We start from the raw sequence: 136,575 nt of genomic DNA, 5'->3' as shown, positions 1-136,575 counted from the left end.
AATTTATATTTAATGCCCTATTAATCTAGTAAAGTCTTTGTCTCCAAAGGTTTCTCACCTACTGTCCCCCACTCGTTAATTAGTTGATTTTTCTCTTGCAACCAGATTCCAGAGGCTGTTTAATTCCTTAAGGCATGTATGTTTGATAAGTCCATGTAGGCATGCATTATTTTCGCTTGAGGTGTCAGTGTCACAAGGCTTCGCTTTCAAATTACTATTAATCATACGGCCAAAATCTATTCCATTGTTCGTCTTAATGACCAAGTTGGATAGGGCGGTCAAACTAAGTAATGGCATCAAATGGCACACTTGTTTCAGTCAAACTAAGCGCTGATTGTTGCCCCAGTTTGTCGAACAAGTCCATATCAGTGGCTAAATCAATGCATTGAATCAATTTCTCCCTCTCTACCATTCATCAAATATTCTTTTTTTTTAAAAGGTAATCACAAATATTTTATTTTTCTGATCATTAATTAGATAGTTTCTCTATTTTCTTTTACTTTTTTCCTAAAGAATTACAGCTACACCAATTTTGATTATGATAAAAGAAAATGTTTTATGGTAAATGTTAATCAGTACTTAATCATGGTGATTTTTTAAAAAAATTACAATAAATACATTGTTTGTTCTTAAATTTTAATAAAATTAATGTATTAAATGTAATTTTTTAAAAAAGATAATATTATAATCATCGTTAATAAGTGTTTATATGACTCGTATTCTAATGATAATTAGTCAGGAGTGCACTGATCTGTCAATGAAATTTTAGGCAAAATTTTGACAAATAAATGATACAAACGTGCCTCTTAAAAATATATATACATATAAACTACAAGTTTGAACGTACCAAAAAAAAAAAAAAAAAAAAACTAGATAAGTTTAATTGAAGAGATTGCTTAAGTAACCACGACATCCCTTAGTTGGTGGAGTCTGTTTCAACCATTACCATTTCGTATTTACTAACATGTTTTATTTCTTCCCATAAATTTGACTGTTTAAAGGTTACATCCATTCATTAAAGTCTAAAATCGGACTAATCCATCTTGAAGAAAACCAATAAATAAACATTAGAAAAACAGCTGAAAAAGGAAGCGACCATGAAAAATCTGTCTCCAATATCTTAAGGTTTCTTACCTACATTTGCTTAAACAAATTTTAATTCAACCCATTCTTCTCTATGGCCTACCTACCCCCATACGCCTCCGCCGTTATCACTTTCGATGGGCGGTTTAATTCCTTAAGGCATTATTTTCACGGGGTCCCACCGTATCTGTCTTGTTATTTTTTCGCGGAAAGCAAAGTTCCAACTTCTAGTTCCTACTGGCATTGAAAGCTCTTTCTCCATTCTTTGTGGACGTGACTAGATATAACTTGTTTTTTTATTCAGCTTTCTCCAGTTGTGAGGCTGTATTTACGTATCTTTTGCTATAAGCATTTGATAATATATATATTTTTAATATTGAGTTTTTACTTTAGTAGAAATGTATGAATATATTTCACTTATTGATTAGTTTGGACTTCTTTTTTACAATAAATTTGTATTTTTTTTTATAAAATATATTAATTACATATATGATAACAACAAAGCTGTGCTTTCAAATTATTTTTAATAAAAAATTATCTGATATATTGACAATAGAATTTTTTTAATTTCATAAACAAGATGAAAATAATAATACATGTTTTATTTTTTAAAATTAATTATTTTAAATGTATAAATAATAAATATCACTATTTTAATTTTATTTATGAAATAAAAAATTTTACTGTCAATTTCTCATTATTAATCATACCAAAATCTATTATATTTTTCTTCTTAATATGGCCAAGCTGGTTGGGATAGTCAAACTAAGTAATGACAAGAATGGCAAACTTGTTTCATTGATTCTATTAACTGATGCACTTTTCTAGAAAGAACTTTGTGAGTTTAGCTAAAGCAGGTGAGTTAGAGTTGATATGCTTTTGGCTTGGTGGTAAATCCGTTGCTGACCCTTTTACCGTATAATTGTACAAAATCAACCCATAAAACACTTAATTCTCAAAGATCTAAAGAAAATGAAACCCAATCTGCAGTAATTAAACTCCTTCCACATATTAAAGAAATTAGTAATCTTCCCCAAAGCATAACTTATTCTCACCGACTCAAAGAAAGTAAACTCCTTCCATAAAATCATTTATTTAGTTGTAGAATATTTCAGATAAACAGGCACTATATAAGTGAAGATCAAGGTACGTATTACAGATTAAAACAGGCACTACAGAGATGAAGGCGGAGGTCATGACAGGGACATAGATGCTTGCTATTACACACTCTATCCGTACAACATAGTTATTTAGTGGCATATTTATTTTGGAAGTGCGTGCATGGTAATATAACTAGAAACCGAATAGATTTTGGCCTCGATCTACTTTACATCGCATCAGCTTCACCAGCATCATCATTCGGTGCAACAACAGCTGCAGCAGCCCCAGCTGCTTCATCAGTTGCAGCAGCCCCAGCAGCTTCAACAGTTGCAGCTAAAGCCATATCACACCCAGATGGCTCGACTGCAGCTTTCTCAACCTCAATAGAGTAAGAACGTGAACGAGGAATAAACTTACCAAACAATATGATTCCATCTTCAGATACGTGGTCATAAATTGTCACCATATCACCAACGCTTAGATCATGAAAATCAACAAAACGTAGCCATGCCTTCTGCAAAACAGGCTTTTTGAAGCCTGTTTTGCGGATGGAGCAAGCAAACGTCCACACTCGCCCGCTACTCTCATCCTCAACTGGAAACTCCATGGGACGAGATCTGCTACTTGGGAAGAAGGGAAGACTCTCCATGGGGAGAGCCAATCTTTTGCTCTTATCAGTTGGACTCAGAGGCTTTGAGAGGATCTTTCTCTTCATTTCTTCAGTGAATTTGATCAGCAATATCTTCAAGTTCTTGCAGATGTAAATGCTTAAGAGGGCTTCATTGTCTTTATAAATCTTAAAGGGGGCTTTATCGTGTTTATAAATCTCCAAGGGGCTTTGTCGTCTTTATTTAAGAGGGCTTTATCGTCTTTGTACTAATAAAAATGGATTTTTTATTACCCACTTTGCTCAACGCATCGATCTAACACCAAAAGCATATAATACTAATAAAATGAATTTTTTATTTGAAAGAAGACAACAGCAGGGAACAGGTAAACTTCTGTTCAAAGAATCTAATACCCAAGATACCCTAAAAATTTCTAATCCGCAAGCGTAACACCTGGCTATGAAATCAACTAAACCCTAGCTATTAATCTTTTTTATATAATTATTTTAAGACATGCACATCTTTCTTTGGCAAATTGTTTAATATAATTATTTTAAGAACGAGAATTAAACCAGTCTAAAATAATTCTAGCCATTGAAGCCATAAAACACTTCAATCTCAAAATTCAAAGGAAGTGTAACCCAAAATGAAGCAAACTCCTTCCACATATTAAAGAAAGTAAAAACCTTCCGCAAACCATAACTTATTCTCATCGACTCAAAGAAAGCAAATCATTTAGTAATTATTTAGTAGTAGTATATTGCAAAGGGAACACATAACATCATGATACGTACATATTATTTACATGTGATAGAAAGGCATTATGCGGAGGCTAATTAAGAGTGAGAAATCATATCTTTTTTGCAATGATGTAAATACTTGCTATTACACATTGTGTAAAACACTACAACATAATTATTTATTTAGTAATAGTATATTAATACAAGTTAATATCATGGATGATTTTAAATTATAATAAAATATTTAATATAATATTTAAATTATAAATTTATTTAATTAATATAGTATTGAAAAGTTATTATTTACTATATGTTATTATCTGTAATTAATTATGTTAAGAATAAATAATATATTAATTCAAATATTATATTAAATATTTTATTATAATTTAAGAATTATAGTTTTTTTATTTCATTTTATGAGAGCCTCGTTGGCAAGCTCAAGCAGCAAAAGATCGAAAAAATTTAGAACAATAGGTGGATAAGAGAAAAAAGAATATATCATTTATAATTATTATATTATAATTAATTATAATTTAATGCTATATAAAATTTATATTTTAAATGGAAACTTTTTACATAATTTTTATTATGATTATAATTTAATATATGTGATAAATAATTAACTTTTAAGTAATTATGAATAGTGATTGGTGAATCAAATAAATAGATAAATATTAATGTAATTTTAACTTTTTTAATTTGAGGAAACCAATTTAATTTATTTAATATAAATAATGTAAAAAATATATAAATAATAAAGTTTCAAAAGTTTTAATAAAGTTTCAAGGGAGATAATGTTAAAATATTAAATAATTAGCATAAACTATAATGTTAAAATATTAAATAAAGTTTATTTAAAAAATATATAAATAATAAAGTTTCAAGGGAGATAATGTTAATTAGCATAAACTATAATGGAAAGAGATTTTACTGTATTCAACCAAGAAATAACAATTTATTTCTTGTTATAAATGCATTGTTTCTCTGATCATTAATCAACGAATTTATAAGTAAAATTATTTTTTTGATCATTAATTAGATAGTTTCTCTAATTTCTTTTACTTTTTTTCCTAGAGAATTACAGCTACACCAAATTTTATTAGGATAAGAGAAAAATTTTATTTTAAATGTTAAGCAGTACTTAATTAAGGTGATATTAAAAAAAAAAAAAACTACAATAAATACATTGTTTGTTCTTAAATTTTAATAAAATTAGTGTTTATAATTATCTTTAATAAGTCCTTATAGAATAGTATGATGAGGATTGATGACTAGAAATACTATGAATTTAGTATATCCATCTTGTTAAATTTAACTGAATTTTGATTCCTTCTAAAATAAATCACGTTTCAAACCCTTGGCGTGTCTCTTTTTGCCCAGCCCCATCACTCTTGCCTCCCACGTGGCAAATCCCTTTTCTTTTTAGCCTTTCGGACAACAAATTTCAACAATTTTTTTATCTCAAAAAATAGCAGAGGAGTCGGCGAGAGAGGAATGCAATTTTTTGTTCTTTTTCTTTATCTTTCTTTTACCCACTCCCTATTTCATCCCTCTATTATCTCTTCCATGTCATTTTTGCTATCAATTTTGCTTTTTCTTTTTTTTTTTTATTGTAAAAGAGTGGGGAATTAAAATTAGGGAAGAAGGTAAAAACTTTAATCCGTTTTGGTTTTCAACTAGCCCACTGGAAAGGAACAAAAATAAGATAGATGAATGGGGAGAAGAAATGGTTCAAACGAAAAGCACCCAAGCACCAAGCTCAATATAAAAGATCAGGTACTTATTATTTGATTAATTTAAAAATTAATAAATTAAATTCAATCCATTAAATTTTTAAAATTATTAAATTCAGTTTAATTAATAAAACTAATATAAAATTTTATTATTTTATTTTTAAATAATTTGATTTAAATTAATCCAAATAAATAATTCTAGATTACAAATTTTTTCCAGCATAGCATTAATATATGGCCATGAGCAGTGAAAAGACGTAGTCCCAGTTGAAAAGGTCAAGGGCCATGGGGACGTATTTATCAATGGAAATTAGATGATGGTAATCGTAACATTTGATTTTTGAGACCTAACACTATATATACATATATTTTTATTTGGATTATGTCACCATATGTAAATAAATCAATTGATACACGTAACTCAATTGGCCATTACTTTTAAAAGCTAATTTGACTTGGCTTGCGATTTCATTTAATCGTCCAAAACCTAATTTTAAAATGAATTTGACAAACAATTAAAATAGGGTTTTTTTTTTTTTTGGGGTTTTTAAAGCTTCTCACAGTGCCCACCAAAGTCCCAACTTAGCTCCAATAAGCGTTGAAAGGCATAAACCAGTAATTTTGATCGCAAATTATATTATATTATTATTACTAGCTAGAAATAATTTTCATACAAATAGAAAATATCATAAAGTAAATTATCCACAGATAAGAACTGACTTTTACAGTGAAAAAATATTTAAAGCCATAAACCAGTAATCTTGATCACAAATTACCCGTTGTTGAATGATATTGTAGCATATCCTAAATGATGAGCACCTCTAGGCGTAGTAGCTAAATTATTTGCGTGTATCTATGATTTTGAAGTTCACTTTTCCTCTTATAGTTGGTTGAATGTTGAGTGATGAAAGATCATATATACTAATTAAGAATTAGTATTGTATGATCCAAAATTGAATAAACTTTAACATATATAGAAGAAACAAAAAACCCTTGCAGTATATATATAGTTTTGAAATATAAAATTTAGAGGAATACAAAATGAAACTCATGTTTGAATCGAAATTGAACTATGATACAATTTTTTTTTAATTAAATGGATTTATGTTTGAAAAAGGTTAACAATAAATTCTTTCAAGATTGTCTATTTGTCCATAAGATTCAGTATCAAAAGGACAATCTAATGTAATCGAACGTTTCCCCACGCTGTTGCTAAATGAAGCTTAATAGGGTTAACACAGGGAACTAACTGCCGGAGAGATCAATGGCCATCACTATTCTCTAATTTGGTAGCGTGCGCGGGTATGTTGCCTAGCGTAAAAAGTCGGTTAAGCGATAGCGAGAACTTGGGGGCCCCACTTCTATTTTTTATGTGCTACTCAACTCACTCTTTTCCATATCAATAAAGAAGATTGAACTTATTGGAAAAAAATGAGAGGCTTTTATAAGAAGAAAAAATGGATAAATGATTAACTTATATATATATATATAGATATATATATATATATATATTAGTTAGAAAAGGGAGAGAAATTAAATACAAACTTTACAGCGTGAACATAGAAAAAGAAGAACCAAATAAAAGACGAATTAAATGATGAACTACATACATCACCAATGAATGATTACTAAGGTTAAAGATACTTGGATGTGAAAATAACAAATATCTACATTGACTTGTAGCTTCGATTTGAAAATATGAGAGAATTTTAACAATAAAGTAATCTATATTAAGAGTATATATCGCAACGGTTTTAATTTTTTCATATTTTAAGTACTACTTGAATTATTAAAATAACTATTAATTATAGGTAAATGTAATAAGGATTATTTTAATTTTAAAAAATTTTAAAATTACAAATAAAATTGACAAAATCGATATATTAATATAATGATTTTAAATTAAAATTTAATTAGTAACATCATTTGAGGATAAAAATTTACAAATAAATCACTTAAATAAGTATAATAAATAATACAAACAAACCTTTTCAAAAAATATATATACATATATACTACAAGTTTGAACGCACCAAAGCAAAAAAAAAAAAAAAAAAAAAACGATATAAGTTTAATTGGAGAGATTGCTTAAGCAACCACAATCATTTAGTTCCTGGATTCTATTTCAATAATTACTATCGTAATGGTTTTGTGTTCGTTCAACGAATTTAAAAATGAAATAAAAAATAACGAAATCGCCACCAATATTTTTTGGTTAGGTGAGATTGGTCACTTATTAAAACATATCATTTTAATGAAATCTTAAAATTTATTAAAATGTTAATTTTAGGGTCTACGTAACAGTCTGTGTTCGGAAGTCGGTTACGGGTGAGAAATGATTAGCACCCCCAACAATGCCCGTTTAAAACGATATCAATTAACTATGTGTTATTCATTGATTTTAATATAAACAATCTTATTTTCGGTGTTTAAAAAATAATTTCTTGATTTATTTATTTTTATTCATTGCATTTTTGGTTTTTCTTTTAATTTTATTTAATATTTATTATTCAAGTTTAATTCGAAAAAAATAAATTAAAACCCTTTTATTCAAATAATTCTTAAAATGTTCAAGTACGTTGGCAACATTAAAAGAACTTTTTCTCATCTAAAGATTTCTTACGCATTGCTTCTTAGAATACTTTAGAATCTCATCTTCGGAGGTTTGAATTTACTTTTCATAAAAATTATGTCATGCATGCAATGCAAATGCTAACATATTGATGCACACATTTTTATTTTTATTAGTTAGAAATATTATGAATTTTTATTAATTTTTTCATTTAAAAAAAATGAAGAAAAGAGAAATTTTTATTATATTAAAGATTTTTTATAAATATTCCAATACACTAGTAATATTTAAAAAATATCTTCTCACCTAAAGAGTTCTTAAAGCATCTCTACTCAGAATACTTTTAGAATCTCATTATTGGATAAATTTTTTTTTCTCATTTTTATTACTTATTCTTAATTTATTAATTAATTTTTATTATTTTATTAAAGAAAAAAATTTATTGTATTGAAAACTTTTTATAAATACTCCAATATACTGGTAGTATTTAAAAAAAATCTTTTTACCTAGATATTTCATAGATATCACTACTCGGAGTACTTTTAAATCTTATCGTCAGATAAAAAAAATTTTTTCTTATTTTTTTATTAATTTTATTTAATTATACTTATAAAAAACTTTTATTATAAAATTTATTATTTATTATTATTATAAAACAATAAAAATTTATTTTGGTAAATTTAAACATTTTTATATGCATAAATATTAATAATAAAATTTAAAACAAAAAAATAATATTAAAATTTTTTCAAAAAAAAAGTTTTTTTTACCTGAACCTAACCGGTCAATGATCTGATCAACGCAATTTTGGCCGGTTTAGTGGTTCGATCCGGTTGGTTTGGGTTCAGCGATTTGGCGTTGGTTTGGTCCGGTCTAGGCCTGCTCAACTGGACAGGTCGAGAGGCAAAATGGAGAACGGATCGTCGAATTGAGTGAGCAAATCCCGGGTTGGGTTGCGAATCGACGCGCGGATCTTATAGGGTCGAAACGACGTTATTTTGCTATTTTCCTAAACGATGTTGTTTTGAAGGCTATTTAAAGGCCAAATCAGTTTTTTTTTTCAGTCTTCTTCTTTTTCTCTCTTCCTCTTAGACACTCCCCATTTCTTTCTCTAAAACCCAAAATTCGACGATTGCTCCGCCGCCCTGACCGCCTTCTGTCGATCGTCGAAAAACTTTAAAATTTTTTAGAATCTTCTCTTCATCCCCTAAACACGAATCCAAACTTAGTTTCGTAAAAAAGGGCTTTGAATGGCATAAATCTGACCTAAAAGATTCGGTCAAAGTGACTTTTTTTATTTATTTATTCTTTTTTTTATAGACTGACACTATGATTTCCATTCAAGGAACTGTGGTTTTGCTTGTATTTTGGTGCTTATTTTTTTTGCAAGAAGCTTTTCTTTTTTTTTTTAAACCTGGCAGAGTTTTTTTTTATCTATTTTTTTGTTGTTTTTTTTTGCAAGGTCTATGGGCTTCTTTCCCCTCTTTCTCTTTTTGTAGGTGTCTTTGGGGCTCTATTTATAGAGGAAAAAGAGGATCAAAATCTCAAATTTTTTGAGATTTTGATCGCCTATGATTAGGATGGTCACCAGCTGTCAAAATAGTTGTCGATGATTGTCAGACGACTGTCGGTAACTATCAGACGACCGACAAAAAAGTTATAAAAAAAAAAGAAGATAAATATATATATATATATATATATAATGCTGTCTTCAATTACCATTTCCTATTTACTAACATGTTGGATTTCTTTCCATAAATTTGACTGTTTAAAGTTATGATCGTAGTTACCAAACGATTGACTATTTTGGAAATAAAAAAAACTCCAAACCTTGTTAAACAAAGAAACAAACAAACAAAAAAGCACGTTAGCTATAAAAATCAAAGTATGAAGAATATGTACGATCTGATTATATCATTTAATTTTATTAAGTCAAAAAGCACAAAAAGAAACATATCAATTACATAATAAATAAACAAAACATTTGCATTTTCTTTCTCTTTTATTTTTCTTAAGAAAAAGAATAATCTTCCAAACGTGCCGTAATTATTAAGAAATCTAAATCACCACTTTAGTTTTTAAACAACAAATAAAATAAATGCCCGCCTTTTGCATTGAGACCTAAATAATCTAAAGCTAACACATAATTATGAAATATTAAAGAGATTTATAGAAGTTGATATATATTACAATATTTATACATTTATATAATTCAATGCCAAAAAAATAATCATAAAACCTTAAGCAAGTTGATAGAAATTAGTACATAATGCAATATTAATTAGAAGTTAGAAATGAACTTGTTATTATTATTTTTTTTCCGCTTTTACATAAGCCTTTCAACTTTTTAAATAAATGACTTCCTACAAAAAGAATTTTTTTAATTAAATAAAGAAAAAGAAAGAGGAAGAGGAAGAAAAGGAGTTGTTACTGAACCAGTCCAACCCGTGTGGGCCATTACAGTCTTGTTGCAGACCAGGCCCAAGTATCCCTTGGACACTACTGGTTTGGGATGGCCTTTTCCTTTTCCGATTGGAGCAAACAATTAAATGGCTACCTGTTCCAGTCTCATTATCGTCGACCAAAAATTTTACGGATAAAATTTATATGAAATTTTATAGGTAAAATTTATAAAATTTTTTATTAAAAATAAATAAATAAAAATTTTAAAAAGATAAATTAATAAAATTTATTATGAAAATTAATAATATGTTAAAAAATATGATTAAAAATATTATTTATAATTCAAATTTAATAAATATTTATTTAAAAGTTAAAAATTTTATTAATATCTCTTTCCCATCGATATTGCTTTCAGTATTGTGTACTGTTACAACCTGATTTTTGTTTTTGTATGCGAATATGATAAAAGAAAATTTTTAATCTTTTAATAAAGGTTATCAAAACATAATAAATATTATCAAAATCCTATTCAAAAGTTATAAAATTTTTGTTTATATTATATCAACATCAAAATTAAATTGCTAATATTTATCGTTATTAGTGTAATATAAAAAAATCATTTATTAAATTTAATTTTTAAAAATAAAAATTATACATACTTAATGTACGTATCAAAAGCTAATATATATATATATATGTATATATATACACCAACAAAAATGATCATAAAATTTTTTATTTTGAATCACCTATTGATTCATATAATTATTTTTTTAAAAATAATATTTAATAAAATTAAAATTTAAATATCAACATTTACAATCTCATTAAATGAAGAATCGTAACATTTGTTTTTTAAGACCTAACTAAATTAAAATCTAACACTATATATACATTTATTTTTATTTGAATTATATCATTATATTTAAATAAATCAATTGATACACGTAACTCAATTGACCATTTCTTTTAAAAACCAATTTCACTTGGCTTACGATTTCATATAATCGTCCAAAACCTAATTTAAAAATGAATTTGACAAACAAAATAAAAGGTTTCTAAAGTTTTTTAGTCCAAAGTAGTGGTCTCCACAAAAGATGCATCAAAATTAAATCTCTTAAACTTTAAAATATCTTATTTAATGAATAAGATTAAGATACATCAACTTGAAAAATTAAATCTCCACAAAGATGCATCAACTTACACCTGGAAAAAAATGTATGAAACACATGCAAACAACAGTAGCTATTTTTTCCCTAGGAATACAGAAGCTAGAGTCCTCATCAGTTTTGGTGGGCATGTGTGTTTGATAATTGTTTTTTTTTTTTTTTTTGTTTTTAAAGCATCTAACTGTGCCGACCGACGTCCCAACTTAGTTCCAATAAGCGTTGAAAGCCTGTTCTCCTTTCTTTGTGCAGTTGACCAGATATAAATTATTTTTTAATCAGTCAATGATTTTGTGTGACTATTTTTTTTTATCTTTTATAAGCATTTGAAAAGTATATATTTTTTAATTTTAAAAGATTGAGTTTTTACTTTATTAGAATTGTATACATTTCATTCATTGATTTGGATTCAGTCTTTTTAATAAATTTTTTTAATTTTTTTGTAAAAACATTAGATAAGCTTTTTTTTCCTAAGTCAATTTTCTTTAATAATAAAAGTGAAACACACACTCAAAATGAGAGAAATTTTTCTTTTCAAAACAGTACAACACAAATGCTAAAACAGCATCAGCGTTACAACTCAATTGAAATTCAACCGTCAAATTTATCGGCTACCACCAAGACACTGCTAAGCAAAGATAAAACGTCTAAACAACCATCATCATCAAATAAAAATAAATTACTCAAACTTTTAAAACAATTAAAAGGAGAGGACATGCTGAATTCTCTCAAATATTTATATGATTAAATGGATATTATATTATATATTTTGTGAAAATTGAGAGATATCAATAAAATAGCATGTACAATTAATTTGTGACCGAGTCCTTATAGAGTAGTATGATGAGGATTGATGACTAGAAATAGTAGCTAGCCACAATGAATTTGGTATATATTATATTATATTTGAATTTAGTATATATTATATTATTATTACTAGCTAGAAATAATTCCCGTACAAATAGAAAATATCATAAAGTAAATTACCCACAGATAAGAACTGACTTTTACAGTGGGAAAATATTTAAAGCCATAAACCAGTAATCTTGATCACAAATTACCCGTTGTTGAATGATATTGTAGCATATCCTAAATGGGCGTGGTAGCTAAATTATTTGTGTGTATCTATGATTTTGAAGTTCATTTTTTTCTTTTATAGTTGGTTGAATGTTGAGATATGAAAGATCATATAAACTAAGAATTAGTATCGTATGATCCACAATTGAATAAACTTTTACATATATAAAAGAAACAAAAAACCCTTGTAATATATATATATATATATATATAGTTTTGAAATATAAAATTTAAAGGAATACAAAACGAAACTCATATTTGAATCGAAATTGAGATACGAAACAATTTTTTTTAATTAAATAGATTTATGTTTGAAAGGTTAAAAATAAATTCTTTCAAAATTGTCTATTTGTCCATATGATTCAGTATCAAAAGGACAATCTAATGTAATCGAACCCCTCCCCACGCTGTTGCTAAATGAAGTTTAATAGGGTTAACACAGGGAACTAACTGCCGGAGAGATCAATGGCCATCACTATTCTCTAATTTGGTAGCGTGCGTGGGTATGTTGCCTAGCGTAAATAGCAAGCACTTGGGGTACCCACTTCTATTTTTTATGTGCTGCTCAACTCACTCTTTATCATATCAATTAAGACGATTGAAATTACTGGAGAAAAGTGAGAAGTTTTTATAAGAAAAAAAATGGATAAATGATTAACTTATATATATATATATATATATATATATTAGTTAAAAAAGGGAGAGAAATTAAATGCAAACTTTACAATGTGAACATAGAAAAAGAGGAACCAAATAAAAGACGAAATAAATGAGTACTCTATACATCACCGATGAATAATTACTTAGGTTAAAGATACTTCGATGTGAAAATAACAAATATCTACAATGATTTGTAGCTTCAATTTGAAAATACGAGAGAATTTTAACAATGAAGCAGTTTATATTAAGAGTATATATCAATGGTTTAATTTTTTCACAATTTTTGTACAACTTGAATTATTGAAATAACTATCAATTACAAGTAAATGTAATAAGGATCATTTTAATTTTTAAAATTTTTAAAATTACAAATAAAATTGACAAATTCGATCTACTAATCTGATGATTTTAAATTAAAATTTAATTAGTAACATCATTTGAGGATAAAAATTTTACAAATAAATCATTTAAATAAGTATAATAAAGAGATAAATTTAATTATAAAAAATATACATTAAAATAAACAAAAAATATAGAGTATAAAATTAATTAAAATCTTATATTATATATTAATTAATCAAATCGGACACAAAAATTATCCTTTTAAAAATAGCATTGACATGGGTTATAAATCACTAGATTTGGCCTACATTTTGGTACTTAACTATAATTTTCTTTAATCATCACTTAAAACAAATTTTAAGGTATAAGAAACAAGAATCTAACTTTTTAACACAAAGGAGAAAGAAATCTAGCTTTTTGTTTGATGTAAGGTTTACTAAATGTCAACCTTTTATCACTTTTAAGTCTTTCCATCAAAATCATTAGTAATGTGAAACAAAAAGTTTGTAATAATTAAAGTCATTTTTTATTTTTTTTTGTCAAAATAAATTTAATCTCCAAGCTTCATATTTTTCCAAGTTTGGATGCTCTCTCAATGTCAACACTGTAGCATTAATGTGGGAAAAATATAGAACCAAACACCCTGATTCCACCTTCAGATATCTGACGATAGAAGGTGACCTTGTGTCCTGCAGGTACAAGGCCTTTGGCTGAGCAAAAGCTGGCCAGCCCTTGTACACTACTGGTTTCGGATGGCCTTTTTTCCCAAAGGAGAAAAAATCCAAGACCAATAACCATTTCAACAGGCGAGGTTTTTCGCGATTTCCAGGAAGTCTTAAACATTTCTGTTACAGGGTTGGTGGGGCGAATAATTTATTTGAATCGAATGGTTACAAGTGCACGGACTTTTCATGCAACTCAGCACAATTCAATTATTTATTCAATGATTTTTTTCCTTTTTTATTCAATAATTTTTCTTAATTATATCAAAAGTCACAGAACATGAATTAAATATATATGAGTCTCTAATTGACGCTAAAAAATATCACAACTTAAGGTTAATTAGAAATTATCGCATCACCAAATCATGTTTATTGAAAATCTAAGAAATTTTAACAAATTTTAAGATACGTGTTCTAAGTTAAATATAATTATGTCAATTCTTGTTATTCATAAAGTAAAGCTATACAAGAAAAATTTGTGTGTAGATAATTTTATCTTAATCATTTTTTCATATTATATTATTATTTATTTCCATAAAATGTTTTAAATTTTAATTTTAATTTAATCTCTTATGAATTTATATTTAATGCCCTATTGATATAATGAAGTCTTTGTCTCCAAAAGTTTCTCACCTACCTCTCACCCAATCGTTAATTAGTTGCTTTTTCCCTTGTAACCTAGATTCCACAGGCTCTTATGATCGGTTGTTTAATTCCTTAAGGCATGTATGTTTGATAAGTCCGTGTAGGCATGCATTATTTTCACTTGAGGTCTCAGTGTCACAAGGATTCGCTTTCAAATTACTATTAATCGTACGGCCAAAATCTATTCTACTGCTCGTCTTAATGGCCAAGTTGGATAGGGCAGTCAAACTAAGTAATGACATCAAATGAAAAACTTGTTTCAGTTTGGATATTAATTAACCAAAAGATTACAAGATTAGGAAAAGCTAATATAGCAAAGAACAAAGTTCTATGCAACCACAAACCAGACTGGCAAACCAGCAGCTAAAGGATAAAGAACAAAACAACTAAGAAGTTTCAACACCCCACCCTAAAAATCACATGATCATAAGCCTGCACCACCATACACCGAAAGACCTTTGATTAACATAGAACTACAATATAACTCTCGGCAAGATAAACTTGTAATAATCTGTAAACCAAGAATCATTTGCTTGACCAACTCAATGGGAAGAAAACGTGCATCTTTTACAAGCCAATTCAAAAACCAAAACTTTCCAATTTAAATACAGCATCTCAGGTCTTTTGAAAGACAAAAAGCATGCCCCGTCAAATATCCAACAAGCTCTTTTTTAGTCAGACTCAAGAACTCCAAGTTCTTCAAAGCAGATAATACTAGAGCATAGGGCATTAACAGATAATACAAAGCTACTGCAATTATTAATCAAGAACTTTAAACTTTATCTTTCTCCCAAACCCTTTGTCAGTTTTGAGGCAATTTTTATGGAATGGATATGAGCCATTCAAGCATAAAACACTTCAATCTCAAAGATCGAAAGAAAGTGAAACCCAATCTGAAGTAATTAAACTCCTTCCCTATATTAAAGAAATTAGTAAATTTTTCCTCAAAGCATAACTTATTTATTTATTTAGTTGTAGCATATTTCAGCTAATAAACAGGCATTACAGAAGTGAAGATCAAGGTACGTATTACAGATTAAAACAGGCAATACAGAGGTGAAGGCGGAGGCCATGACAGTGACATAGATAGTTAGATACTTGCTATTACACACTCTTTAAGTACAACATAGTTATCTAGTTGCATATTTATTCTGGAAATTGCATGCCTGGACTACAGATTCGGCCTCTCTTCCTTTCGACCTCTACTTTACATAGCGTCAGCTTCACCAGCATCATCATTGGGTGCAGCAACAGCTGCAGCAGCCCCAGCTGCTTCATCAGTTGCAGCAGCCCCATTAGCTTCAACAGTTGTAGCTAAGGCCATATCACTCCCGGATGGCTCGACTGCAGCTTTCTCAACCTCAATAGCGTAAGAACGTGAACGAGGAAATAAACTTACCAAACAACATGATTCCATCTTCAGATAAGTGGTCATAAATAGTCACCACGTCACCAACGCTTAGATCATGAAAATTAACAAAACGTAGCCATTCCTTTTGCAAAGCTTTTTGAAGCCTGTTTTGCGGATGGAGCAAGCAAACGTCCACACTCGCCCACTATCTCATCCTTAACTGGAAACTCCATGGGACGAGATCTGCTACTTGGGAAGAAGGGAAGACTCTCCGTGAGGAGAGCCAATCTTTTGCTGATATCAGTTGGAGCCAGAGGCTTGGAGAAGATGTTTCTCCTCATATCTTCTGTGAATTTGATAAGATCTAGTTTTCTGGGTCTAGGGTTCCCTCTGTCTATGCTTTTTCTTTTGTGAGAGTGTTTAAAACGCGGACTAATAGGCTGTTAGACGGATGCGAGACATATAAGCTAATATTCGGAATTTTTTGTCCATTAAAAAAATACTTATAAGTAGACTAAAAAATTCACCTGACTACCAAATCGCATCCAAACCCTAGCTATTAATATTTTTTATATAATTATTTAAGACATGCGCATGTGTCATTCTTTAGCGAATGATAAATATTAATGTAATTTTAGTGTTTTTAAACCCTAAAACCAATTTAATTTATTTAATATAAATAATGTAAAATTTATGCATATATATATATATATATATATATATATATATACATAAATAAGAAATTTTCAGAAGTTTCGAAGGGAGATGACGATGCTTTCTGGTCAAATATTAGCGGCCAATGATAACATGTTCGCTATGAAATTTTGGCTAATTTCAAAAAGATTTTCCCACTCCTCAGCGTATAAGATATTTTCAGAATTAAGGATGTTCCTAACATTGGCATTAACGAATCCAGAGAAAATTTTTAATGAAGTTAACTAAGTTAAGATAAGATGAACACTAGATGAAAGAGTCAACTTTGCTGTGTTGGTATCATTGAAAAATTAAACATCTCAAAAAAAAAAAAAAAAAGATAGACATTTTCTTTTTTTTATTATGTAACTTCGGGGGATTGCAGCTTCTAGAATGCAACCATCGTTCTGAGAAGCAAGTAAATGAAATGCCTTATGCAGCCAACACAACTAATGAGTCTCATGATCAAGATACCCTACATAAATTTGTGGTCAACAACCATGTAGAAGAAGGTCCCTTGGATAACGAAGCATATTATTTTGAAATATGTGTGTTTCATTTTAACTCAATAGCGCCATGGGGTAAATGGGCTGCTGCACACAACGCAATTTCACAAATACTATGCAACCAAGAAATAACAATTTATTTCTTGTTATAAATGCATTGTTTCTCTGATCATTAATCAACGAATTTATAAACAAACTTATTTTTCTCATCATTAATTAGATAGTTTCTCTATTTTTTTTTTTTTTACTTTTGTCCTAGAGAATTACAGCTACACCAAATTTTATTATGATAAGAGAAAATATTTTATTTTAAATGTTAAGCAGTACTTAATTAAGGTGATATTTAAAAAAAATTACAATAAATATATTGTTTGTTCTTAAATTTTAATAAAATTAGTGTATTAAATGCAATTTTAAAAAATAATATTATAACTATCTTTAATAAGTTCTTATAAAGTAGAACGATGAGGATTGATAGCCACGATGAATTTAGTATATCCATCTTGTTAAATTTAACTGAATTTTGATTCCTTCTAAAATAAATGACGTTCAAACCGTTGGCGTCTCTCTTTGTTCCCTGTCCCATCACTTTGGTGTTTCACGTGGCAAGTCCCTTTTCCTAATCTGTACCTTGATTTTTTTGTCGATTTATAACTGAGGGTAATGTACTGCCTATGGATGCATTCTCTGGTCCGCCGTTTCCTTCGACTCTCCAGTTTGGTACATTTCATTTCTGGGCCTACCCCTATCCTCTTGTCCCACCTCACTTTGTAGCCCATTTTCCCACGTCACCGTACTTTTCTGCTTCTATTGTGTCCACACTGTCCTTGCACACGTTTAGCGGCTCCATTAAGGCTATTGTTATTTTCGGTGCCCACGCAGCGTATCCAATTTGGCCATATTAAGACGTTTTGAAACACTTCGTCATTTCATGCCATCACTTATGACTGTGCAAGAAATGACATCATGAAATGACATGTCCTAGCCAATTTGGCCATATTAAGACCAACAGTATAATAGATTTTGTTATGATTAATAATAATTCGAAAGCGAAGCCTTGTTTTCATCGTTTACCTAATTAATATATCTTTATAAAAAAATATATACAAATTCATTAAAAAGACGAAATCCAAACTAATCAATGAATGAAATATATTCATGCATTTCTATTAAAGTAAATACTCAATCTTTTAAAATTAAAAAAAATATATATTCTATCAAATGCTTATAACAAAAGATATAATAAATACAGTCGCACAACAGGATAACAAACTGAATTAAAAAAAAAAAAATGTATATCTGGCTAGTCATGCCGACAAAGAATGGAGAAAACGCTTTTGAATTAAAATTTTATACCATTAAGTATAGGAAAGTAGGTGAGATACCTTAGGATATTGGAGACAAAGATTTTTAATGGTAGCTTTGTTTTTCAGGCTGTTAATTTATTGGTCTTCTTGTTTTGGTTGATTTTAGACTTTGATGAATAACAAAAATAGTCATAATTATATTTGACTTAGAATACTAATCTTAAATTTTATTTAAATTCTTTGGATTTTTAATATGTATGATTTAGTGATGTGATAATTCCTGATCAATCTTAAGTTTATGATAATTTTTAACGCAAATTAGAGACTCATATGATAAAAGGATGAAATTTGGTAAACCTCATTTCAAACAAATCAATGGTGAAAAAAACAAAAAGAATAGGATAATTTTGGGAGGACCTGGCCAAATGTCAAACATGTTTCACAGGGTCAAGCAGCTTAGTGGTTTGGTTTCGAATGGTGCAATATCATATATATATATATATATATATGTATATATATTTTACAAAGCCCGGCTTAGATAGAGTAAGAGATTATAAGTATAAGATTTAAATTTAAATTCTATTACTTATGTTTGAGATATAAAATTACGATAGAATAAAATAAAATAATATTATAAATATGATTATATTAAATAATGTAATTTTATTTTATATTTATTGTATGAAAAGATTATAACGAGATAATTTATTTATTGATTAAAATTTATATAATTTAAATTATTGAAGTAATTTTTAAGGATATTTTAGAACATATAAATTCAATCACATGTATTAAAAATAATTCTTTTCACTTTGAAAAGATTAAATTATTTTATACCAAAAAAATAATAATTTTACTTGTAATTATATCTTTTTCAATTAAATACAAACTAAAGATAATATAAAATAATTATTATTCTATCATATCCATAATTTTATGCATCTGACTATTAAATATCATTTTTAAGGATAACAGTATCAACCAACTTAATTAAAACCTTAATTCAAATAGCAAATTTTATGATAATTATTTTTGTCAGTACATATGGAGGAAGAAACTTTACGTTCAGCTTATTGGAGTTCATGTTTCTTTTTGAATGATTAGATAGAGACCTTTTTTCATCTAAATTTAATACAAACTCATGCAGCCTTTGGCTTTGGCTTTATTCGCTTTGCTTTCGAATACAAGAAGACTCCTGCAAGAGCCACTGCAGTGCCTGCGGTCCAAAACAGTCACAGTTAAATATAAATAGAACACAAGTGCAATTTTATGACAAATTGATTAGTACATGTAAAAGCTGATGATCAAGGAAGATTTGTCAATTTGCCATGTTTTAACAATTGGTTGATGCACAATTTTTCCAAGGAAATTAATGGGTGAAACAGGCGTTTGAAAGAAGATAACTGAAGAGACGATGACCATAAATCTCTTAACACAATTTTTTACAGAGTGTGTAACTGGGGATACCATCTGCAGTATCATGTAAGAGACCTGCAAAACAGAAAACATAGCATTTCAACTTCGATTAGAGGCCTAGAAATTAGGCATTCCCTACTGCTATAGTTACTATGATTACTCAGGAACTGCATAATTTTAGGATAAAGAAGCAAATTACAATAGATACAAACAGGCTCACCTGCTGATAACTGTGGAAAGAGAATCCTGTCATAGAAGATCTTATGCCTAGTCCCTAATATTCAAACCTTGGTTTGAATTGATTTAAGAGAAAAAAAAAATAAAAAGCTTCATTTTTATGACATAACAAGCTCTAATTGTTGCTTTAATACAACATCAGCGTTTGCTTTCTATATGTGCTATAGCTACTTACAGCAGATTGTAGATATGAAGGAGTGAACTTGACACCTTCCATTAAAATGGCAGGAGGAACCAATAGGATAAATGAAATTATGGTTATTGCAGAGAAGAGATTGATATTGTCCAAAGTGTCCTGTTCAGAAAAGTGAGGATTAGAGCCCAGAAGACATAATCAATCAGATAAATTAGAAATCACTTTGTAAAATCAAGAGCATAATTGTCATACTTCTGTCATAAAACAATAGTGACTCAATGACATTTAAAATGTAAAACCATTGTATATTTATGCTTGAATTATATGTTTTTACCTCTTTTCTAACCATGAACTTTTTACTGAGCACATTACGCCATTGGTTAGTCACATTGGAAGCCATTGCGCTACAGAAACCAATCCTATTTCAGAACAACAAGACTTAGTCAAGTTTAAGAAACAAGTTTATCCGAACATGGACCATGTTTCTGTAAAGGGATAGTGTATCAGACTTTTAAATGAGTTGATGAGACAAGGGTTCTTACCAATTAAAAGATGCCTCAGTGAATGAGGCTAATGCCACTCCACCTACAACTGGTACGAGGGAGGACACTATCCAGAAAGGAGGCCACCATGAAAATGAAATAATTGTGGAAAACTGAGTGGAAGGACTGAAACAAAACCCTTTGTCAACCTCATTTCTATAACTTTGCACAGTTGCTCAACTGGGGTCTTGATTAAAGCACATTAATCAAAGAATTTTGTTTCACAAGTCAATCTCCTCATTTGTGTGAAAGCTTATGATGGAGGGAGAACAGAATTGAATGCTCAAGCATTCAGAATAAATATTCTAATTTCAAGCAGTATTTATACCAGTACTTTTACCTCTCCAAGAAATAGAACTGAGAATAAGACTGTGAAGAAGGGCTTCATTGATTTAATTGTGTGCGTGAATGAGACGTTAACTTTCCCAAGACTAACATTAGTCAAAAGGTTGCCAAGAGTGTGAGCAGCAGCCAATGGAATGATTGTTGCAACCTGAAAACTGCTTTGTAAAATACTGATTGTAGAACAGAAATATAGATATGTGATGAAAATTACAGAAGTACCTGTGAACGAGTAAGCTTTGGTCGATGGTACAGATTAGACGCCCATATTGCAAGTATTATCAAAGTCCCACAGCCAAATTGGAAGGCTGTAACTGTTGCTGGAAATGTATGGACCTTAAGAACCTTCAGCAGAAAAATAATGTAATTGAATTATACTTAAAATATATCAGCCTTAATGTGAATGGCATATTGAAAACTAACAATAGCAATCTGAGAAAATTTATCACCGAACTCAAGATTTACTCAATGCTTTGAATTGCATTTCTCTAAGACACTGCTGACTTAATTGTAAGGGAATATATTTAAGGGATGACCCTTGAACTATAGTGAAAATAAGAAATTGTGATTTAAAAATAAGATATCAATCCTGCTTGTTGAAAATGTTGAAGTAGATGTTCAGAAAATACCAAAATGCAAACATGGCTCCAAGCTGCAAGGTCCTAGCCAAACCACTGGAGTCCTTTGTGTCATCTATGTTTTCAGGAACTGATGTTGCTCTGACCTTAAAACTATCACATGTTTTATCTGAAATGAGGAATGACTGAAAGATTAGAGCATTGGAGCCTGAACAAGAAGACAGATAAGAAGGTTCTTGATATGAATGTCCATGTCTGGAACTGAGATCTAACGGCTTTAAAGAAGATAGGTTTGATACCCAACTTTATCTGGGGTTGTGGCTTTTAGTTGGAGGTTTGAACAATGGAGTTAAGGAGAAAAAACGGGTGCAATGCTATGCATTTTGAATGTTGCAAAAGGAAGGCAAGGTCATAGAGGTTGGGGTTTTAAATCTGCATGAATACAAAAATGTGGGGCATGAAAGGACATGGCATTTACTTTTGCACTTGGCAGTTAGCTTCATCAGTCTTGTGGTTCACATTCTTTAAGTCTGAACTGTTAAGTCAGTAACAAAAGTGGTGTTTCAGATGAATAAAACATTGGACACAAAGGTCAAAAGACTGAGGTAATAGTGATGAACAGTTTTATTTTCAAGCTGAAACTTGAAAATCATACATTCTATAATCTTTACCGCAAATTCAAGTAAAGGTGCATGTTTAATGCTTGATTATCCATACTAATATATGAAGTCAACAGTTCAGTTTCCAACGTGTTGATTTCTTGTTATGGGTAATGTCAAACTATGGACAAAAACCGAACAGATCACTTAGTCCAAAGTTCTGCAAACTTCATGTGGTGGTGATTAGCTAGACCTGGAAATGCATGGATAGCATGAATTCACTAGTATGTGTACTAAAGATGCCAAGACTGAAGTGACAATCAGGGCTTCTTTTCAAAAGGGAAATCTAAACCATTGACCTCATATTTTGCCAACTAGACAATCCCCTAAAATCCATTTCCAGGATATTTTTCAGCCACTTAAGGAATCCAATCGAAAGATTCCATGGTAGATATGAAGTGTAACAGTACATTTTGAGTTAGACAAGCAGAAACCATAAAATGGGACTAAACATGCTCAAAAGAAGAAAAGAAAAGATCCATAAAATGAGATGATTTTGAGACTCTGAAACATTGCAGCTACAGATGCAGAATCTGAAAATACAACAGCCCAAATAGATTCAGAAATCAAACTAGAACTCTAACTCAACCTTAACAATTATCAAATCATATTTCATAACTCAAGCTTTGAAACTGAAATTTCATCAGAATGATAAAAAATATTACAATGCACTGTCACAAAAGAAAAACATCTTCTTACCTAGCTGACGCAGCCCTCTGTTCATGGAAATCAAATGCATAAACATGTCCAGTAGGAGCCACAGCCCTTGCAAGTGAGGTTGTTAAAGATCCACTTCCGGTCCCTGATTCAAGAACCAAACAACCAGGAACTATTTCCAAGTACATAATCACAAAGCTAATATCTGCAATATAGAGAATCTGAGTCCTGTGACTTAGAACCAAAGTCCATAACTCCGGCGTTGGAGCCAATAGGTAAACAAATCCACCCTTGTTGCTAAACACTTTGGAACCAAATGGCTTCCCAATCCAATCCGAATGTTTAAACACACCAAAACGATTTTGAAGAACCGAATTCTCACACACGTTAACAGCCTTCATAGTATCACGCCTCTCATAGACAATAACCAAGTCTCTATCTCTAATGCACCGGTTAAATGACATCTTCTTTGAGGGATCCAAAAGCAACATCCTCAAAATACCAAATTTTATTCAGAACCAAAAAAAGCAATTACCTGTCTGTCACAAGTCAGAAAATATGTTCAATGTAAGCTACTATTTATTATGTTATCAGAAAATTGCAAAAAGCTTCAATATATGTTTCAGAAATTTCTCTCTTTTTCTTCTTCCATGAATTACTGAGAAAATATTGGTCTGTTAAGTAATCAAAGTACCAAAATTTACTCCCCAAAAGAAAAAGTAAATTCAACTATTACCGCATACCCAAAGTTCTATTAAGAATAAACTATAATATAAAACACCAGAAAGACCCAAATTCATGAAAATACATATACATTCAAAGCATGTATAGGAAAAGAAAATCCTATCAATTATTTCACGAATAGTTAAGGTAAAATGTTGACAAAAAAGACTTACCCAAGATTTAATTTTGATTAGATAGCAAAATTTTTTGGAGAGAAAAGCTGTAGAAGGAAGTTTTCAGCTTTGCCAATAAAGCTGAAGAAGGAAGGAAAAGAGCATGAAAGCAGCAAAAACCCGGGGCTTTTTCAATTCCGCGCGTTTAGCCAAGCAAGGTTTTCGAGATGGTTATTGGACTTCGTGTGGTTTACATGGGCTGCTATTTGTTGGCCGAACTATGATCGAGAGGCTCCATCATTTAATGCTCAATCGTTGTGCCCCAACTAGATATGGACCCTGCTTTAAGTTTCTAGGATCAGAAGCTTCATCACCCATCAAGGCCAACTAGATTAAATTTAAGCTGTAGGTGATAGGATAGATATCGAAAGAGTTATGGAAGTTTGCATAGAGGTCCACATCAAAACATTTCCCATCTCAGAAAAAATATTGTTTCTGCAATTGGAAGATGGTGAAGTTTCATCACTTGAGGATGAGGTGAGCCTAAGCCTTAGGATTTCTCATGCTCTTTTGGCCCTTCACTTGGATATTTGTGGATAACGGCCCTTTTCTCAGTTTCTCTCTTCCCCTTTCATTTTGTTCTTATTATGCTTTTCCTTATTAAAAAAAAATCTAAATATCTAACACATATGTCAAACAGCCCCGCACTTTTTGCACTCACCTCTCTCTCCTTTTGTCAAAATGTGCCAAAAACATCAATTCCCTTGTTTGCATTGCCAGCCTCATGACTACAATGGAATGGGAAAACACCAGATTAGTGTCTTGGGATACTTGAAATCTTTTGCTTTGTATTAGCATTGTTTGTGACCATTTAAGAGGGTTTTTGAAATCATTGTGAAAAACATAAAAAACTTAATGTTTTTAATGCTTTGGGGCGATTTGTTTTGTAGGTTCAACATATGATAGAGAGATGCCTTGTGTTTCACATGAGCAGAGATGACTGTGTCAAAGCACTTGCTTAGCATGCCAAGATTGAACCAACCATCACCCTAACAGGTAAAAAGTTCTCTTTACTCTTTTCAGCGCCTGCATGTATATGTGTTATTAGTGTTTTGACATGCTTAAGCTGGTGCTTTTGCAGTTTGGAAAGAGTTGCCTAAAGAGAAGAAGGCCTTCTTTCAAGCCTATTTCCAGGCTATATCTCCAAGGCAGTTCAGCTGTAACTGTAAGGGCAACAAAACTTTGCATGCTGATGATCAGTTTGGGAAAACCAAAGTGATTTTGAAAAGTTCAAAAACTAATGGATTCTTCAAGATATTATACCCTTCTTATAAAGGAAATGAATTCCCAATTAAGTTTTCCTTTTTTAATTTGGCTTAAACTTAAGTGAGGCTGTTTCTCTTATTGATGTATTTTTATATCCTATTCAGATATTTCCACTCAAAGGATGGCTACTTTCAGAAGAAGAAAGCATTGTCATTGATTCAAAGAGCAACAAGATCATCAAAAGCCCCATGAATGAACTTCTTCTAGTTATAAATTTAATAAAGTGATCAGAAACTTCAGAGACATCTGCTGCAGCCTTCAGAATGCAAAATATGAGTATAATTTACTGGTTTCTTTCTGCTTTAGACCCTGATAAAGATTGTAAGCCCTTGCTATTTCAAAACACTTAATTTCCTCCTTAATGAATTTCGACTTAGATTCATCCCATCGCCTTTATGATCAGGCAGATCGGGAAGATGTAGCAGAAGACTTATGTTGTAGTTCAAGGCTAGCTTATTGTGGCGATCGAGTATTGTGTAAAGAGTTCCATACATGAGTGAATTGGTTACACTAAAAGCCATAACTTCAAGCATAGTTCTTAAAAAAAAAGTGGCATGAAACTACTGTATTGTTGTAATACGAATCAGTGTCGTATCATGTTTTACTGAAATTAAGCAATATCTGCCAGCTTTAGCACCAAAGAAAGACCAAGAGCAGATTCTTTTACTTCTATTGAAAACCTGCTCTTGAATGGTAGGCTACTACTGCAAACAAAGTACTGAAATTATTGCTCGATAAACTTCAATATGCTTTCATCTCTGGTTTTTCCTAGGCAACCAAACGTAATGGTAGCATAAAAGTTGGAAATTCTGGCATGAAAACATTATCATCACATAAATTCAGCAAAGCCTGGAATCCAAGTAAACTGCATTGGCCTCAGCAGTCAGGATTATACCACCGCTTTGAGATGTATTGGCAACCTCAGCAAGGAATGTAAAAAGCAGGAAGTGGATGAAAAAACATGGACCATTCTTGGCAACGGGATAAGGATTTCAGGCTACAGCAAAAGCATTAGCATGGGAAGAACACTAAAGCCCTAGAAATATACATGTCCTGTGTCCACCTCTATCATTGCAATACAATAAAAGGGTGAGAAAACAAAAGCCACACATCAAAATGATCAAGAGAAAACTATCAGTCAATACACAAAGTTAAAGTGTTTATTTGGCGACGTAGCAAAAAAGGCTACCACCATGAACCAAGTCAAATAGTTACATGGGCTGCCCTGCCCTGTAAGGCTGTAACCAAACATCAACTTTGGGGCCAGCAAAATCTTCCTCATTAGCTCACGTGTTCAAAGCACATAAAATTGTAAGCAAATGCCGCCACGTCATCACATCATATGGATCCAAATTTATATCTCGCGGTTCCACAATAAGGAATTAAAATGCTTAAAATCAATAAAATACAAAAAAAAAAAGATCAAATAATTAAATTATCCATTTCCTCATATCCAAGGTAACCAAAAGGCCTCTGTTTCTCATTTCTTCCCCTGGATATCATTATATATTCTGTAAGTAATCTATCTTTTCACTAGTTGGAATCTGTCATAAAGCTTTTTCTTCTATGGATTTATATTTGTATCATGTTGTTGGTATTAATATCATTCAAAATTTTGAATCTTCAGGATTACTTTATTTTTCATGGATTGCTTATTAATTTCAAATCCCCTTTTCGGTTTTTGATGTAATTAATGAATATTTAGTACTGCAATCAGATAAAAAAATGAAATTTGTGTATGGAAATCTGAATTTGAAGATATCAAATATGAACCAAGCAGTTGATTAATAGTTAATAAAAAAAAGATAGTTTTTTTAAAAACAAAGAAAAAGGGTGTCAAGAATTATAATGGGTAATTTGCTTTTAGCAGGATGCAGCTGTCGGTGACTGCAGATGCAACGACCTTGAGTTACTGGTTCAATTGGAGAGTGTTGCTTTGTTCAATTATTGTTTTGACTCCAATTGTTATGGCATTGTTTTTAATATGGAAATATGAAGGATTGAAACAAGTGAAATGTGATGGAAGAGAAGGCAGGAAGATTTAGGTTGTGATGAGTTATAAGATGATGATGTTTGGAGGCCTTGTCTTCAAAAAATCCATCCTCATTGGCTGTTGGGTTATCGAGTTGTTGCGTTTTGTTTGGCTTTGGCAACAGTTAAAATCAAAGTTGTTGTTAATGATGGTTGCATTTATTACTATTATACTCGGTAAGCAATCTTCCCCATCCGAACTTGCCTTGGACTAAGCTACTAATTCTTATTTAAACTGCTTCCATCTTTATATTTGAATCATGGCATTTTAAGTAAATGCAATGACTGTCGTTTTTTAAATTGATCGTGAGCTTATTTTTTTGTACAAGGAAAGTTTATTATTTTTCCAAAGAGCTGCAAAAGCTGCTAAATATCAACCAAACTACCAAAGGCTGTATGAGAGTATAGAGTCACCTAATCTCCAAACGGTACAAAATTGACTTTGAACTTAAAACCAATGTATCTTGTTCATCTATCTGATCTTCCGAAACTGAAATCATAGCGTATTTTGCCTTGTATGTCAAGCTTCCTAATTATTTCTGACAGGTATTTTCCAAAACATTCTAACTTTAAGTTATGATGTCTTTTGGTGCTGTACAGGCGGACTTTTACTTTGGTTACCATTTATTTTGGGGAATCTCTTCTAATTATATTCTTCCCATTCTTTGTTGCAATGTTTCTGCTTCTGCAAAAAACTGTCAGTATCCAGATAACTGTATGCAGTATGATTTCAACCTCATTTTTGCAAGCATTGCTCTCTATTTACGGGTGTTACCAGCATCAAAAAATGAGCAGCTGTGATTTTGATGTGGAGAATGTTAGGATAGATTCAGAGCAAGGATACTACATGCCTTTAACTAACAGAAATGGTACAAATGTTCGTAGATAAGCCTTAAATCCCCAGGAAAGATGCAATGTTTCACAAACTGCAGGCATTTCTAGTTATCTCTTCCAAGTTATATTCCAGGTAAATTCTCTTTTGCCACTCAAGTCAACAAAATAATGGTTCTAAACCTTCTAGTGACTGTACTAGTATTTTTACTCTAAAATCATTTTTGTAGCACTGCGTTGGATGCTAAAAGATTTTAAGACTGTTGTGGAAATCCTTTGAGCTTTTCAGGTAGCTTCTACCTTATTCCTCAAAACTTATATGTTAAACCTCATTTTGATTTGTCATATGGAGATGAATGCTGGAGCAGTTATGCTTACTGACTTCATTTATTGGTCCGTTATTTATCCATTTCTTTCCATCAAATATTTTAAATTTAATTTTGCGAGTTCTCTATCCCTTTGCATATCTGGTTATTGCTTTTGAATTCCTGCTTGTGTGTGAACATGTTCAGTGTACTAGGAATTCATTCACATCCAAATGTTAGAAACAATCATGACATCATGTAGTTCAAGTTTATAGAATCATAGCCAAACTTGCCGCATGTCTGAAGCAGTTTAGAGGACGATTTGCCATTTCTCTATATCTTCCCATCTCCATTTGAAGATCCATTCCTTCTGTTTTTCTAATGATACTTTCTGTCAAAACTGTTGGTTGATGTTTCTACTTGAACTTGTTTTGGATTTATTTCCATTTCTCATTCCTTTATGTGTTATATTATTGTTTCTGGTCTCCATATTTTAGATGACTGTTAACATGCATACGCTCAATGTCATCCTACATCTCGGTGATACAGCCCTGAATTGCTTGGTAAATATATGTTTTTTTTCATCTTGTTTTATGGATACAGCTTCTCTTTTCATCATAATCACCTTGAACTGCATATATCTATCAACCACCTTTCAGCGGCTCCCTTGGTTTCGAATTTCTTACTTCATCTTATGGACCGGCACATATGTCATTTCTAGTGGCTCATTCATGCTAGTGTCTCAGTTTGGTAATATCGATTTTTACCTTTTTCATTCCAAAATCTGGATATAATACACAAGACATAATTACTCAAGAAGTAGTGATAATTCTCTGTTGCAGGTGGCAATACCCATTTCTTGATTTGTCATCACCTAATGTTCCATTATGGTACATCTTTTCCTACTGAAAGCTCAAATGCTGTCTAATATACTTCCATGGGCCCTTTTTTTTATTTTTCCTTTTTCAGCTTTTTCTCACACTTTGCTTTTCTCATCCATTTCTATTTTGTATGCAGTTGCAGGTACCTTTTTTTGGCATTCATGCATCTATCATGCTACGACTTGTTTGCTTTTATAGTCAATGCCAAGCATTACCTGTTGTCAAAATGGTTCCCTTAATCATACCGGTGTTTAAGTTAAAGAATGTCAGCTTTGTATTTGTCAAATTGCCGAAGTTGCTTGTAAGCCGATGTATTTACCTAGCATTACTGCCTTCAATGTTTGATCTGAAAATTTTATATAGTAACAATGGAAGTCTACTTCAGGGCATGTAAGGCAGAAGGCACCAAGCATAATTGAGAATAAAGAGAGATCGGGTTTGGGTTATAAACCTACAACCGCTGATAGAAGAAGCATGATGTAAGAGAAAAAAGAAAAAAGAATGGCATGCCTTAAAGGGCATGAATTAGTTGATGGAAGAATGGTGTTCCCCTATCTGTACGAGACATTCTACTCTAACAGATATGTACATCCTAGATCGTCAGAGATTGAAAAGGGTGAGTCAACAATGAGATTAGAAGAAGCTTTGTCTCAAGTTTATATTAGGGCAGATGAGAAAGATGTGCATGATGAAGAGATTTTTTTTTTCCTTTCTTAGGTTAGGAAATCCAAGAATGATGCACTGTTTTCATTATCCTTGAACCGTTAAAACTTAAGACTTCCAATTGTTTCTGCCCAAGAGTATGTGAAGGTTAAATGTATGGGCTTACTTTCATTATCCTAATAAAAGGATGAATGCGATGCATTCCACATATATCATGTTCTCAATTTTTTCTTTCTCATTACTATTCTCCTTGCCTTTGCAAAGATCAGTATATATATTTCTTTGTGATTATACCCATTTTTAGATCTTTTAATAATGAACATTATGGATGATCAAGGTAATAACGCTAGGTTTAACTTTGAAAATTCGATTCACATTAGCAAGCTAGACAACAATATTAATTCAGAAGACTATGATTTATCTCATGATCTATTAAAATGGATGACGTAAGAGGAGAAAATTATAAAACCCTATTAGGAATCCGTCAACTTGTTGAACTTGGAGATATTGAGAACAAGAAAGAAGTCAGGATCGATACTTCACTATCATTGATTGAAAAATAAAAACTAGTGAATTTGTTGCAAGAATATGTCGATGTATTTGTATGATCCTATCAGGATATACTCGGACTTAGTACAAATATGGTTGAGCATAGATTGCCTTTAAAACCAAAGTGTCAATCGGTATAGCAAAAGTTAAAACACATAAAACCAAAAATGTTATTAAAGATAAAATAAGTAAAAAATTAATTTGATGCAGGTTTTTTAGAAGTAGCCAAGTATCCTGAATGAGTAACCAATATAGTCTCAGTTCTTATGAGAGATGAAAAAGTTAAAATGTGTGTAGACTACTGAGATTTAAATAAGACTAGCCCAAAGGAAAATTTTTCATTGTCACATATTGATACCTTTATGGATAACACTGCTAAGCACTCCACCTTTTCATTCATGGATGGATTTTTAGGCTATAACCAAATCAAAATGGCTTGAGAAGATATGGAGAAAACTACTTTCGTAACTATGTGAGGGATATTTTGCTATAAAGTCATGCCTTTTAGGTTAAAGAATGCTAGCACCACATATCAAAGGGCGATGGTCATTTTTTTCATGATATGATACATAAGGATGTAGATATGTATGTTGATGATATGATAGCTAAGTCTCAAGAAGGTGAAGATCATGTTGCTAATCTCATAAAGCTATTTGAAAGTTTGTGAAGATACTAGCTCAAGTTGAATCCAGCCAAATGCACCTTTGGTGTTAAATCTAGAAAATTGCTAGGGTTTATAGTTACTGAAAGAGTTATAGAAGTAGACCCTGATAAGATTTGAGCCATTCAAGAGTTGTTAATGCCATTTACGCAAAAGAAAGTGAGAGGCTTTTTAGGGTGATTGAATTATACTTCTCGTTTTATATCCAACTCACCTCAAAATACAATCCGACTTTAGGTTGCTTCATAAAAATAATCATGATGAATGGGATAAAGAATCCCAAACTAGCTTTAAAAGGATTAAAGAGTACTTGACAAGCCCACCAGTATTGGCACCATCAGTTGTGGAAAGGCCATTAATTTTATATCTAACGGTGCAAGAAGAATTGATGGGATGTGTATTAGGACAAAAAGATAAAACTGGTAAGAAAGAGTATATTATATATTGTTTAAGTAAAAAATTTATGGAGTATAAGGCCAAGTACCCCTAAATAGTAAAAATATGATGTGCCCTAGCTTAGACTACTCGTAAACTTAGGCAGTATATGCTCTATCATATAACTTGACTGATATCAAAATTGGATCCCCTCAAGTATATTTTTGAAAAATCATCTCTATTAGGTAAGATAGAGAGATAGCAGGTCATGCTCTTAGAATATGATATTGTGTATATGATGCAAAAATCCATAAAAGAAAGTACGATAGCTACTTTTCTTGCTGACTGAACTACAAAAGATTACGAACCTATAAGTTCAAGTTTTTAGTTAAAGACTTAATGACGATCTTATAAGATGAAGACAAAGAGCCTGTAAGAAAAGTATGAAAGATGTTTTTCGATGGAGCATCCAATATAATGGGACATGGCATTGAGGTAGTGCTAATATCTCCAAAAAGAAATTATTATCCGTGTACTATAAGGTTAGACTTCAATGTACAAACAATGTTGCTAAATATAAAGCATGTGCCATGGTTTTATAGATGGCCATTGAAAAGAAGATTGAGACACTAGAAGTATATAAGCATTCGGCCTTGGTAATTTATCAACTAAAAAGCGAATGAGAGACCAAGGACCCAAAATTAGTATTATACCAAAGACATATAACTAGCTTGATAAAATAGTTCAAAGAGATCCAATTTCAGCATGTTCCTTGAAAAAAAAATTAGATTGCAGATGCCTTAACTACTTTAGCAGCAATGTTCAAGTTAAATGATAGTACGAGAATCTAGCCCATCAGAATACACAAAAAAAGATTTATCGACCCACTATTCAAATGTAAAAGATGAGGTAGATCAACAATCATGGTATTAGGACATTGTGTAGCATATCAAGTGTCAAAACTACCTTGAGCAGGCCTCAAAAATGATAAGAAAATTATTCAAAGATTAGTACCAGGGTTTGTGCTTGATGGAGAAATCTTGTATAAGAAGAGCCGAGACCAGATCTTGCTAAGATGTGTAGACGCTATTAAAGCAAGAAATATACTTGAAGAAGTACACGAAAGAATTTGTGAAAAACATACCAATAGGCATATGATGGCCAAGCAAATTATGAGAATGGTTACTATTAATCTACAATGAAAAATGACTACATCAATTATGCCAGAAAGTGCCATAAATGTCAAATTTATACGGATAAAATTCATTCTCCTCCAATCTCACTACATGTTTTGACACTACCATGGCCTTTCTTTATGTGAAAAATGGATGTGAGCGGACCTATAACCCCGAAAACTTCAAATTTATACGGATAAAGTTTATTCCCCTCCAATCTCACTACATGTTTTGACACTACCATGACCTTTCTTTATGTGAAAAATGGATGTGAGCGGACCTATAACCCTGAAAACTTTAAATGGGTATTGTTTTATCTTTGTAATAATTGATTACTTCACCAAGTGGATGGAAGTAGCTTTGTATGCTAGTATTACATGATTAGTGGTGTGTAAATTCATAAAAAAAAAAAAAATAATATGTCGATACGAGCTCTCAAAAAGGATAATCTCAGATAAGGTCAGCAACTTAAATAATGAAAAGATTATGTGCATAATTCAAGATAAAGGCATCATCATTTAGCACCATATCACCCAAAAATGAATGGTACGATAGAAAACTATGAACAGGAATATCAAAAGAATATTAGAGAAAATGATTGATACATATAGAAACTGGTATGAAAAGTTACCTTTTGCCCTACTTACCTATAGAACATCAATTCAAACCTCTATGAGGGCCACTTCATTTTCGCTAGTGAACGGGATAGAGGTTGTACTACCAATTGAAGTGAAAATTTCTTCCCTGAGAGTTTTGATGAAGGCAAAATTGGATGAAGTAGAAGAGGTTTGAGACCATTTCGAGTAACTTAATCTTATTGAAAAGAAAAAGCTCTCGACACTCAGCCATAGACAAACGTACCAAAAAAATCATACGAGCACATGACAAGAAAATATAATCCCGATGCTTTCGTGAAGGTCAATTGATTTTAAAAAGGGTTTTGCCACATCAAAATGACAACAGAAGAAAGTGGATGCCCAATTATGATGGTCCATAGGTGGTAAAAAAGGTATTTTTAGGTAGAGCTCTAATTCTTACAGAAATTGATAGTGATGAATTACCAAACCTTATAAATTCGGACACTATTAAAAAATATTTTGCTTAAAAAAAGAAAAAAAAGGTAAAAAAAATAAAAAATGAGAAAAATGAGACGATTCAAACTAAAAACCTAAAAATGGTGGTTTGAACCAAAATGGGTTTCATTTAAGCTAAAAACTTGAAAAAAAAAAACTTTAATGAAGGTAGAGTTAAGAGAAAAATCCTTCAAAGAATGAAGGGATAGCACACAATTAGACGAATCAATGCCAGAATTAAGGAAGATGACTTTTGGGGGTAAGTTTTCATTAGTTGCAGATATAGGGCAATGATTGGTTATATGAGATCAAACATAACAAGATCTCAAATGCAATAAGTTTTTGAGAAAAGATTTGATCCGAGTAGGTCAAGGCCATTCAAATGTTCATTATTTAGAGAATTGATATTTCGTTCTTGAAATGTTTTGAATTACCCAGTCTTTATGTTCAAAAAACTTATCTTTATCTTTCTAAACCAAAATACCCCATTGTTAACTGAGTTTCATATTCAATCTTGAACATGAAATCATCGTATTTATCATTTAAAATTAAGATAATGACTAATAATGTTTATAATAGAAATGCGTCGCTCAAAAAAAGAATGTAAGGATGATGAAAATAACAATATAAGATAAAAAAAATGAAATAAAATTAATTAATCACCAAAAACAAGAAGAAAAAAAAAGAAGAAAAGATGAAAAAAGAATTTGAAAAGATTTTAAGGTAACCAAAAGTCAAATGGGTCCATCAGAAGTCAAAGATTTTGAAATAAAAGGAAATAGAAACAACTATATAAAAATAGAAAGATTCAAAAAGATGAGAATACTGAAAGAGATTTTTAAAGTCTGAAAGAATAAAACCAATTTCAAAAGTTAAATTAACATGAATGAAAATGCATAATATAATTCACTGATTGAATCTTTATCTTTTTTTATTCATCACAATCATTACATGATTACTTACCTCTTATGATAAGTTACATTAAAGGTTCTCTATGAGACATCAAGAGGAATTAGTATTTTTTTTTATTTTTAAAACAATGATGATAGTCTTGAAGATGAAATGTTACCTCTAGCACGATTTTCAAAATCAAGACTATCTCAGTCGTCATTTATTCTTTGACTCATAATTTAATCATGGTCATTTTTGTTTTTAACTTGCAATTCGATCCTAATCTTGTTATTCTTTAACTTACAGTTCAATCCCAGTCTTTTTATTTTTTAACTCACGATTCAATCTTGATCTCGTTATTCTCTAACTCGTAATTTAATCCTAGTCGTTTTTATTTTTTGACTCGTGATTAAATCTCAATAGTTATTATTCTCTGACTTGCAATTTAATCCTGATCATTTTTATTTTTTTGACTCGCAATTCAAACACAATTGTTATTATTTTTTGACTCACAATTCAATCATAGTCATTTTTATTTCTTTGACTAGCGGTTCAATCCCAATCATTTTTATTCCCTTATTTGTGATTTAATCTTAGTTATTTTTATTTTTCTAATTCACGATTTAATTTCAATCATTTTTATTTTTTGACTGATGGTTCAATCTCAGTCATTGTTATTTTTTGACTCATAGTTTAATCTCAATTATTTTTATTTTTTGACTCGCGATTCAATCTTAGTCGTGGTTATTCTCTGACTTACGAGTTGTTTTTATTTTTCTAATTTACGGTTCAATCCCAGTCTTTGTTATTCTCTGACTTATGGTTTAATCTTGGTCGTTTTTATTTTTCTGACTCATGGTTCAATCTTAGTCGTTGTTATTCTCTGACTTGTGTTTTAATCTCGATCATTTTTATTTTTGACTCATGGTTATTCTCTAACTTACGATTTAATCTCGATCATTTTTATTTTTCTGACTCACGGTTTAATCCAGTCATTATTATTCTCTGACTTACGATTTAATCTCGATTATTTTTATTTTTCTGACTCACGGTTTAATCCCAGTCATTATTATTCTCTGACTCATAATTTAATCTAGATCGTTTTTATTTTTAAATTTGCTATTTAATCTCAATCGTTTTTTATTTTTTTGACTCACGGTTTAATCCCAGTCTTTGTTATTCTCTAACCTATGGTTTAATCTCGATCATTTTTATTTTTCTGATTAGAGATTCAATGCTAGTTGTTGCTATTCTCTGACTCATGGTTTAATTTCGATTATTTTTAATTTTTTGACTCGTAGTTTAATATCAGTCGTTGTTATATTCTGACTTGCGGTTTAATTTCGATTGCCTTTATTTTTTGACTCGTGATTCAATTTTAATCATTATTATTCTCTGACTCGTGATTTAATCATAATTGTCTTTATTTTCTAACTCGCAATTTAATCCCTATCATTTTTATTCTCTAACTCACGGTTCAATATGAATTGTTGTTATTTTTTGACTCATGGTTCAATCCTAGTCTCATTATTCTCTAACTCACATTTTAATCTTGATTATTTTTATTTTTATTTTTTGCTTTACAGTATCATCTCAATCGTTCTTCATCACTTGATTCGTAGTTCAATCTTAAACTTTAAAACACAAAAAAAAAACTTTTATCGAGTTAGCTTTGGACAAAATTGTTGTCTTTATCCTTGTCATATTCTTAATTCTAAAAAATCTACAAAAAAGGGTAAATGATATCGAATTTTGTTCGAGTCTATCGAATGAAATCTCATTTTTAAATTTTGTTAAAATTAATAATTAAATATAATATTAAAAAATTAAAAATTAAAATTAAAAAAAAGTTTTTTTTTTTAAAAAGTTAGGACAGGGATAAGCATAGTGCCGTGCACGACACTAGCCTATTCACTTGCCCCTGACATCACCATTCCCAGCCTCATCAAACCTTAAGCCTGTACATCTACCACTACACCACTCCCTTGCCTTATAGCCACAGGAACCTATACCCATAGCCTCTACACCTCACCTACCCAAACTACCTAGAACCACCGGTCTTACCTTGCCCGGCACCTACTCACCCACCTCTTAGACACCCAGCCCCTTAAAGCACCTAGCTTCATCCCTGGACCAAGCTCTCTCATGCCCAGAAACCCCAAGTCTCTAAGAAGCATACCACTACCCACGTATATACCAACATTCGCACACCCCTAACCTTCAAACACCCAGCTTTGAAAACCACAACCAAACCTTCCTATAACATCATCCTCAACCCGCCAACACCTACCTTACCCTTGCAACACCCTAAACCAAACCAAGCCCCACCATTTTCCCATAAATCACACCTGCTAGCCTAATCCCCTTCCAAATCATCAACCGTTAAAAAATACAGAAAAGAACACAAAAAACACAATATTTCTCGTAGGGAGGAACCATCAATGCCGAGCTCCCTGTAAAAAGCAAAAAATACATCAGTTATAGTTTATAAAAAAAAAAGAGAAAAGAAAGGAAACCAAAAACTTCAAGACCCAATTTGCTTCTATCGAGGTTGTTCCCGATAAAAAGGAGGCCAGATCTAGAAAAAAAACGTTAAAGAGAAGAGTTTTTTTTACCATTTTTCGATCATCAACTCTACCAATGGTGACCTCAGGCAGCAGCAGACTCAATGACATTGTGTCGATTTTTGGCAAGGCTAGAGAGATTTTTTTTTGGGCTAAAAGGTTTTTTTTTTTTTTTTAAAAGAAAAGGAGAAATGAAGTAAAAAAAAAGTTGACTTTTAAATTTTAAAAAAAAAAAAACAAAGAAGCAAAATGATGTTGTTTTAAGAATGGAGGATTCATGCGTGCTCGTGACCTGACTCAAAATTCACGCAACTCGACCTAGCAACTCACTTCAGCCAGCTCCAGCTAGTTCAACCCAACCACTCACTGAACCTTTGTCGATCCAATCGAATCAGCATTGATCAATCCAGTTCAAGTAATTTTTTTAATTTTTATTATTTTTTATATATATTATTTATATCATTTTTAGCTTTATTATTATTAATGCATGTTTAAAACTTCTAAAATTTATTAGAACAAATATTTGTTATTTTATTATTATAATAATAATAATAATAATAATAATAATAATAATAATAATTAATAAAAGAGAATAATAACAAAAAAGTCCTAAAAAATTAAAAACAAAGTGATAAAAAAATTTTCCTTGCTTAAATGATAGAGAGAATAAAAAAATCATTTTTTAAAAAATAATTTCACCTAGATGTTAAAGAATTATTAAATAATAATAATAAAATTAAAAGTTAATAAATTAATAATATTATTAATAATAAATTTTTGTAAAATAAAAACACACTAAAAATTTCAAATTAACTTTCGAAAATTATAAAAACCAAACTTGCTTTGAAAATTCGCCTAAATATTGAAGATTTTTAGAGATGTTCACATTTTCTTTAAAAACTAAAACCCTAAAATCAAAACCCTAAACCCTTTAAACCCTAAAATCTAAACCCTAATCTCCAAACCCTAAAATCAAAACCCTAGAATAAAATCCTAAACCCTTCAAACTCTAAAATAAAACCTTAAACCCTTCAAACCTTAAAATCGAAACCCTAAATCCTCAAAACCCTAAAACTAAAATCCTAAAACCTTTGAACCCTAAAATCAAAACCTTAAACCCTTTGAACCCTAAAATTCAAAACCTAAAACCCCAATTTGGTATGCAACCCCGAATCATCACCAAAAAACCTTTCAAATTTTATAAAACCTCAACCTAAGCTTTAACCAAGACCATCCCAAAATCCTTAGGATACAAGTTAAAATCTCAAGTGGAGTAATTTGTTCTTGATTGCTTCCTAAATGATGGGGTATTTAAAAAATTTTATTTCATTAAGTTTTCGTGTGAGTCCTCGTTTTAACAATGAAATGATAACTAATAAATAAAAAATATAATAATAAAATGAGATTTTAAATATAAATAATTATACCTAAGCTTTGTCTAGATGTTGAAGAGTCAAGGTAGTCTCATTATATTTGAGAATCTATTTTTAAATTGCATTTTATACCTTGCATAACATTTATTGGCATACATACGTTATCATGTTATTGTTGGCACTTATTTTGCATTCCTCCATCTTTAATTTTTATTTGCTACCTGATAATATTATCATTTATTTTTTCATATAAAATGTTTTACAAAAAATATGAAAAAATACGTATTTTAAAATTATGATATTATAAAATAAAACAAAAATAACATTCTAAAGGAAATAATTTTTGGTACTCTGCCTAGATGTTGGAGAGTCACCAATAATTATCTTCTACAAAGAGAGTTATTTTAATTTTAAGGAATATTGTGTTAAATCTTAAGTGAAAAGAGTTATTTTAAATCTATCTAGATGTTTGAGAATTTTAAGATAATTTTTTAACTTAAAGATTTTTTTGATACTTCAAAATAAAGAATTTTGATAAAATTAATTTTTTTAAATAATAAAAAAAAATTATTATTAAATTTCAAACCGAAACCATTTCATTCAGTACTGAAAATAACACATGATTAATTAGAACCAATTTATAGATATTATGGGGAGCTAATCTTTCTTCATACATAACAAACTTTCGAGTCCAACCTAATTTTTCGTTGACCAAAATTTATATTTTTTATAAACTTTAAATCTATTTTTATAATTTTATTAAAAAGATAATTTTTTTGGTGATCAATTACACTCTAAAAAAAAATTAATGATGACTTTTTTTATTTTTTTTATTTTAAATTTTTTTACATCCGACAATCTCAAAACCATTAAAACACTTAAGCAATCTCTTCGATTAAACTTATCTAGTTTCTTTACTTTGGTATGTTCAAAATGGTAGTTTATATGTATATGTCCTTTTTTTTTTTTTGAAGAGATTTATTTTTATTATTTATTTGTCAAAAATTTACCAAAAATTTCATTGACAGCTTATTACACTCCTGATTAGCTAATTATCATTCGAATTCAAGTTATATTAACACTTAATAAAAATGGTTACAATATATATTTTTTAAATTGCCTTTAATATACTAATTTTATTAGAATTTAAGAACAAACAATGCATTAATTGTAGTTTTTTTTTTAAAGATTACTTAATTAAGTACTGATTAATATTTAACTTAAAAAATTTTCTGTTATCATAATCAAATTTGGTGTAGCTGTAATTCTCTAGGAAAAAAGTTTTAAAAAAAATTAGAGAAACTATCTAATTAATGATCAGAAAAATAAAACATTTGTGATTACCTTTAAAAATATATATATTTGATGAATGATAGTGAGAGGGAGAAACAAAGTAAAAGTGTGGATTAAGCGGCAAATATGGACTTACCCAGTTGAAATCCAACATACACTGCATGTCGTCAATCTACTGTGGGAAAATCTTCACTTTTTACTAGCAGGTTTGTTTCTAGCATTCAACAGATCAGCGAAAATATTTAAAATGAATATTTTTGAATGAATGTTTTTGAATGGACCGTAATTAAAACTTCCAAAAACGCCGGCTTATATGTCATTGTCGGCCCTGTCGTAAAGAACAAGACAACACTCTCCCCAATCCATATCTTGCCCAATTGGAAGCCGTTCTCGTCAAGTACTTTTGAAGCCACAAAAGAAATAGCATATACCGTTGCTTAGAGCAAATAGTTACTGTTATTTGAATATGTTTCGTGCATTTTTTTCAACGCGCAAGTTGACGTATCTTTTGTGGAGATTTAATTTTTCAAGTTGATGTGTCTTAATCTTAATCTTATTGATTAAATAAGATATTTTAAAATTTAAGAGATTTATTTTTTATGCATCTTTTGTGGAGACCACTGCTTTGGACTAAAAAACTTTAGAAACCTTTTTAATTGTAATTGAGTAATTTTTTTATCTCAAAATATTTATTATTTATTAATTTTTACAGAGTTAAAAATTTTTAAATTTAATGTATTTAATATTAAAATTAAAATTTTGTAATTTTTAATGTCAAAAAGTAAAAAAAAAAATCATAAAATATAATTTTAAAATATAAAAAAATTGAAAATTAAAAATAAAAAAGCTTAATTTTAAAATATTTCAAGAGAAAAATGAAAAAAAAATGGAACATAGGGAGTATTAGCTATTTAAACTGCTTCCTTTGTTCTCTCGTTTCGCTCTAGCAATTTACCCCATGGCCTCCGCATTAACCTCCGTTTAGTGCCCCTATCTCATGTAAAACGTGCCTACCTTGATGTGTGCGCAGTAGCCCATCGAAGCCATAGCCGCCACGTGTCGATCAATGACCTATCACGTTGTGCAGCAGCCTTGATCTCTTGATTTTTATTTTTATTTTTTTTGTGTGTCTCATTTAGTTTTTTTTTAAAATTTTTTAAATGGTGTGGAGTCCACGTCCATTTTGTTTTTTAAGGTATAAATCTGATTTTTTTTCAACGTATTTCCCCATTTTTTTAATGTTTTTTAATTGTTGGGGTCCGTAATTTTTTTTTAATTCTTTTAAAAGATGTTTTAAAAGATGTAAGTTGCATGCAAAGTTCATGCATGCACGTATATAAACCATTCCATTCAAATACATTATTTCTCTAGAAATATTAACGTGTAAGATATGAGATAAAAAGAGTACTTTGCATCTTCATTGCTGATTTTTGTTTCACATTACTTATGATTTTGATGGAAAGATTTAAAAGTGATAAAAGAATGAAATTTGGTAAACCTTACATCAAACAAAAAGCTAAATTTCTTTTCCCGTTGTGTTTAAAAGTTAGATTCTTGTTTCTTGTACCTTAAAAATTGTTTTAAGTGATGATTAAAGAAAATTATATTTAAGTATCACAATGTGGGCCAAATCTAGTGATTTATAACCCACGTCAATGCTATTTTTAGAAGGATAATTTTTGTGTCCGATTTGGTTAGTAAATATATAATAGGAGATTTTAATTAATTTTATATTCTATATTTTTTATTTATTTTAATGTATATTTTTTATAATTAAATTTATCTCTTTATTATACTTATTTAAGTGATTTATTTGTAAAATTTTATCCTCAAATGATGTTACTAATTAAAATTTAATTTAAAATTATTAGATTAATATATCAATTTTGTCAATTTTATTTGTAATTTTAAAAGTTTTCAAAATTAAAATGATCCTTCTTACATTTAACTATAATTAATAGTTATTTCAATAATTCAAGTAGTATATAAAATGTGAAAAAATTAAACCGTTGCGATATGTACTATTAATATAGACTACTTCATTGTTAAAATTCTCTGATATTTTCAAATTGAAGCTACAAGTCAATGTAGATATTTGTTATTTTCTTTTTTTTTGGTTACATAGGAGGATGGAGTCTTAGTATAAATAAGAAAAATGAGGAAAGCCTGATTTGAAACAAAACCCTTTGTGTCTTTTCAAATGTCTTTAACCACTAAGTTAAAGGTTTGAGGACGATATTTATTATTTTTACATCTAAGTGTCTTTAACCTAAGTAATTATTCATTGGTGATGTATATAGTATTTATTTAATTCATCTTTTATTTGGTTCCTCTTTTTCTATGTTAATATTATAAAGTTTGTATTTAATTTCTCTCCCTTTTTTAACTAATATATATATATATAAAGTTAATAATTTATATCCATTTTTCTTCTTATAAAAGCCTCTCATTTTTCTCCAATAATTTCAATCTTCTTAATTGATATGGAAAAGAGTGAGTTGAGTAGCACATAAAAAATAGAAGTGGGGCCCTCAAGTGCTTTCTATTGCTCGATAGTATGATTAACCGACTTTTTACCCCGACTTTTTACCCCGACAGACAACATTTATACCCACGCACGCTACCAAATTAGAGAATAATGATGGCCATTGATCTCTCCAGCAGCTAGTTCCCTGTGTTAACCTTATTAAGCTTCATTTAGCAACAGCGTGGGGAGGGGTTCGATTACATTAGATTGTCCTTTTGATACTGAATCTTATGGACAAATAGACAATCTTGAAAGAATTTATTGTTAACCTTTCTCAAACATAAATCTATTTAATTAAAAAAATCGTATGTCAATTTCGATTGAAACGTGAGTTTCATTTTGCGTTCCTTTAAATTTTATATTTCAAAACTATATATATATATATTACAAGGGTTTTTTGTTTCTTTTATATGTGTAAAAGTTTATTCGATTGTGAATCATACAATACTAAATCTCTCAACATTCAACCAACTATAAGAGAAAAAGGTGAACTTCTAAATTACGGATACAATGTATGTGGACTTCAAAATTATTGCATTAATATTAGTTGAATGGAAAAAAATAAAAAATAAAACTACGTGTGAACGTACTAGTTCTTAGTTTATAAATGTGTTTTTAACAAAACAGAGCGAGAAGATTCGGCCACAATCAGCTGGGAGGGGGCCCCCAACTTTGTCTGTTAAAAATTTTTGACTTAAGCGAGAGAGTCTTGAACATTATAAAAATCATTAATGATCAGACATTATAAAAAATTTTATTTTAGCTTGTAAAAAAATTTAACGAGAGAGTCTTCAATATTTAATAATTTTTAGAAATGCATTGTTTCTCTGAACATTAACAAGAGTCTTCAATATTTATCGTCATTAATTTTTTTTAAACCAAAATTTATTAAAATAACCAAAAAATTATAAAACTAATCAAGACTAGTAAAAACATAATCTTCAGTATCATCATGTATTGCCAATTGAAAAAAATTATATTAATATATTTAAAAAAAAAAACAACCCTTAATAATTTTGTTATTTCATTTCATGAGAGGCTCGGTGACAAGCTCAAGCAGCAAAAGATTGAAAAAAATTTAGAAATAAGGAGATTGACTTGTCAAACAAAATTATATGATTAATGTGCTTTAGTCAAGCCCCAAATTGAATAATTGTGCAAAGTTACGAATATAAATTTACAAGTCATGTCATATTTAAAAATTTTTGTTTCATGTTTTGTTTCAATTCCTTTGAGTAAATTTTTTAACAATTATTTCATTCTTACAGTGACCTACATTCTGGATAAATCTGTATCTAATCATTCAAAAAGAAACTTCAAGTGCAATATGCTGAATCCAAATTTCAATAGTAAATGGATTTATTATACCAAGATCTCCATCTAATCGTTCAAAAAGGCTGCTGCACACACGTGATAGGTCAAATGATCGACACATGGCGCCTATGGCTGGAATGGGCAGCTGCACACGTAACATCAAGGTAGTACGCACGCTTTTCATGTGACAAAGAGGCAGCATGCGGAGGTTGAGGTTGAGGGTGAGGCCATGGGGTGAATGGGGCTGATGCACGCAACACAATTTCACAAATACTATTCAACCAAAAAATAACAATCAACGAGTCGCTTTCAACAATAATTTACCAAAGGGAATAATATCAGCATAAACCAGTAATCTTGATCACAAATAATCCGTTGTTGAACGATATTGTAGCATATCCTAAATGATGAGCACCTCTAGGCGTAGTAGCTGAATTATTTGCGTGAGTTTAGAATATCCTTTTGCTTAATCTCTCCCTAGATTTTTGTGCGTATTTATAACAGAGGATTGGTGGAGAAGAAAATTTGGAGCCCCCGGCCCAGCTGATTGTGGCCGAATCTTTTGTCACTGTTTTTGTAAAACACATTTTTATAAACTAAGAATTAGTACGTTCACACGTTTTATTTTATTTTTCTCTTTTTCTCTATTCAACTAAAATTTAATGCAATAATTTTGAAGTGTATATACGTTGTATCCATAATCTTGAAGTTCACTTTTTTCTTTTATAGTTGGTTGAATGTTGAGAGATGAAAGATCATATACTATTAAGAATTAGTATTGTATGATCCACAATCGAACAAACTTTTACATATATAAAAGCAAAAAAAAAAAAAAAAAACCTTATAATATATATATGTATATAGTTTTGAAATATAAAATTTAAAAGAATGCAAAATGGAGCGATACAACTTAAGAATGCAATCCTTGGAGTTGGAGTGTATAAGCAGCGTCTTCTGCTTCCTAGCTAATTCATAATTAATTAGGACAAGGCTGTTTGCTTTGCAATGAGCATTAGCCTTGGTCTTTGTGTTGCCCTTTTTTCATTAAAATTGCATAATTTGATGGAGGAAAAATATACAGTACGTTATACATACCCAATGTTTAGATAGGATGGTAGGCAAAAAATTAGTAAAAATGAAAGATAATGCTTCAAAACATTTGGTTTAATTGGTTGATGCATATCCTTTTTTTCAAAGATTCCAGGTCTCCATTCTTCAAATAAAAATAATTAAAATATTGAAAAAGCAATTACTCAAACTTTTAAATCAATTAAAAAGTCAGGACATGCTGAATTCTCTCAATTATTTGTATGATTAAATGGGTATTGTATTAAATTCTGTGGAAATAAAGAGATGTCAACGAGGATAACTAGTCACTATGAATTTAGTATATATTATATTAGTGCTACCAGATAGTACTAATTTCCATACAAATAGAAAATATCACAAAGGAAACCCACAGGTAAGCACTGATTTTTACAGTAAAAACATTTTTAAAGCCATAAGCCAATAATCTTAATCTCAATTTACCCTTCTTTGAATGATATTGTAGCATATCCTAAATGATGAGAAGCTCTAGGCGTAGCGGAGACTCGTTTTCTCACAATCTCGATACGATGGCGAGAATGAGGTAAAATGGAGCCAAATATCTTGATTCCATCTTCAGCCTCTTCCGCTTCATAAAATGTTACCTTATCACCAACGTTAAGACATTTAGCTACAACAAAGTCTCGCCAACCCTGTTGAAAAACCGGTTTCTGATAACCTCCAGTCTTGCGGATGGAGCAAACAAAAGTCCAGCACTTCCCATTCTCATCCCGAACCAGCAATTCCAGGGCATGGCCTCCACAAAAACGTGGGAGAAATGCAAGACTCTTGGTTGGGATAGCTAACCTTTTCATGATATCAGTGCCAGTTAACCGCTTTGAGAATAAGACCCTTCTCTTCTTTGCTTGGTTTCGTATGGCTTTTGAATCCATGATCAGTTGGTAGTATCCGAATTATTTGTGTGTGAGTGTGGAGTATCCTTTTGCTTAATCTCTCCCTTGATTTTTGGGTGTATTTATAGCAGAGAGTGGGGTCGGCTAGAGAGAAGAAAAATTGGAGGCCCCTGCCCTTTTCTAGACGCTGATTGTGGCGGAATCTTCCTCTCACTTAACCCATCCACACGTTCTCTTCGTTAAAACATTATAACTAAGTTCACCCATTGTTCATTTTTTTTTTGTCTCTTTTCTCTATTCAAAACAAAGTCCTGCAAACGTTTAATGCAATAATTTTGAAGTCCACTTGCCTATAAGGGTGAAAAGCCGGTTAATCATGCTATGCAGCATTAGCAAGCACATGGTTTTGGAGCCGCCAACTTCTATTTTTAATGTGCTAGTCAACTCACTGTTTCCCATATCTTTGTGTGATTAATTCAGTCATAGCGAGCCCACAATTAAGAAGGTCGAAATTATTGGAGAAAATGAGAGGTTTTCATAAAAGGGACAAGAAGAAAAAAATGGATAAAAGTTGAACTTTTGTTTTACATATATATATATGTCAAAAAATAGGAAGAAATTAATTACGATCTTTACAATGTGAACATAGAAAAAAAGGAACGAGATAAGGATTACAAAAAAAAAAAGATGAGTACTATTATATCGCCAATGAATAATTACTATGATTAAAATACTTAGATGTGAACATAACAAATATCTACACTGACTTACAGCTTCAATTGAAAAATATGAGAGAATTTTAACAAGAAGGTAGTCTATATTAAGAGCACGTGCCACAATGGTTTAATTTTTTCATATTTTTTGTACTACTTGAATTATTGAAATAAATATCAATTACATGTAAATGTAATAAGAATAATTTTAATTTTTAAAATTTTTAAAATTACAAATAAAATTGACAAAATCAATCTACCAATCTAATGATTTTAATTAAAATTTAATTAACATCATATGAGGATAAAAATTTTACAAATAAATCACTTAAATAAGTATAAAAAAGAGATAAATTTAATTATAAAAAATATACATTCAAATAAACAAAAAATAGAGAGTTTAAAATTAATTAAAATCTCATACTATATATTAACAAACCCAATCGGAACAGAAATTATCCTTCTAGAAATAGTATTGATGTGGGTCATAAATCAATGGATTTGACCTACATTTTGGTCTTTACTATAATTTTGTTTAATCATCACTTAAAACAAAATTTAAGGCATAAGAAACAACAATCTAACTTTTTAACATAAAGGGAAAAGAAATCTTGCTTTTTATGAATCACCACTTTGTCTGCGATTGATATTTTGGTATTTCATAATTATACATTTCTGTCTCAATTATACCTAGACAACTCTAATTATAATTAAGTACCCCACCCTTGATCATTAATCATAAGCAATAAGCCCAAGAATGATATATCAAATTATGGATTATGGCAATAACCCACCGCGTGACTCATTGACATATCCCCACCCTTGTTGTAACAACTCCGATTATAAGTACCCCACTGTTTGACTCTTCAGCATTGCCCACCCTCGACCATGAGTCATTATCAATATGGCTTATCACTATTCTCTAAACTAGACCACGAGTTATCAGCAATAAGCCCAAGATTGATATATCACCTACATTGGGATGGATATAAGTACCCCACCGTTTGAATCTTCAGCATTGCCCACCCTCGACCATGAGTCATTATCAATATGGCTTGTCACTATTCTCTAAACTAGACCACGAGTTATCGGCAAGAAGCCCAAGATTGATATATCACCTATATTGTCCATGAGTCAAGTTTAGGCATAGATATACATAGGTTGGCCCAGATCTAGTTGATATATCAAATTTTTTGTTTAAGATTCGGGCTAATTTAGTTTGATCAAATAATATTTTAATTTGAATTTGAATTAAAAAATTTTGTCTAGGAGTTAAGTCAGATCAAGCTATTCATGTACAAATCTAAGCTTAGATAACCCAATTAAAATTAATGGAGAAAAATAGAAGGTTTAATAAAACACAAACTTTATAAAAATTAAATAATCGAAAGTTTTTCAGTAAAATTAATGATGCATGTCTGAAACATTATAATTTAAACAACAGACCTTAAAACACATAAATTGACTTTAACAAGAAAGCACTTAAACCTATGGATGGTACGAGAAAATGACTTAACCTTGTCTTTTCCTTTATTGTCATTTTCTCGCTAAAATACTTTGATCCAAACTATAATTAGAAAGTTCTTGCAATTTTCAGCGGCTGATGATTAGAGATTTCCTTGAAAGATCATCTCTGGCAAATCCAGTTCCTTTTTCAAGGAATCCATTTCTAGGGGAATCTCAAAATCCATGGCGTTGCTCTCTTCAACAAAAGAACAACAGGGATTAACTCCCAAGCTAGCAGTGCAGCTTTGATTACGATTAGAAAAAACATTTGCGTCGAAAGAGAAACTCATGGGCTGGTGATGATCATCCGCTTGTTCATTACAAACTACAACTTGCCAATATGTTGGGTTGAAATCCGAGGTTTCGAGTTGAACTAGGTGTGGGTTTGTTTTCATCTCAGGATTGGTAATTTCAACACCCTTTACCTTTTTTTCTATTCGGGTTGAGGTCGTTGAGCTAACTGACTTGATGTAGTTTTGCAAAAGAGAGCCTCTAGGGTTGGAGTTTTTACCATTTTCATTGAGCATTGCCTTCGCTTAGTTGCATTCCAATGATTCTTTATAGTGTTCTCAGTGCGTCCTGGGAGTCTCTTGTCTATCTCAGCCCACTTGTTTCCTATTTCTTTATGTACTTGAATCAATATCTTATCTTCTTCTTCACTCCATGAATCCTTTTGCAAAAACAAGTCATATATTTTTGTGCCAGGAATCAATACTGAATAAAAACTCTTGAATTCGGGATAAGGTTTTTTTTTTTGTTGTTTACATTTATTTATTTATTTATTTTTTGAAAGGCCATATATTTATTGGATAATGGGACCGAAAGTACAAAACAGGAGTAACTAAAAGGGAAACTCCACAGAGCAAATGACAAATTTTAATGGCAACAATTACAGCCAAGCTACCAAGTCTTGTGATCGAAAGACCCTTGGTTTGGCTAGTCCATCAGCAATAGATTTAGCCTCCCGAGGAATGTGATTGAACAAGACTCCTTTAAGATTACTTTTAAGCATGTCGATGTTATTCGCAATGTGCTTCATTGGCCAAGGAACCCCGGAACTACCACTAGCCCAGAGAACTACATTAGAAGAGTCACTCCCCACAACTAACTAGAGAGAATTAGCCCATTCTGAAGAAGCGAAAAAACAAAGACCTTCTTTGATAGCCTTGAATTCAGCAAAGTTGAAGTCCTCAATACCAATGAATTTCGAAAAAACTCCTTTAAAAGAGCCATGGTGGTCTCTCAAGACTCCGCCTACTGCAGCTGGCCCAGGTTTAGCAAAAGCGGACTCACCAGTATTAATCTTCGTAAATGCCAGGATTAGGACATGTCCAAGAGACTGCAATGTTAGCTCTGAAAGTAATAGGAGGGAAGCGGATGTGTTGGGGGTTAAAAAGAAAGTTATTGACAGAAGCAACTAGTGAGGGCCATTTTCCCTTGCTCCAATTTGCGAGGCGAACTTTTATTATATCAAATAGCTGTGTAAAGTCAGGTTCTTTGCCTTTGGAAGATGATCTCGTTTCGTTGTAGCTAAATAGACCAAAGGATCACAAAGAAAAGCATTCCCCAGATTCTGTTGTTTTGCTTAGGATGGAGAAGATTTTGCCAAGAATTAAAGAAAGAGGATGCATCTCCTAGGATGGTCCAGGACACTCCCCATACTTTACCATATGCCATCCAAACTTTCCACAGGAATTGGCATGTAAACATTAGGTGATTAACAGATTCAGCTTTAGTTTTGCAATATGGACAAAAAGCTGAGTTGGATTCTACAAGGCTTCTCTTTGGAAGCTCAGTTTTGACTGCCACCTTGCCGATGACAATCTGCCAACAAAAAACTTCAACCTTGGGGGAAGCAATTCCAGACTAAACCGCTTTCCATATGTTGTTTGAGTGGAGTGTCCTTTTGTAGAAATAGTTGCAGAAGGTTTTCGATGAGTAAGTTCCAGATGTGGAGGCCTTCCAAATGACTTTGTCTGGATTAGTAGCATGTGGTACGTAACAGATAATTAGTGAGAAGAAGCTGTTCTATTGCAATAGTTCCCAATCGAATAATCTTCTACGGAGGCCAATGTTCCACAGCCAATGATTGTTAACCCAGATTCCATACTCCGCAATATAACTATTTTTATTGACAGGAAGGGCATATATTCGAGGGAAGTGGGCTGAAAGAGTTATGCCTTCAATCCATTCATCTGACCAGAATTTGATGCTAGTACCTCGGCCAAGCGAGAACCCAATATTTGTAGAAACCACTGAATGGAATTGATTCAAGGGGTTTAACAGTTTTGTAATATGGGACCAGACTAGTGAAGCCTTTGGTGAAGCTGGGGGTAGCAGGTTTGTAGGATCAGACCCAGTTTTCACAGAGATAACTCTTCTCCAGAGACAATCTTGTTCATTGGCGTAACGCCAGATCCATTTGTTTAGCAGACCCCTATTTTGAGTTTGAGATCACATATACCAAGGCTTCGAAAGTTTTTCCCTTTGCAAACTATGTCCCAATTTAACCAATGTGTTTTGTTGTCGCCCTGGGCACCAGACCAAAGAACGTTTCTTTGGATTTCATCAATTTCTGTCCTAACACTGATAGGGATTTGAAATAGGGACATGAAATAAATTGGGAGGCTAGCAAGAACTGATTTAATTATGTTGACTCTGCCTGCGATAGAAAAAACCTGAGTTTTCCAAGAAGAGAGTTTGCTTCTTACCTTATCAATGACCGGTTGCCAAGTTAAAAGAGAGTTGGGGCTAGCTCCCAACGGACGTCCCAAATATGTTGTGAGGAGTTGATCTGCCCTGCATTTGATAGTATTGGCCCATCTTATTAAGATATGATTGTCAACATTAACCCCAATTAAACAGCTTTTAGAAAAGTTAATCTTTAGTCCAGATATAATTTGGAAGCCTTTCAGAATTCTTTTGATGTTCAGAAGCTATTCTAGGTCGGGTTTACAGTACAAAATTGTATCGTCTGCAAATTGAAGATGTGTTATCTTTAGGGGGTTGCTTCCAAAATCAACACCTTGAAAGAGACCCATCGAAGTAGCTTTCCTAAAGGATTCAGTAGCCTAATTAAAAAGGAAAGGAGATGGGCAACAACATCGACATGGAGGCTGTTGATATACATTTGAACATCCATCCTCGCCATTTAGAACTAAACCCCATACAAGTCATGATTATGTCCAGAAAGCTCCAATCTACACTGTCGAAGGCTTTTTCGAAGTCAACCTGGAAGATGAGGCCACCGGCTCTGTTTTTTCTCATTGTGTCGACCACTTCATTGGCAATTAGTGAGCAATTGAAAGATTTGTCTGCCCTTAATAAAAGCAAACTGGTTAACTCCTATCACGGAACTCATTACCTTTTTCAACCTGTTGGCAAGGACTTTTGCAAGAATTTTGTAAACACCCCCCACTAGACTGATTGGTCTAAAGTCAGAGAGAGTTGGCGGGCCATTGCGTTTTGGTACGAAGGTGATGAAGGAGGAATTAATAGTTTTGTTGAAGCTGCCAGAGGAATAAAAGTTGTTCATAAACTTCATAACTTCTCCCTTTAGCAGAGGCCAGAATGTCTTGGAGAAGTCCCAAGTTAAAGCCGTCTGGACCTGGGGCCTTATTGCCATCACAATCTTGAACTGCTGCCCAGATTTCATCATCGGAGAATGGTGCTTCCAGAAGGGAGCCTTAGTCTTCACTAATTTTCTTAAAAGGACAATCAAAGCTCTTGAGTTTGATAGGATCATTGGAGCTGTACAGTTTGCTGAAGTAATTGATCACTACTGAATGAATATCCTTTGGTTAACAAATTTCCTTCCTAATGATCATGAGCTTGTCGATTCTATTGGTGTGCCTTCTATTGGATGCGATCAGATGGAAGTACTTGGTGTTACGATTACCAAATTTGATCCATTGTGAACTAGATTTTTGGAACCACGAGCGCTCCTCCTTTTTATAGAGGCTCCACAATTCATTCCTCAGGTTGGCCAGTGTGGAACGCTGTTTATAGGATAGTCTACATGCTTCATCCTTTTTCCCCAACTCATCTATATCTACCTCCACTTAACTAATTCTTTGGGCGTCTTTATTGGCATGATCCTGCTGCCAATTTTTAACAATAAATTTGAGGGCTTTTAAGCGGTTGAAAATTCCGGGAGCCTTGGAAGAGTCTGTGGTTGCTTGCCAAGAATTATTGAACATTTCAAGAAACTGAGCATCGCCCATCCAATGTGAGAAAAGCCTAAACGGCTTAAGGCCCCAGTTCTTGTCCTCAACCGATAAGCAGATTGGGTTGTGGTCAGACAGAGATTTGGGAAGCACGTTTTGATGGAGTGTGGGGAATTTGGTGAGGAGATCACTACTGAGCAAAAAAGGATCTAGTCTGCACATAGTTGGGATTTCTTTGTTGTCAGACCAACTGAACAGGCCGTCATTTAATTGGAGATCAACAAGGTCCATAGAGTTGATGAAGTTGACAAAGGAAGACATAGAAGCAAGGTCGTATGAGATACCCCTATTTTCCTCAAGACATTTGATAATGTTGAAGTTACCTCCAATACACCACAAATTAGAAGGGTTAAGCAAGTTTTTAACATCAATCAATTCATTCCATAAGTTGTTCCTCGCAGCTGGATCATTATGAGCATAAATGTTGACAAAGATACAGGGGATATTTAAAGCATTGATAGTATCTTGGAGGAGTGTGAATCTGTGGTTGATGAAGGAGCTTTCGAGGGTGAAGAATTGTTCTGACCACAGGGAAATCAAACCTCCAGATCTACCATTTGAACCTACCCATTCTCCTTTAAAAGCATCTCTGCTCCATAGATATTTCAAAAACCTGGAATCGGGTGGGCTGTTTTTTGTTTCTTGCAGAAATATCATTGACAGGATCTGTTTGGAAATTAATTTCTTCAAAGCCTTTTTCTTTGTTCTACTTCCTAAGCCCCTAACATTCCAAGAGATAACTTTAATCATTGAGAGAAAAGAGAACACCCATACCCCGAAAGCTGGTCTCGAAAGCTTAATCCGAGCGCAGGCCTCCCTCGTCCCTTTCAATGATTGGAGACTCTAATTGCTGTAGGCGCTTTACTACTTCAGCTTTGTCTGAGTCAAACTTCAAGTTTAGAAGAGAGCAGGCCTCCCAAGTTTTATCTGCTTCGCGCCTAATTGCTTCGTTTCTACATCTAATGCTTTCGTCGGGTGCTGAGATTTCATCATCCTAAAGCTCCGAGTTGCGAGCCCCGAATATTGGTTGTGTCAGCTCCCTTATTCTCGTCGTAGTTGTTTACATTTCTTTTGTGTCTGTATATAAAAAAATGAGGCATAACTTGTTCAGGATAGACTTCAATGAGAAAAAAAAGTAATATGCATCATGCTGATACAGGAACAATGTAATAAAAATCGCTAAAAAAAAGATATTAAATTTAGACGAAACTCGAAAATACCCAAACCTTGTTAAACAAAAAATTTTGCATGTATTACATGCATTATTTTAAAGCATGGGAATTTCATTTTTGATCCACCATGTTCCTTTTCTTAAGGAAAAGAGGTTTAGAGTTCAACAATCATATGCTAAAACCAAAAAATAAAAATAAAAAACCAAAAAGGATAATAGATGTCTATAAATATATATTTATTTATTTACTTATAGGGTCTTAAAAATACATATGTGGACATTAATATCATTTTAAAAAGCAAAACTAATAAATATTTTTTATTAACTTTTAAATTTTATAATTTATTTTGATAATAAGATTTAATTAATAAAATTTTGGTCCAACCTAATATTCATTGACATGATAATACGTTGTCACGCATGTAATTATAAATGTGCAAAGTTATAGACACAAATTTATAAATCATGTAAAATTTAAGAATTTTTGTTTTATGTTTTGTTTAAGTTCTTTGACTCAGTTTTTCACAATTATTTCGTTTTCACAGTGGCTGGATAGTGTCCTCCCTCATACCGTGGAGCGGAACTAGCCTCATTTACTGTGGCATTTTTTAATTACTAAGAAACATTGTATGATCAACTCATTTAAAAGTCTGATAAACTATCCCTTCATAGAAACGTGGTCCTTGTTCAGTTAAACTCGTTTCTTAAACTTGACCAAGTCTTGTTGTTCTGAAACGAGATTGGTTTCTGTAGCGCAATGGCTTCCAATGTGACTAACCAATCGCGTAATGTGTGCAGTAAAAAGTTCATGGTTAGAAAAGAGGTAAAAAAAAAACTATAATTCAAGCATAAATTTACAATGGTTTTACATTTTAAATGTCATTGAGTCACCACTGTTTTATGACAGAAGTATGACAATTACGCTCTTAATTTTACAAAGTGATATCTAATTTATCTGATAGATTATGTCATCTGGGCTCTAATCCTCACTTTTTAAACAGGACACTTTGGACAATATCAATCTCTTCTCTGTAATAACCATAATTTCTTTTATCCTATTGGTTCTTGCTGCCATTTTAATGGAAGTTGTCATGTTCACTCCTTCATATCTACAGTCTGCTAATTAGCTATAGCACATTTAGAAAGCAAATGCTGATGTTGTCTTAAAGCAACAATTAGAGCCTGCTATGTCATAAACATGAAGCTGTTTTTTTTTTTTTTTCTCTTGAATTAATTCAAACCAAGGTTTGAATATTAGGGAGCTATGCATGAGATATCTTCTGGCAGGATTCTGTTTCCACAGTTATCAGCAGGTGAGCCTGTTTATATCTATTGTAATTTGCTTCTTTATCCTAAAATTATGCAGTTCCTCAGTACCAGAGTAACTATAGCAGTAGGGAATGCCTAATTTCTAGTCGTCTAATCGAAGTTGAATTGCCATGTTTTCTGTTTTGCAGGTCTCTTACATGATACTGCAGACGGTATCCCCAGTTACAAACTCTGTAGGAAATTGTGTTAAGAGAGTTGTGGTCATCGTCTCTTCCGTTATCTTCTTTTCAAACGCCTGTTTCACCCAGTAATTCCCTTGGTAAAATTGTTCATCAACCAATTGTTAAAACATGGCAAATTGACAATTCTTCCTTGATCATCAGCTTTTACATGCACTAATCAAATTGAAAAAAAAATAGCACTTGCATTCTATTAAAATTTAACTGTGACTGGTTTGGACTGCAGGCACTGCAGTGGCTCTTACTGGAATCTTCTTGTGTTCGAAAGAAAAGCGAATGAAGCCAAAGCCAAAGGCTGCCGAGTTGGTATGAAGTTTTGATGAAAATAAAAACAAATAGCAGTATGTATCTAATCATTCAAAAAGAAACTTTAACTCCAATAAGCTGAATGTAAAGTTTCTTCTTAGATATATATATATATATATACTGATAAAAGTAATTATAAAATTTGCTATTTGAATTAAAATTTTAATTAAATTAATTTATATAATCATCTATAAAAATAATGTTTAATAAATTTTGGATTCAAATATCTACAATCTCTTTCTCAATCCAGTTTTTATAAAAGAAAAAAAAAATTGCTCTTGCACCCTTTAAAAATATCTACAAAAAGCAAATGTGAATTGACCACCTTTTAATCTCTTTCTAAATTCTTCCAAGGACAGGTCATTTTCATGTCGTTTCAGGCTATATTGGAAACCAAAGCACTAAGTAGCTTGCCCCAGTGAAACATACTTGACATTTGGTTGGGTCCTTCCTAAATTACCCTATTCTTTTTTTTACCATTGATTTGTTTGATGTAAGGTTTACCGAATTTCATCCTTTTGTCACTGTTAAGTCTTTCCCACAAAATCATTAGTAATGTGAAACAAAAAGTTTGTAATAATTAAAGTCATTTTTAATTATTTTTTGTCAAAATAAATTTAATTTCCAAGCTTCATATTCTTCCAAGTTTGGTTGCTCTCTCAATGTCAATACTGTCGCATGAACATGGGAAAAATATAGAACCAAACACCCTGATCCCACCTTCAGATACCTGATGACAGAAGGTGACCTTGTCTCCTGCAGGTATTAAGCCTTTGGCTGAACCTCGTTGTCTGATTTTCTCTTCCAAAATTCTGTTTCGGCTTTTTGGACTTGAAATCAAAGATTTTTTTCAGATACCCTATTTTATTGATTTGCTAATGATTCTTTCTACTTTCCTTTTGTTCTTTGAAAATATAACTGCGCACTTTTTTAGAACTTTGGGTTCAATTTCACGTAATTGTAAGTAACGTAAAGACCACGCTTTGTGCAAGTTTTGTTTGACTTGATACTTTATCACACATGATATAATTATATAATACGAATATAATATAAATATAAAATTTAAAAATAATAAAATTTAAAATTTAATAATAATTATATTTAAATTTAATAAAATTTAAAAAATATATTTTATATTTTTTATGTTAATATAAATTATAATATATAATTTTTATATAAAATAAAATAAGAATATATAAATTTTTATATTTTATACATATAAATACATGAAATTTAACTTTAATTTTATTATGCGTAAAAATATGTGTTTAAAGAATATTGGAATGTGTTTTGCACGCTCAGATAATATGTTCTGACGGCGACTGAGGTTACGATAAATACGAGAGCAGATAATTTCCGAACATTGAACTCATTATTGGCAATTCCATGTTTGACTTATAGCAGAAGTATGATTGTGGTTTTTTTTTTTTGGAAGTTTCATAGCCTTTTTTTTTGAAAAAAAAAAATCATGAATTTTTTTTAAAAAAACTTTCTACTCGCATTTACTGTGAATGTGAATGTGAATGGGTGAATAAAAAATTTTAAATTTCATAAGAAAAAAAATAACAATATTTTCTTGGGGCAAATAATATTGGATAGAATATAGCAAGAAATAATTATGCTACCCTACTTCAATTTTATAGTATTCTTTATTCTTGTAGTATCATAGCTCAAGTAATTTAGCATTCTAATTTCTACGTTGTTATGAATAAAATGATTTGTAGTAATGACAATGCATAATCAATATAAATATGACAATAAATTTTAAAAATCCGATGACTAAACTAATTTCATTTTTTTTTTAATTTGAGGAAAAGGAGATTCAAATTTTGTTTTTGAAAATAAAAACAAATGCACAAGTGCATGGACCTTTCATGCAACTCAGCACAATTCAATTGTATATTCAATGATTTTTTTAATTGAATCAAAAGTCACAGAACATGAATTAAATATACATGAGTTTCTAATTGACACTAAAAAAAAACACAAAAATAAGATTGATCAGGAATTATTATATCACTAAATCATGTATCTTGAAAATCCAATGAATTTCAACAAATTATAAGATACGTATTCTAAATCAAATATAATTATGACAATTTTTGTTATTCATAAAGTAATGCAATAAAAGGAAACTTTTTGAATAGATAATTTTTTTCTTAATCACTTTTACATATTATTTATTTCCATAAATTGTTTTAATTTTAATTATAACTTAATCTCTTATGAATTTATATTTGATACATTATCATATACACTTAATTACTCAAAATTATTTTTTTCAACCAATCTCAATTTCCACAAATTAAAGACGTAGTCGTCGTTGCCTTTGTAAAAAAAAAAAATTGAACAAAATAACGTCAACTGTGAATAAGAATAATGCTTAATTGATTCAACCGGCAGTAGAAGCTCCCCAGACTAATATCATGACAATAATAGATATGAGATCTAGCAAATCAGGACCCAATGATGCTTCCAAAAAGAAGCAAAAAAGAAAAACTAGGTTGCCCTTGTGGAAAGTTTTGGTTGGAATATTTCTCCAAAACTGGGGATAGAGAATGGATTTTGAATTGGCTTTTAACCCATGCAGTATCCTTCCATTGTGGTGGTTTTTTTAAGGGTTATTGGGTTGCTATTTACTCTACGTTTGGATTCCACCTCAGTGAGTTGCGATTAAATACACTTTCTGTTAAATTTAAATATCAGCTATAGTGAAATCAAATCAATATAAATTTTTTATTAAATTGTTTTCAATTGTAATTACAATAAATTTTATTGATAATTTCAATCTCATCACAATTAATTTTATCGTCCTTCCAAATAACGCCTTAATTTATTGACTTTTACACCGTATGTTATGTCAGTTTGTTATTGAACTTGAAGAGAATTGTGCTTTAATAGTTTTTTATAAAATATATATTAATACGTAAATGATGAAAACAAGGTACGTATTACAGTTTAAAACAGGCACTACAGACTACAGAGGTGAAGGCGGAGGCGATGACAATGACATAGATACTTGCTATTAGACACTCTATACGTGCAACATAGTTATTTAGTAGCATATTTATTTTGGAAGTTGCATGCATGGACTACATATCATACATATACCTGAAATGCAGCTTCTAGCTTTTGGTAATACAACTAGAAACCGAATAGATATTGGCCTCCCTTCCCCTCGACCTCTACTTTACATCACATGAGCTTCACCAGCATCATCATTGGGTGCAGCAACAGCTGCATCGGGATTATTATTAGTGCCCCCAGCAGCTTCAGCAGTTGCAGCTATTATGGTCCTCCCAGCTGGCTTGACTGCAGCTTTCTCAACCTTAATAGAGTGAGAATATAAACGACGCAAAAGCTTACCAAACAACTTGAATTCATCTTCAGAGACGTTGTCATAAATTGTCACCACATCTCCAACTCTTAGGTCATGAAAATCAACAAAATGTAGCCATTCCTTTTGTAAAACAGGCTTTTTGAAGCCTGTTTTCCGGATGGAGCAAGCAAACCTCCACACGCGCCCACTACTCCCATCCTCAACTGGAAACTCCATGGGATGAGATCTGCTACTTGGGAAGAAGGGAAGACTCTCCGTGGAGAGAGCCAATCTTTTGCTGATATCAGTTGGACTCAGAGACTTTGAGAAGATCTTTCTCTTCATACCTACAGGTGAATTTGATAGGACCTAGTTTTCAGGTTCTGGCAGACCAATTAAGGTTCTCTCTGCTTTTTCTTTTGTGAGAGTCCAAAACAGAGCTGTCAATGAGACAATAAGCCATTCGGAAATAAGCCTCGATATAGCTGTCAATGACATATAAGCCGTTGATTTTGCATTAAAAAATACTTCTAAATAGACTAAAAAATTCACGTGACTACCAAATCGCATCCAAACCCTAGCTATTAGAATTTTTTCCTAAGGAATGTTATTTTAAAATCTTTATTACTTCATAGGGACAGTTTTAAACTTATTTAACTAAATGAGGTTCTCATGCCATGTCATTTTTTTTTATTATCTTTCTCCTGTAACAAACAAAATACAAGAGATTACACGTTCGCTTCTTCCTTTAACTCTCTTACAATCAAAGACCAGTGGCAAGCATAATAGGAAAACTTTAGGTGGGTTCATAAACAGGGAATGAAAATGTAGGAGCCAAAATTGTCCCTGGTGATGATGCTTTGGGAAGCTCTTTAAGGGGCCATGATGCTTGGGAAAGTGTGTTTGCCTTGGAGATGGAAACGGGGATTTTGCTGGAGGCTCGACTCGATTACTAGAACATGGGACTGAGAAGGAACTGCATAGGGGGATGAGTTGACGGCGTAGCCTTTCTCTCAACTATAACAACACTGATCAGGTTTTGCCTCTTTTGGCAATGACCCTCTTGGCCATTAATGAGAAAAAAGGGACCAGAATGAGAAACTGAGACTCAGAACTTCCACTTGTCATTTCCTTTATAGGCCATTGTTCTTTCTGTTGCACTTAAAGTAATCTAGGTACCAAAAAACCGAGTAATATGTTCCTTTCTCATATTTGAAGACTGTCCAAACCAGAAACATAATCCATATACCAAAATCAAATAAAAAAGACAATTGAACGTAAAAATGGTTATGAAAAAAACAAGGCCAAAATATTGAATCAAAGCAATAAGAAAACGAAAGACTTATTAAGGGTGTCATTGACTTGGACCCTTGTCTACCAGCCTAGTCATTGTACATCTCGTTAGGCGGTAATACTCAGACATCTTTGCCACCAACAAAGAAGTTTCTGGAGACATGAGAGAAAGAAAGAAGAAAAGCAAAGTCTAAGAAAAGGCAGAGAGATTTTTGAGATTTCAAATTAAGAAATTTGAACGAGGGTGGACACTGGAATGCGTAAGTTAAGTCCGAGCCATTGCCTACCAACCTTTTTTTTTTGTTTACAACCTCATCATAAAAAGTGAAATTCTTTGTGAATTAGAAAGATACTTAAATAAATTCATAGATAAAAAAAAAAAAACTCTAAAATTAATATAAATATGTTTCATTAAAGTTTAAAGCCAACGTTTACCCAAAAAAAAAAAAGGATTTTGTCGAAAATTCACAATCAAAAAGAAAGAACTCCTCCAATCCTTTCCCAAGAGTTAAGATTTTTTTCCTACTCAAAATTTTGTTGCCAAAGTGTTAAACGTTTGTAATGATTGAAAGATTTAAAATTTTAGAATTATTTACTTTTATTGAGACAAAATCATAACATATTATATTAGAACCAAAATCTAAATTTATGAAAAGGATTTGAAGATAGGGAAAGAGAGGAAGGGATCTCATAGCAGACCGAATTAATAAATTTTGAGGAGCAAATTTTGGTGAGAGATGAATGGACAAAGAGTAACAAGAAAATAAGAGTTTATCAAAGGATATTTGGTAATTTTTGGAGATATTGAGAAACTTTCATGGATTTGCAAAAACGGGCAACTAAAATTCACTTATGGCTTAACTAATTGTTTTCTATCCAAATAATTTTTTTCTAAATTTTTATTAGGAATAAGATAAGAAAAAATGAAATTTGGAAAAAATATGAACATAGTTATAAGGAAGACAGAGAAAGTAATAGGGGTGTGAAAAAATAAAATTATTATCATACGTGTAATTATTTTTAAATAAAATGCTTATGTGGAATTTAGTTGTTTTAAAACTATATGTTTTTGGGAATAAAGTTAAAAAAAACTCTAGTTTGGGAAATAAGATTGCAAACCATCTTAGTTTGGGAAAAAACTCCTAGCCATTAATCTTTTTCATATAATTATTTAAGACATGCACATCATTCTTTGGCAAACGATATATAATATTATTAAGCAACAATATGCTAATATGGTTGCTGCTAATAACGTTGTTGCATATCTAGGATAAGAAATTATTTGTATATATATATATATATATGTGTGTGTGTGTATGTATGTATATCTATAAGTCACACACGTGTCAAAAACTCGTATAGTTATATATCTATATGTATGTATATACCAATAAAAGTGATTATAAAATTTGCTATTTTGAATAATCCATTAGTTCATACAATTATTTTTTAAAAAATAATATCTAACAAGTTTAAATTTTAAATATCAACATTTACAATCTCATTAAGTAGCAAATCGTAATATTTGTTTTTTGAGACCCAACTAAATTAAAATCTATTAAAATTAAGCAAATTGCATCCAAACCCTAGCTATTAATCTTTTTCATATAATTATTTAAGACATGCACATCATTCTTTGGCAAATGATATATAATATAATTAAGCAACAATAAGCTAATAACATTGTTGCATATCTAGGATAGGAAATTATTTGTTCAAGAAATTATTATTTTCAGAAAAAATAAATAAAGTCACTCAAATTATTGATTTCCGTGTTCGGGCAGTATTTACATAAATTTAGAACGAGAAACCAGTCTAAAATTTGAGCCATACAAGCCATAAAACACTTGAATCTCAAAGATTCAAAGAAATTAAGTGAAACCCAATATGAAGCAAACTCCTTCCACATATTAAAGAAAGTAAAATTTTTCCTCAAACCATAGCGCTTATTCTCACCGACTCAAAGAAACAAATCATTTACTTAAACATTTAGCAGAAGTATATTGCACAGGAAACAAATAACATCAAGGTACGTATGTTTTACATGTGATAAAGAGGCACCATACGGAGGTTAAGGCGGAGGCTGTGGGCTAAATGGGCATGGACTAGATGCATTGTATACCTTTACAACTTTTATATATTGACTATATATGCATTGACTACAAGCATGGACAATTATTGACTATATATACAAATTATATGTGGGATATATTATACAAACATCACAAAAAATAATAATAATAATAATAATAATAATAATAAGCGAAATGATGGGGTATTATAACGGCACTAATGTCTTCTCCTCCTTTTTTTTTTTACATTATTATTATATTTAATATTTAATTATTAGTTTTTAATAAAATTAAATGAAATTAAAATTCAAGGTCAAATCCGAATAATTAAAACAAAATTCAGTATCTATAGAAACTATTTTATCCAATCAAGAAGATAAAGTATAATTAATTGGTATTAATTTTCATGAGCACTGTAAGAGTGTTAATTATTCATCATGCATAATTAATTATCGAATTTAATTTTTATTTTCGTAAATTAAAATTATCTTTTTGATAAACATTAAATTCATTTTATTGTTTTATTAAAAAGATAAATTCTTTAGGTGGTTAATCACATCTAACAAAAAAATTAGTGGTGACTCTTCCTTTTTTTCGATTTTAAAATTTTATGTCTATTGATTTCAAAACCATTATGACATTAATTAGTGAAGTTATAAGCAATTTTATTTTTTATCATTAATTAGATAGTTTCTCTAATTTCTTTTACTTTTTTCCTAGAGAATTACAGCTACACCAAATTTTATTACCATAAGAGAAAATATTTTATGTTAAATGTTAAGCAATACTTAATTAAGGTGATATTTTAAAAAAAATTACAATAAATACATTGTTTGTTCTTAAATTTTAATAAAATTAGTGTATTGAATGCAATTTTTTTAAAAAATAATATTATAATCATCTTTAATAAGTGTTTATATGGCTTGTATTCTTATGATAATTAGTCAAAAGTGTACTGAGCTATCAATGAAATTTTAGGCAAATTTTTTACAATCAAATAATACAAACATGCCTCTTAAAAAAATACATACATATAAACTACAAGTTTGAACGTACCAAAGAAACAAAATCAGATAAGTTTAATTGAAGAGATTGCTTTAAATTTATATTTGATATATTGTTATTATTATTAACATATTTGATTTCTTTTCACAAATTTGACTCTTTAAAGGAATATTGCACCAACTTATTCTGGATAGGTCTGTATCTAATCATTCGAAAAGAAACTTCAACGTTAGTATGCTGAATTGGAGGGTTGTATGGTTGTTAACGAGAAAGAATATAAGTTTGATAAGAGATATCATGTATTGTGATGTTAATGGAAGTGAAGATATTATAATTAAAAGTTATTTGTTGTTTTTATTGTTTTCGACGAAATTAATTTTAAAAATTTACAAGTTAAATCTTGAGTTTTTTTTTATTATAAAAATATAAGGGAATATAATATCGATTTTAATTATATATCTGAGTTTTTTTATTAAAATTATTATCTTTGATTGAATTTTAAAAATAATATTTTAAAAATTTACGAGATTTTAATCAAATGATAATTAACTTGATTCAATTTGTTTTTTATTCTGATCAAATATGTATTCTCTTGATGGGAATTTCCTGAAATCATAAATGGATTTATTATACCAAGATCTCTATCTAATCGTTCAAAAAGGCTGCTGTGCACACGTGATAGGTCATTGGATCAACACATGGCGCTAAGGGATTGAATGGGCGGCTGCGCATGTAACATCAAGGTACGCACGTTCTGCATGTGACAAAGAGGCACTATGCGGAGGTTAAAGCTGAGGCCAAATAGTATTCAACCAAGAAATGACAATCAACGAGTCGCTTTCAACAATAATTTAAAGGGGATAATGTTAGCATAAACTAATGGAGAGTGGTTTTACTGTATTCAACCAAGAAATAACAACTTATTTCTTGCTATAAATGCATTGTTTCTCTTATCATTAATCACCGAATTTATAAGTAATTTTTTTTTCTTATCATTAATTAGATAGTTTCTCTAATTTCTTTTACTTTTTTTCCTAGAGAATTACGGCTACACCAAAATTTATTATGATAAGAGAAAATATTTTATTTCAAATATTAAGCAGTACTTAATTAAGGTGATCTTTAAAAAAAAAAAACTACAATAAATACATTGTTTGCTCTTAAATTTTAATAAAATTAGTGTATTAAATGTAATTTTAAAAAAGAATATTATAATCATTTTTAATAAGTGTTTATATGACTCGTATTCTAATGATAATTAGTCAAGAGTGTATTAAGCTGTCAATGAACTTTTAGGCAAATTTTTGACAAACAATTACAAATAAAAAAATTACTCTTAAAACTTTTAAATCAATTAAAAGGTCACGACATGCTGAATTCTCTCAAATATTTGTGTGATTAAATGGGTATTGTTTTATATATTTTGTGAAAATTCAGAGAAGCCAACGGGATAGCATATATGTACGGTTACTTAATTAGCGCCTGATTCCTAATAGATTAGTATGATGAGGATTGATGACTAGAAATAGTAGCTAACCACTATGAATTTAGTATATCCATCCATCCATAACATAAATTTTGTTAAATTTAATTGAGTTATGACTTGTTCTAAGATAAGTCCCCTGTGAAACCCTTGGTGTTTCTTTTTTTTTTTCCCTCTCCCATCACTTTTGCCTTCAAATGACAAACCCCTTTCTTTTTGCCTTTCAGGCAACAAATTTCAACAATTTTTTGATCTGAAAAAATGGCGGAGGAGTGGGTGAGAGAGGATTTCAATTTGTTGTACTTTTTTTTTCTTTTCTTTCTCTTACCCACTACCCATTTCATCCCTCTATTATCCTTTCACGTCATTTTTGCTATCAATTTTGCTTTTTCTTTTTTTTTTTTAAATGTAAAAGAGTGGGGATTTAAAATTAGGGAAGAAGGTAAAAACTTTAATCCGTTTTGGTTTTCCAACTAGCCCACTGGAAAGGAACAAAATAAGAAAGATGAATGGGGAGAAGAAATTGTTCAAACGAAAAACACCCAAGAACCAAGCTCAGTATAAAAGATCAGGTTGGTCAGGCTATCTTTTTTTTTTTCATTTCAATTTTTTTTTAAAACTCTACTTATGAGATTTTAGAGTGAGATATTTTTTTCCTTCTGATTTTTTTTTTTTGGAGAAAATAACGAATATTTTCAAGTGAGTTTTTGTGTGTAATAAGAATATGATGATAGAAGGTGACTGTGTCCTGCAGGTATAAGGACACTACTGGTTTCGGATGGCCGTTTTTCATAAAGGAAAAAACAAAGAACAAAAAATCCTTGTTAATTCTCTCAGCAGCCATACTAAAAGTGCTAATTAATTATTGATATATAGCAATAGCTGAGGATGATGCCTGAAAAATCCAAGACCAATATCCATTTCAACAGGCGATGCAACGATTAATTATTGATATATAGATTAATTATTGATATATAGCAATATCCTTCTTAATTCTCTCAGCAGCCATGGTAAAAGTGGTAATTAATTAATAATATATAACAATTCAATTATATATTCAATTATTTTTCTTAATTGTACGAAAAATCAAGGAACATGAATTAAATATATCTTAGTCTCTGACAACCATAGGACCGTCCTAGCTGTGCGTAAACACCACGCTGTCCTCTACTGCTCCAGCTGGTCGACAAGAACCAGTAGGCTTTTAATCACGAACCCGCTCACGCTCTGCCAAGGTCGTAATTCATCAACCAAACTTGAACTTCCGTCTCCTGTGTGTCTTTGGGTCACAGAGGTACGAACCTATAGATGAGGTTCTATTCAAGTACATTCGTGATGATTTCAACTTCAATTTCACCATAAAAATGGTCATTGATGAACAGCTCATTCATTGCATGTGTTTCAAAAAAAGTATGCTGGGTCACATCATCGACATATCTTTCTATTATTGGCCGTATCTGCAAAATATTAGCCAAGACATTATCAAACAGGTTGAAACTGGTTACAGAATTATTAATTCATCCTTGTCAATCGATCTTTGTAAGGGGACGCTAAATTATAGACAGTATTTTTAAATTAACATCATATGAGGATAAAAATTTTACAAATAAATCATTTAAATAAGCATAACAAACTAATAAAGAGATAAATTTAATTATAAAAATATATATTAAAACAAACAAAAAATATAGACTATAAAATTAATTAAAATCTCATCTATATTAACTAATCAAATCGGAAACAAAAATTATGCTTTTAAATTTGGCTTATATTTTGATATTTAACTATAAATTTTTTTAGTCATCACTTAAAATAAAATTTAAGGTATAAGAAACAAGAATCTAATTTTTTTTTACCCAAAGGTCAAAGAAATCTAGCTTTTTGTTTGATGTAAGTTTAACCAAATTTCATCCTTTTATCACTTTTAAATCTTTCCATCAAAATCATTAGGTGAAACAAAAAGTTTGTAATAATTAAAGTCATTTTTAATGATTTTTTTTGTCAAGCAGGTACAACGCCTTTGACTGAACAAAAGCTTGCTAGCCCTTGGACACTACTGGTTTCGGATGGCCTTTTTTCCCAAAGGAAAAAAAATCCAAGACCAATGCCAGGCAGTCTCAAACATTTATGTTATAGGGTGGGTGGGGAGAATAATTTATTTGAATAGAATTAATGGTTTATATATGACTCGTATTCTAATGATAATTAGTCAAGAGTATGATGAGCTGTAAATGAAATTTTAGGTAAATTTTTTGCAAACAAATAATACAAACAAACCTCTTCAAACAAAAATATACATATAAACTACAAGTCGGAATGTACCAAAGAAAAAAAAAAAACTAGATAGGTTTAATTGAAGAGATTGCTTAAGCAACCACAAAATCCCTTAGTTGATGGAGTCTGTTTCAACCATTACCACGTCGTATTTACTAACACGTTTTATTTCTTTCCATAAATTTGACTGTTTAAAGTAATAATGCACCAACTAATTAACAGTTTTAACAACCAAAAAGTCATTGGCCAAAAAAATTCAATCAATTGACCAGGACTTCGATAACAACTAACAAAGGCCTCCAATAAGTGAAGCCTTACAGTTTTGAATGAAAACTCTACCAAACAAAAAGGTAAAAAAATGATTGACTATTTTGGAAATAAAAAATTCCAAACCTAGTTAAAAAAAAAAAAAAAAGGGCATGTTCGCTATAACAATCAAAGTACGAGAAATTTTAAATTTGATAATTTAAAATACAATACAATGATATAAAATAAATATTATATGAAAATAAAATATGAAAGTGATACAATTTAAAATTGTAATAATAATAATAATAATATATGAGTTTAACAAAATTAAAAAATTGTATTTCATAGTTTCTTATCGACATAATTTTTGTATAAAAAACAATATAAATATATGAATTTTAATATTTTACGTGACATGTATTCATAAATCACTTGTAGAACTTGATTATATCATTTAATTTTATTAAGCCAAAAAGTACAAAAAGAAGCATATCAATTAAATAATAAACAAACAATACATTCGCATTTTCTTTCACTCTTATGTTTTTTTCAAGTAGAAGAATAATTTTCAAAGCATGCCGTAATTATTAAGGAATTTGAATTACCATTTTGGTTTTTAAACGACAACTAAAATAACTGCATGCTTTTTGCTTCGAGACCTAAGCCCTAAATGATCCAATGCTAAACACGTAATTATGAAATATTAAAGAGATGTATAGAAGTTAATATATAGTACAATATTTATATATTTACATAATTCAATGCCAAAAAAAAAAATCATAAAACCTTAAGCAAGTTGATAAAAATTAGTACATAATGTAATATTAATTAGAAGTTAAGACATAAAGAAACAAACTTCTTCTTATTATTTTTTTCAGCTTTTGTATCAAGCCTTTCAAATTTTTAAATAAATAATTTGCTAAAGAAAAAGAAAAAGATAGAGGAAGACAATGAGATGCTACTGACGCAGTCCAACCCGTGTGGCCCATTCCAGTCTCTTTGCAGATCAGGCCCAAGTACCCTTGGACACTACTGGTCTCGGGTGGCCCTTTTTTTTTTTTTTTTTCCTAATGGAGCAAAAGATTAAATGGCCACCTGTACCCAGTCTCATTAACAGCAACCGAAATTCTACAGCATGACTTCCATATATGGTAACGAGGAATTAAAGGAATCCATACTGTTCATTGAGATGGCCAACCTCTTAAAGGTAACAGCCCGAGAGAGTAGCTTTGAGAAACTCCTTAATTCTGTCAGCAGCTATGGTACGCAAAGACCAGGAAGTGGTGATTATATATTGATATATAGCAAAAGCTGAGTATGATGCTTGAAAATTCCAGGACCAATATCCATTTCAACAGGAGGGGTTTGCAATTTCCAGGAAATCTTAAACATTTCTGTTAGGGGATTGGTGGGGGGAATAATATATTTGAATAGAATTGTTTATATATGTGCACAAGTGCACGAACTTTTCATGCAACTCAGCTCAATTCAAGTATATATTCAATGATTTTTCTTAATTAATTTTACCAAAAGTCAAAGAACATGACTTAAATATACATCGACACTAAAGGGGAATTGTACTGAACATTTGGATCACATAAAGGGGACTACTGGGGGATTTAAAACCAAATGAATGCTATATATACAAAATGTCGTTTCAGAGTACATATATTTATTTTGCTGTATTATGCTGGAAAAAACAAAAAGAAAAAGCACTGTCATGCTTGGAACTGTAGATCCATCAGATGCACCCTGACTCGATCGACTTGGATTATGTTGTCCTTTCATCGCAATTCTAAACCTCTACTTTATTAGCCACTAGCTTCTGCAACTTATATAAGTATCATAGAGTATTGGAAGGTTCAGCATCATCAACCGCCAGCATGATCAAAACCAGCTCCAGTCCTGGAGGGCTTGATAGCCCTAAAGTATGAACTAGGGAAAACAGTACCAAATACCTTAATCCCATCGTCAGATTGTTGCTGATAAAACGTGATTTTATCACCAACATTGAGACCTTTAGCAAGAACAAATTCTCGCCAACCCTTTTGTAGAACAGGTTTGGCAAAGCCTGTCTTCCGGAGGAACAAAAGTCCAGCTGCAGCCATTGTCATCCCTAACTCGCAACTCGAAGGCATTGCCTGCACTGAAACGAGGTAAGCAAGCTAGACACTTTGTTGGAATAGTCAATCTTTTGCATATGTCAGTGTGAGTTAGGGACTTTGAAAAGACTCTTTCCTTCATTACTGGAGACATATATGGTACTGATTACTGAACCTATTTTCTGACTTTGAATTGAACCAGGGCTCTCTGTCTATCCATCTATTTTATGAAGCAAGGATTTCTGTCCCTTATGACCAAGCCAAGATTAACAATCTTATTTAAGTTCATGTTTTCCTGAAAGGAGAAACGATCCAAAGTAAAGTCTCGACAAAATGTGAACATAAAACCGAGTATGGATGACTTAATGTCTTAATCTCACACAACGAAACAATCAAAAAGATGATAGCATTCAACGATTTTATTAATGCAAGGGTGCTGATCAGTGATGAGGATGATTGGTCTTCATGGAATGAAAACTAATCTCTGTGTTACTTGTGAGATTTAATTTAAGGAAATTGTGCCGCAGATTCTCCCAAAGAACGAATATTTTATTATAATGATGAAGATTGAGGATAAAGTTTAAGTGTGTGTGTGTGTGTGTGTGTGTGTGTGTGGGTGGGTATTTATATTAGTAATGGAGCGATACAACTTAAGAATGCAATCTTTGGAGTTGGTGTGTATAAGCAGCGGCTTCTGCTTCCTAACTAATTCATAATTAATTAGGACAAGCTGGTTTGCATTGCATTGAGCATTAGCCTAGGTCTTTGTGTTGCCCTTTTGTCATTAAAATTACATAATTTGATGGAGGAAAAATATGCAGTAGGTTATACATACCCAATGTTTAGATAGGATGGTAGGTAAACAATTAGTAAAAATGAAAGATAATGCTCCAAAGCATTTGGTTTAATTGGTTGATGCATATCCTTTTGCTCAAAGATTCGAGGTCTTCATTCTCAAATAAAAATAATTAAAATATTGACAAATCAATTACCCAAACTTTTAAATCAATTACGCAAACTTTTAAATGGGTATTATATTACATATATTTTGTAGAAATAGAGAGATGTGAAAGGGGATAGCTAGCCACTATGAATTTAGTATATATTATATTACTGTTACCAGCTAGTACTAGTTTCCATACAAATAGAAAATATTAGAACGGAAACCCACAGATAAGCACTGACTTTTACAGTGGAAAAATATTTAAAGCCATAAACCAGTAATCATAATCATAAACTACCCTTCTTTGAATGATATTGTAGCATATCATAAATGATGAGCAGTTCTAGGCGTAGGGGGGACTCATTGTTTTCTCACAATCTCGATACGATGGCGAGAATGAGGTAAAATGGAGCCATATATCTTGATTCCATCTTCAGCTTCTTCTGCTTCATAAAATGTTACCTTATCACCAACGTTAAGACATTTAGCTACAACAAAGTCTCGCCAACCCTGTTGAAAAACCGGTTTCTGATAAGCTCCAGTCTTGCGGATGGAGCAAACGAAAGTCCAGCACTTCCCATTCTCATCCCGAATCAGCAATTCCAGGGAATGGCCTCCACAAAAACGTGGGAGAAATGCAAGACTCTTGGTTGGGATAGCTAACCTTTTCATGCTATCAGTGCCAGTTAACCGCTTTGAGAATAAGACCCTTCTCTTCTTTCCTTGGTTTTGTATGGCTTTTGAATCCATGATCAGTAGGTAGTAGCTGAATTATTTGCTGGAGCATCCTTTTGCTTGATCTCTCCCTTGGTTATTGTGCATATTTATGGCAGAGAGTGGGGTCGGCTAGAGAGAAGAAAAATTGGAGCCCCCTGCCCTTTTCTAGAAGCTGATCGTGGCCGAATCTTCCTCTCATTTAACCTATCCACACGTTCTCTTTGTTAGTATGAGAGAATTTTAACAATGAAGTAATATATACTAAGAGCACGTACTGCAACGGTTTAATTTTTTCATATTTTCGTACAACTTGAATTATTGAAATAAATATCAATTACATGTAAATGTAATAAGCATAATTTTAATTTTAAAAATTTTTAAAATTACAAATAAAATTGACAAAATCAATCTACTAATGTAATGATTTTAATTAAAATTTAATTAACATCATATGAAGATAAAAATTTTACAAATAAATCACTTAAGTAAGTATAAAAAAGAGATAAATTTAATTATAAAAAAATACATTAAAATAAACAAAAAATATAGAGTATAAAATTAATTAAAATCTCATATTATATATTAACTAACCAAATTGGACACAGAAATTATCCTTCTAGAAATAGCATTGGTATGGGTCATAAATCACTAGATTTGGCCTACATTTTGATCGATCCTTACTATAATTTTCTTTAATAATCAGTTTAAACAAATTTTAAGGTATAAGAAACAAGAATCTAACTTTTTAACACAAAGGGAAAAAAAAATCTAGCTTTTTTTGAATTGCCACTTTGTCTGTGACTGACATTTTGATATTCATAATTATACATTTCTGTCTCAATGCATTTAGACAACCTACTTAATTATAAGTAACCTACCCTTGACCATGAGTCATCAGCAATATATTTATATATATATATATATATGTATATAGATATATATTTATTTACTTATAGGATCTTAAAAATACATATGTGGACATTAATATCAATTTAAAAGCGAAACTAATAATTTTTTTATTTTTAAATTTTACAATTTATTTTGCTGATAAAATCTAATTAATAAAATTTTTGTCCAACTTAATAGTCACTCGCATGACGATGCATTGTCACACATGTAATTATAAATGTGCAAAGTTATAGACACAAATTTACAAATCATATAAAATTTAAGAATTTTTGTTTTTCGTTTTGTTTCAGTCATTTGACTCAGTTTTTCACAATTATTTCATTTTCACAGTAGCTGGAAATAAATCCAAAACAAGTTCAAGTAGAAGCATCAACCAACAGTTTGGACAGAAAGTATCATTAGAAAAACAGAATGAATGGATCTTCAACTGGAGATGGGAGGATATAGAGAAATGGCTATGAAATTGTTCTTTAAACTGCTTCAGATATGCGGCAAGTTTGGCTATGATTCTATGAACTTGAACTACGTGATGTCATGATTGTTTCTAACATTTAGATGTGAATGAATTCCTAGTATATTGAACATGTTCACACACAGGCATGAGCTCAAAAGCAAAAACCAGATATGCAAAGGGATAGAGAACTCACTAAATTAAATTTAAAATATTTGATGGAAAGAAATGGATAAATAATGGACCAATAAATGAGTCAGTAGGCATAACTGCTCCAGCATTCATCTGCATATGACAAATCAAAATGAGGTTTAAAATATAAGTTTTGAGGAATAAGGTAGAAGCTGCGTGAAAAGCTCAAAGGATCCCCACAACATTCTTAAAATCTTTTAGCATCCAATGCAGTGCTACAAAAATGATTTTAGAGTAAAAATACTAGTACTATTTTCACTAAAAGGTTTAGAACCATTATTTTGTTGTTGAGTGGCAAAAGAGAATTTACCTGGAATATAACTTGGAAGAGATAACTAGAAATGCCTGCAGTTTGTGAAACATTGCATCTTTCCTGGGGATTTAAGGCTTATCTACGAACATTTGTACCATTTCTGTTAGTTAAAGGCATGTAGTATCCTTGCTCTGAATCTATCCTAACATTATCCACATCAAAATCACAGCTGCTCATTTTTTTATGCTGGTAACACCCGTAAATAGAGAGCAACGTTCCAAACTGCAAAAATGAGGTGGAAATCATACTGCATACAGTTATCTGGATACTGACAGTTTTTTGCAGAAGCAGAAACATTGCAACAAAGAATGGGAAGAATATAATTAGAAGACATACCCCCAAATAAATGGTAACCAAAGTAAAAGTCCACCTGTCCAGCACCAAAAGACATCATAACTTAAAAGTTAGAATGTTTTGGAAAATACCTGTCCGAAATAATTAGGAAGCTTGACATACAAGGCAAAATACGCTCTGATTTCAGTTTCGGAAGATCAGATAGATGAACAATATACATTGGTTTTAAGTTCAAAATCAATTTTGTACCGTTTGGGGATTAGGTGACTCTATACTCTCATACAGCCTTTGGCAGTTTGGTTGATATTTAGCAGCTTTTGCAGCTCTTTGGAAAAATAATAAACTTTCCTTGTACAAAAAAAGAAGCTCACGACCAATTTAAAAAACGACAGTCATTGCATTTACTTAAAATGCCATGATTCAAATATAAAGATGGAAGCAGTTTAAATAAGAATTAGTAACTTAGTCCAAGGCAAGTTCGGATAGGGAAGATTGCTTACGGAGTATAATAGTAATAAATGCAACCATCATTAACAACAACTTTGATTTTAACTGTTGCCAAAGCCAAACAAAACGCAACAACTCGATAACCCAACAGCCAAAGAGGATGGATTTTTTGAAGACAAGGCCTCCAAACATCATCATCATATAACTCATCACAACCTAAATCTTCCTGCCTTTCTCTTCCATCACATTTCACTTGTTTCAATCCTTCATATTTCCATATTAAAAACAATGCCATAACAATTGGAGTCAAAACAATAATTGAACAAAGCAAGACTCTCCAATTGAACCAGTAACTCAAGGTCGTTGTATCTGCAGTCACCGAATCCTGCTAAAAGCAAATTACCCATTATAATTCTTGACACCCTTTTTATTTGTTTTTAAAAAAACTATCTTTTTTTTATTAACTATTCATCAACTGCTTGGTTCATATTTGATATGTTCAAATTCAGATTTTTCCATACACAAATTTCCATTTTTTTATCTGATTGCAGTGCTAAATATTCATTAATTACATCAAAAACCGAAAAGGGTATTTGAAATTAATAAGCAATCCATGAAAAATAAAGTAATCCTGAAGATTCAAAATTTTGGATGATATTAATAACAACAACATGATACAAATATAATCCATAGAAGAAAAAGCTTTATGACAGATTCCAACTAGTGAAAAGATAGATTACTTACAGAATATATAATGATTTCCAGGGGAAGAAATGAGAAACAGAGGCCTTTCGGTAGCTTGGATATGAGGAAATGGATAATTCAATTATTTGATTTTTTTTTTGTATTTTATTGATTTTAAGCATTTTAATTCCTTATTGTGGAACCGCGAGATATAAATTTGGATCCATATGATGTGATGACGTGGCGGCATTTGCTTACAATTTTATGTGCTTTGAACACGTGAGCTAACGAGGAAAATTTGTTGGCCCCTAAGTTGATGTTGGTTACAGCCTTACAGGGCAGGAGAGCCCATGTAACTATTTGACTTGGTTCATGGCGGTAGCCTTTTTTGCTACGTCGCCAAATAAACACTTAACTTTGTGTATTGACTGATAGTTTTCTCTTGATCATTTTGATGTGTGGCTTTTGTTTTCTCGCCCTTTTATTATATTGCAATGATACAGGTGGACACAGGACATGTACATTTCTAGGGCTTTAGTGTTCTTCCCATGCTAATGCTTTTGCTGTAGCCTGAAATCCTTATCCCGCTGCCAAGAGTGGTCCATGCTTTTTCATCCACTTCCTGCTTTTTACATTCCTTGCTGAGGTTGCCAATACTTCTCAAAGCGGTGGTATAATCCTGACTGCTGAGGCCAATGCAGTTTACTTGGATTCCAGGCTTTGCTGAATTTATGTGATGATAATGTTTTCATGCCAGAATTTCCAACTTTTATGCTACCATTACGTTTGGTTGCCTAGGAAAAACCAGAGATGAAAGCATATTGAAGTTTATCGAGCAATAATTTCAGTACTTGGTTTGCAGTAGTAGCCTACCATTCAAGAGCAGGTTTTCAATTGAAGTAAAAGAATCTGCTATTGGTCTTTCTTTTGTGCAAAGCTGGCAGATATTGCTTAATTTCAGTAAAACATGATACGAAACTGATTCGTATTACAGCGATACAGTAGTTTCATGGCACTTTTTTTTTAAGAACTATGCTTAAAGTTATCGCTTTTAATGTAAGCAAGGATTTAAATAACAGTCGTGGTCACGTTTTCGGTCACGTCATGTTTATTGTGTTTTTAGATATAATGAAAATCATTACGATCACTGTACTCATCGCGGTCGTAAATTTTTTTTTTTTGCACAATTTATATAAAATATAATAATTATAATTATAATTATAAAAACTCTTATTCAATGATTTTAAAAATAGTTTATGACACTATATCTTTTATTTTTAAAAAAAATTATTTATAATTTTATTTAGATTATAAAAAGCATTAATATTTGGTTTATTCACAAAAAAAATTATTAAATTTTATATAAAAATTATAAATTAATATATAACACAATCAAAATATAATATTTAATTTTAATTAATTTTTGTCTAACTTATTCAAAAAAATTTATCAAAAATTTTCATCTAAAATCTCTATATATATTATATTAAATTATTAATCCCTTAATTTTTTTAATTATAAACCTTCAATCTCTCTAATTAGATTTTATCTAAAAAAATTTCAAAAATTAAAAAATTTCAAACTTATATTTTAATAAAATTTTCAAACCTATACTTTTTATTTTTTAGTTTTTAATCTTAGTAAGAGTAATAGATCATAAAATGCTAAATTTATTAAATAACTTAATCTTTTTGATACACTAATTGATATAAATTTTTTTGTCACAAATAACTTTCAATAATTATATAATAAATACAATATTCAATAATTACACAAAAATAACAAGAATTAATCTCATATCAAAAAAATTGACAACAATAAAATATCAAAACAACAAAAAAAAAATAAAATTCAGATACAAAATTATAAATTAATATATAACATAATCAAAATATAATATTTAATTTTAATTATTTTTCATCTAACTTATACAAAAAATTTATCAAAATTTTTCATCTAAAATCTCTCTATATATTATATTAAATTATTAATCTCTTATTTTTTTAATTATAAATTTTTAAAAACTCTAATTAAATTTTATCTAAAAAAATTTCAAAAATTAATTACAAAATTAAATAAAAAATTCAACTCCCACTCCCCCCCCCCCCCCACACACCTCACCACACCACTATTTCGTTTTTAAACCGCTATTTGAATCATTTTGTAAGCAATTCACTCATGTATGCAACTCTTTACACAATACTCGATCGCCACAATAAGCTAGCCTTGAACTACAACATAAAAGTCTTCTGCTACATATTCCCGATCTGCCTGATCATAAAGGCGATGGGATGAATCTAAGTCGAAATTCATTAAGGAGGGAATTAAGTGTTTTGAAATAGCAAGGGCTTACAATCTTTATCAGGGCCTAGAGCAGAAAAAAACCAGTAAATTATACTCATATTTTGCATTCTGAAGGCTGCAGCAGATGTCTCTGAAGTTTCTGATCACTTTATTAAATTTATAACTAGGAAGAAGTTCATTCATGGGGCTTTTGATGATCTTGTTGCTCTTTGAATCAATGCCACTGCTTTCTTCTTCTGAAAGTAGCCATCCTTTGAGTGGAAATATCTGAATAGGATATAAAAATACATCAATAAGAGAAACAGCCTCTCACTTAAGTTTAAGCCAAATTAAAAAGGAAAACTTAATTGGGAATTCATTTCCTTTATAAGAAGGGTATAATATCTTGAAGAATCCATTAGTTGTTGAACTTTTCAAAATCACTTTGGTTTTCCCAAACTGATCATCAGCATGCAAAGTTTTGTTGCCCTTACAGCTGAACTGCCTTGGAGATAGAGCCTGGAAATAGGCTTGAAAGAAGGCCTTCTTCTCTTTAAGCAACTCTTTCCAAACTGCAAAGGCACCAGCTTAAGCATGTCAAAACACTAATAACACATATACATGCAGGCGCTGAAAAGAGTAAAGAGAACTTTTTACCTGTTAGGGTGATGGTTGGTTCAATCTTGGCATGCTTAGCAAGTGCTTTGACACAGTCATCTCTGCTCATGTGAAACACAAGGCATCTCTCTATCATATGTTGAACCTACAAAACAAATCGCCCCAAAGCATTAAACATTAAGTTTTTGATGTTTTTCACAATGATTTCAAAAACCCTCTTAAATGGTCACAAACAATGCTAATACAAAGCAAAAGATTCTAAGTATCCCAAGATACTAATCTGGTGTTTTACCATTCCATTGTAGTCATGTGGCTGGCAATGCAAACAAGGGAATTGATGTTTTTGGCACATTTTGAGAAAAGGAGAGAGAGGTGAGTGCAAAAAGTGCAGGGCTGTTTGACATATGTGTTAGATATTTAGATTTTTTTTTAGTAAGGAAAAGCATAATAAGAATAAAATGAAAGGGGAAGAGAGAAACTGAGAAAAGGGCTGTTATCCACAAATATCCAAGTGAAGGGCCAAAAAGAGCATGAGAAATCCTAAGGCTTATGCTCACCTCATCTTCAAGTGATGAGACTTCACCGTCTTCCAATTGCAGAAACAATATTTTTTCTGAGATGGGAAATGTTTTGATGTGGACCTCTCTGCAAACTTCCATAACTCTTTCGATATCTATCCCATCACCTACAGCTTAAATTTAATCTAGTTGGGCTTGATGGGTGATGAAGCTTCTGATCCTAGAAACTTACAGCAGGGTCCATATCTAGTTGGGCCACAACAGATTAGAATGAAATGATGGAGCCTCTCTATCATAGTTTGGCCCACAAATAGCAGCCCATGAAAACCACACAAAGTCCAATAACCATCTGGAAAACCCTGCTTGGCTAACACGCGAAGTTGAAAAAGCCCCGGGGTTTTGCTGCTTTCATTCTCTTTTCCTTTCTTCTTCAGCTTTATTGGTAAAACTGAAAACTTCCTTCTACAGCTTTTCTCTCCAAAAAATTTTGCTATCTAATCAAAATTAAATCTTGGGTAAGTCTTTTTTCTCAACATTTTACCTTAAATATTCGTGAAATAATTGATAGTATTTTCTTTTCCTATACATGCTTTGAATGTATATGTATTTTCATGAATTTGGGTCTTTCTGGTGTTTTATGTTATAGTTTATTCTTAATGGAACTTTGGGTATGCGGTAATAGTTGAATTTACTTTTTCTTTTGGGGAGTAAATTTTGGTACTTTGATTACTTAATAGACCAAAATTTTCTCAGTAATTCATGGAAGAAGAAAAAGAGAGAAATTTCTGAAACATATATTGAAGCTTTTTGCAATTTTCTGATAACATAATAAATAGTAACTTACATTGAACATATTTTCTGACTTGTGACAGACAGGTAATTGCTTTTTTTGGTTCTGCATAAAATTTAGTATTTTGAGGATGTTGCTTTTGGATCCCTCAAAGAAGATGTCATTTAACCGGTGCATTAGAGATGGAGACTTAGTTATTGTCTATGAGAGGCATGATACTATGAAGGCTGTTAAAGTGTGTGAGAATTCGGTTCTTCAAAATCGTTTTGGTGTGTTTAAACATTCGGATTGGATTGGGAAGCCATTTGGTTCCAAAGTGTTTAGCAACAAGGGTGGATTTGTTTACCTATTGGCTCCAACGCCGGAGCTATGGACTTTGGTTCTAAGTCACAGGACTCAGATTCTCTATATTGCAGATATTAGCTTTGTGATTATGTACTTGGAAATAGTTCCTGGTTGTTTGGTTCTTGAATCAGGGACCGGAAGTGGATCTTTAACAACCTCACTTGCAAGGGCTGTGGCTCCTACTGGACATGTTTATACATTTGATTTCCATGAACAGAGGGCTGTGTCAGCTAGGTAAGAAGATGTTTTTCTTTTGTGAGAGTGCATTGTAATATTATTTTATCATTCTGATGAAATTTCAGTTTCAAAGCTTGAGTTATGAAATATGATTTGATAATTGTTAAGGTTGAGTTAGAGTTCTAGTTTGATTTCTGAATCTATTTGGGCTGATGTATTTTCAGATTCTGCATCTGTAGCTGCAATGTTTCAGAGTCTCAAAATCATCTCATTTTATGGATCTTTTCTTTTCTTCTTTTGAGCATGTTTAGTCCCATTTTATGGTTTCTGCTTGTCTAACTCACTGTAGAAAGATGTGAAGATGATCCTTTATTCCTTTTATTCTTTTATGGGTTGATTAGAGAGCAAAGGCCTGATTCATTGGCTTATCTGTTTATGATTTATCTCTCCTTTGACAGAGAGGATTTTGAGAGGACAGGAATAAACACCTTAGTTACTGTGGGAGTCAGAGATATTCAGGGTGAGGGATTTCCAGATGAATTTTTCGGGTTGGCTGATTCTGTATTTCTGGACCTTCCACAACCTTGGCTGGCCATTCCTTCAGCTGGAAAAATGTTGAAACAAGATGGAATTTTGTGCTCCTTCTCACCTTGCATTGAACAAGTGCAACGCTCATGTGAAACTCTTAGATCAAACTTTACAGGTAGCATTTTGGACACTAGTTCTGCCATCTTGCTCAAGCGGTATTTCTTTTATAGTGTCATGAACTTTTCTTAGAAGTGTTCTTTCTTCGTCTCTCACTCTATCTAAAGTGTAAAGTGCTTGTAACGTACAGATATAAGGACCTTTGAAATACTACTTCGCATGTATGAAATCCGTGAATGGAAAATGGATTGCTCAAAGGTTGATGATGGTTGTTCCGTTGCATCTCCTCCATGCAAGAGGAGGCAGCCTTCAGGTGAAGGAAGCATGGGGGACAACCCAAGTTCTCCAGCGGTCATGGCTCGGCCATCTGCTGAAGCTAGAGGGCATACTGGATATTTGACATTCGCTAGACTTAAGTGCGTCTTGTGAAAAACATTGCATACCGGATATTTGACATTCGCAAGACTTGAGCGTGTCGTGAAAAACATTTACTCTTACGATCAATTCAACATGATATTGAGAGTTTGTATCCTTGTATTCTGATTGGTTCTTACGTCACTCCATTACAAAATTGTTCATTCCTTATCATCTCTAGTCAACACAGAAGGTTCTGATAATGGTTTATGCTCGTGTTATTCCATGTTGCTTTCAACTGAGGTGTACCAAAAGTCTAAAACTATATCATACAGATGGGACGATGATATTTCTTTCTACACTTGGGGTTACAGGATACAATTTTTTATGTGGAGTTGTGGAAAGAATAATCATCAACTCTTGGCAATCAAAGCTTCACTAGAATAACATTGCCATTTGCCAATTCTATTGTTTCTTTACAAATGCATTTCTGATCCTATTGTTTCATTATAAATTAAAATTTCTCATCCAAAAGTCTTCTATTTGCAGTTTTTATGCTCTCATGGCAAAACGTACTGTTACACTTCATATCTACCATGGAATCTTTCGATTGGATTCCTTAAATGGCTGAAAAATGTCCTGGAAATGGATTTTAGGGGATTATCTAGTTGGCAAAATATGAGGTCCATGGTTTAGATTGCCCTTTTGAAAAGAAGCCCTGATTGTCACTTCTGTCTTGGCATCTTTAGTACACATACTAGTGAATTCATGCTATCCATGCATTTCCAGCTCTTGCTAATCACCACCAAATGAAGTTTGCAGAACTTTGGACTAAATGATCTGTCCGGTTTTTGTCCATAGTTTGACATTACCCATAACAAGAAATCAACACGTTAGAAGCTGAACTGTTGACTTCATTATTAGTATGGATAATCAAGCATTAAACATGCACCTCTACTTGAATTTGCGGTAAAGATTATAGAATTTATGATTTTCAAGTTTCAGCTTGAAAATAAAACTGTTCATCACTATTACCTCAGTCTTTTGACCTTTGTGTCTAATGTTTTATTCATCTTAAACACCACTTTTGTTAGTGACTTCACAGTTCAGACTTAAAAGAATGTGAACCGCAAGACTGATGAAGCCAACTGCCAAGTGCAAAAGTAAATGCCTTGTCCTTTCATGCCCCACATTTTTGTATTCATGCAGGTTTAAAACCCCAACCTCTATGACCTTGCCTTCCTTTTGTAACATTCAAAATGCATAGCATTGCACTCGTTCTTTCTCCTTAGCTCCATTGTTCAAACCTCCAACTAAAAACCGCAACCCCAGATATAGGCGGGTATCAAACCTATCTTCTTTAAAGCCGTTAGATCTCAGTTCCAGACATGGACATTCATATCAAGAACCTTCTTATCTGTCTTTTGGTTCAGGCTCCAATGCTCTAATCTTTCAGTCATTCCTCATTTCAGATAAAACATGTGATAGTTTTAAGGTCAGAGCAACATCAGTTCCTGAAAACATAGATGACACAAAGGACTCCAGTGGTTTGGCTAGCACCTTGCAGCGTGGAGCCATGTTTGCATTTTCGTATTTTCTGAACATCTACTTCAACATTTTCAACAAGCAGGATTTATATCTTTTTTTAAATCACAATTTCTTATTTTCACTATAGTTCAAGGGTCATCCCTTAAATATATTCCCTTACAATTAAGTCAGCAGTGTCTTAGAGAAATGCAATTCAAAGCACTGAGTAAATCTTGAGTTCGGTGATAAATTTTCTCAGATTGCTATTGTTAGTTTTCGATATACCATTCACATTAAGGCTGATATATTTTAAGTATAATTCAATTGCATTCTTTTTCTGCTGAAGGTTCTTAAGGTCTATACATTTCCAGCAACAGTTACAGCCTTCCAATTTGGCTGTGGGACTTTGATAATACTTGCAATGTGGGCGTCTAATCTCTACCATCGACCATAGCTTACTCGTTCACAGGTACTTCTGTAATTTTCATCACATATCTATATTTCTGTTCTGCAATCAGTATTTTACAAAGCAGTTTTCAGGTTGCAACAATCATTCCATTTGCTGCTGCTCACACTCTTGGCAACCTTTTGACTAATGTTAGTCTTGGGAAAGTTAATGTCTCATTCACTTACACAATTAAATCAATGGTGCCCTTCTTCACAGTCTTATTCTCAGTTCTATTTCTTGGAGAGGTAAGAGTATTGATATAAATACTGCTTGAAATTAGAATATTTATTCTGAATGCTTGAGCATTCAGTTCTGTTCTCCCTCCATCATAAGCTTTCACAGAAATGAGGAGATTGACTTGTCAAACAAAATTCTTTGGTTAATGTGCTTTAATCAAGACCCCAGTTGAGCAGCTGTGCAAAGTTATAGAAACAAATTAACAAATCATGTCATATTTAAGAATTTTTATGTTTTGTTTCAGTCCTTTGACGCAGTTTTTCACAATTATTTCATTTTCACAGTGGCCTACTTTCTGGATAGTGTCCTCCCTCATGCCAGTTGTAGGTGGAATGGCATTAGCCTCATTCACTGAGGCATCTTTTAATTGGTAAAAACCCTTGTCTGATAAACTCATTTAAAAGTCTGATACACTATCCCTTCACAGAAATATGGTCCATGTTCAGTTAAACTCGTTTCTTAAACTTGACTAAGTCTTGTTCTGAAACAGGATTGGCTTCTGTAGCGCAATGGCTTCCAATGTGACTAACCAATCGCGTAATGTGCTCGATAAAAAGTTCATGGTTAGAAAAGAGGTAAAAAAACATATAATTCAAGCACAAATATACACTGGTTTTACATTTTAAATGTCATTGAGTCACCATTGTTTTATGACAAAATTATGACAATTATGCTCTTGATTTTACAAAGTGATTTCTAATTTATCTGATTGATCATGTCTTCTGGGCTCTAATCCTCACTTTTCTAAACAGGACACTTTGGACAATATCAATCTCTTCTCTGTAATAACCATAATTTCATTTATCCTATTGGTTCCTGCTGCCATTTTAATGGAAGGTGTCAAGTTCACTCCTTCATATCTCCAATCTGCTGTAAGTAGCTATAGCACATTTACAAAGGAAATGCTGATGTTGTCTTAAAGCAACAATTAGAGCTTGTTATGTCAAAAACATGAAGCTGTTTTTTTTTCCCCCCTCTCTTTCTTGAATCAATTCAAACCAAGGTTTGATTATTAGGGAGCTATGCATAAGGTCGCTTCTGGCAGGATTCTGTTTCCACAATTATCAGCTGGTGAGCCTGTTTGTATCTATTGTAATTTGCTTCTTTATCCTAAAATTATGCAGTTCCTGAGTAATCATAGTAACTATAGCAGTAGGGAATGCATAATTTCTAGTCCTCTAATCGAAGTTGAAATGCCATGTTTTCTGTTTTGCTGGTCTCTTACATGATACTGCAGATGGTATAACCAGTTACACACTTGTAGGAAATTGTGTTAAGAGAGTTGTGGTCATCGTCTCTTCGGTTATCTTCTTTCAAACGCCTGTTTCACCTATTAATTCCCTTGGTAAAATTGTTCATCAACCAATTGTTAAAACATGGCAAATTTACAAATCTTCCTTGATCATCAGCTTTTACATGCACTAATCAAATTGTCATAAACTTGCACTTGTATTCTATTAATAATTAACTGTGACTGGTTTGGACTGCAGGCACTGCAGTGGCTCTTACTGGAGTCTTCTTGTATTCGAAAGCAAAGCGAATGAAGCCAAAGCCAAAGGTTGCAGGAGTTTGTATTAAATTTAGATGGAAAAAAGGTCTCTAACTAAATGTTCTTAACGGTTTTAGGACAGCCAAACATAAAAGAATTTTAAGATCGAAGTAAATGAGGGAGTTATCATCGATCTTTGATAGGATGTGATTGGTCACTCAAAAATTTATCTTTTCAATAAAACTATAAAAACGAGTTTAAAGTTTATCAAAAAGATAAATTTCGATTTACGAAAAATCAGGTTGGGTCCGAGAGTCGGTTACGTGTGGAAAAGGATTAGCACCCCCACAACACCCATAACTTGGTACCCTTTAATTACGCGTTATTTTCGGTGTTGGATAAAAATAGTTTCAATTTAAAATTTAATACTAATTCCTTTCATTTGAAAAAATAAAATTTTGCTAAAGCTCTTTATTTAAAAATATTAAGAAAATCTTAAAGTTAAAGAATTATTTTAAAATTCTCCAACATATAGGCAGAATTTAAAATAACTTTTTTCGCTTAAAATTTAACATGATAATCTTTAAAATGAAATAACAATCTTTATAGAAAATAATTATTAGTGACTCTCCAACATCTAGGTAGAGTATTAAGAATTATTTCTTTCATAATGTTATTTTTATTTCATTTTATAATATCACAAAAAATTTTTTAAAAAATGTATTATTCTTTTTTATTATAAAATATTTTATTATCAACCAGTAAATTAAAAAGAGAATAATGCAGACAATTATCGATAATAACACACTAACATATGTATGCTAATGAATGTCATATAAAAAGAAATGCAATTTAAAAGTTGGGTTCTCAAGTATAATGAGATCACCCTGATTCTCCAACATCTAGGCAGAGCTTAGGTGTGATTGTTTATATTTAAAAATCCAATTTATTATAATACTTTTTATTTATTAATCTTATTATTAATGCGAATTAAGAACTCGTGTGAAAAAACTTAACAAAGTAAAGTTTCCTAAACACCCGATCATCTAGATGGCATTCGAAAACAAATTAATTCAAATGAGATTTTCACACGTGTCCTTAAAATTTTTAGAATGTTTTGAGTAAAAGCTTGAGTAGAGTTTTTAAAAGTTAGGATTTCAAAATTTTGAAGATTCTGATTTTAAGATTTTAGATAGAGTTTTGAGGGTTTTATGGTTTGGTTTTAAGGTTTAGAGGGTCTTAAGGCTTGAATTTTAGGGTATGAAAGGTTTAGGATTTTGATTTTAAAGTTTAGAGATTTAAGGGTTTGGATTTTAGGGATTTTGGGTTTTAGGGTTTGGATTTAAAGATTAAGAGGTTTTAGGGTTTTGAAATTTAAGAATTAGCATTTAAAATTTCGTTATGTTAAAAAAAAGTGAACATCTTTAAAAATTTTCAACATCTAGACGGATTTTAGGAGCAAGTTCGATTTTAGTGATTTTTTAAAATTAATTAAAAATTTATTATATATACTTTTTTATGAAAATTTATTAATAATAATTCTCCAATATCTAGGCGTAATTATTTTTAAGAATATATTTTTATTCCCTCCAATATCTAGGCAGAGAAAATAAGAAAAAATATTTTATTATTATTATTATTTTTAAGTTATAATTATTATTTTTCAAGCATTTTTAATATATATTTTTAATATTATGTAACTTGTTTTCATTTTTATTATTATTAAAATAATTAAATAATTATTCTAATAAATTTAAAAATTTATCATACATAAATAAAAAAATACTTAAAATAACAATAATAATATATAAAAAAATTAAAAAATTCCAAAAAAAAATTTTTTTTACCTGAACCGGATCAGTTAATGGTTCGATCAACGGCGGTTCGATTGGATCGAAAAGGGTTCAGTTTGAAGTGCAATTCGGTTGAACCGGCTGAGGGGCAGTTTGGGCTGATTTAGGAAGCGATTTGGTCCGGTCTAGTAAAATCGGTTCAGAACCGCTGAGGAGCTGGGTTGGCAGGTCGGTTGCGTGAACCCCGGGTTGGGTCCGGGTCCTCCCTTGCCTAAATGACATCGTTTTAAGCAGTTTAATTTTTTATATAAACCTAAAAAAAAAACATTTTACTCATTTCTTCTTCTGCTCGAAAAAAAAAATCTCCCTGGTCTGAAAATGCTCTTTGGCTCCGGTCGAAGTCTGGTGCCGTGCCTCCGCGTCGACCAGCATTGGGTCACAGTTAGTGACCGAAAAATCTCCAGAATTCACCAAAATGCCCTTATCAACCCCCTAAACTCAGATCTGCTATCTTTTTCACGAAAAAAATCTCGATCAACGTAGATTGAGGTTTAAAGATTTATGTTTCTTCTTTTTTTTTTTTATAAATCGAAGACTGATATAATTTTTTGTTTTTGCACGGAGCTTCGGCCCTGAGGTTCCTCCTTACAGGGAGGACTCTTTGTCTCTATTTTTATCTTTTTGTTTTGGGGGTTTGTGTGGGTAAAGAGATATCAATACTAGTGGGTAAGTCTGATGGGATTGGCTTTTAGGGGATGAAGAGTTGGGTTTCTGACGTGTTCTAAGGGTCCAAGAGAGGTTGAAAAAGGAAACGTTGAGGGCGTTATAAGGCTAAAAATGGTGGTAGCCAATGGAGCATACGTTTGGCGAGGTATAGGTGTGTTGGCAGGGTAAGGTTGATGGTTTCGAGCAGTTGGGGCAAATGAGGTGCAGGGGCTCCGAAGGGATTGGGGATGGTGGTGACAGGGTGGGTGGCAGTGGTGGGTGGTAGTGGTGACGTGTAAGGCACTACTACCATCCTGATTTCTTTCTTTCTTTTAATCAGTTATCACTTTTATTTTTATTTTTTAATATTAATTAAATCAATATTATTACTATTATTAAACCAAAGATTGGAAATGGTAGATCCAAATAAAATTTGGTGTCTACACTAAACATTCAAAAGAAACTTTAACTCCAATAAGCTGAACGTAAAGTTTCTTCTTCCATATGTACTCACAAAAGTAATCATAAAATTTGCTATTTGAATTAAGGTTTTAATTAAGTTGGTTGATACTATTACTCTTAAAAATGATATTTAATGGTCATATTTGGTGCATAGAATGATGGAGATGATGAAATGATAATCATTCTATATTATGTTTAGTTTGTATCTAATTAAAAAGAATATTATTACAAGAAGAATTATCATGATTTAATACAAGAATGATCATGAAAAGGGTATGATTACAAGAATGATCATTTTTTTGTATAAGATAATTTAATCTTATCAAAGTGAAGGGAATTATTTTTAATACATGAGATTGAATTTATATGTTTTACGATACTCTTAAAAATCATTTCAATAATTTAAATTATATAAACTTTAAAAAAGAATAATTTTAATTAATAAATAAATTTATCTCATCATAATTCTTTCACACATCAAACATAAAATAATATCACATTATTTAATATAATCATATTTATAATATTATTTTATTTTATTTTATTATAATCTTATATATTAAGTATGACAAATAAAACTTAAATTCAAATCTCATACTCAGGATCTCTTACTCTATCTATGCCAAGTTTTGTAAAAAAAAAAAATGATATTGCACCCCCTACAAACAGTCAAAATGAAAAGAGAGGCTCTCTACAAAAAGCAAATGTGAATTGGCCACCTTTTAATCTCTTTTTAATCTTAAAATTCTTCCAAGGCAGGTAATTTTCATGTGGTTTCAGGCACAGGCTATATTGGAAACCAAACCACTAGGCAGCTTGCCCATGTGAAACATGCTTGACAGTTGGCCATGTCCTTCCAAAATTGTCCTATTCGTTTTGTTTTTTTCACCATTGATTTGTTTGATGTGAGGTTTACCAAATTTCATCCTTTTATTATGCGAGTCTCTAATTTTCACTAAAAAGCATCACAAACTTAAGATTGACAAGGAGTTATCACATCACTAAATTATATATATTAAAAATCCAAAGAATTTTAACAAATTATAAGTTTCATATTCTAAATCAAATATAATTATGATTATTTTTATTATTCATAAAGTAAAGTTATATAAGGAAACTTAGTGTATAGTAACTTTTTTAAAATTATTTTTACAAATTATTTATTTCCATAAAATGTTTTAATTTCAATTTTAATTTAATTTTTTTATAAATTTATATTTGATATATTATCAATGTATAAATGCACATAATTACTCAAAATTACTTCTTTCAATCTATTTTTGAACTTTCATAAATTAAAATTTTCAGTTGCCGTTGCTTTTGTCAAAAAAAATTAAACAAAATAACACCAACTGTAAATAAGAATTATGCTTAATTGATTCAAACAGCCAGTAGAAGGTTCCCCTGCTAATAGTGACGATAACATATGAGATCTAGCAAATCAAGACCCAATGATGCTTCCTAAAAGGAGCAAAGCACAAGAACTAGGTTACCCTTGTGGAATGCTTTGGTTGGAATATTTCTCCAAAGGCAGGTACAGAGATGGATCTTGAAGTTGCTTTTAACCCATGTATAGTATCTTCCCATTGTGGTGGTTCTGTTAAGGCTTATTGAGTTGCTAGCTAAGTTTATATTGCCTTTTATTGGAATTATTGTAAATTTTGATCAAAGGGTGTTTAGGTATATGTTAATCATATGATCTTGTGTGTTTTTTAGGGAAAGGTGTGGTATCTTTTGGTGTTTAGATGGCTATGTGCTATGTCAGTTTGTTATTAATAAGTTCTTTTGACTTTAAAAAAAAACCTAGGTTCTATCATTTGACAAAACATCAATTTACACCTTGAAATTAAAAATGTCTGAAAAATATTCAAATAAGAAGATTACATCCATTCATCAAAGTCTAAAATCAATCAAAACAAGAAGACCAATAAATTAACAGCCTGAAAAGCAAAGCTACCATGAAAAGTCTTTGTCTCCAATATCCTAAGGTATCTCACCTACTATCCTATACTTAATGGTATAAAATTTTAATTCAAAAGCGTTTTCTCCATTCTTAGTCGGCACGACGAGCTAGATGTAACTTTTTTCTTTTTCAGTTTGTTATCCTGTTGTGCGACTGTATTTATATATCTTTTATTATAAGCATTTGATAGAATATATATTTTTTTAATTTTAAAAGATTGAGTATTTACTTTAATAGAAATGTATGAATATTTTTCATTCATTGATTAATTTGGATTTCGTCTTTTTAATAAATTTGTTTAATTTTTTTTATAGAAGATATATTAATTAGGTATACGATGAAAACAAGGTTTCGCTTAAGAATTATTATTAATCATAACAAAATCTATTATATTGTTCGTCTTAATATGGCCAAATTGGTTAGGCTGCGTGGGCATCGAAAATAACAATAGCCTTCATGAAGCCGCTAAACGTGTGCAAGGACAGTGTGGACCCAGAAAAAGCAGAAAAGTACGGTGATGTGGGGAAAATGGCCTACAAATTGAGGTGGGACATGAGGATAGGGGGTAGGCTCAGAAGTGAAGTGAACCCAAGTGGAGAGACCGAAGGAAAGAGGGGACTGCTGGGTAAGCCAAGTGGGGTTTCAGAAAAAATAACACCACTAAGGGGTATGGACGAGGACATTGGGTCTTTAGAACAAAGCCAGGAACAAAAAGGGCAAAGGGAGAAAAGACAGGAGTATCTATGAGTTTCAGGACAGGCTTTTTGAAAAGTTATTCGGGAAGAAGAAAGCAAAAATTGCAAAGAAAAAGAAGGTAAAGAAGATTCAAAAACAGAAGCAAAGGGAATACACGGTAGCGAACGCGTCACTATTCGGTGGGGATTTTTAAAATAGAAAGAGGGTGTTATGTGCAGATATGGCTGAGTCAACATGGGAGATGGGGAAACCGCTAGGAATGAAAGCTACATGTGACGATGAGACGGTGATTAGTATTAGGCTAAAAAACTTCAATCTAATTATAGCCAAGCCTTGAAAGAAAGGCAGACAAGTATTGTGAATATAAAGTTAGTCGAGCATTAGGCGTGTATAAAGGGTACGGTGAAATCGGTTGTAGGATCGAGTAGTGTCGAAATACTGTTGATACAGGAGACAAAAATAAAAGAGTTTTCGGACCGGATTTGGCCAGATGGGGATGTAGGAATATTTATTCTGAATTCTTGAGCATTCAATTCTGTTCTCCCTCCAACATAAGCTTTCACAGAAATGAGGAGATTGACTTGTCAAACAAAGATTAACGTGCTTTAGCATCGGATAGGATTTCATCGCAATTTTAATATGGTACGATTAAAATTATTGTGTTATTAATTAAATTTAAATATTAATTTTAATGAAATTTATTTAATATAAATTTTTTATTAATTTTTTTAATTATAATTATAATAAATTATTTTTAATTACATCTATAATATTTTTGTTATTATTTTAATCTCATCGTAATTAATCTTACTGTTCATTCGAATGGAGACTTAATCAAGAGCCCATTTATATACACAAATTTTCAAATCATGTAAAATTTAAGAATTTTTGTTTTTTGTTTTGTTTAAGTCCTTTGACTCAGTTTTTCACGATTATTTCATATTCACAGTGTCTGGATGGTGTCCTCCCGCGTACCAGTTGTATGTGGAGTGGAATTACACTCATTTACTGAGGCATCTTTTAATTGGTAAGAAACATTGTATGATCAACTCATTTAAAAGTCCGATAAAATATCCCTTTATAGAAACATGGTCCATGTTCAGTTAAACTCGTTTCTTAAACTTGACTAAGTCTTATTGTTCTGAAACAGGACTAGTTTCTGTGGCGCAATGGCTTCCAATGTGACTAACCAATCGCGTAATGTGCTCAGTAAAAAGTTCATGGTTAGAAAAGAGGTAAAAAAACATATAATTCAAGCACAAATATACAAAGGTTTTGCATTTTAAATGTCATTGAGTCACCACTGTTTTATGACAGAAGTGTGACAATTATGCTCTTGATTTTACAAAGTGATTTCTAATTTATCTATTGATTATACCGTCTGGGCTCTAATCGTCACTTTTTTAAACAGGAGACTTTGGACAACATCAATCTCTTCTCTGTAATAACCAAATTTCGTTTGTCCTATTGGTTCCTGCTGCCATTTTAATGGAAGGTGTCAAGTTCACTCCTTCATATCTCCAATCTGCTGTAAGTAGCTATTAGCACATTTAGAAAGCAAATGCTGATGTTGTCTTAAAGCAACGATTAGAGCTTGTTATGTCATAAACATGAAGGTTGTTTTTTTTTTTTTTTTCTCTCTTGAATCAATTCAAACCAAGGTTTGAATATTAGGGAGCTATGCATAAGGTCTCTTCTGGCAGGATTCTGTTTCCACAGTTATCAGCACGTAAGCCTGTTTGTATCTATTGTAATTGGCTTCTTTATCCTAAAATTATGCAGTTCCTGAGTAATCATAGTAACTATAGCAGTAGGGAATGCCTGATTTCTAGTCCTCTAATCGAAGTTGAAATGCCATGTTTTCTGTTTTGCTGGTCTCTTACATGATACTGCAAATGGTATCCCCAGTTACACACTGTGTAGGAAATTGTGTTAAGAGAGTTGTGGTCATCGTCTCTTCGGTTATCTTCTTTCAAACGCCTGTTTCACCTATTAATTCCCCTGGTAAAATTGTTCATCAACCAATTGTTAAAACATGGCAAATTGACAAATCTTCCTTGATCATCAGATTTTACATGCGCTAATCAAATTGTCATAAAATTGCACTTGGTATTCTATTTATATTTAACTGTGACTGGTTTGGACTGCAGGCATTGCAGTGGCTCTTCCTGAGTCGTTTTGTAGTCGAAGCAAAGCGAATGAAGCCAAAGCCAAAGGCTGCATTAGTTTGTATTAAATTTAGATGAAAAAGCGAATGAAGTCAAAGCCAAAGGCTGCAATCTTTTACTATATCCAAATCACAGCTTTTGTAAAAGAGGAAAAAAAAAAAACAATTTGCTAGTGCACCCTTTAAAAAAATCGAAATGAAAAGAGAGTCTCTCTACAAAAACCAAATGTGAATTGGCCACCTTTTAATCTCTATCTAATCTTAAAATTCTTCCAAGGGCAGGTAAATTTAATGTGTTTCCAGGCTATATTGGAAACCAAACCACTAAGTAGCTTGTCTCCGTGAAACATGTTTGACATTTGGTTAGGTCCTTCCAAAATTATCCTATTCTTTTTTTCTTTTATCATTATTTTTTTTTATGTAAAGTTTACCAAATTTCATCCTTTTATCACGGTTAAGTCTTTCAGACAAAATCATTAGTAATGTGAAACAAAAAGTTTGTAATAATTAAAGTCAATTTTAATAATTTCTTTGTCAAAATAAATTTAATTTCCAAGCTTAATATTCTTCCAAGTTTGGTTGCTCCCCCAATGTCAATAGTGTAGCGTGAACATGGGAAAAATATAGAACCTAACACCCTGACCCCACCTTTCGGATATCTGACGATAGAACGTGCCCTTCTGTTTGGCAGAAACCTGTTGCATTTCAACACATTTTCTTCTGATTTTCTGTTCCAAAATCTGTTTGGGCTTTTTGGATTTAATCAGATACCCTATTTGATATATTTGCTTATGATTTTTTCTATTCCTTTTTTTTTTTTTTAAATATTACGGTGCACTGTTTTAAAACTTTGGGTTCAATTTCACGTAATTGTAAGGAACGTGAGCACCACGCTTTGTGTTTTAGCAATTGAAAATTTAAAATATAATAAAATGATATGATATGAATATAAATATAAATATATGATATAAAAATAATATGATTTAAAATTTTAATAATTATTATATTTAAATTTAATAAAATAAAAAAAATACATTTTATATTTTGATGTTAATATGAATTATAATATATAATTTTTATAAAATATAATATAAATATATCAATTTTAATATTTTATATGATAAAAATATATAAATAATCAATTTACTTTTACATTAAAAAATGCGTGTTTAAGAGAATATTGGAAAGTGTTTTGCACGCGCGGAGAATATGTTCTGACAGCAACTGAAGTTATGATAAATATATGATCACCGAGAGCGGATAATTTTCGAACATTGAACGGCTCATTGTTGGCAATTCCATGTATGTCTTTATGACAGAAGTATGATTGTAGTGTCTTTATAACAGAACTACTCGGATTGACAGTGAATGGGTGAATAAAAAATTTCAAATTTCATAAGAAAAAAAAAATATAGCAATATTTTCTTGGGGCAAATAATATTGGCTAGAATATAGCAAGAAATAATTATGTTACATCACTGCAATTTTATAATATTCTTTATTCTTGTAGTATCACAGCTCAAGTAATTTAGTATTCTAATGTTTACGTCATTATAAATAAAATGATTTGTAGTAATAACAATGCATAATCAACATAAATATGACAATAAATTTTAAAAATCCGATGACTAAACTAATTTCCTTTTTTTTAATTTAAGGAAAAGGAGACTCAAATTTTGTTTTTGAAAATAAAAACAAATGCACAAGTACATGGACCTTTCATGCAACTCAGCACAATTCAATTATATATTCAATGATTTTTTTTAATTGAATCAAAAGTCATGGGACATGAATTAAATATACATTAGTCTCTAATTGACACTAAAAAAAATTCACAAACATAAGATTAATCAAGAATTATCGTATCACTAAATCATGTATCTTGAAAATCCAAATGAATTTCAACAAATTATAAGTTACGTATTTTAAGTCAAATACAATTATGACAATTTTTATTTTTCATAAAGTAAAGCAATAAAAGGAAACTTCCTGCATAGATAATTTTTTTCTTAATCACTTTTACATATTATTTATTTTCATAAATTATTTTAATTTTAATTATAATTTAATCTCTTATGAGTTTATATTTGATGCATTATTAGATACACACAATTACTCAAAATTATTTTTTTCAACCAGTCTCTGAATTTCCACAAATTAAACTCTCAGTCGTCGTTGCTTTTGTAGAAAAAAAAATGGAACAAAATAACGTCAACTGTGAATAAGAATAATGCTTTATTGATTCAACCGGCAGCAGAAGCTCCCCTGACTGACATCCTCACAGTAATAGATATGAGATCTAGCAAATCAAGATCCAATGGTGCTTTCAAAAAGGAACAAAAGGGAGGTTATCTTCGGTCGTTTGGTAGGAATGTTTCTATGACTTTACTAACTAGACGTTCTTGAAAGAACTTACTAACTAGACGTTCTTGAAAGAACTTTGTGACAATAGCTTAAGCAGGTGTTGATAGAGGGCCTATTTGGATATCAACGGAGCTGTGGTGCTGATGAGATTTAATCTCAAGAAATGAGTATAAAATCATTAGGTCGCTATGAATTATTCCCTGTTGTGACCGTATAATTGTACAAAATCAAGCCATAAAACACTTTGTTCTCAAAGACCCAAACAAAGCGAAACCCAATCTAAAGTAATTAAACTTCTTCAACATATTCAACATATTAAAGAAATTAGTAAAATCTTCCTCAAAGCATAACTTATTCGCACCGACTCAAAGAAAGAAAAAATCGTTTATTTAGTTGTAGCATATTTCAGATAAACAGGCACTACAAAAAATGAAGATCAAGTACATATTACAGATTAAAACAGGCACTACAAAGGTGAAGGCGGAAGTCATCACAGGGACATAGATACTTGCTATTACACACTCTATACGCACAACATAGTAATGTAGTTGCATATTTATTCTGGAAATTGCATGCATGGACTACATATAATTCATAGACCAGAAACCGAATAGATTTTGGGCCTCTCTTCCTCGCGACTTCTACTTTACATGGCATCAGCTTCACCAGCAACACTGTTGGGTGCAGCAACAGCAGCAGCTTCAGCAATTGCAGGTATAGCTGTAGTACTCCCAGAAGGATCGACTGCAGCTTTCTCAACCTCAATAGAGTAAGAACTTGAACGAGGAATAAACTTACCAAACAACATGATTCCATCTTTAGATACATGTTCATAAATTTTGACTATGTCGCCAAGGCTTAGATCATGAAAATCAACAAAACGTAGCCATTCCTTCTGCAAAACAGGCTTTCTGAAACTTGTTTTGCGGATGGAGCAAGCAAACGTCCACACTCGCCCACTACTCTAATCCTCAATTGGAAACTCTATGGGACCAGATCTGCTACTTGGGAAGAAGGGAAGACTCTCCATGGGGATAGCCAATCTTTTGCTCTTATCGGTTGGACTCAGAGGCTTTGAGAGGATCTTTCTCTTCATTTCTTCAGTGACTTTGATGAGTTAAACTTTCCAGGGGTCTTGCAGACTTTATAGTGCTTAAGAGGGCTTTATCGTCTTTATAAATCTTTAAGAGGGCTTTGTCGTCTTTATAAAATCTTTAAGAGGGCTTTATCGTCTTTATATTATTTTACTCGCCCTTTTTGGCTCATGATCAAACACCAAAAGCAAATGGTACTCATAAAATTGGATTTTTTTTATTTTTTTGAAAGAAGACAACAGCAGGAAACAGGTAAACTCCTGTAGAGCCACTGGTTCGAAGAACCTAATGCCCAACATTCTAATACGCAAGCGTAACACGTGGCTATGAAATCAACCAAACCCTAGCTATTAATCTTTTTTATATAATTATTTTAAGACACGCACATCTTTCTTTGGCAAATTGTTTAATATAATTATTTTAAGAATGAGAATTAAACCAGTCTAAAATAATTCTAGCCATTGAAGCCATAAAACACTTCAATCTCAAAATTCAAAGAAAGTGTAACCCAAAATGAAGCAAACTCCTTCCACAAATTAAAGAAAGTAAAAACCTTCCGCAAACCATTACTTATTCTCATCGAGTCAAAGAAAGCAAATCATTTAGTAATTATTTAGTATATTGCAAAGGGAACACATAACATCATGATACGTACATATTATTTACATGTGATAGAAAGGCATTATGCGGAGGCTAATTAAGAGCGAGAAATCATATCTTTTTTGCAATGATGTAGATACTTGCTATTACACATTGTGTAAAACATTACAACATAATTATTTATTTAGTAATAGTATATTAATACAAGTTAATATCATGAATGTCTAAATTATAATAAAATATTTAATATAATATTTAAATTATAAATTTATTTAATTAATATAGTATTTGAAAAGTTATTATTTATTATATGTCATTATCTGTAATTAATTATGTTAAGAATAAATAATATATTAATTCAAATATTATATTAAATATTTTATTATAATTTAAGAATTATTTATAAGATGCCGGAAAGCATGAAAGCATGAATGGAATGTATATTTACTATATGCAATTAATGTGTGGGATATACAAGCATCACAACAACCAGTGCATATATTGCTGGGGTATGTGAAAACGACTGGATAGAATTTGTGAGCACTTACAAATTAAAATAATAATAAAAAGAAGCGAATGCCATGAAATTATTGGCTATATATATGCAATTTATTTTGAAAATCTTTCCATGGCGTGATTGTTTCAAATGTGGCCCGAGTCAATTGACAATGCTATTACCTAAACCAGTCTCTAGAGGCAACATGGAGAAGCATTGAAAAATTACGTTATCAGAATAGGGTTTCAGAACAAGGAAAAAGTAGGGCTTCCAGAATAAGGACAAAGTTATCACCATCATATATGGTCAATTGAAAAAATTATATAAATATATTAAAAACAATAGAAACAGACAAACCTTAATAATTTTTTTATTTCATTTTATGAGAGCCTCGTTGGCAAGCTCAAGCAGCAAAAGATCGAAAAAATTTAGAACAATAGGTGGATAAAAGAAAAAAGAATATATCGTTTATAATTATTATATTATAATTAATTATAATTTAATGCTATATAAAATTTATATTTTAAATGGAAAATTTTTACATAATTTTTATTATGATTATAATTTAATATATGTGATAAACTAATTAACTTTTAAGTAATTATGAATAGTGATTGGTGAATTAAATAAATAGATAAATATTAATGTAATTTTAACTTTTTTAATTTGAGGAAACCAATTTTATTTATTTAATATAAATAATGTAAAAAATATATAAATAATTCTAGATTACAAATTTTTTCCAGCATAGCATTAATATATGGCCATGAGTAGTGAAAAGACGTAGTCCCAGTTGAAAAGGTCAAGGGCCATGGGGACGTATTTATCAATGGATATTAGATTACGGTTTTTACTAATAGTGTTACAACGTAAGGATGAGTCATATGGCATATCATGACAAAACAACTTGGAAAGCGATGATCGGAAATTACAATCTCATTAAATAACGAATCGTAACATTTGATTTTTGAGACCTAACTAAATTAAAATCTAACACTATATATACATATATTTTTATTTGGATTATGTGACCATATTTAAATAAATCAATTGATACACGTAACTCAATTGGCCATTACTTTTAAAAGCTAATTTGACTTGGCTTGCGATTTCATTTAATCGTCCAAAACCTAATTTTAAAATGAATTTGACAAACAATTAAAATAAAAGGCTTCTAAAGTTTTTTAGTCCAAAGTAGCGGTCTCCACAAAAGATACATCAAAATTAAATCTCTTAAATTTTAAAATATCTTATTTAATGAATAAGATTAAGGTACATCAACTTGAAAAATTAAATCTCCACAAAAGATACATCAACTTGCTTTGAAAAAAATGTTTGAAACACATTCAAACAACAGTAGCTATTTTTTCGCTAGGAATACAAAATCTAGAGTCCTTATCAGTTTTGGTGGGCTGTTGGCTGTTCGTTAAGATATACATGTGTGTTTGATAATTCTACGTGTTACGGTGTCCTTTTGGGTCTTTTTTTTTTTTTTTTTTTTTTTTTTTTTTGGGTTTTTAAAGCTTCTCACAGTGCCCATCAAAGTCCCAACTTAGCTCCAATAAGCGTTGAAAGGCATAAACCAGTAATTTTGATCGCAAATTATATTATATTATTATTACTAGCTATAAATAATTTTCATACAAATAGAAAATATCATAAAGTAAATTACCCACAGATAAGAACTGACTTTTACAGTGAAAAAATATTTAAAGCCATAAACCAGTAATCTTGATCACAAATTACCCGTTGTTGAATGATATTGTAGCATATCCTAAATGATGAGCACCACTAGGCGTAGTCGCTTAATTATTTGCGTGTATCTATGAATTTGAAGTTCATTTTTTCTCTTATAGTTGGTTGAATGTTGAGTGATGAAAGATCATATATACTAATTAAGAATTAGTATTGTATGATCCAAAATTGAATAAACTTTTATATATATAAAAGAAACAAAAAACCCTTGTAGTATATATATAGTTTTGAAATATAAAATTTAGAGAAATACAAAATGAAACTCATGTTTGAATCGAAATTGAACTATGATACAAAATTTTTTTTTAATTAAATGGATTTATGTTTGAAAAAGGTTAACAATAAATTCTTTCAAGATTGTCTATTTGTCAATAAGATTCAGTATCAAAAGGACAATCTAATGTAATCGAACCCCTCCCCACGCTGTTGCTAAATGAAGCTTAATAGGGTTAACACAAGGAACTAACTAGCCGGAGAGATCAATGGCCATCACTATTCTCTAATTTGGTAGCGTGCGCGGGTTTGTTGCCTAGCGTAAAAAGTCGGTTAATCATACTATCTAGCAATAGCGAGAACTTGGGGGCCCCACTTCTATTTTTTATGTGCTACTCAACTCACTCTTTTCCATATCAATTAAGAAGATTGAACTTATTGGAGAAAAATGAGAGGCTTTTATAAGAAGAAAAAATGGATAAATGATTAACTTATATATTAGTTAGAAAAGGGAGAGAAATTAAATACAAACTTTACAACGTGAAAATAGAAAATGAAGAACCAAATAAAAGACGAATTAAATGATGAACTACATACATCACCAATGAATGATTACTAAGGTTAAAGATACTCGGATGTGAAAATAACAAATATCTACATTGACTTGTAGCTTCAATTTGAAAATATGAGAGAATTTTAACAACAAAGTAATCTATATTAAGAGTATATATCGCAATGGTTTAATTTTTTCACATTTTATGTGCTACTTGAATTATTGAAATAACTATTAATTATAGGTAAATGCAATAAAGATCATTTTAATTTTGAAAATTTTTAAAACTACAAATAAAATTGACAAAATTGATATATTAATCTAATGATTTTAAATTAAAATTTAATTTGTAACATCATTTGAGGATAAAAATTTTACAAATAAATCACTTAAATAAGTATAATAAAGAGATAAATTTAATTATAAAAGTAAACGTTTAATTAAAAGATGAAACGGAAAGGGCATCACCATCGAGGAATAGCAAGCAATAATTTTTTTTTTTTTGTGACCACTAAGCACTGATTGTTGCTCCATTTTGTTAAACAAATCCATATTCGTGGCTTAATCTATTCTTTGACTTTCCTTATCCCTCACACCGTCATTCATCAAATATTCTTTGTTTTTAATGTTTTATTTTTCTGATCATTAATTAGGTCATTTCTCTAATTTCTTTTACTTTTTTCCTAGAAAATTACAGCTACACCAAATTTGATTATGATAACAGAAAATGTATTATGTTAAATGTTAATCAGTACCTAATTAAGGTGATGTTTAAAAAAAAAAACTACAATAAATGCATTGTTTGTTCTTAAATTTTAATAAAATTAACGTATTAAATACAATTTTTTTAAAAAATAATATTGTAATAATCTTCAATAAGTGTTTTATATCACTGAATTCGAATGATAATTAGTCATGAATGTAATAAGCTGTCAATGAAATTTTAGGCAAATTTTTTACAAACAAATAATACAAAGAAACCTCTTCAAAAATATATATATATACACATAAATTAAACTACAAATTTGAACGTACCAAAGAAAAAAAAAAAACTAGATAAGTGTCATAACGTCTAGATCCGGGGATCTATCGCTAGACATTGACTTTTAGGGAGTCGCCACCAATCTTTTTTATCTAGGTGCGATTGGCCACCTAAAGAATCTGTCCTTTCAGGGAACACCTAAGTTTAAGGGTCCCTAAAAGAATAGGTTCAGGTCTGCTAACCAGAACAGGGTTCGGGAGTTCGGTTACGTGTGAGGAAGGTTATAGCACCCTCACAACGCCCATCAAAAGATGGTACCAGCTTGAATTTGTGTTATCCAAAAGCCTTAAAATTTTACCAAGTAATTAATTATTGGAAACTTTTCTCAATTGACTCTAATACTTTTAGCAGAAAATTGAGAAAATTCCCTCACCTCAAGAGTATGCAAGAAAAACTACGGTTTCACTTACAGAGGCTCCGTCGTCGAATTATTTAAAGAAAAATCAAGATCAAAATCAGAATATAAGAAAAAAAGGATTTTTTTTGTTCAGGGAAAATTGATACTTTCAACTTTTCCCCAAAAATATTTTCTTGAAATTTTAATTTCGAGGAAAATTGATATTTTCAACTTTTCCTCAAAAATTTATTTTCTTTGAAAATTTATTTCTATGGAAGATTAATACTTTCAACTTTTCCCTAAAAATATTTTTTTTTGAAACTTTTGATTTTCAAGGAAAATTGATACTTTCAACTTTTCCCTAAAAATATTTTTTGAAAATTTTGACTTTCAAGAAAAATTGATACTTTCAACTTTTCCCTAAAAATATATTTTTTTTGGAACTTTTGATTTTTTTATTTAAAGAAAAATAGAATAATAAAAAAGAATAAAAAAAGAAAAGTAAAACAAAAATAAAAATAAAATAAAGATAAAAAGAATATTAAATAAACCTAATCTAATAAATAAAAATAATAATAAAAAAATAAAAAAATAAAACAAATAAAAAAAATTCAAAAAATAAAACCTGGAGCGGCTCGGCTATCGGCGCGGCTCGACTCGACTCAAGGAAGAAAAAACGGCTCAGGGGAACGGCTTGGAGGCTCGGCTCGGCTCGGCTCGGCTTGAAGGAGGGGAGTACGCGCGGGTCAGGAAAGCGGGTCGACGCTCGGGTCGGGTCGGGTTCGGCAAAACGCGCGGATCCCCTGGTTAACTTAAAGCCAAAACGACGTCGTTTTGGGAGGGTATAAAAGGCACCTTCCTCCGTTTTTCGGTAGAACGCTCTTCCCCCTCTCTCTCTCTTCTTCTTTTTTCTCTCCCTTCTCTCTAGAAACCGAAGAACACCGGTGCCGAATTCTGGAAAAAGTCACCGGAATCTAGAAATTTCGCTGGAAGTTGGTCGGAAGTTAGCCGGTTTCTGGGATTCTTCGCCGATTTCTGGGATTATTCGTCGAAAACTGGGCAGGTCGTCGGAAACTTCAAGGTTCGCCGGAATTGTTGCCGAAAAATTCAAATTTCGCCGGAATTGTCGTCGGAATCTGGAAATTTTCCAGAAATTTCCAGAAAATTTTTTCGCCAAAAATTTCTAAAAATTTTTCCTCACTCCCAGAACACTCCTAAACTTTTCTTAGCTTCCTATCCGCCTCTTTTTCTCTCAAATCAGTAGCTTTGCTTACTGTTTTCTCTGTGTCTTGCATTCTGTTCCAGAGTCCCTTTTATAGGGATTGATCAGGAGTTCCTGATCAATCCCAATTCCTCCTTGGACGGGAATTCAATCTTTGAATCCCACTGGACTCTTCTGATTGAATTCCCATTTCCAATGGGATTCTTCAGCCTTCAATCTCAGCCCTCCAAAATCAAAATCAAATATAAAAAAAAAATAATAAAAAATAAAAAACTAGATAATTAGAGAAGATAAATCAGCAGATATTATAGGATAAATAATAATAAAAAAATATATCAGATATATAATTAGATAAGTAAAAATACAAAAATGAATAAAATAAAAAAGATAAAAATATATATATATACATAAATAATAAAATACACATAAATATTAACAAAAAATAAATAAATAAATATATACATATATTAATACATAATAATAATAATAAATAATACAATACATAAAGTACAAAAGAAGAAGAAAAGAGAAAAAAAATACAAGATAAAATTGAATTGGGCTTACCTATTTGGGCCAGGTCCAATTGATCTGGGCCGGACCCAATTGGGTGTCTACAGCTGCCCCTCTTTGCACATTTTCTGTGAAACAAAAATTGCGCAAAGACGTAGACACCCAATCAAGACTTAACTCAACATTTTTTGGTTTTTTTATATTTTTTTTTGTTTTTTTATTTTTTTGTTTTTTGTTTTTTTGTTTTTTTTTGTTTTTTTTTTTTTTTACCAAAGCTCCTCTAAACAGAGGCACCATGACTTTTGGAAAGTAAATTGCTCCTCTAAACAGAGGACCACGACTTTGGAAAGTAAATTGCTCCTCTAAACAGAGGCAACGAACTTGAAAAAGTAAATTGCTCCTCTAAACAGAGGCAACGAACTTTGAAAAGTAAATTGCTCCTCTAAACAGAGGTACCACGACTTTGGAAAAGTAAATTGCTCCTTTAAATAGAGGCACCACGACTTTGGAAAGTAAATTGCTCCTCTAAACAGAGGCAACGAACTTTGAAAAGTAAATTGCTCCTCTAAACAGAGGTACCACGACTTTGGAAAAGTAAATTGCTCCTCTAAACAGAGGCAACGAACTTTGAAAAGTAAATTGCTCCTCTAAACAGAGGTACCATGACTTTGGAAAAGTAAATTGCTCCTCTAAACAGAGGCACCACGACTTTGAAAAGTAAATTGCTCCTCTAAACAGAGGCACCACGACTTTGGAAAAAATAAATTGCTCCTCTAAACAGAGGCAACGAACTTTGAAAAGTAAATTGCTCCTCTAAACAGAGGCAACGAACTTTGAAAAAGTAAATACTCCTAGACAATCATGTCCGAAGGAGTTGAAAGTTGTGTTTGAAGGGATTTTAGGAGATTATGCCCAAAGGTCTTATAAATCAACCCTGATACCAAGAGACATCCTATTTCAAGGATTAGGAACTTACCTGACAAGTTTCTTCTCAAACTTGCAAAGTCTTTTCATACCTGTCTTTTCCATGTGGGATGTTGGAACACCCCTGCTTCTTGAATTTGTACACTATACTTTTCTGAAAGTAGTGTATGCTATGCAATGTGCATGATTTTCAATGCATGCTATGCAAATGTTGGTCAATCAATTCCTGTTCAATGTATGGTACTCAAGTTTCTTAAGCTCTTTTTCTTTCTTGGGTGTCAAGCCCTTTGATCCCTCAAGGATCCAATTACACTGCTATTCTAGGATCGAACCAGTGTAGCTCTTAATTGTCTCTTCAGCTCAGATTCTTCCTTGTTCTGTTTTTCAATACTTTGGAATAAGCTTCATCAATCGATCATCACTTGACCATCATTCAATGAATTTCTCAGCACTAACAAATTTCAAAACAAGTTTCATCCACCATCACTGGGTCATTACTCATAGGTGTCTCAGCATTAACCTTTCCAAAATAGATTTTGTCTTCATCATTCAATCACAACTTGCAAGTCATATCGACCAATTCATCCTCGTACTCATCACTTGATTGTATCACTGCCCCATTTCTTCATTTGATCACATCATATATCCTTCTAAATCATCTCCTCTAGGTTTCTACCATTTCTTCATTTTGTCTCCACCATCATCTTAGATTTCTTTTCAAATGAATGAAAGACTCTTTTAAGCACATATTCATTCATTCATTATCATTTCAAATCTTGACAAGTACAATACAATCGAGCATTTTCTCAATTCATTCTAAGGGTGTAACAATAAGGGAACAGAAAGTGAACTATGGTAAAGATAATCAATGAAGATCTATTTTGGTAGAAAATAAATGGGAAAGGAAATAAATTGGATGTCATTGAGGTGAATGGTATGTCCAAATGATGAATATTCAGATAATTTTCAACATTAATCTAGGATTCTTTTTCAAAAACTCATTCCATTTACTGTTGAAGTCATCTTGAGCTTGGCGAACTCTGCCCCAGTCTTTGAGGGATCTTCAGATGTCTTTGATCTTTCATTCATGTGAGCCATTTAACCTGGATCTTTTTTTTTTGTACCAAAATCACCCTTTCAGGTTTTCAATTTGAATCTCCTTTTTTATTTTTTCATTTTCTCATTTTTTTCTCTTTCTTTCTTTTTCTTTTTCTATTTTTTTCATCATCTTTTTTTTTCTCATTCTTCACCTATTATTGACATCCTTCATACATCAAACTTTTAAGGTAATGTAGCATGATTCCATTGCTTCATCATGAGCATGCATTCGCTCAACATATGATCATTCAAGTTGAGTATTCACACTTGATCCAAATGGACTTTTCAAGGTTGTAATGTAGGTCAAGGTGAAGGGTCATAAAAAAATGGATATAATAGGCTCAAAACATGTATTAAAAAGGTTCAAGACCGAAGGATCATTTGATGCAGCTTGGCATTTTACCCCACATCGTTTCACTATTTTTTCTTTCCTCACACAAAAGATTCTCATTATTTTGCCCCAAGTCATGTGTGGCTTTTATTTTTCTTTTGCTTTTCTTTCTCTTTCCATTTTTGAGACCTTTTGTGGTGTTTTTTTCTTTTTTTTTTCAAAATTTACCCTCCAGTGTAGAGGGTGATCCTTGGTTGGGGTTCTTCAAAAAAAAAAAATGATAAGCTCAAAGGGGTAACAATAAATGGTTTTTCAAATGGTAAAAGAAAGATGGCCATTTTTCATCTCAATTGTGAATACCTTTCTTGAACATCATCTATTGAACAAAGCTCATGAACTTGTATAAAAGATTGCCCACCTTCAAGACATATCTATTTCACCTTCAGTAACAGCTTACTTTTTGCTCAAATCATCTCCTCACATTGCCGTGGATGAGTTCTCAAAATTAAATCCCAGAATCATTGTTATCATTGTCTAAATATTCATCATCTGAACTCTAAGAAAGGGAGTATAAAGTTATGAAAGGTAACAAAGCATGGAGTAATGGTCAAGTGAAAGAGAAAAATGTAATGAAATGCATTGACTTGCCTTTATTAAAATGATAACAAGTGAAGTCATATTGCAAAAAAAATCTAACATTTTTGAAAAGAAATCCCAAAATGACAGAAGAAATCTTCAACCAGCCTTATCTCCATTGACATCTTGCCCCTCAATTCATTGTGAATCTCCGGATCCTTTCTGTTCTTGACTTTCGCTCAGTACACTAACATTAGGTGCTGTTGCTTTTCCTTGATCAAAACTTACCATTCCATCATTGATCAACCGTTGCACCTTATACTTTAAAGCAGTGCAATTTTTAGTAGAATGGCCAGTAATTCCATAATGATAGTCACAACGGGCTGTAGGATCATACCACTTTGGATAGGGTGGTTTAAGTGGTTCCACATGGCTGGGGGTAATCAAGTGGCTATTATAGAGTTCTCGATATAACTCTGTATAAGTCATAGGGATTGGATCAAATACAAGTTTTTCTCGAGTAGTCCGTTGTTCTCGTGAGCCACTTACTGGGTGAGTAGGATGAATTTGGGTTCTTACAGGAGCTTGAATGTTAAGGCGGTAAGTGGATGAATAAGATGGTTGTGGGGCTAGCTGGTAAGGGTAGGATGAGACATTATTCACAGCAGGATAGTATGGAGAGTAACCTTGGGATGGATAGGGTTGATAACCCCCGAATTGTTGTCTATCAAAGCTTACGGCTTGAGCTTGAGCTTCTTTCTTTTCTGATGTCTTCTTGGTTTCTCCTCCTCTCAACTTGCCATTTTTTATGGCACTTTCAATAATTTCTCCAGAGATTACCATGTCAGCAAAATTCTTTGTTGCATTCCCTATCATCTTTTCATAATAGGGAGGCTTTAAAGTGCTAACAAACAGCACTGTGGTCTCTTTCTCTGTCAGTGGAGGTTGTACCTGTGAAGCTATATCCCTCCATCTCTGGGTGTATTCTTTAAAAGACTCATTTGACTTTTTTTCCAGATTTTGCAAAGATAAACGATCAGGGGCCAAATCGATGATGTGTCGATATTGGCTGATGAAGTCATGAGCCATATCGCTCCATGAACGAATGTGGGTTCTATCCAACTGAACATACCACCTGGCAGTAGAACCAGTAAGACTATCCTGGAAGACATGCATCAAGAGTTTTTCATCATGTGCATGAGCTGCCATCTTCCTGCAATACATGGTGATGTGGGTTTTAGGACACTTTGTACCGTCATATTTTTCAAATTTCGGTACTTTGAATTTATAGGGGATAACCACATCAGGAACTAAGCAGAGCCCAGCAGCATCAACTGACCCATAACAGCTAAATCCTTCCACAGCCCGTAGCCTCTACTCTAGCATGCTAATTTTAGAGCTTTCCTCAGCTTCCACCCTTATCTTTTCCTTCTCTTTCTCTTCTAGATCAAGAATTGGTTCTGCTACCTTTTCAGTGAAGACAGGATTTATATAGCTATTATACTGCCCTGGGTTGAAAGCTGATGGCATTCCAGGACATGTTGGATATGCAAAATGTTATGGTGGGACCTCTTGGGCAGACTGGGCTTGAGGTGGGCCAAAACCTGAAGGGTACAATGGGTCAGCCACTTCTTGCTGGCTTGTACTTCCTTCAACTCCTTTTCCTTTATTCATGTTATTGAGAGCCTCCAGAATTTTGCTAAGTTCATTTTCAAACTTCTCCTGAGCTTTTTCTAGCTTTTCAAATCTATGAGAACTTTCCTCCTCCATTTGCCTTGCTCTGGATCTTGTGTTGTATGGATGAGCAAGGTTTTCGCTAGATGGAGCTATCCTCGGACCTTGAGTACCATACTTATGATTAGAAATGTTATGCTGTACCTTATGTATGATGCTTTGATACACAAATGAAATGTACATTTTTTTAATGAAATCTAGTATGAAATGAATGCAAATGATTGTGTTGAAACATGATCATGAAAATACAGATGCATACAATCAGACAAACAACATAGTTAGTTCCGTGGATGAAACGAAAGTGATGCTGATGCATATATAATAAAAATAACACACAAAGTTAAACAATCAAAATGATTAGACAAACACCCTTTTTGTGTCCTAATTTCAGGGAATATCTATCATTGGGTAGAAAGGGCTCTATCTTAGGTGTAGGCACTTCTAAGGTTCACTATATGTGGTTTAAGGTCAAAGTCTAAAGGTCCTCAAATTGTTCCTTACATCCTTGTCCATCACAGACTAGTAAGGCACCCTAATCCTCACCCATTACAGGCTACAAGCGAAAAATGTTCAATTTGAGTGGGAGTATTTCGCTAGCCACTGCGGAGGCATTAAACCTCACGAAAGCAATAGGTACTTTCCTCCCTCCTAGAGGGATGGAGCTCGGGTATAGAGCTCATGTTATGCACATGCACATGAATGACATAATTAACAAGATAAATAAATAGGAATGAATAATAACACATATATACAAAAATGGTTCAATTTTATTAGGCTTTTGGATAACACAAATTATTTGCTGGCCTGACTCTCAAAGTCCCCAGTGGAGTCGCCAAGCTGTCATAACGTCTAGATCCGGGGATCTAACGCTAGACATTGACTTTTAGGGAGTCGCCACCAATCTTTTTTATCTAGGTGCGATTGGCCACCTAAAGAATCTGTCCTTTCAGGGAACACCTAAGTTTAAGGGTCCCTAAAAGAATAGGTTCAGGTCTGCTAACCAGAACAGGGTTCGGGAGTTCGGTTACGTGTGAGGAAGGTTATAGCACCCTCACAACGCCCATCAAAAGATGGTACCAGCTTGAATTTGTGTTATCCAAAAGCCTTAAAATTTTACCAAGTAATTAATTATTGGAAACTTTTCTCAATTGACTCTAATACTTTTAGCAGAAAATTGAGAAAATTCCCTCACCTCAAGAGTATGCAAGAAAACTACTGTTTCACTTACAGAGGCTCCGTCGTCGAATTATTTAAAGAAAAATCAAGATCAAAATCAGAATATAAGAAAAGAAGGATTTTTTTTGTTCAGGAAAAATTGATACTTTCAACTTTTTCCCAAAAATATTTTCTTGAAATTTTAATTTCGAGGAAAATTGATATTTTCAACTTTTCCTCAAAAATTTATTTTCTTTGAAAATTTATTTCTATGGAAGATTGATACTTTCAACTTTTCCCTAAAAATATTTTTTTTGAAACTTTTGATTTTCAAGGAAAATTGATACTTTCAACTTTTCCCTAAAAATATTTTTTGGAAATTTTGATTTTCAAGGAAAATTGATACTTTCAACTTTTCCTCAAAAACCCTTTTTTTTGAAAATTTATTTTTAAGGAAAATTGATACTTTCAACTTTTCCTCAAAAACTCTTTTTTTTGAAATTTATTTTTAAGGAAAATTGATACTTTCAACTTTTCCCTAAAAATATATTTTTTTTGGAACTTTTGATTTTTTTTATTTAAAGAAAAATAGAATAATAAAAAAGAATAAAAAAAGAAAAGTAAAACAAAAATAAAAATAAAATAAAGATAAAAAGAATATTAAATAAACCTAATCTAATAAATAAAAATAATAATAAATAAATAAAAAAATAAAACAAATAAAAAAAATTCAAAAAAAAAAACCTGGAGCGGCTCGGCTATCGGCGCGGCTCGGCTCGGCTCGAGGAAGAAAAAACGGCTCAGGGGAACGGCTTGGAGGCTCGGCTCGGCTCGGCTCGGCTTGGAGGAGGGGAGTACGCGCGGGTCAGGAAAGCGGGTCGACGCTCGGGTCGGGTCGGGTTCGACAAAACGCGCGGATCCCCTAGTTAACTTAAAGCCAAAACGACGTCGTTTTGGGAGGGTATAAAAGGCACCTTCCTCCGTTTTTCGGCAGAACGCTCCTCCCCCTCTCTCTCTCTTCTTCCTTTTTCTCTCCCTTCTCTCTAGAAACCGAAGAACATCGGTGCCGAATTCTGGAAAAAGTCACCGGAATCTAGAAATTTCACCGAAAGTTGGTCGGAAGTTAGCCGGTTTCTGGGATTCTTCGCCGGTTTCTGGGATTATTCGCCGGAAACTGGGCAGGTCGCCGGAAACTTCAAGGTTCGCCGGAATTGTTGCCGAAAAATTCAAATTTCGCCGGAATTGTCGTCGGAATCTGGAAATTTTCCAGAAATTTCCAAAAAATTTTTTCGCCAAAAATTTCTAAAAATTTTTCCTCACTCCCAGAACACTCTTAAACTTTTCTTAGCTTCATATACGCCTCCTTTTCTCTCAAATCAGTAGCTTTGCTTACTGTTTTTTCTGTGTCTTGCATTCTGTTCCAGAGTCCCTTTTATAGGGATTGATCAGGAGTTCCTGATAAATCCCAATTCCTCCTTGGACGGGAATTCAATCTTTGAATCCCACTGGACTCTTCTGATTGAATTCCCATTCCAATGGGATTCTTCAGCCTTCAATCTCAGCCCTCCAAAATCAAAATCAAATATAAAAAAATAAAAAATAAAAAACTAGATAATTAGAGAAGATAAATTAGCAGATATTATAGGATAAATAATAATAAAAAAATATATCAGATATATAATTAGATAAGTAAAAATACAAAAATGAATAAAATAAAAAAGATAAAAATATATATATATAATAAAATACACATAAATATTAACAAAAAATAAATAAATAAATATATACATATATTAATACATAATAATAATAATAAATAATATAATACATAAAATACAAAAGAAGAAAAAAAGAAAAAAAATATAAAATAAAATTGAATTGGGCTTACCTATTTGGATCAAATCCAATTGATATGGACCGGACCCAATTGGATGTCTACAATAAGTTTAATTGGAGAGATTCCTTAAACAACCACAAAATCATTTAGTTGCCGGATTCTATTTCAATCATTACCATTTCTTATTTACTAACATGTTTGATTTCTTTCCATAAATTTGACTGTTTAAAGTAATGATAGTAGTTACCAAACGATTGACTATTTTGGCAATAAAAAAAACTCCAAACCTTGTTAAAAAAAGAAACAAACAAACAAAAAAGCACGTTAGCTATAAAAATCAAAGTACGAAGAATATGTGGGATCTGATTATATCATTTAATTTTAGTAAGCCCAAAAGTACAAAAAGAAGCATATCAATTGCATAATAAATAAACAATACATTCGCATTTGCTTTCTCTTTTATTTTTCTTAAGTAGAAGAATATTCTTCCAAACGTGCCGTAGTTAGCTAATTCAATGCCAAAAAAATAATCATAAAACCTTAAGCAAGTTGATAGAAATTAGTACATAATGCAATATTAATTAGAAGTTAGAAATAAATTTGTTATTATTATTTTTGTCCGCTTTTACATAAGCCTTTCAACTTTTTAAATAAATGATTTCCTACAAAAATAGTTTTTTAATTAAGTAAAGAAAAAGAAAGAGGAAGAGGAAGAAAAGAAGGAGTTGTTACTGACCCGGTCCAACCCATGTGGGCCATTACAGTCTTGTTGCAGATCAGGCCCAAGTATCCCTTGGACATTACTAGTTTGGGATGGCCTTTTCCTTTTCCTAATGGAGTAAACAATTAAATGGTTGCCTGTACCAGTCTCATTATCGTCAACCAAAAATTCTACATATAAAATTTACATGAAATTTTATAGGTAAAATTTCTAAATTTTTTTATTAAAACTAAATAAATAAAAATTTTAATAAAAACTCTAAAACGGTATATTGATAGAATTTAATATGAAAATCAATAATATATAAAAAATATTATTAATAATTTAAATTTGATAAATATTTATTCAAAAAGTAAAAATTCTATTAATATTTTTATTAAAAATATCTATTTAACAAATATATAAAAATTTATTAATTTTTTTTTAAATTTTACATGCTTAATTTATGTGATGAAATCTTTTAATTTATCGATTTTAATTTTTAATTTTTTATTATAACTTTTATTTACTCATTTCTAATAAAAAATTTCATGAATTAAACTTATAAAACTTAATGTAAATATTTTCCAAATTCTACAACATGATTTCCATAACTAGAAACGATTGACTATTTTGGAAATTAAAAAAATTCCAAACCAGTATGGCCTGGTCCAACCAGCATGGCCCATTCCAGTCTTGTTGCAGATCAGGCCCAAGTATCCCTTGGACGCTACTGGTTTCGGATGGCTTTCTTTTGTTTTTTTTTTTTTTCCGAATGAAGCAAACAATTAAATGGCCACCTGTGCCCAGTCTCATTATCAACAACCAAAATTCTACAGCATGACTTCCATACGTAGAAACAAGGAATTAAAGAAATCCATATTCTTCATTGAGATGGCCAACCTGTTGAAGGTATCAGCTCGAGAGACCATCTTTGAGAAATAATCCTTCTTAAATCGCTCAGCAGCTATGGTACGTAAACACCAGGAAGTGGTAATTATTAATATATGGCAAAAGCCGAGGATGATGCGTGAAAAATCCAAGACCAATATCCATTTCAACAGGAGGGGTTTGCAAGTTCCAGGAAATCTTACACATTTCTGTTATGGGATTGGTGAGGGGAATAATATATCTGAATAGAATTGCTTATATATGTGCACAAGTGCACGAACTTTTCATGCAACTCAGCTCAATTCAAATATATATTCAATGATTTTTCTTAATTAATTGTACCAAAAGTCAAATAACATGACTTAAATATACATGGACACTAAAGGGGATTCTACTGAACATTTGGATCACATAGAGGGAACGACTGACGGATTTAAAATCAAATGAATGCTATATGTTATAATGTATAGACCTGTGAACTTATCGTTAGACATAAATTAAAAGAGTTATTATTAATCTTTTTTATTTATGTATGATTGGTTATTTGATTGAATCTAATCTGTAAAATAGATGTTAAGTTTGAAAGTCGATTATGTTTGGAGAAGGTTATAGCACTTCTACAACGTCTGTCCATAGGATAGTACCAGTTTGATTTCGAATTATTCAAGTCTTGATCATTTTTATGATTTTATCAAATAATTTAATATTAAAAATTAGTCTTAAAATTGTTCCAATAGTTTGGTAACAATTTAGGATAATTCTCTTATCTCAAGAGTATTCATGAATAATAGTGTCTTACTCTAAAAAGGTTCTATCGTCGTATTTATTAATTTTTATTTCAGAAAAATTAGTGATACCTCTTAATAGTTTAGTAGGGCTCACTTCAAAGCAATCATCAAATACTTTAGAGGATAAAAATTATTTTTGTTTATTTGAATGTATTTCTTTATTTTTTTTACTTTTTTTTATAGAATTATTTTTTTTCTCTTCTCTTTTTTTAAACTTTTTTTCTTTCTATTTTGGAAATAAAAGTGGTAGAAAAATTTTTTTTCTCTTTTTTTAAATAAATAAATAAATAATAAATAAAATCAAAAAATAAGAAAATAGGGTAAAAAATAAAATAAAATGAAAAAAAAAACCTGCAATCGGGTCAGATCAAGGCAGGGGTCAACAAGCGGGTCACCTGGTTTACACACGAATCCTAGCTTATCCAAAATGACGGCATTCGGTAGTAGTATAAAATCCAAGCTTCAACTTTTTTCTCAGTAACCTGAGCCTTTCTCTTTCTAAACCAGCCTTTCTCTACCTTCTCTTTAAAATTACCCATCAAAAATTTCAACCGAGAATTGAAATTCCATCTGTTTCTAAAAAGATATAGAGAAATTCAATTAAAAAATCGAGAACCTGCCAGTTTTGGAAAACCCGTCGAATTTTGAAAATCCATAATCTTGTCAAAAACTTCAACTGATTGCTGAAAAATTCACCGAAAAATTTAAAGTTCTTCAAAAAATCTAGAAAAACCTAGAAATTTTTGAAAAAAATCTAAAAAAATTCCCAGATAGCTCTAAACCTTCCCCGAACCTTTTGCAACCTTAAATTCAACTCAAGAAACCTAGAATCACACTTAGAACCCCGAATTAAACCCTGAATCCCAACTTCAAATCCCAGAAACCCTTAATGCCAAAATTCTTCCAGATTTTCTTTTTTTTGTTTTAAATTTTGTGTGTTCCTCGATGTTAGAATTAATCCAATTTATAGGTAGTCTTAGGAATGATTTTAGGAAATGAATAGAATCAATCCCAAGCTTGAATCTTAAGATTATATTTTGTCCAGACGAGATTTTAGGTCTAAAATTTTAGCAATTCGATTTTGTGTTTAACCAAAGGATTTTAATCCCAATTTCATTCTTTGTGCACGTGTGAATTGAAACAAAAAAAGGATTGGAACAGAAAAGGAAAGCAGTAAAGAAAGAAAAGAAAAAGAAAAAACAATAAAATAAAATAATAATAATAGTAATAATGATGATGATGATGATGATGAAACCATTTAATTGGACTTGGGCAAGGATGGGCCTAATTTGGCCTAGACACCAATAGAACTAATCGAGCCTGGACGTCAATAGGCATAATCGAGCCTAGACACAAATGGGCCTAGTTGGGTTTAGACACAACGAACCCACTAGACACCAATGGGCCCATTTGGGCCCAGATGCCAATGGGCCCAGATGCCAATGGGCCCACTTAAGCCTGGACACAAATGGGTGTCTACAACTGTCTGTCTTTGCACATTCTTATTAGATAGAGATGCTGCAAAGACCTAGACACCCACTCTATTCAAGTCAAATCAAGTACGATCTTCGAATTTATAAAATGACCTTAATTAAACCAAAATCAAGTGACCAAAATGAAACCACGAGTCAAGATGAAGTGAATAGGGTCGAGTGGAGGTCAAAAGTAATTGATCAGGATGAAACCACGGATCATAAGAAAGGATCTGGACTGATTCAAGATTAAACGATCGAGACGAAACCATGAGTCAAAATAAAGTAACCAGGATCGAGTCGAGGTTGAAAAAAAATGATCAAGATAAAATCACGAGTAATGTGACTGAGACGAAACCACAAGTTAAAATAAAGTGACTAGAACCAAGTCGAGGTTGAGAATAAATGATCAGGATGAAATCATGAATCGTATGACTGGGATGAAACCACGAGTCAAAATAAAGTGATTAGGACCGAGTCGAGATCGAAAATAAATGATCGAGACGAAATCACGAATCGTATGACTAGGATGAAATCATGAGTCAAAATAAAACGACCAAGATCGAGTCGATGTTGAAAGTAAATGATCAAGATAAAACCATGAATCATGTGATTGAGACAAAACCACAAGTCAAAATAAAACGATCAAGATCGAGTCGATGTTGAAAATAAATGATCGAGATAAAACTATGAATTGTATGATCGAGACAAAACCACGAGTCAAAAAAAAATGACCAGGATCAAGTCGAGATCGAAAATAAATGATTGGGATGAAACCATAAATTATGTGATCGAAATGAAATCACAAGTCAAAATAAAACGACCAAGACTGAGTTGAGATCAAAAATAAATGATCGAGATGAAATCACGAATTGTATGATCGTGATGAATCCACGAGTCAAAATAAAGCGAATAAGACCAAGTTGAGGTAAAAAATAAAAGATTGAAACGAAATCACGAATCGTATGATCGAGACAAAACCACGAATCGTATGATCGAGATAAAATCACAAGTCAAAATAAAACGATCAAGATCGAGTCGAAGTTAAAAATAAATGATCAAGATAAAATCACGAATCATATGACTGGGACAAAATCACAAGTCAAAATAAAAGTGATTAGGACCAAGTCGAGGTAAAAAATAAATGATCGAGACGAAACCATAAATCATGAGAAATAATCCAGATTGAGCCAAGATCAAGTGAGCGAATAATGTAAATGTGTGTCCTATCTAAAATATAAACAAAACATTAATTATGGTACTGAGGTCTCTACATCCTTATTTTTCACCTCTTTAGCAAAGAAACCACCCTTCTTTATCTTGAATATTTATCTTTACTGCGTATTTTAACGAAAAAACCATCATAAATGTATGTCTTTGGCAAAGAAACCATTTTTAATCAACCTGAATACATATATTTGGTAAATAAACCATCTCTCATCAGCTTGAATATTTATTTTTATCCCTAAGAGGGCTATAGAAGCTATTCTGCTCTTATATAGGAGGAGCTCATCTTTGGTCTTTGTCTCTATTAATTTTTTAAAGTAATACACACATCTTATGATTTTGTTCGATTATTAATCACTATCCTATTTCAAAGTGTGGGATACAAATTATGCATTTTTTTTTATTCATGGTAAGGTATAAAGAGAAAGGGTAATGTATAAGACTAAGAGAATAATAAGATAGCTGTTATTTATTTGCACAATCAATTACAAATGATGGTGTAGAGATAAAAAAAATGCACAAGAGTAGCTATTTGGGGTAGCAGTCCCCCAAGATAAATGATTAGATAACCATGATAATAATTTTTGGATTTCTTTCAAAAACTCAATCAAGATATGATGCCCTAACACCTTAAAGCTCTTTGAAGTTCACTGTCCCCGATATGCCTTCCAAGTGATGCCATATTCTATTCAATTCAGGCTGCCTTTCAAGGTTTCAACCTGAACCTCTTCCTTTGGATCCAAGTTGCCCTTTCGAGTTTTCAACTTGAACCCTTTTTTTTGTTTTTTGTTTTTTGTTTTTGTTAAGCAAAGTACTTATTCACTGTATCAGAATTAATAAGACCAACAGCTTCGACCTATTTAGTAAAGTAATCAATTATCACAAAAATAAATCTATTCTCGTTCGAGGCTTTTGGTGTGATAGGCCTAATGACATCCATCCCTCACATAAAAAATGGCCAAGGTGGTGCTATAACATGTAAAACACTAGGCGAAGCATAAATCTAGTTAGCATAAATATGGCATTTGTGGTATTTTTTAGTATAATCGATGCAATCTTTTTCCATTATCAACTAGTAATATCCAGCTTATATAACATGTCTTGTCATCATATGTTCATTTGCATGTGCTCTACATGGGCCATTGTGAACTTTCTCAATAATTTTTTTAGCTTCAAAAGTGTCTACACAATGTAATAACACTTGGTCTTTACCTCATTCGTACAAAATTTTTTCGTCCAGAAAAAATCTTATAGCCAACCTTCTCAAGATTCTCATATAAATTTTTGTTGCTTGATCTGAGTATTATTGATTCTTTAGATATTGCATAATATCATAATACCAAAGAGGTCATCCTTCTCTTCTTTCAAGTTAGCACAATGTACTGGTATGTCTTTGATATCTAAATTGATAGGTTGAATCTTTACAGTATCACCAATCTATACCATTACGACCAAAGTAGCCAAAGCATCTGCAATATTATTTTTTTTCGATGTAAATGTTCAAACTGAATCACTTTAAATTGTTTGCACAACTCTAAGATGTATTTGTGATAAGGGATGAGTTTGAAATCTCTTGTTTTTGATTCACCTTTCAATTGATAAATGACTAGAGCTGAATCTCTAAACACCTTTAATGTTTCCATTTTTCTATCCAAAGTAGCATGCTACCTCATAACATATGCCTCATATTCGACTACATTATTGGTGCAGTTGAAATTTAATATTGCTATGATAAGATAGTAGTGCTCCATTGAAGATATTAAGACTGTTTCGATCCTATGTCCTATGGCATTAGAAGCCCTATCGAAACACATTTTCCATGTCTCTTTCTCATCATCTTCTTCTAACTCTGAGATGGCCATTAGTTCCTTATCTAAAAAATCAAGTCTCATGGACTCATAATCATTAGCGACCTTGTCTACCAAGAATTCAATAATTACACTTCCCTTAATTGCTTTTTGGCTCACATACACTATGTCATATTCAAAAAGCATCACTTGTCATCTTGTGATTATTTCTAATAGTGATGGTTTCTCAAAAATGTATTTGATGGGATCCAGCTTAGCTATGAGCCAAGTCATGTGATAGAACATATATTACCTGAGTCTCTTAGCTGTTCAAGCTAAAACATAACATATTTTCTCTAGCTATGAATACTTTGACTCATACTTTGTAAATTTTTTACTCAAGTAATAGATAGTTTTTTTTTCTTATCAGATTCATTTTATTGGCCTAACACACATCTCATTGATTTCTCATGTACTACCATATATAGAATCAATGGCTTTCTTAAAACAGAAGGTGCTAATATTAAAAGATTTGATAAGTATTGTTTAATCTTATCGAAGGCTTCTTGGCATTGTTCATCCTATTCTTCAGGATTATTTTTTTGAAAGAGTTTGAAAATGGGGTCGCATTTGAAAGTGAGTTAAAAAATAAACAGAAAATGTAGTTTAATCTACCTAACAAATCTCGAATCTCCTTTTGTGTGCTTGAAGGGGATAGATTCTGAGTGGCTTGAATTTTATCCAGATCAACTTCTATTCTTCTTTTGCTAACTATAAATCCCAATAACTTCTCAGACCAACCCTAAGTGTACACTTAGCCGGATTCAGTTTGAGTTAAACTTCCTCAATCTCTCAAATAATTTTTGAATGTTAACCACATGATCTTTTTTTTTTTGAGATTTGGTAATCATGTCATCCACATATGCTTTGATTTCCTTATGCATCATATCGTGAAAAAGGGTTACCATGACTCTTTGATAGGTTACCTCAACATTTTTCAATCCAAAAGGTATAACTTTGTAACAAAAAATTTTTCACATAGTGATAAATGTGGTCTTCTCCATATCATCTTAGGCTATCTTAATCTGATTATAGTAAAAAAATCTATCCATGAAAGAGAACATTGAACGTTGGGCTGTATTATCCACCAATGTATCTATGTGAGGTAAAAGAAAATTATTCTTTAGATTAGCTCTATTCAGATCTCGATAATCTACACACATTCATACCTTTTCATCTTTTTTAGGAACATGTACTATATTAGCTACCCATTTAAAATATTTAGCCACTTGCAAAAAGCCTACATTGAATTGTTTTTTAATCGGTTTGCATTCTAGCTTCAATGGTAGCCTATGCTCTACTATTTCAGTGTTGAGTCCAGGCATATCTTGGTAGGACTAGGTAAATACATCTACAAACTCATAGAGCAAATCTTTTAATCGTTATCATTCAACCATTATGAGTGAAGTATCAATCTTGACTTCTTTTTTGGTTTCGATATTACTCAAATTGATCAATTCAATAATCTCTTGATGAAGCTCAATGGATTTATCTTCTTGTTCAATTAGTCTCATTAAATCCGAAGATAAACTATATTTCTTAAAATTTTTTTCGGTATCAAGTTCATTAGTATTAATTAAATTTTTAAAATTAAACCCTGGATCATTGTCATGATTACCTTCACATTCATTTGAAGACTTGAAAATTAATAAAACAAGAAATATTGGCAAAAAATTTTGATGAGGTGATAGATGAAATGGAAGAAATGCATAAAATGCATGCTCATACTTTTATTAACATAATAAAAAATAAAAAGCTCAAATATAAGAGTTCATCCCAATGCTTTTGGGCATAAAAATTGAGAGATGAGATTATACTGAAAAAATATTAGAAACAATAGGTATTTGGATGACTTTTCAATTCTGTAATTCATATCCCAACAGGTAAGGGAAACTAAAGCTTCTTCATTTTAACTCTCATTATCCATCATGTGAATGGATAACTTGGTAAAAGCTTTTTCACACTCTAGTTCTTCTTTTGTGTTTTCTTCAGTTCTGTGGTGCATGTATTCTTCAGGAATAAAAATTTCAGCTAATCGAAAGAAGATCATTACCCTATTATGTGCCCTTTTGTCATTGTTTTACAATTCTTTTATCCTATAACCCAAACTTGATCTGCAGCTATGATCTTTTATCTTAAGAATCTCTCTAAGTCTTTGAAGGCTTTTACTTAGGCCAAATTTGATACTTCAACCCTTGTTGACCATCTGATTGATTATAATCTGACTGAATTTAAGCCTTTCACTCACTACATTGACAGGTTCAAAAGATTGGTAAGGGCACTTTAATGATTCTTCTATCGCTTCCACATATGGGGTATTTATGGGTTCGGTTACCGATAGATATTCTTTTTCAACCATAATTACCAATTGTCTTTCTACATTGAATTTGATTTTTTGGTGCAATGAGGAAAGGATGGCATCTGCCTTATGGATCCATAGTTTTCCCAATAAGTAACTATATGATGAAAAGATATTCATAACCTGGAATTTTATGTTGAAAACACATAGTCTAATTTGTATCAACAACTCAACATCCTCTGAGACTTCTCATCTAGTCCCGTCAAATGCTCAAACCACCATCTGACTATTTTCGATATATGACATATCAAAGGGCAGCTTGGCTAGAGTGCACATAGGATGACATTAATAGCTGATCCATTATCAATAAAGACCTTAGCTACTATATGCCTTTACATTTGACAGTGATGTACAATACCTTGGTGCTTTTTCTACCTTCAGGCAAAATCTTATTATCACTGAAAGAGATGTGAAATGCCACTACTAGATTCCTTGTCAAATGATTCATATACTCCACAAATACATTATGGGCCACATAAGCTTAATTTAATACCTTCAACAAGGCATTGCGATATGGTTCAGAGTTCAGGAAAAGTGATAGTAAAAAAATTTTGGCTGACATCTTATTCAATTGCTTCATCATAAAATATTCACTGTGCTTGACAAACTTTAAAAACTCGCAAGCATTTTTTTTAAGCACAGACTTCGAAGTATCTTTATCTGGGATCTCTAGTTCAGTTTGCTTTTCTTATTTTTTCTAAAGTCTTCAGAGTATAACATCTTTCGCTTCTAGTTATGCCCCATATTCCTGTTATATTGGTAGTTTCAGCTTTTGGCCTTTGTTGCCTCTGAGTTGTCACCTCGCACTTATATTTCTAAGGCATTGTTTTGTTATATTTACAAGAAAATGGGTGTAAAACTTTGAGAGCTATTAGTTTGGGAACAAACTTATTCCCAGTTGATTGTGGCTTCTCCTTATAGCATATGGTGATAGGTTTTGGCACCTACCTATCTGTCATAGCCACTTCAATATCTTCTGGGGCTCTTGACTCTTTGTAAAATTCTATTTAGTAGAAGTCCATTAGCTTCTGAACTTCACCACAAAATTGCTTGCAAATATCAGTCGAATGTCTTGGTGTCCCATCATGATACTTACATATTACGTTTGGGATACATCTTCCCACATAAATGTATAGAGTTACTGGTTGTATCATCCTAGCCTTATATAAAACTTCATAAAGCTGGTCAAATAACATCTTAAGCTTTTTTACTTTTCTTTTCGTATGTCTTTCACCCCCATCCAAAGTATTGACTGTATGACTGGATAAGGGATTCCCACTGACATTGGGTACTGAACTTCCACTGGTATCAAAACTTATCAACTCTTTCTTCATCAAGCTTTGTACTCTATGCTTGAAAGGCACGTAATTCTCAGTAGAGTGCCCTGTTACTCGAAAATGATAGTCACAGTAACCATTGGAATCATACCATTTAGGGTAAAGAGGTTCAAGCTACTTAGCAGGGATAAAAGCAATTAAATTATTTTTGTAGAGCTCTTGATATAGCTTCATGTAACTCATGAGGATAGGATCAAGTGTGGGTCTTTCCCTTGTTCATGATTTTTTAACATCATTAGTGGTGTTGACTGGCTGTGTAGGAGATCTTAGTAAAGATGGATAAGAGGGTTGGGTGGTTAATTGGTAAGGAGATGCAGAAGTCTGGTTCACGTGTGATGATATGTAGGATAGGTAGGTCGAGAGTAACTTTTGAATTACTACCATTCAAGACTCACAGCTTGAGTCTTATTTTTTTTTTCTTCTTAAGTGCTTTTTTGGAAGACTTACCTCCTTCAAGCTTATCATTTTTATGGCATTCTCGATGATCTCTCTCAAAATCACCATATCAGTAAAGTTTTTAGTTGCATTTTTTATCATCCTCTCATAATAAGGTGACTTTAGAGTACTCATAAACAATACAGTAGTTTTTTTCTCTATCAATAGAGGTTGTACTTAGGCAACTACATCTCGTCACCATTGAGCATATTGCTTGAAGGATTTAAATGCTTTCTTTTTCATTGTTTATAAAGAAAGGCGATTAGGAGCCATATCAATAATATGATGATATTAATTAATAAAAGATCGAGTCAGATCTTTTCATGTCTTTATACGAGTCCCGTCTAACTGCACATACCACTTTGTCACAGATCTCGTTAAGCTATTTTGAAACACATGCACAAGCAATTTCTCATTATTAGCATGTGTTATCATTTTCAACAGTACATGGTGATATGGTGATAGGGCACTTAGTACCGTCATATTTCTCAAACTTTGATACTTTAAACTTAGGTGGCACCACCACATCTGGTACTAGGTAAAGTCTCACAGCATCCATAGATCTATAAAAATCTGTTCCCTCTACAGCTCTTAATCTTTCCTCAAGCCTACTCATGACCTGATCAGTTTTAAAACTTTCTAAGGGTGCAACTATCTGTGGCTTTTCTTTCTCTTTTACTTCATCTATAGTAGGGAGTGGGGCTGTAAACGAGCCAAGCTGAGCCGAGTAGTGAGAAGCTCGAGCTCGAGCTCGACTCATAACTCGGAGCTCGATACTCGACTCGAGCTCGATCGAGTTTTATTTTTCAAGCTCGAGCTCGATTCATGATCGAATTCGAACTACTCGAGCTCGCTCGATTAAGCTCGATTAATATGTAAAAATAAGCTCGATTCGTATACTCGACAAGAGTTCGATTATTCATGCTCGAACTCGAACTCGGACTCGAAATATTTTATTAATTAAAATAATAAAAATATATTTAAATATAAAAGCTCGATTAGGCTCGCGAGCTACTCGAGTCAGATATAATAATACTCGAATTCGACTCGATCGATAAGTCAAGCTACTCGAGCTCGAGCTCGACTCGATAATAATCAAACCGAATTCGAGTTTTTTTCGAATCGAACCCGAGTAGCTTGCGAGTACTAATGTATCATTTACACCCCTAGTAAGGAGTAGAATGGGTCAGCTACTTTTTCAGTAAAAATAGGATATCATAACTTTGGACACTCTCATGACTTGGTGTATAGGTTATTCTTGGGTAGTTGTATTTTGAGAAAGCTACCTGTTGGGGTTGGAAGATTGGTGTGGTTTGATTTTGTTGTGGATTGAAGCCTGAAGGATATGCTGATTCAGTAACTTCTTGTGAATTATCTTCTTTCATTGATTTTTCTCTGTTACTTTTTCCAAGGCTTTTAGATCTTGCTCAACTTTCATTTTAGTACTTTTTGGGCTTTTTCTATCCATTCAAAGTGGCTTGTATTATCCTATTCCATCATTTTAGTTCAAACTCGGGTATTGTATTGATGTATAGCTATTCTTGCACTTTAGTACCACAATTAAAGATTCAATGATGTTGTTATGATAGTGAATGAATGATGTGATGCAAATACATGAAAAAAAAAATTACCCTTTAAAAAATCCAACAAAAGAAAACTTTTATTTATTTCACAGGAGTCTGTTTTACATCGAATCTAATATTGTCTTTTTATAAAAATGCTTAACTTGTTCATACTGATCCTTAGCTTCATCAATGAAGTTCAACAGCCTCTATCCATACTCCCCTACTGGTGTAATCAAAGCTCTCAATGCCTCAACCTTTTTTGCCATCTCGTTAACTTGGATCATGGCCTTGCTTATCTGAGTTGTGAAGTGCTCTATATACCTTTGTCTTTCCAACCCTTCTTTTTTGTGGTACCACACCTGATAGGATAACTCTCTGTGCCTTTTTGTGAGGATTCTGATATGATTTTTTTATTCATTCAACTTTGATGTCAGAGTCAGAATATAGTCTGAATGTCATTGATTCTCCAGCTTAACTTCTATAAAAGCATCTTCTATTTACGCACATTCTTCTTTTAACTCTTCATTTCCATAAACCAACTCTATGTTATTTGTTTCTTTGGCATGCATCTGTATGCACAATCTTTTATGCTCTTGTCACAGTTCCTTCAGCTCTTTGAGGGTATCATCCCATTCTCTAACAATTTTCTGGGCCTTGCTACATTATTTGAAAATCTTATGGACTTGGATTTTTAATTTTTTTGTTTTATTTTACCATTAGTCCTTTTCTTCTTACAACTTTAAAATTTTTTGTCTCAATTTCTCCTTTTCCATTTCATGCTATAACTCTAAAAGCTTTTTGTCTGACTCTTGGCCCACTAGCAAGTGAAGATCATAAGGCATAATTGTAATTTTTTGACTTCTTTTATTTCTCAAATCAGATACCCTTAAGTGATTTGATTAGTAAATGGCCCTAAGCTTACTTTTTTAGGCTTCTTTTAAGCCTTAATCATGTCATCAATTTTCTATAAAATTTCAAGCTCCCCATATAAGTAGTCAAACTAGCTAAACTTATAGGTCATAGGAGTAAACTGCTCAGCTCCATGTTGTTTCCTTACCATTAATGGTGCATAACCTGTCGACCCCCATAGCCTAAAAGTGGAACCCCTGTCTCATCTCCACATTGATATGACACGGGTTCCCTGTCCATTCATGGAGCTAACCATTTTACTTAACCAGCTGTGAGTCTCTGTAGTAGACATTTTCACTCTTTTTGAGTTTTTTCCTCTGGCCAAGTGCTCTGACAGAATTTCCTAATCGAACTTTGAGTGTGAAAATAAAGCTTAGTAAAAGCACTTTTTTTGCATTCAAAATGGTTCTTCATCTATACATATAATAAGGGTATGCAGCTCATGAAACGTGCTTTGTCAATCTACCTACAAAAATTTAGAAATCTGACAGTTCCTACCAATATAGCTGGTGAAGGATTACACCCCCTTTCAATATGCTCAAATAAATTTACCACTTCTATCTCAAGTGGCCCAAGACTTTAGGGAAAATGACTAACCCATATATGGCTAAAGTAAATGCATTCATTCCCTGATCATCATTTGGATGCTTGATAATGAAATCCTAGAGAACCTCTTATGGAATACCTTTGTGATCTCCTTTCTCTCGAATGTATGAATCTATGGTCTCCTTTCCCATTCCTAGCATTTGACCTAACTTTCTGTGACTTCTTGATTTATGTATTTTCTTGTATATTCTATCTAGATATAATAGATACATACCTACTAGAGTTGAGTACACCTCTATTATTGATATTAGATCAACCTCATTAAAGATGAAACATCGATAGGAAGGATCTAAAAATTATACCATTACCTTGATAAGTGAGTAGTCAACCTCCACTGACATGAGATATGCAATGTGCCTAAACTTTTTACAAAAGGCCTCCTGCCTTGAAAGGGTCATATTATTCTATATATCCAATAGGCTTTTCAAATCATTATGTTTGAAGAGTAGGTAAACTTCTCTGAATAGTGTAGAGACATAACCCGGTGGCAAAAAATCTTTTTCTTCTAGCTGCCTCTTTTCTGATTCCATCCTCACATCTATGGGAGAATCCATTTGAATAATGTAGATAAGGTGCAAACCTGACATTCTATAGAATCCATAAGGGCTTTCGTTGAAATAACTTTAAGGTAAAAATACTATGCAATCTGTAAATATGTTTATAAATGTGCATGAAAAGAAATAAAAGATAAAAAAATTAGTTAGTCACCTCAGTAACATATAGAGTAAACATCACATAACAAGTAAAATAACAAGATGACCTTGACTTTTGGATTATCTATAAAAGGATGGGAGGACAAAGCTCTATCTATGGTTGGGCTCTTAGGATTGACTATATGTGGTTTGGGTTAATTCTAAAAGGTCTCCAAATTATTCTTACATCATGGTCCATTACAGACTAGTAAGGCACCCCAATCCTTACCCATCATAAGTTACAAATGAAAATGGTTCGATCTAAGTGAGAGTGTTTCGCGGGTCCATACAGAGACATGAAATCTCACGATGGCATAGGCACTTCACTCCCCCCTCAAGGTAGAGCCCGAGTGGAGGGCTTATATTATGCACATGCAAATGTATGGTAGGTATATATATATGTGATAAGTAAATATGAATAGATAAATAAGCAGGTATATACAAAGAAAATAAATAAAAAAAATAGATATAAGCAATAAAAAGGCATAAAATAATTTCAAACTTATTAAGTAATGCTTGGATAATAAGAAATCATTTATTGGCTTGACTTTTAGTTTCTTCAGTGGAGTCGCCATACTGTCATAACGTATGGATCCGTTGACCTACCACTAGACATGGATTAGAGGAGTCGCCACCAATCTTTTTTGTTTAGGTGTGATTGGCCACCTAATTGAATTTGATCTATAAAATAGATGTTAAATTCGAGAGTCAGTTACGCTTAGAAAAGATTATAACACCCCCATAACGCCATCCATAGGATAGTACCAGTTTGATTTTGAATTATTCAAGCCGTGATCATTTTTATGATTTTACCAAATAATTTAATATTAAAAATTAGTCCTAAAATTGTCTCAATAGTTTGGTAGTAATTTAGGATAATTCTCTCACCTCAAGAGTATTCATGGAGACTAGTGTCCCATTTTGAAGAGGCTCTGTCATCAGATTTATTAATTTTTATTTTAGAAAAATTAGTAAAGCCTCCCAATAGTTTGGTAAGGCTCACTTAAAAGCAATCCTTCAATACTTTAGAGGATAAAAATTATTTTTGTTTATTTGAATGTATTTTTTCATTTTTTTTACTTTTTTTGTAGAATTATTTTTCTCTTTTTTCTCTTCTTTTTTTTTTACTTTTTTTCTTTTTTGGAAATAAAAATGGCAGAAACAATTTTTTTCTCTTTTTTTTTTTAAATAAATAAATAAATAAAACCAAAAAAATAAAAAAATAAGGTAAGAAATAAAATAAAAGTAAATAAAATTAAAAAAATAAAAAAAAAAAACCTGTGATCGGGTTGGGTCAAGGCACAAGTCAACACGAGGGTTACTGGGTCTACACGCGGATCCTAGCTTATCCAAAATGACATCATTCGACAGTAGTATAAAAGTCAAGCTTCAGCATTTTTTTCTCAAAATAACCCGAGCCTTTTTCTCTCTAAACCAGCCTCTCTTTGCCTTCTCTCTAGAAATACCCATCGCAAACTTCAATCGATGACCAAAATTCCACTAGTTTTTAAAAAACTTACCAAGAAATTCAATCAAAAAATTGGTAACCTGTCGATTTTTGAAAAACCCATCGGATTCTGGAAATCTCACCAGAATCTCGCCGGAAACTCCAACCAATCGTAAAAAAATTCACTAAAAAATTTAAAGTTTTTCAAAAAACCCAAAAAAATTCAAAAAAAATCCAAAAAATTTTCCAAATAGCTCTAAACTTTCTCCGAATCTTCTGCAACCTTAAATTCACCTCCAAAAACCTAAAATCATACTCAGAACCTTGAATTAAACTCTAAATCCCAACTTTAAATCTCAGAAACCCTTACTGCCAACATTCTTCTAGACTTTTTTTTTTTTAAAAAAAAAAATTTTGTATGTTCCTCAGTGTTAGAATTAGTCCAATTTATAGGCAATCTTAGGAATGATTTTAGGAAGCAGATAGAATCAATCACAAGCTTGAATCTTGGGATTGCATTCTGTTCAAATGAGATTTTAGGTCCAAAATTTTAGCAATTGGATTCTGTGTTTGACCAAGGGATTCTGATCCCAATTTCATTCTTAGTGCACGTGTGAATTGAAACAAAAAGGGATTGGAACATAAAAGGAAAGCAGTAAAGAAAGAAAAAAAAAAAAGAAAAAACAAAAATAATAATGATGATGATGAAACCATCTAATTGGACCTAGGCAAGGATGGGCCTAATCGGACTTTGACACCAATGGATCTAATCGGGCCTAGACGTCAATGAGCCTAGTCGGGTTCAGACACCAACGAGCCCACTAAACACTAATGGGCCTACTTGGGCCTAAATGCCAATGGGTCCACTTGGGTCTGGACACAAATGAGTGTCTGCACTATATATACAAAATGTCGTTCCAGAGTACATATATTTATTTTGCTCTATTATGCTAAAAAAAAAAAAAAAAACACTGTCATGCTTGGAACTGTAGATCCATCATATGCACCCTGGCTTGATCGACTTGGATTATATTGTCCTTTAATCTCAATTCTAAACCTCTACTTTATTAGCCACTAGCTTCTGCAACTTATATATAAGTATCCTAGAGTATTGGAATGTTCAGCATCATCAACCGCCAGCATTATCAACACCAGCTCTAGTCCTGGAGGGCTTGATAGCCCTCTCAAACTCAATACTATAGCATGAACGAGGGAAACAGTACCAAATACCTTAATCCCATCGTCAGATTGTTGCTGATAAAACGTGATTTTATCACCAACATTGAGACCTTTACCAAGAACAAAGTCTCGCCAACCTTTTTGTAGAACTGGTTTGGCATAGCCTGTCTTCCGGAGGGAGCAAACAAAAGTCCAGCTGCAGCCATTGTCATCCCTAACTAGCAACTCCAAGGCATTCCCTCCACTGAAACGAGGTAAGAAGGCTACACTCTCTGTTGGAATAGTCAATAATTTGCATACGTCAGTGTGAGTTGGGGACTTTGAAAAGACTCTTTCCTTCATTACTGGAGACATATATGGTACTGATTACTGAACCTATTTTCTGGCTTTGAATTGAACCAGGGTTCTCTGTCTATCCATCTATTTATTGAAGCAAGGATTTATGTCTCTTAGGACCCAGCCAAGATTAACGATCTTATTTATGATCATGTTTTCCTGAAAGGAGAAACGATCCAATGTAAAGTCTCGACAAAATGTAAACATAAAACCGAGTATGGATGACTTAATGTCTTAATCTCACACACGATTTTATTAATGCAAGGGTACTGATCAATGCTGAGGATGATTGGTAGCCATGGAATGAAAACTAATCTCTGTGTTACTTGTGAGATTTAATTTAAAGAAATTGTGCCGCAGATTCTCCCAAAGAACCAATATTTTATTTTAATGATGAAGATTGAGGATAAAGTTTAAGTGGAGTTGGAGTGAATAAGCAGCGGCTTCTGCTTCCTGGCTAATTCATAATTAATTAGGACAAGGTGGTTTGCATTGTATTGAGCGTTAGCCTAGGTCTTTGTATTGCCCTTTTGTCATTAAAATTGCATGATTTGATGGAGGAAAAATATACAGTAGGTTATACATACCCAATGTTTAGATAGGATGGTAGGTAAAAAATTAGTAAAAATGAAAGATAATGCTCCAAAACATTTGGTTTAATTGGTTGATGCATAACCTTTTTTCTCAAAGATTCGAGGTCTCAATTCTTCAAATAAAAATAATTAAAATAATGACAAATCAATTACTCAAACTTTTAAATCAATTAAAAGGTCAGGACATGCTGAATTCTCCCAAATATTTGTATGATTAAATGGATATTTTATTATATATTTTATGAAAATAGAGAGATGTCAACGTGGGTATCCACTATGAATTTAGTATATATTATATTATTGTTACCAGCTAGTACTAATTTCCGCACAAATCGAAAATATCAGAAAGAAAACCCACAGATAAGCACTGACTTTTACAGTGGAAAAATATTTAAAGCCATAAAAACCAGTAATCTTAATCACAAATTACCCTTCTTTGAATGATATTCTAGCATTATCCTAAAGTCCAGCACTTCCCATTCTCATCTCGAACCAGCAACTCCAGGGCATGGCCTCCACAAAAACGTGGGAGAAATGCAAGACTCTTGGTTCGGATAGCTAACCTTTTCATGATATCAGTGCCAGTTAACCGCTTTGAGAATAAGACCCTTTTTTCCTTTGCTTGGTTTCGTATGGTTTTTGAATCCATGATCAGTTGGTAGTAGCTGAATTATTTGCGTTTGAGTTTCGATCATCCTTTTGCTTAATCTCTCCCTTGATTTTTGGGTGTACTTATAGCAGAGAGCGGGGTCGGCTAGAGAGAAGAAAATTTGGAGCTCCCTGACCTTTTCTAGAAGCTGAATGTGGCGGAATCTTCCTCTAACTTAACCAATCCACACGTTCCCTTTGTTAAAACATTATAAACTAAGTTCACTCATTGTTCTTTTTTTTTTTTTTTTTTGGGTCTTTTTTCTCTATTCAAAGTAAAGTCATGCAAACAAAGCCGGTTAATCATGCTAGGTAGCAATATCACCAATGAATAATTACTATGATTAAGATACTTAGATGTGAACATAACAACTTCCTGCTCTGACTTGTAGCTTCAATTGGAAAATATGAGAGAATTTAACAATGAAGTTGTATATATTAAGTGCACGTATCGCAACAGTTTACTTTTTTCACATTTTTTTACTACTTGAATTATTGAAATGACTATCAATTACATGTAAATGTAATAAGGATAATTTTAATTTTGAAAATTTTTAACATTGCAAATAAAATTGACGAAATTGATCTACTAATCTAATAATTTTAAATTAAAATTTAATTAACATCATATAGGATAAAAGTTTCGCAAATAAATCACTTAAATAAGTATAATAAAGAGATAAATTTAATTATAAAAAATATAAATAAAATAAACAAAAAAATATAGAGTATAAATGAAATCATCACTTAAAACAAATTTTAAGATACAAGCATCTAACTTTTTAACATATACAGAAAAAGAATAAATCTAGCTTTTTATGAATCATCACTTGACCTGTGACTGACATTTTGGTGTTTCATAACTATACGTTTCTGTTTCAATGAACCTAGACAACTTAATTATGAGTAACCCGCCCTTGACCATGAGTCATCAGCAATCAGCCCAAGATTGATATATCAAATTATAAAATATGGCAATGCCCACCGTGTGACTCATTGATATATACCCCACCCTCGCTGTTACAACTCCAATTTTAAGTACCCTACCCTGTCACTCATCAGCAATACCCCACCCTTAACCACGTGTCACATCAGTATGACTTATCATTATTCTCTAAATTAGACTATCAGTCTTTAGCAATAAGCCCAACATTGATATATCAACTATATTGGGCTAGTTATTAAAATCATCGTCCATGTGTCAAACAAGATTGATATATGAACTATATTGAGATAGTTATTAAAATTATCGTCCATGAGTCAAACTCACTAGATCAGGCATAAATGTTCAAGGGTTAGCCCCGATCCAATTGATATATTACATTCTTTGTTTAAGCTTTTGTCTAGTTTAGTTTGATCAAATAATATTTTGAATTGAATTTGAATTTGAAATTTTTGTCTAGGACTTAAAGCTAGATCAAGCTATCCGTCAACAAATCTAAGCTTAGATAACTTAATTAAAATTAATGGAGAGAAATAGAAGCTTTAATAAAATACAAACTTTATAGAAATTAAATAATTAAAAGTTCGTTAGTAAAGTTAAAGATGCGTGTCCGAAACATTATAAATTTAAATAACAGACTTTAAAACACATAAACTGACCTTAACAAGCAAAGTACTTAATCCTATGGATGATCATGAAAAAATGACTTAACCTTGTCTTTTCCTTTATTATCATTTTCTCGATAAAATGCTTTGATCCAAACTATAATTAGAAAGTTCTTGCAATTTTCAGCAGCTGATGATTAGAGATTTCCTTGAGAGATCATCTCTAGCAAATCCAGCTCCTTTTTCAAGGAATCCATTTCTAGGGGAATCTCAAAATCCATGGCATTGCTCTCTTCAACAACAGAACCACAGGGATTAACTTCCTCAAGCATCGATCCCAAACTAGCAGTGTAGCTTTGATTACGATTAGAAAAAACATTTGCGTCGAATAAGAAACTCATGGGCTGATGATGATCAACTGCTTGATCATTACAAGCTACAACTTGCCAATTTGTTGGGTTGGAATCCGAGGTAAAAAATCATATAATTCAATGTGACTAACCAATCGCGTTACGTACTCAGTAAAAAGTTCATGGTTAAAAAAGAGGTAAAAAAACAAATAATTCAAGCATAAATATACAATGGTTTTACATTTTAAATGTCATTGAGTTACCGCTGTTTTATGACAGAAGTATGACAATTATGCTCTTGATTTTACAAGGTGATTTCTTATTTATCTGATTGATTATGTCATCTGGGCTCTAATCCTCACTTTTTAAACAGTACACTTTGGACAATATCAATCTCTTCTCTGTAATAACCATAATTTCGTTTATCCTATTGGTTCCTGCTGCCCTTTTAATGGAAGGTGTCAAATTCACTCCATATCTACAATCTGCTGTAAGTAGCTATAGCACCTTTAGAAAGCAAATGCTGATGTTGTCTTAAAGCAACAATTAGAGCTTGAAATGCAATAAACATGAAGCTGTTCCTTTTTTTTTTTCCCTTGAATCAATTCAAACCAAGGTTTGAATATTAGAGAGCTATGCATAAGATCTCCTCTGGCAGGATTCTGTTTCCACAGTTATCAGCAGGTGAGCCTGTTTGTATATATTGTAATTTGCTTTTTTATCCTAAAATTATGCAGTTCGTGAGTAATCATAGTAAATATAGCAGTAGGGAATGCCTAATTTCTAGTCCTCTAATCGAAGTCGAAATGCCATGTTTTCTGTTTTGCAGGTCTCTTACATGATGCTGCAAATGGTATCCCCAGTTACACACTCTGTAGGAAATTGTGTTAAGAGAGTTGTGGTCATCGTCTTTTCAGTTATCTTCTTTCAAACGCCTGTTTCACCCATTAATTCCCTTAGTAAACTTGTTCATCAACCAATTGTTTAAACATGGCAGTGGACAATTCTTCCTTGATCATCAGCTTTTACATGCACTAATCAAATTGAAAAAAATTGCACTTATATTCTATTAATATTTAACTGTGACTGATTTGGACTGCAGGCATTGCAGTGGCTCTTACTGGAGTCTTCTTGTATTCGAAAGCAAAGCGAATGAAGCCAAAGCCAAAGGCTGCCTGAGTTTGTATTAAGTTTTGATGAAAAGAAAAAGAAATAATAGTCTGTATCTAATCATTCAAAAAGAAACTTTAACTCGAATAAGCTGAATGTAAAGTTTCTTCACTGACAAAAGTAATCATAAAATTTGCTATTTGAATTAAGGTTTTAATTAAGTTGGTCGCACAGTTATTTTTAAAAATAATATTTAATAATTTTGGATTCAAATCTTGTAATCTGTTATTATATTCAGATCACAGCTTTTGTATAAAAAGGAAAAAAAAAACAAATTACTATTGCACCCTTTAAAAAAATCTAAATGAAAAGAGAGCCTCTCTACAAAAACCAAATGTGAATTGGCCACCTTTTAATCTCTATCTCATCTTAAAATTCTTCCAAGGGCACATCATTTTAATATGGTTCCAGGCAATATTGGAAACCAAACCACTAAGTAGCTTGCCCCTGTGAAACATGCTTGACATTTGGTTAGGTCCTTCCTAAATTACCCTATTCTTTTTTTACCATTGATTTGTTTGATGTAAGGTTTACCATATTTCATCCTTTTATCACTGTTAAGTCTTTCCCACAAAATCATTAGTAATGTGAAACAAAGAGTTTGTAATAATTAAAGTCATTTTTAATTATGTTTTTTGTCACAATAAATTTAATTTTCAAGCTTCATATTCTTCCAAGTTTGGATGCTCTCTCAGTGTCAATGTTGTAGAGTATATGACAAAACAAAATATACATAGTATCTTAATTTTAGATAATTTTCTCGAGAAATGCGGTATGGCTCTATTCTAAAGTTAGGTCTTACGGCTCACTATATGGCGAATTAAGGTTTATGCATTTAAAGGTTCTCAAACAATTTCTCACATCATCATCTATTATAAACTAGTAAGGCTCCCCGATCTTCACCTATTGTAAGCTACTAACAAAAAGAGTTTAATCTGAGTGAAAGTATTTCACTAGCAAATACGAAAGTTATCATCTCACGAAAGTGTAGCTACTTCAATTCCTCCTAAAAAGGGGCAGAGTGTGAGTGTAGAGCTCATGCATGTAAATGCATATGCTAAAGTGTGCAAAATGACATATTAATCAAAATATCATAAATAAAATCGTAAACACAAAATCAAAATAAAATAATAACTGACATGCAATTTATCTTATTTATTAACTTGTATATATATATATATATTGAAAAATTAAAATAAAGGGGATTAAATTAAATGTTAAATAAAACCAGTTAAATCCAACAATTCCTAATAGTGCATAATTAAAATTTTTGACCTGACTCTCAAAAGTCCCCAGTGGAATTGCTAAGTTGTCGTAACGATTTTGGGATCACCGGACGTAAGAAATTTTAAAATCAAGAAAAAATAGGAGGAGTCGCTACCAATCTCTTTTTAGGGTGTGATTAGTCACCTAAAAGGTTTATCCTTTTAATAAAACTATAAAAGCATGCTCAAAGTTTATTAACTAGATAAATTTTGATTTATGAAAATTAGATTGGGTCCGGGAGTCTATTCCGTTTGGGGAAGGATTAGCACCCCCACGCGCCAATAAATTGATACCAATTAATCATGTACTATTTCAAGTGTTGAATGAAATGATTTTAATTTGAAATTTAATAATAATCCCCTTCATTTTAAAATAAATTTTTGTTAAGACTTTTATTTAAAAATATTGAAAAAATCTTTAAGTTAAAGAATTTTCTTAAAATTCTCCAACATTTAGGCAGAATTTAGAATAACTCTTTTCGTTTAAGATTTAACACAATATTTCTTAAAATGAAAATAACATTTTTAGTGAAAGATAATTATTAGTGACTCTTCAACATCTAGACAGAGTACCAATGATTATTTCTTTTGGAATATTATTTTCATTTTTTTATTAAATAATCTCATTACTTTAAAATACATATTACCTTTTTTATAAAACATTTTATTATCAAGTAGTAAATAAAAATTGAAGATAGTGAAATACAAACGATTGCCAACAATAGCATGATAACGTATGTATGCCAATGGATGTTATGTAATGTGATGAAATGCAATTTTTAAAGTTGGATTCTTAAATATAATGAGACCACATTGACTCTCCAACATTTAGGCAGAGCTTGGGTACGACTATTTATACTTAAGATCTTATTTTATTATTATACCTTTTATTTATTAGTTTTTAACTTGATTATTTAAAGCTAATTAAGGATCGCATGAAAAACTTAATCGAATAAGGTTTTTTAAATACCCCATTATCTAAACGACATTCGAGAATAAATTACTTCACTTGAAATTTTCACACGTATTCTTAGAGTTTCATGATGTTTGTGAGTATAGGTTTAGGATGAAGTTTTAAGGTTTGAATGATTTTTGGGTGATGATTTGGAATTGCATGCTGAATTTAGGGTTTAGGATTTTAAAGTTTGAGATTTTGGATTTTAAGGTTTTAGGTTTAAGTTCTAAGTGTTTTAGGGTTTAAAGGGTTTTAGGGCTTGGATTTTAGGGTTTAGAGGGTTTAAGGTTTTAATTTTAGGGTTTAGAAGGTTTAGAGTTTTGTTTTTAGGGTTTAAAGGGTTTAAGGTTTTAGTTTTAGGGTTTGAGGGGTTTAAGGTTTTGATTTTAAAGTTTAGAAGATTTAGGGTTTTGTTTTTAAGGTTTAAAGGGTTTAGGGTTTTAGTTTTAGGGTTTTGGGGGTTTAGAGTTTTGATTATAAGGTTTTGGGTTTAAGGTTTAGATTTTGGGGTTTAGGGTTTAGTTTTAGGATTTGAAGGATTTAAGGTTTAGATTTTGGGATTTAGAGGGTTTATAAGTTTGAATTTTTAAAAACATGATCTCTAAAAATTTTTAACATCTAGGCAGATTTTCAAAATAAGTTTAATTTTTTTTATTTTCAAATACTACTAAAAAAATCTTTTTTTATGAAAATTTATTATTAATAATATTATTAATTTATTTAGTGATTTTTTTAATAATAATTTTCTAACTTCTAGGCGAAATTATCATTATTTAAAACACGATTATATTCTTTCCAACATCTAGGCAGAGAATTTTTCATTATTACTAGTTCATTTTATAATTATCTTACATATTTTTATTATTATTTATTTTTTTATTTAACACTTGGGTTATAAAAAAAATTAAAAGGAATTAAAAGTTTTAAAATAATTTTTATTATTAATATTATCATCATTATTATTGTTATTACTAATAATTATTATTGTAAAACAACAAATATTTATTCTAACAAATTCTAGAAGTTTTAAAACATGCATAAATAACAATAATAATAAAGTTAAAATGACATAAATAAAAAATATAAAAATATAAAAAAATCACCTGAAAGAGACCTGTCAACGGTCCAGTCAACGGGTTAATCTAGTTGGCTCGATGGTTCAACAATTCAGACTGGTCCAAACTGGTTCAATGGTGGTTCATCTAAACAGGCTGAAGGCTGATTGAAGCAGGTTGACGGGTTGGATTGCACGAATCTCGAGTCGAGTCACTGACGCACGAATCTTTTCTAGCTAAAATGTCATCGTTTTAGGGTTTTGTCTTTTATATAAAACCAAAAATTTTTTATTTTATTTCAAATCCCTTTTTTAAAAAAAAAAAACTTTCTCAGCTAAAAAAATTCTCTCAAGCATCCCATGAGTTGACGTCCTGCCACCGTGCCAGCAATCGCTGAGGTCATCGTCGGTAGTCATCGCCAGTGACCAAAAAATGCCAAAAATCTTTCAAAAGCTTTTCTCAACATGATCTTTCTAGATTCGATCTCCCTTTCGCTGAAAATAACCTTGATAAGAGCAGATCGAGTTTTGAAGTTTTCGATCTTTTTTTTTATTTATTATTTTTTTATAAACTAAAATTGATGTATTTTCTTTATATTTGTAGGTAGCTTGATGCTGAGTTCCTCCCTGCGAAAAAGACTGTTGTTTTTTTTTTATGAATTTTTTTTTTAGTTTTTTTTTAAGTTGTCTGTTTAGAAGGGAAATGGGTAATGGGTAAGGTTAAGGGTGCTTGGTGAAAGGTTTTGTAGGGTGTTTGGAGGCTGAGATTTAGAGGGTTAGGGCATGCGAAAAGGCTGGGTCGTTCGGGCCTGAGGGCTTGAGATTTCTGGGCGTGGGAAAGCATGGTGCCTATGTGTTCGAGCTTGGTGTTTTTGGGCGTTCAAGTATGTGTCTAAAAGCTGAGAGAAAAAGGAGCTAGGTGCTTTAAGGAAATAGGTGTCTGAGTTTCAGGATAATTAGGACATGTGTTTGACAGGGTAGGCTGTAGGGGTGGTTCTGGTGAAGGGACTGGACAAAGGCTGAGAGTGGTGTCATGCACGACACTCACTGACATCAGCCTCTTATATTTTGTTTTTTTTTTGTATTTTTGTATTTGTTTTGTTTTTTGTATTTTTTTTATATTTAATTAATAAATTAATATTAATATAAATAAATAAAATAAAATAAAATAAAAAATAAATAAACTTTAAGCTTAAAGAATAAAATTGAATTTCAAACCTGATCAAAACCGAGTTTTAATCCTTTTGAATCAAAATCGAACTTCGATTCGAAAATTTGATATTTGACTATATTAAATCAAAATTCGAAATAAAAATCGGATAAATTTAATGTGTACCAGGAAAATCTCTGCAGGTGGTTAAAAGTATGAATCAAAGGACGAAGGACCTGTCAATTGCAGGGAATTTGATAGCAGATGTCCAGTTGATCAAGGACAGTATGGAATTGGTGAGAGTAGTCCACGTGTGGAGGACAGCAAATGAGGCTGCTCATTCATTAGCTAGATTTGCTGTAAAGCTGGAAAACACCATGTGTTGGTTTGGGGAGTGTCCAACTCCTATTCATAATGTAATCACAGCTGAATGCTCTGGTTTTTGTTGAAATGAATTCCACTATATTTTCAAAACAAAAAAAAAAGGTACATCAACTTGAAAAATTAAATCTCCACAAAAGATACATCAACTTGCACCTTGAAAAATATTTATGAAGCACATTGGTGGGCTATCGGCCGTTTCGTTAAGGTATAAATGTGTGTTTGACAATTCTACGTGTTACAGTGTCCTTTTTGTATTTTTTTTTTTTTTAGGGTCTCTTGCAAATATTTAATGCAATAATTTTGAAGTCCACTTGCCTGTAATGTAGATGAATACTTAGATGTGAACATTAAAAAAAATACATACACCGACTTGTAGCTTCAATTGAAAAATATGATAGAATTTTAACAACGAAGTTGCATATATTAAGAGCACGTATCACAACGGTTAAATTTTTTTACATTTTTTGTACTACTTGAATTAATATTGAAATAAATATCAATTACATGTAATGTAATAAGGATTAATTTAATTTTGAAAAATTTTTA

The 136,575-nt window shown here is 31.6% G+C and overlaps 6 protein-coding genes, 2 long non-coding RNA genes and 3 pseudogenes across 25 annotated transcripts; 6 read left to right on the top strand and 5 right to left on the bottom strand.

Annotated features, from left to right (window-relative positions):
* Positions 1-19,702: 19,702 nt before the first annotated feature.
* On the bottom strand, positions 19,703-22,078 carry LOC111293433 (phosphoenolpyruvate/phosphate translocator 2, chloroplastic-like; annotated as a pseudogene). The gene is made up of 10 exons (XR_016345483.1): positions 22,015-22,078; positions 21,851-21,928; positions 21,608-21,705; positions 21,480-21,536; positions 21,384-21,400; positions 21,044-21,169; positions 20,836-20,920; positions 20,349-20,660; positions 20,001-20,203; positions 19,703-19,928 (listed from the first exon to the last, which is right to left on the bottom strand). The product of XR_016345483.1 is annotated as a phosphoenolpyruvate/phosphate translocator 2, chloroplastic-like (transcript).
* LOC111293432 (uncharacterized) lies at positions 21,615-24,313 on the bottom strand. The gene is made up of 4 exons (XM_089767069.1): positions 24,176-24,313; positions 23,322-23,818; positions 22,015-22,132; positions 21,615-21,730 (listed from the first exon to the last, which is right to left on the bottom strand). The coding sequence occupies exons 2-3, from the start codon at positions 23,768-23,770 to the stop codon at positions 22,129-22,131; spliced, it is 453 nt and encodes a 150-aa protein (XP_089623195.1). The 5' UTR covers positions 23,771-23,818; positions 24,176-24,313; the 3' UTR covers positions 21,615-21,730; positions 22,015-22,128.
* Positions 24,314-24,819: 506 nt separating this feature from the next.
* On the top strand, positions 24,820-26,018 carry LOC149516631 (uncharacterized). The gene is made up of 3 exons (XR_016345902.1): positions 24,820-25,171; positions 25,257-25,340; positions 25,546-26,018. It is a non-coding gene; the product is annotated as an uncharacterized LOC149516631 (long non-coding RNA).
* A 599-nt stretch (positions 26,019-26,617) lies between these two features.
* LOC111293431 (uncharacterized) lies at positions 26,618-30,659 on the top strand. 9 transcript variants are annotated; one of them, XR_016345898.1, is made up of 7 exons: positions 26,618-26,954; positions 27,309-27,649; positions 27,807-27,900; positions 28,073-28,439; positions 28,656-29,358; positions 29,451-29,498; positions 29,632-30,656. It is a non-coding gene; the product is annotated as an uncharacterized LOC111293431 (long non-coding RNA). The 9 variants fall into 9 exon arrangements; XR_016345895.1 differs by having other exon boundaries at positions 27,309-28,439; positions 28,656-28,696; positions 29,106-29,171; positions 29,268-29,358; positions 29,626-30,653; XR_016345901.1 differs by adding an exon at positions 28,534-28,592 and having other exon boundaries at positions 27,309-28,439; positions 29,212-29,358.
* Positions 30,660-50,281: 19,622 nt separating this feature from the next.
* LOC111293429 (uncharacterized) lies at positions 50,282-53,503 on the bottom strand. Its single transcript, XM_089767341.1, has one exon. The coding sequence runs from the start codon at positions 53,080-53,082 to the stop codon at positions 52,168-52,170; it is 915 nt and encodes a 304-aa protein (XP_089623467.1). The 5' UTR covers positions 53,083-53,503; the 3' UTR covers positions 50,282-52,167.
* Positions 53,504-54,205: 702 nt separating this feature from the next.
* LOC111293464 (phosphoenolpyruvate/phosphate translocator 2, chloroplastic-like) lies at positions 54,206-55,344 on the top strand (annotated as a pseudogene).
* Positions 55,345-72,288: 16,944 nt separating this feature from the next.
* On the bottom strand, positions 72,289-74,193 carry LOC111293428 (uncharacterized; annotated as a pseudogene). The gene is made up of 5 exons (XR_016345482.1): positions 74,125-74,193; positions 73,434-73,768; positions 72,976-73,009; positions 72,637-72,861; positions 72,289-72,419 (listed from the first exon to the last, which is right to left on the bottom strand). The product of XR_016345482.1 is annotated as an uncharacterized LOC111293428 (transcript).
* Positions 74,194-76,271: 2,078 nt separating this feature from the next.
* Positions 76,272-77,667, bottom strand: LOC149516630 (uncharacterized). Of its 2 annotated transcripts, none has more exons than XM_089767339.1 (4): positions 77,523-77,667; positions 77,005-77,110; positions 76,842-76,919; positions 76,272-76,635 (listed from the first exon to the last, which is right to left on the bottom strand). In XM_089767339.1, exons 1-4 carry the CDS (start codon positions 77,622-77,624, stop codon positions 76,583-76,585), a joined length of 339 nt encoding a protein of 112 aa, XP_089623465.1. In that variant the 5' UTR covers positions 77,625-77,667; the 3' UTR covers positions 76,272-76,582. The 2 variants fall into 2 exon arrangements, with proteins under 2 accessions (XP_089623465.1, XP_089623466.1); XM_089767340.1 differs by lacking the exon at positions 77,523-77,667 and adding an exon at positions 77,258-77,462.
* Positions 77,668-77,839: 172 nt separating this feature from the next.
* On the top strand, positions 77,840-80,255 carry LOC111292070 (uncharacterized). 3 transcript variants are annotated; one of them, XM_022884264.2, is made up of 4 exons: positions 77,840-77,998; positions 78,356-78,852; positions 79,254-79,498; positions 79,631-80,255. In XM_022884264.2, exons 2-4 carry the CDS (start codon positions 78,404-78,406, stop codon positions 79,867-79,869), a joined length of 933 nt encoding a protein of 310 aa, XP_022739999.1. In that variant the 5' UTR covers positions 77,840-77,998; positions 78,356-78,403; the 3' UTR covers positions 79,870-80,255. The 3 variants fall into 3 exon arrangements, with proteins under 3 accessions (XP_022739999.1, XP_089623189.1, XP_089623190.1); XM_089767063.1 differs by having other exon boundaries at positions 77,858-77,998; positions 78,360-78,852; positions 79,631-79,977; XM_089767064.1 differs by having other exon boundaries at positions 77,871-77,925; positions 78,360-78,852; positions 79,631-79,977.
* Positions 80,256-80,387: 132 nt separating this feature from the next.
* LOC111293465 (phosphoenolpyruvate/phosphate translocator 2, chloroplastic-like) lies at positions 80,388-83,784 on the top strand. Of its 5 annotated transcripts, none has more exons than XM_089767067.1 (9): positions 80,388-80,957; positions 81,668-81,790; positions 81,862-82,014; positions 82,291-82,376; positions 82,497-82,581; positions 82,759-82,878; positions 83,023-83,077; positions 83,244-83,351; positions 83,497-83,782. In XM_089767067.1, exons 3-9 carry the CDS (start codon positions 81,967-81,969, stop codon positions 83,607-83,609), a joined length of 615 nt encoding a protein of 204 aa, XP_089623193.1. In that variant the 5' UTR covers positions 80,388-80,957; positions 81,668-81,790; positions 81,862-81,966; the 3' UTR covers positions 83,610-83,782. The 5 variants fall into 5 exon arrangements, with proteins under 5 accessions (XP_089623193.1, XP_089623192.1, XP_022741927.2 ...); XM_089767066.1 differs by having other exon boundaries at positions 80,388-81,558; XM_022886192.2 differs by lacking the exons at positions 80,388-80,957; positions 81,668-81,790; positions 81,862-82,014 and having other exon boundaries at positions 82,025-82,376; positions 83,271-83,351; positions 83,497-83,784.
* Positions 83,785-89,161: 5,377 nt separating this feature from the next.
* Positions 89,162-131,230, top strand: LOC111293466 (phosphoenolpyruvate/phosphate translocator 2, chloroplastic-like). The gene is made up of 7 exons (XM_089766306.1): positions 89,162-89,232; positions 90,064-90,141; positions 90,265-90,349; positions 130,425-130,545; positions 130,668-130,735; positions 130,881-131,010; positions 131,154-131,230. Exons 1-7 carry the CDS (start codon positions 89,162-89,164, stop codon positions 131,228-131,230), a joined length of 630 nt encoding a protein of 209 aa, XP_089622432.1.
* The last annotated feature ends 5,345 nt before the right edge of the window (positions 131,231-136,575 follow it).

Source organism: Durio zibethinus, chromosome 10 (assembly GCF_047325235.1).
Source record: "Durio zibethinus cultivar Kanyao isolate XHJ-2024 chromosome 10, ASM4732523v1, whole genome shotgun sequence".
Lineage (NCBI taxonomy): Eukaryota > Viridiplantae > Streptophyta > Magnoliopsida > Malvales > Malvaceae > Durio > Durio zibethinus.
Note: the sequence above shows the minus strand (reverse complement) of the source record. Positions and strands in the feature narration are given on the sequence as shown.

Bases quoted from the DNA above. Each gene is read 5' to 3' on its own strand.
- LOC111293432 (XM_089767069.1), bottom strand. From the start codon at position 23,770: ATGTTGCTTTTGGATCCCTCAAAGAAGATGTCATTTAACCGGTGCATT.
- LOC111293429 (XM_089767341.1), bottom strand. From the start codon at position 53,082: ATGATTAAAGTTATCTCTTGGAATGTTAGGGGCTTAGGAAGTAGAACA.
- LOC149516630 (XM_089767339.1), bottom strand. From the start codon at position 77,624: ATGGAAGTTTGCAGAGAGGTCCACATCAAAACATTTCCCATCTCAGAA. The intron at 76,920-77,004 runs GTAAAAAGTTCT...GTGCCTTTGCAG, and splicing joins ACCAACCATCACCCTAACAG to TTTGGAAAGAGTTGCTTAAA. The intron at 76,636-76,841 runs GTAAGGGCAACA...TATCCTATTCAG, and splicing joins ATCTCCAAGGCAGTTCAGCT to ATATTTCCACTCAAAGGATG.
- LOC111292070 (XM_022884264.2), top strand. From the start codon at position 78,404: ATGTTGCTTTTGGATCCCTCAAAGAAGATGTCATTTAACCGGTGCATT. The intron at 78,853-79,253 runs GTAAGAAGATGT...CTCCTTTGACAG, and splicing joins CAGAGGGCTGTGTCAGCTAG to AGAGGATTTTGAGAGGACAG. The intron at 79,499-79,630 runs GTAGCATTTTGG...TGTAACGTACAG, and splicing joins TCTTAGATCAAACTTTACAG to ATATAAGGACCTTTGAAATA.
- LOC111293465 (XM_089767065.1), top strand. From the start codon at position 82,216: ATGTCATATTTAAGAATTTTTATGTTTTGTTTCAGTCCTTTGACGCAG. The intron at 82,377-82,496 runs GTAAAAACCCTT...GTTCTGAAACAG, and splicing joins ACTGAGGCATCTTTTAATTG to GATTGGCTTCTGTAGCGCAA. The intron at 82,879-83,022 runs GTAAGTAGCTAT...TTTGATTATTAG, and splicing joins CTTCATATCTCCAATCTGCT to GGAGCTATGCATAAGGTCGC.
- LOC111293466 (XM_089766306.1), top strand. From the start codon at position 89,162: ATGAGTTTCAGGACAGGCTTTTTGAAAAGTTATTCGGGAAGAAGAAAG. The intron at 89,233-90,063 runs GTAAAGAAGATT...TCATATTCACAG, and splicing joins AAATTGCAAAGAAAAAGAAG to TGTCTGGATGGTGTCCTCCC. The intron at 130,736-130,880 runs GTGAGCCTGTTT...TCTGTTTTGCAG, and splicing joins GTTTCCACAGTTATCAGCAG to GTCTCTTACATGATGCTGCA.